Source organism: Polypterus senegalus, chromosome 8 (assembly GCF_016835505.1).
Source record: "Polypterus senegalus isolate Bchr_013 chromosome 8, ASM1683550v1, whole genome shotgun sequence".
NCBI lineage: Eukaryota > Metazoa > Chordata > Cladistia > Polypteriformes > Polypteridae > Polypterus > Polypterus senegalus.
Window position 1 is genome coordinate 80,924,762 of NC_053161.1, and position 142,156 is coordinate 81,066,917.

The following is a 142,156-nucleotide window of genomic DNA, read 5'->3' on the forward strand; positions in this document are numbered from 1 at the left end:
CCTCTAGACCAGTGATTCCCAAACTCGGTCCTGGGGACCCCCTGTGGCTGCAGGTTTTTGTTCCAACCAGCTTCTGTTTTTAATTGAACTTCTGGACTAATTAAGTGAACAGATATTTCCCAAGTTCTGTGTTTAGGGAACAATATAGAATTTAGAAAACTAAGATTGCTAAAAAAAAATTAAAATGTACCAAGCAGTTATATAGGAATAATTTTTTTTTTTTCTTTTTAACCGTATTTTCATCTTGATTTTCATTCTACTTTTCAAGGTGTTCTAATTGTTTAATTAAACCATTATTTAGTAATTAGTGGTTCTGACTCTAAAGTATTTGCAGCCTTTGATTATTTAGTGGTGTTTGCCTGGGTGTCTGATCCACTCATTTTTAATTGTCATTATTAAGATACAACGAAGGGGGAAAACTGCACTGAGAAAGGGCAAAGTATAATGAAATCAACAAAAGAGTTAAGCATTTAAATCTATAGCAAAAGCAGAAATATTTCTAAATGTCTTATAAATGTAAAAATCATGTTGCTGTGCTTTTCTGAATGTTAAATAAAAGAAAAAAAAAACAACAGCTAATTGAGATCAGTGTTATCAGGTGTTGTCACTGATTAGGAATCTGGTTAGAACAAAAACCTGAGGGGGTACCCAGGACCGAGTTTGGGAAACACTGCTCTAGACAAAGTTTACATTTCCTGTAATATTTTTCTTTGAAAATGCATCTTTAGTTTCATACTGTTACATATAAATGAGGGCCTCTTGGACAATACATATTCATTAAAAAAATCATGAAAATCAAATTATGCTGCAACGATAAAGAACATATCTGCTGTTGAATAGGTATTTGACCCATAATAGCTTGGTGACTGTATGATTGTTAACAATGCAATAAGGGTAATGAAAACAGGTGTAAACAATTAATCATCTAGCTTGTTGACTGGTCTATAAGTGATTATTTAGGTCAGTTCGTAGGAACATACAGCTGAGAAATCAGTACAAGTGGCTTATTTGGTGAAACCTCAAAAACTGACAAAAAATGAAGACAAGGGAACTACTGTGATTAAGAAGTTTAAAGATGCCAATGGTGCCAAGAAGATTGCCAAGCTCCTTAGCCTCAGGGTGTCCATTGTGAAGGCCATCATAGCGAAGTGGATGACAACTGGAAGCATAGTGAACTGGCCTAGTTCAGACTGCCCTGTTAAAATAACAAAGAAAATGTCAAGAAAGCTAGTCAGAGAAGTAAGAGCAAATCCCAAGGTGACTCTCGGTGACCTGCAAAGCTCAGTATCTGCAGCTGGAGTGGATGAGCACAAGACTATAAATATTGAAGGTTTTGCACAGATAGGGGCTATATGGCAGAGTTGCTAGAAAAAAGCCACTACTAAAAAAAATGTCATCTGAAAGCTCAATTAGAATTTGCTAACGGACATCTTGACAAGAGTCCTGCATTCTGGAGACATGTACTTTGGTCTGATGAGAACAAAATTGAACTTTTTGGCCGCAACACAAAGGTGTTTGTCTGGCAGAAGGAACGGACTGCCAATGATCCGGCGAACACCATACCTACCATCAAGCATGGTGGGGGGAGCATCATGCTCTGGGGCTGCTTCTTTAGGGCAGGTACTGGGTCCCTTGTCCGTATTGGAGAAGGAATGGATAGTAAGAAGTATATGCAGATTTTGGAAGAAAACCTTCAAACATCAGCCATGAAATTAGGACTCAGATGACGCTACCATTTTCAGCAGGACAATGACCCGAAACACTGTCTAAAAGTAACCAAAGCATGGTCTGACAAAGAAGATCCAAGTTTTATATTGGCCTAGCTAGAGTCCAGATCTGAATCCAATTGAAAAGTTGTGGCATGATCTCAAAATTGCAGTTCACAAACAAAAGCCTTCAGACTTTTGCAAGGAAGAATGGGAAAAATTGCCTCCATCCAGATGTGCTAAGCTTGTAGATGGCTATCCAAAGCGATTCCAAGCTGTTATTGCTACAAAGGGTGCTGTTGCTAAGTATTGACTGCGTGTCATGTGAAGGGGTCAATTACTTTTTCAACAGCATTTTTCACAACATGATTGTCAATTTGCATTTTAGTTCGCCAAGCTCTATATGTTTCAAAATATGTACACAGAGAAATAAAAGTTCACTGTGATATTCTGTATTTGATTTTTATAGGTTGTAATGAAGTAAGATGGAAATACAGTGGCTTTCCAGAGGGGGTCAAATACTTTTTCAACCCACTGTATATCAAAAGACAGAGTCTCCTCATGAAGTACGATCTGCTCTGACCCTTCTTGCACAGTACCACTGTGTTGTCAGACCAGTCCAGTTTGCAGTTTTGTAGATCTGCACCAATTCCACAGCCTCCCCTTGAATCGTGACTGCTTTCAGAGGTTCTTTGGCACGCCAGAAATCCACCACCAGCTCCTTTGTGCTTCTGATTTTTAAGTAGAAGGTGGTTCTTATTGCACCACAAGACAAAGTCTTTCACAAGCCTCTTGCACTCAAACTTTTTTTTTTTAATCTTTCTCTGATGGCATTATACTATTAGTACGTTGTGCAGAAGGTAAACAGGAACGGAGACAAGACAGTTCCCTGTGGTGCTCCAGTACTACACAACATCACTTGTGAGAAGATAATGTGGTTTCAGTGACGTCGACTTATTCATTGGCGGCTACACCGTTATAGTAAATTTAACCGTACTGCTCGTCTTGATTTTGTTAACAACTCTATATTTGTCTCCGGCCAGAACATCTCTCGCGGTTACAATGTAACCATAAATGGCTATCCTCTTTTAATGCAGTTCTCTGTTCACTTATAACCAAGTGTTGCTCTTCGGGTGGCAAAGATTAAAAGCCAGTGTTTCATCCAACTGTCAATGAAAGCATGCCACGTTAACGGGTCTTACCGTAAATAAATCCTAAAAGCGAAAGCGAAACTGTTGCAGCGTATGCGACACCCCATTTGAAAACCTTTCACTTCTGCAGTCATTGACGGAGCCAGCCTGCTTGAGAAGAGTGCCGAATGCGGCAGCGTCCCTCTCACTATACGAGTGTTTGTGTGGCCGCCGTCTCTGCGTAGCCATGAGGTACGGCACGGTGCTCCTCGCGCTGCTCTTTTCTCTAAACCCCGCTTGGACTGACAGTAAGTAAAGTTCACTCCTTCTACGCTTCTTTTTTTATTCCACTCCTACCAAATGTAAATGAGATGAGAATTTCACACCTTTGCGCTCCCAGTCCGACTTGCTTGGTCTGAAGGTAAAGAAGCGTTGAACTGCAGTCCTGCAGCAAACAAACCCGCGGCGGCTCCGAACTCGTTTGTTTCGTTGGTAATCCGGCATGGAGGGGCTTGAGCAGCGCATGCTATCTCGAAGTGCTAGTTTTGGACAACTTTGTTCAAGTGATAACGCGGAAGCCCGCAGTTTCACACGAAGCTCTAGGAGCCGTTGAAGCAACGTGCAAAAAAAATGACAGCCTTTCCATACCTCTTGCAGATTTCTTTTAAAGATGATAATGCCAAAGGGCAGTTCCAGACGTGCGAGTCTTTTGTCAGTTGGTTTGGACACCCCCATCGTTGTAGCGCAGCCTTCAAATAAGAGGCAAAGGGAAACGCCGCCAGTTTTATACTTCATGAATCAAGAGTGGCGCAGTCATTGACGTTTCTCCCTCACACCTTCGGGCATATGGGTTCGATCCATGATTTGGTTACCAGGTGGTGTCAGGAAGGCCTAGGACGCGCACGCAATCATATTAGATTCATTGGCAACACGAGCCAAGTGCGTGCGTTTATCCGCTCTTGATCACTGACAGTTTTGATCCCTTCACCCCTTTGAGAAGGAACGGCCTGCATGTTGTGGTTCTGGAACTGGATAGATGCTGAATTAATAACAGTTATTAAATTATATAAATTATAAATAAATTATAGAAAATATTGCACTATCTGCGGTGGGCTGGCGCCCCGCCCGGTGTTTGTTTCCTGCCTTGCGCCCTGTGTTGGCTGGGAATCCAACAGGGGTCTGCAGGGATTGGCTCCAGCAGACCCCCGTGACCCTGTACTGTAGTTAGGATATAGCGGGTTGGATAATGGATGGATGGATATTGCTCTAGGGCTGCTGCCTCACAGTTAGGAGACCTGGGTTCGCTTCCCGGGTCCTCCCTGCGTGGAGTTTTCATGTTCTCCCCATGTCTGCGTGCGTTTCCTCTGGGTGCTCCAGTTTTCTCCCACAGTCCAAAAGCATGCAGGTTAGGTGGATTGGCGATTCTAAATTGGCCCCAGTGTATGCTTGGTTTGTGTGTGTCCTGTGGTGGGTTGGCACCCTGCCCAGGATTGGTTCCTGCCTTGTGCCCTGTGTTGGCTGGGATTGGCTCCAGCAGACCTCCGTGACCCTGTGTTCGGATTCAGCGGGTTGGAAAATGGATGGATGGATGGATATTGCTCTAGTGTGCTTGAGGGGAACTGGCCTCAAAGGAGAATTTCAGGAGGTGGTGGAAAAATGTTTTCAGGGCACGTTTTCTGCTCCGTAAGCCATTTTGTTTTAAGCATAAGGTCAAAAAAGTGTAGTGAGTGAATGACGGGTGGAATGGAGCACTTTATTGGTTTCCTACATTTGAGGCCTTATGGCACTGTACTCAATCCTACATTTTAAAAAAGTGAAAAGAGAGGACAGAGAGAAATATTTGAATATCTTTATGTGTTACAGTGCAGGTCAGGTAAAAGAAATACATTTGAGCATTTTATTTATACTGTACTACAAATATATACTACATATTTGCCTAAAAATACACTTTCCTTGACTTTTTCTTGTGAAAAATGTTCAGTGACAATGTTCATCACAATGAAATGTCCTTGCCAGGTTCGACTCGATATCCTGCCTGGTCGAATGCACAAGACATTCCTGATAAGTTGCAGGCTTTAAAAAATTAATTGGCTTGAGTTTTCTAAATAGATTCTGTGCAGAAGCTATAAAGTATCCGTAAGCTGGCTCAAACATTTGTAAATAGGTCCAAGTCGATATTCTGTTAGTATGTTCAATAGAGCTAACAATGTTAACTGCATTTCCAAAATTTGCCTTATGTACCAAGTGTAAATGTTACATTTCTGTTGCAAAATCCTCATCATTATGGTCACCAGAATATTGCTTTGATTAAGATAAAGCTTTTCATTTCTAATCACCTTCAGACATGGTGAGATATTTGCACAAGAAATCAAATGTTTTAGCCATCTGCTTCATGACATTGAATGTTACAGTTAATACTGCTATAAAATTGTGTACCAAAACATAAAAAAAAACATTTTATTTGCATCTTAAAGGACAGAAAACCATCAGAACATACTGTAACAACACACCCTATATAACATATATCCCCAGTCTACCATACTTTATTTTGTTAATAGTTCATGAAAAAATAACTACAAATAATTACCAAATGAGTGTTAAAAATCTCATCATGGAGGCTCAGGTGAGCCAACTATAAATTTAGTATTTCACTGACAACACTTCTTAAAGTTAGGCATTTTTACTGACACACTCAGTTTTTTACTGCAACTCTTAAAGCAACAGTCTGTGTATTCTGCCAACGTATCCAATAGCTCAGTGATTCCCCGTGATTTTTCAAAGACCAAACAAAAGTAAAGGCACAATTTAAAACTCAAAACATGATAAATTATCATTTTGAGGGAACTATCATGCGTGCACATTGCACAAGATATAGTATCCAGTACTCAAATAAAAACTAGTGATGAACATTCAGCCCAGTGATTGGCAGTTATTAAACAATGCAAACTTTTATAATGCCACTGTGCAAGGATAAGCCATCAACAGAATGAGCTCAAATTCTATCCTGCAAATGAGCAGCTTCAGCTATAAAGGAAGACGTTGCATAAGAATTTCCTCTACTGCTACAACAATAGGCAGTTCGTCCTTTAAGCCAGTGAGCTACAGGAAATATCGAGAGTTCATTCCCACTGGCAAGCACTACAGCAGTATGATACTACAGTATGAAATAAGACAAATTGTAATACCTGTGCTTGTGTGATTATTCTGTTAAGTAGTATTTTGTATTATGATTTCTGAACAATATAAAAATACAGGCAAGCTGCATACAATTTAAACTAGTTGTTTAACAACATAAAAACAAAATAAAACCGTAAATCTTTCATATATTTGCAGCCTGATAGAAAATCACTAGAAGCAATTGGAAAAGTGTTTTTCACCTCAGACTGTATGCATTTTTTTTATCTGTTTGTAACCACTGGATAAACCATAGCTCTTTAGTCCAAGCCATAGCATTAACTTTGTTTTTTTTCATTGTCGATTTGTTATCATGTAAGTAGTAAGTAATTAAGACTTACATTTTCTTTGGGTGTGGATTGTTCTGATATTTGTTTACAGGCACATACAAAGGAAATGGCCAACAGTGTCTGTGTATGACACAGAGACAAAGTTATGTAGAGTACATAGCTTTATTATTGTTTAATTCTATTGCTGCTGTCTTCAGCGTAATTTTTTTATGACCCATCAAATGTTTTTACAGAATTATAAACAGGCTTCAATTTTGACTTTTTTACAGACTATCTGTAAATTTACAAATGGTTGGTAACCCAAGTTAGATCCTCTTTGGCTGTCTGGGCCACAATGTGATGAATTGGCCGACTCCCCCCTCATAGGGCCTGTAGGAGAACAACCAATTCTGTCCTTTAATTTTAATATGTTAAAGAACCCTTAAAACTTACTCACCATTTAAGTGTTTTTCAGTCAGTGGGTAGAAGCCTCAGGAGGACTGCTGCCTTAATAAAATGTCAAGTTAAAGTCATAGTCATAATGAAAGAGAAACATTTTTCACACTTTCCATTTCAGTTTGGGGCTCTGGAATGCCATTTTATTTCCAAAAAGTGGAGGATTAAAGTAAGTGGAAATAATTTGCTCAAAAACTTTGGAAACAGATTTGTTTAAATTAAACCTTTAATCCTTTTAAGGAGAAAGTCAGTGAGCAGTGACATGGAGCATAGTATTCTCTACACTTTATAAATTCTTGTGCCTTAGGCACAATAAGCATGTTATGTGATTAACACAGTGACATATAGTATGATTTGCAAGTTTTAAGAAGTCCTTCATTTTTTTGTATTGTGAACTTTATATTGTAATGTGTACTAAAAAGTGTCTAATAAGTAAATATTACATTCTGAATAATAAGTCAATAAAACATATCATAAAAGAGGCAAAGAGTGGCAGGGTGGAAGAGTGGTTAATACTACTGTCTCATTGGTCCTGTGTGCTGGGCTTGAATCCTATGTAAAGTATGTCTACAACAGTTTGTTTCTTAATACTCTGGTATTCCTCCAATATTCCTAAACAGGTTTGATTTAGGTTAATTCACTATTTCATATTGTGTGTTTGGGTGTCTTGCAAGGGATTGTTGTCCCATCCAGGACTTATTCTTGCTTTGTGCTCAGTGCTGCTGGGGTAGGTTCAGGGAACCCACCACTCTGAATTGTATTAAGCACATTTAATAATATAGTGTTATAAAAGAGGCAAAAGAAACAGAAGCCAGTTGTTTTTTTCATAATTTTGTATTTGGAAAATATCTTTCTTCAAGGAGGGGACATTTTTCTTAGTCTGGGTTAGAATTCATTTTGTGCAAGAAAATAAGCCACAGTATTTTAATTTTACAAAATGAGGTCTTTATTAGAATTAATGTTCATCCAGAACTTTACATTAAAGTTCTGAATCCCAGTTAAAGCATTCTTCAGTCTTTATAGCTTGAAAATGCTCCCCTACTCATACTATAAATGTTCTTTCATACCAATATGAGTTGAGTCATGTCTGGTTACTTATTAGTTAGCAAAAATGTATCAGTTTTATTGCTTACATAGATCATTGTGTTATCAGTAACTCTCTGTGCTTGAAACTCCAAAATACTTCGTACCAATAAAGATACAGATTTGGTTACAACATAAAGAAAATAACAATTTAATATACATGAAACCCGTTCATTACGTATTGTTAAACAACAACATATTTTCCTAACGATAGAATTTAAAGTTATCAGGGCAGAATACAAACCCTAAATTGAGCATATATTCTTCCACACATGTTAACAGGATTATATAAGAGGAAAACAAGTTTTTTCAGGTTATTTCTTAATAAATTGTACTTGTGTATGTGTAGTTTGTGTGTTTGTAAACAGATGTGAATCTTTTTTTTTTTTGCTGACATCATTGCAACTTTAAAAAATATATTGATTTCAAACATCATAAATTCATTAAACATGCTTTACTGTCCAGTACCATTGTGTATGGAAAAATCATATACAGTAATCCCTCTTCAATTGCGGGGGTTGTGTTCCAGAACCCCCCGTGATAGGTGAAAATCCGCGAAGTAGAAATCATGTGTTTGTTATTTTTATATATTTTAAGCCCTTATAAACTCTCCCACACTATTTATAAATATTCCTTGCACAGTTATACAGCATAAACCCTTTATATTCTCTTAGTTATTAGGTAAGATTCTGTGAAATTATGTATATAAACACACTGTTTATATACTACTCACAAACATATGTATCGTATATCATTGAGGAGTTTTATTTAATACGTAATACAGTTTTAAACATATTGTAATTGATTAGGTAATATAAAAATAAGTGAAAAATCTATAACATGTAAATGCTCAACATAAAACCAAAATGTTATTTTAAAGATACTGTGGAACTTTTCCAATATCACATATGTTACAGCCATTAAGATAGACAGGCCATTGGCAATAAATACCTACAATGCAAGAAAAATTGTATAAAATGTTTGTACAGTTACAATAAACGTACATACATGTACTAAGTACGTAGAAAATTAGTTATGGGTACTCACCAACAATGACACGATGACTTGTCCGATAAAGGTGAGTTTAATTTTACTGCACAACAAAGGAGCGCGTTTCAGCTCTTCTAAAGGAGCCTCTTCAGGTGATTGTGTAGCACCGCCATTGTTCTTCTTATAGCAGTCTTCAATCCAAATCCCTAAAGCAGATTCAATCCAGACTACCGCCTTATTACATCCAATTACAACTCGTTTTGCGCCCTGGTTAAAGGACACTGTGGCCGTAGATCTTATATTCTTTTCCTCCTTTTTAAATAAAAACAATCATTGACTCATTGTTGCCGTAATGGCGTCCTGCAGCAGTGTAGCTGTTCCCTTACTTCAACATATCCAAAACTTTTACCTTTTCGGCAATCGTTAGCATCTTCCGTTGGCGCCTGGGCACGGCTCCTAAAGCAGTAGCAGGAGCAGATCGTTTTGGAGCCATAATGAAGGGCTTGACTATGCACAAAGATAAACACAACAGTTAACTCTTTACACAGCGAAACACGTTGATGCTGAATGAGCGAGACGAGACTTCCTGGTTAACACAGCGGAATCGAATTCGGCGCTCCGTCGCTGAGCCAATCAGCACACAGGAACTGAATATAGCGTCCCTTGTATGAAATCAATTGGGAAAACCCACTGAGGAAGCATGTACCAAAAGTAAATTGTCCGCAGAAACCCGTGAAGCAGTGAAAAATCTGTGTTATTGTATTATCGTGGTATTTCCCTCCACTTGCCCATTTACCTGTTTCCTCAAGGGTAAGGGTTCTCGTCAAGTTCGTTATCGGGTTGGTCTACTGTTGCACTTTAAGATGAACACACACACACACACAGATAAACACACACACAGACCCTAACCACAACAGTGCTCCATGAATGACACACACACGCTGATTAACCCTTAACACTTTAAACCACACAAGTGCTATATTAATAACAGCCTGTCATTCAGCACTTCAAGAGACTTACTTATTTTCAGCACGAACAACAATACAATGTTTTAGTGATATCTCAGACCTAAATATTACTTTTGGTCTACAAGAATACATTTAAACATACAAAGACTCAGCACTCTTGACTATAAGCCATTCATCAGCCAAGAATACCTTCTTTATCGTATCTGTCCCTTCTGTTGAGTATAGCGCTCTTCACTCTCAGCCATATAAACCTCGCAGCACAGAAATAATGGCAAAAATCCGGCTGTCACCAGCTGCTCAAAGAAATCTAACTTATTACTTCAATCACTCTAGACATTAAGACAAAGCATTGAAAGTTAAAAGCAGCATGGTATTTATTACAAGAATAATAATAATAGATAGATAGATAGATAGATACTTTATTAATCCCAAGGGGAAATTCACAAATACCACAAGAAAAAAGAATACTAGAAAATAGGTAGTGAAAGGAAAGTCTGAATATATATAGTCTTTAGAAAAAGCTTACGAAAAAGTTACAGATGACAAGGATGAATGTCCCAGGGAGGCGTTTGATTTAGCAATCGATGTTCATTATGCCTTTCTGACGACCAGGGCCATCTTCGTCCGTTCCTCTTCTTCTTTCTTCTTCTCCCTTTGCTTCTCTTTCTTCTCCCTTTGCTTCTCTCCTTCTTTCCAAACCAAGGCATATTTATTATGAAATGTCAAGCCTTGGTTTCACAACACATGCACCTGATTGGCTGGCTGTCCAAATGATTGATGAATTAATTCAATTTCCGTTTTCCCACACAACAAAACCTTTGATGTACTCGGAGGCATCAGTAGTTCTTCCTGTCCTAGGCTATAAAGCAAATTGTTGTTCCAGATGTCCATCCATCAATAGCCTGAGGTATCAGCTCAGCATCCTTTCCCAGGCTATAAAACCAAATTAGCATGAAGCTATGAACAAGTGTTATAAAAGTAAGGTGTAAGGGAAGAAAACCTGCTTTAATTTGTTAATTTCATCTGTTGTCTTGTCTTGAACAAAATATAATGGAAACCAAAATGTACAGATTTTATACACCATAACACTCCACCCCTATTTTGGTCAGACAAACTAAAGATGAACTGTGAGTCCTTCAAACCCTTGGCCGTCCGGGTTGGTAGTGTGTTCCCACGCCCTTCCAGTCGCCTCCTACTGCCCAAGTACTCAGTCCCTCAAGCAGATTTGGCTCACCAAGGACATTTGAAGTACTTCACAGCTCCCACAATTAGCAGAAAAAGAAAAAATTATCAGCAGATGCAGTTCTTATGCTACGATCCCAACAGATATACTGCAAAATTTGCCATTGTCATTTCATAATGATTCCATAAGCATTCTGAATCTTTGGCTAGTTGACTCTAGTAATTCCTGTGTTCTGTTACTTCTGCAGCTCTTGTCTTTATTTCTTCAAATGCCAAAGATGCTGTATGCAAGATGGAAGCTGGATTGCCTAAATCTTAAACACCTATTCCAAGTTCAAGTGGTTTGCCAATTCCAAATTAGTGTCTGCCACATTACTGTGTTTCACCTAAACAATTTTAACTATTTACTCCACCCCTGGACCCCTAAACACAAGTCCATCTATCTAAGCTACAATTCTATACAAACAACAGAAATGTTTTTATAATGTCTTTGCATCTGATAACTAAATACCTGGTCTTAGGAAGGAACACGTTTCCTCAGATGAGGCCTTCATCTCAACTATCAAATAAACCAAAGTAATTTCCCTGCTCAATTTATTCAATCAGTAGAGAGATCCGACTGCCACCAATTCTGGCCAGAATAAATTGGGACATCCTGTATGGGGCATCAAGTGTCTTTCCATCCAACAGATCACCACTGGAAGCTGCACCCAACAGGTGGACACCCTCTCCTGTTCCCTCCTTGAGCACTAAAAATATTTTTGGCTTATACCACTACTTGGTGTTCATATGAAATGCCTCCTTCAACTCTTAGTGTCCTTCTCTAATGTGATCACTTTCCCATTCAAAACTAAAAATTAACTATGACCTCCTGCATTGTACATTATATTACATTTCCATAGTGTCATATGAATTCTCTATGATAAACTTTACAGTTCTGAACTTTAATATCTTATACAATGTAGGATACCAGTTTGTCAAAAGGCCCAAAACTTCTCTAAATTTAGTTGTTCTATTTTGTTCTAAATTTTGTTCAGCTTTCTTTACTTTGTTTTTTTTGTAGCACACATTATTGGACCAATTTACTCACTAAATAATTACATTAACAAAACTGCAAATCTAACATTCTAGTTTAGAATTCAAAGCTGAAATGTATCTAATTAATTTAGCTTTAATGTCCAGTTCCTTATGTTATATTCCTGGTTTTATGGTTCCCTCTGAGACATGCACTTCCCCCAGTTCCTAACTATGGTAGCCATAAAAGGCACACCAGGTGTGAGGTGGTTTGTGGCGTGGTGGTTAGCTCAGCTGTAGTTAGAGTGGGACCAGCCTGGTGGAATCACAGAACTCAATGCCATTGCCACCCCTTCAAATGTAGCAAATGTTAAAGTGCACCCTGAGCACAACTCTTTGGAGGACCACCAGAGGAATGTTAGCTGCCTCTCTTGCTGGAGCATCACTTCCACAGTCACAGATACTGTTGTGCAGCTCCCTGCAGTGCAGCTTCTTGCCTCTAAGTGACTAAGATTATAGTCTTTAGGGCATCCAGCACTCCATTTATCCCCTCTTTGTACTCACTTAGCACATTGCAAGCTTCTTTACTGCTTTTCCACCACTGGTCTTACACTCATGCCCCTTTACACCTTTCCATCACCCACAAAGCACAGAATATCTATGACACCCAACTAATGGGCCTCAAAAGGTGGAGGAAAATAGCCTGTTTCAAAGTGACCATTAAAACACAAGACACTATATTGACATTTAACCCACCCCAGAATGGACATCACTTTAAATCACCTAGTTTAGCCTAGTGGGCTATACACATCAATATACAGGCTACAAAAAATTAAAACAAATGCAAAATAAGGCATAACCTATCTGTCTAGGCCTTTTGGACAAAGTGATTCCCTCATAGTCTTTTGATTGTCTTGATCATTGTTCTCCCTTTGGGTCCTATGAAATCCCTACAAATGTGTCCTAAACTATCCTGTCTTGCCCTTAGAAACCAGCTTCCCTCTGCATGCAGTACATCCCATGTTATGTGCTTATGGAAGAGAACACTTAGCTTTTATCTCTCAGTGTCCAGGTGTCTTTCCTCAGTCCAGTGCTCGACAATGGTGGTGATGATGATGCAGTCCTTTGGCCTCTTTCAGCAGAATTCTGATGCTTGCTTCAGGTCCTAGTATAAAAACTTTGTCGCACACAAATTCAGTCCAAACATAAACAGTTCATTCTGGTTCTAAAAAGTCTGTAGAAATGGATGCAAAACAGTTTTTCTGGCTTTCAGTCAAATCAAGTCTTTTGTCCTTTATTCTAGCAGCCACTGTTTCTCATTTTCTGGATGATGTTCTTCCTAGACTATTAATCCAGACCTTGTTATCAGGTGTAATTATTAATAGTGCTGCAACTTGCCATACTTTGTCCACAACCAGAGTGAATGAAATAATATTAATTTCTAATTGAGAGAAAGAGAGAGTGCTCACATATTTTATTAAAATGTCTGCCTTCTGTCCCTGCTCCACAATAACTCCTAGAGCTCTTTACCTACCAGACAGACTTAACAAATATGTGACACCTGTCTTTCTTCCTGCTTTGGTGATCATGTAACAAAGACCCTAAAAACTACCCAGCTGTTAGTGTGAATCACAACAGGCCTTTCTGTATGTCCTTCTTACTATCAAAGCAACAGCTTTCAACTCAGCTCACTAGCTACATTTTCCCTACATGCTGAGTGCCAGAAACTGGATGGTAAGCCACTGCCTTCCATTTTCTTATTCCCCAATATGAATGTGCTGCTTGTAATACCAATAAGAATTTCAATCAAACTAACTGCTAAAATGGCCATTTCAATCCATTCACTTTTAATTCAAATACATTCAAAAGCTTTCATATACATACATTTGCTTTGCTTTCATCTTCTGTATTTCTTTCTTTAATTCACTTAGTTTTCAGTCACATTATTCAACTCATGCCCTGCAGTCTACAATGGCTACAGAGAATGCAGTTCAGTAGAGAATAATGGAAGAAAACACTTAACTCTTTTCACTTTCTTTCACTTACAGTTTGGCATTGGCTGTTTTTATAATGCCACATGCCATTTTCATACCAATTGTTGCATTTGTCCATCACTAAACAAATGCACACCATATTGTCACTTACACTTTCCTTCATTACCACATACAAATAACCCTCACATTATAGCAGCTTTCCTTGTACTCTGCCTCTCCAATAGACAGTAAATTTTGTTTTCTAAGCAGCACTAATCAACATGGGCTTTGAAAGGTATGCTCCCAATAACCAGCTTCATTTCTACTGCTGTTGCTGGATGTTCCACTGCCCTATAGCCTGTAACAGCTGTTCACCTTTAAAGTTATAAGGATCGATGCTACTTCAGTGTTAAATGTAAATCAAAGTTAAAAACGTGCTTTTTCCTTAAAACAAGGGTCAGTTTGTGCAGATCTACACTCTCACTCCGCTTATCTCATTTGCAGGGGACCACCTTTAAAACACTGGCCTCAGGGGGTTTTCTTTCCACCCCTCGCTGAGACCTGACAACTGCTCCTCCCCCGCTGATCTCTGTTGCTGCAAGCCGCTCACCTCGCTATCATAAAACACCTCTGCCTGTTTAGCCTGCACAACAACCAGCATACTTGAATGACTGCCTCCTGTCCCATCAGCAATCTGCTCTGCTATTAACTGCGCTCCGGTGTGCAGCGTAACAGCTGCGTGTCCTTGCCTTTCAACAAAAGCGGCTCTCTTATCAGCAAGCAAATATGAGAGTGCAGCGATCTGTGACAAACTAAGTTATCCTGCATTTATCTCCTGTTTCTCAGGGTCAAAAGACCCCGAAATCAAAGCACACACTTTAACACTGAGCGATCGTTGCTTAATCTGTGTGGCATTCTCTTTATACATTTCTAAGTGTACTGCTAGCTGCTTGCGACTTTTTGGCCATCTATTTCTCATCTGTCTTGCCTCCACAACTAACTGCTTTATAATAATTAACAATACATAACCTGTCTGACCAGCAGACAAGTGTATGTTTTCTATTTTAGCCGCCTTTGCCTCCACTTTATGCAGAGACGGCTTCTCTGCGTCTTTGACTAGCGCAACGGCCTGCGATTCTTCACTCTCTACACCCGTTGCAGTTAAAGTTGTGGCTGCTGCCTCCGTTTTTAGCGGAGAAAACACAGCTGTAACAGCTGATTCTACCGTATACCTAAAAAACTTTACAAATGCTGTTGATGCACGCTGACATGTGCCGGCTGTATGCCAGCATGCGATTACAGCATATTTGCCGCCTGTGGACGATCCATCCCTGTCTTTGAAAAATGAAACCAAACACACAAAATGCAACACATGATTACTCCGTTAACCCTGCTCGCGCCAAAATGTATTATCGTGGTATTTCCCTCCACTTGCCCTTTTACCTGTTTCCTCAAGGGTAAGGGTTCTCGTCAAGTTCGTTATCGGGTTGGTCTACTGTTGCACTTTAAGATGAACACACACACACACAGATAAACACACACACAGACCCTAACCACAACAGTGCTCCATGAATGACACACACGCTGATTAACCCTTAGCACTTTAAACCACACAAGTGCTATATTAATAACAGCCTGTCATTCAGCACTTCAAGAGACTTACTTATTTTCAGCACAAACAACAATACGATGTTTTAGTGATATCTCAGACCTAAATATTACTTTTGGTCTACAAGAATACATTTAAACATACAAAGACTCAGCACTCTTGACTATAGGCCATTCATCAGCCAAGAATACCTTCTTTATCGTATCTGTCCCTTCTGTTGAGTATAGCGCTCTTCACTCTCAGCCATATAAACCTCGCAGCACAGAAATAATGGCAAAATCCGCTGTCACCAGGTGCTCAAAGAAATCTAACTTATTACTTCAATCACTCTAGACATTAAGACAAAGCATTGAAAGTTAAAAGCAGCATGGTATTTATTACAAGAATAATAATAATACCACAAGAAAAAGAATACTAGAAAATAGGTAGTGATAGGAAAGTCTGAATATATATAGTCTTTAGAAAAAGCTTACGAAAAAGTTACAGATGACAAGGATGAATGTCCCAGGGAGGCGTTTGATTTAGCAATCGATGTTCATGATGCCTTTCTGACGACCAGGGCCGTCTTCGTCCGTTCCTCTTCTTCTTTCTTCTTCTCCCTTTGCTTCTCTTTCTTCTCCCTTTGCTTCTCTCCTTCTTTCCAAACCAAGGCATATTTATTATGAAATGTCAAGCCTTGGTTTCACAACACATGCACCTGATTGGCTGGCTGTCCAAATGATTGATGAATTAATTCAATGTCCGTTTTCCCACACAACAAAACCTTTGATGTACTCGGAGGCATCAGTAGTTCTTCCTGTCCTAGGCTATAAAGCAAATTGTTGTTCCAGATGTCCATCCATCAATAGCCTGAGGTATCAGCTCAGCATCCTTTCCCAGGCTATAAAACCAAATTAGCATGAAGCTATGAACAAGTGTTATAAAAGTAAGGTGTAAGGGAAGAAAACCTGCTTTAATTTGTTAATTTCATCTGTTGTCTTGTCTTGAACAAAATATAATGGAAACCAAAATGTACAGATTTTATACACCATAACAGTTATATATTTAGATATGCTTACATAAAATCCGCGATAGAGTGAAGCCGCGAAAGTCGAAGCGCAATATAGTGAGGGATTACTGTAAAGGGTGTGATAGAAGGTCGGCAGTTCAACCTGGCTGAAACCCCCAGGACGCTATATGGCGACTTCCCTACAGCTTAGCTTACCCAGATTCCCACAGGGCACTATGGGAGATGGAGTTCGGCTTCACAGCCCTGCTGGGTACCATGGGTGCCACCAGGGGATGCTGCAGGGAGACACGGGGACTTCTGTTTCCAAGTACTCCCAAGTCATGGGGACAGAAGGACAGAAGTACTTCCGGGCTGAAGAAAATACTAGTCTTCATCTGACCCGGGTCAAGGACTATATAAAGGACTGATGGGAATCCAGCAAGCGAGCCGGAGTTGGGAGGGAGTGTGACGGAGCTGCTGGGAGGAGAGAATTGTATTAGTGATTATTGATTTATTGTTTATTGTGGTGGTTGTGGTGCTTTAGGGCAAAACATTGAAAAAAGAAGAAATTAAAATGACTACTTAGTGATTTTATCCCGTGTCTTGCGTACTGTCTGTTAGGGTAAAGGTGAGCAACCGCGCCACCAAGTGTCCACTTTGTGACAAGGGTTAAAAATGCTTATGAATTTATAATTTTTTTGGCCCTAGTGTTTATATGCAGGTGCATGAGTGTGTTTGCCATGCATAGGGCTGGCATTGTATCCAAGGATTGTACCTGCCTTGTGCCCGATACTTGCTGGGATAGGTTCCAGTTTCTTATGATATAGTAGGTTTGGAAGATGGATGGATGGATGGATGGAGAGGCAGTGGTAATGCAGCTGCTTTGTTGCTTCATTGTTCTGTTCCTCGACAGTGCCTGTGTAGAATTTGCACATTCTCATGTAATTTGTGCTAGTTTTGCTCTGGGCTTTCAAACTTTCAGCCCATGTTTCAAAGATATGCATGTTTGATTAATTGGTAACCATGGACTGGCCTGGTGTGGGTGATTTTGCCCTATGATAGACAGATACCCCATTTAAGGTCCTTTCCTTCCTTACACCCAGGACAGACCGTTGCTATCCACAAACCTGAACTGGATAAGCAACTTTAAAAATGTTTGTTGTTTAGGGTTGGCCAAAGTGACACAATTATAATTAATTATAATAGGGAACAGGATTGGATTGTCAGGGAGGCCATAACAGCGAGATCTTTTCATATCCTCCCCATGTTCATGTGGATTTTCTTCAGCTACTTCTGGCACGTTTGGCTTCCCAAGGCATTGTGCTTCTTGTTAACTGGTTGCTTTAAACTGGACCAGTTTAAGTGAGTATGCTCTGTACTTAACTGACACCCTGTCCACGGTTGGCTGCTGTGTTACAGTTAATAATGCTAGGATTGACTCTGGCAGCAAGTGATTCTTTAGAAAGCTGGGTCAGTTCATGAGTAGATATTAAATGTGTAGGTTTCCAGCTGTGATTAGAGTTCCCCTTGATGCTAGGAATGCCAATATTTATTTGATTTAGTATATATGTAGGCCTAGATTCTGCTTAGTTTGTTAATTGGTGAGGAAAATCATTTTAATAAAATAATTTTAAGTATTTTAAATTACCTCACACACTGATCCTCTTTAATTGTTAACTTTTCAAAGCTTGCACAGTTAAATAGCAGGTTGTACGCTTGTGAGATTCTTGCAGTGTACTTGAAGGTTGTTTGCTTTGAATTTACTTCTGAAGAGATATTTGCATATCACAAATTACTGATAATAGTTCAGGGGTTCGGTATTGTGGCATCTCAGGTAGCATCACTAATTAAATTTCCTGTTAGATTGCCAGTAGGGATCTCCTTAGTGTGGAATTTGAGCTTTTCCTACACAGTCATGTGGGTTTCCACGAAATATTTCAGTTTCTCTCAAAACCCAAAAAGACTATAAGTAAACAGCAGCATGTGAGAGTACAATGTGATGAACTGCTATGTTATTCACTGCTGCCTCCTGCCATATGCACTTGGATATATATTTTTTTAATAAGATGATGCTCTGAAATATTATGTATGAATAGGATGCATTCTTATCCAGATGCTCATAAATTAACATAGACTACATCCATCCCAAATGTCTAACGCTGTATTATATAGACAATCTATGGAAGGATTTAATCTTCCTGTTTAAATTTGCAGAATAAAATATGGAACAAAGACAGCATTAACAATGTTATAAACCCAGTTAACAGAAATTGAAGTGTCATGCCAGGCTGAAGACATTTTTACTATGTGAAAAAAGCTAAACTAAAAAGCTGCAATATTTAATTTTTATTTATATTTGTAGTTATTTATAATGTTTAAAAAAAGTTATTGAAATAAGTTGTGACATATTAGGTGATTTTTTGTTGTTTATTAACAATCTCCTTGTCCCATTTTAGAAGGCACCTTAACTTATCCTAATAAAACCCCAATTCCAAAAAAGTTGTGACACTGTGTAAAATGTATATAAAAACAGAATGCAATGAATTGCAAATCTAATATAACTGTATTTTATTCACATTAGAACATAGAAACATATCAAATGGTTGAAAGTGAGACATTTCATGAGAAATATTAGCTCATTTTTAATTTGATGGCAGCAACACATCTCCAGAAAATGGGGATGGGGGCAACAAAAGGCTGAAAAAGTAAATAGTACTTAAAAGAAACAGCTGCAGAAACATTTTGCAACAAATTAAGTTAACTGACAACAGGTCAGTAACATGATCTGTATAAAAAGAGCATCTTAGAGAGGCAGATTCTCTCAGAAGTAAAGATGGGCAGAGGTTCACCAGTCTGCAAAATACTATGTCTATAAATTGTGGTATAATTTCAGAATAATGTTCCTCAACATTAAAATTGCGAAGCCTTTGAATACCTCATCAACTACAGTATATAATATCATCAAAAGATTCAAAGAATCTGGAGAATTCTCTGTGCGCAAGCAGCAATGCCAAAAATCTATATTGGATGCCTGTGATCTTTAAGCCATCAGGTGGCACTGCATTAAGAACAGGCACTAGTCTGTCATGGAAGTCACTGCATGGGCTCAGGAACACTTACAGAAATGTCTGTGAACACTGTTCGTCGTGCCATCCACAAATACAGGTTAAAGTTCTATCATGCAAAGAAGAAGCCATATGTGAACATAATCCAGAAATGCCGCTGGGCTAAACTGCTAAAATGGATTGGGGCAAAGTGGAAAACTGTTCTATGGTCAGTCAAATGCTTTTTGGAAAACATGTCTTCTGGATGAAAGAGGAGAAGAACCATCCACTTTTTTTTTATCAGTGCCCAGTTCAGAAGCTTGCATCTCTAATGGTATGAGGGTGAATTAATGAATATGGGCTTGACAGCTTACACATCTGCAAAGGCACCATCAATGTTGAAAGGTATGTACTGTATAGGTTTTAGAGCAACATATGCTCCCATCCACATGACATCTTTTTCAGGGAGGGCCATGCATATTTCAGCAAGACAATGCTAAACTGCATATTGCATCTATTACAATAGCATGGCTTCATAGTAGAAGAGTCCGGGTGCTGAACTGGCCTGCCTGCAGTCCAGACCTTTCACCATTAACATTTTACACAGCATTCCAACTTTGTTGGATTTGGGGTTGTATTTACTTTCCTTTGAGAATGGAGTTATTGGTGAGCACAGAGGATTTGGCATTATTCAAGAGGGTGCTAGTGGCTAAGAAAAAAATATTGTCTCTTGCGTTTGTGGAGAGCAGAAATACCAACCTTTATCTTTAGTGGGGACCAGCAGGGGCCAAAATTGAACAGCAACAAACACTATTAAAAATGTAAATCAAAACTCTCAAATTACTCATGAAGCAAGACATGTCAGTTATCCAGCTGTATGCTTGTGATATCCAAAACATGTATTTTTTTTACTAAAATTTTGTTAAATAAGTACAGCTGAAAATAAAATTAGTGTAAAATAGTGAAATACATTAAAGTGCAATTGTGCTTTTGAATATCTGCTTTTCCCTTCATTCACTGATCATGAGTACGATCCAATAACTTGGATTTGCTTGAATGCACTTTACTTTTAGGAAAGAATATAAAATAAAAAGTGTAACCTCGACATCCAGTAAAGGCAGTTTTATGTTCAAATTGCAATTGGAGCAACATAGCACTTTTAATATGTTTATTTTACTTTATATGTTCATGAAAAAACACAGGTTATTTTTAATTCTATTTTTTCAGACCAAGTAATAAATCAAGAGCGACCTTGCATTTCTCCCAAAAATATGAGCAGAAATTTAAGTGGATGAGTTGCTGTTGGAAGGTAGAACATCACTTGTCTTTAGTTAAACTGATAAAACATATTCTCTTTGCCTGTAAATGACAGATATATTCTGTGATTTTTTTAGATAAGGAAGACAGACATTTCCAGATTATGTAGCTACAGTATATTCATTAATCATGGTGCCAGAGAGTAGCAACATACTACATATTGATTAGGACATGCAAGTAAGAATTCTACTGCACTCTATACAAGTTACAGTAATAACAATATGTAAACTATATGAGTCTTCTACAGTGGTAGTGCTGCTGCCTCGCATTTAGGAGACCCGGGTGCGCTTCCTGGGTCCTCCCTGAGTGGAGTTTGCATGTTTTCCCCATGTCTGCGTGAGTTTCCTCTGGGTACTCTGGTTTCCTTCCACAGTCCAAAGACATGCAGGTTAGGTGCATTGGCGATTCTAAATTGTCCCTAGCATGTGCTTGGTGTGTGTTGTGTGTGTGTGTGTGTGCACTGCGGTAGGCTGGTGCTCTGCCCAGGGTTTGTTTCCTGCCTTGCGCCCTGTGTTGGCTGGGATTGGCTCCAGCAGACCCCCGTGACCCTGTAGTTAGGATATAGCAGGTTGGATAATGGATGGATGGATGAATCTTCTAGTAGTAGCCTACCTGGACTCACTGCAGTCTGCCTATCGGACAAGTGGAGGATGTGATAATCTGTTTGCTCTAAAAAGCTGGCAGCACTGTGAGAATTATGTTTTTTTTAAATTTTTCCAGTGCATTCAATACCATCCAGCCATCTCTGTTAAGGGGTCAGATCAGAGATATGCAGGTTGATGAGCCTGTGGTGCCCTGGATCATGGACTGCCTATTGGGCAAATCATAGTTTGTGAGACTCGAGGACTGTGTCTATGATATGGATGTAAGCAATACTGGAGTACCTCAAGGAACTGTCCTTTCTCATTTTCTCTTTAATGTTTACACCTCAGACTTAAAATGTAACACCATGTTATGTCACTTGCAGGAGTTCTCAGATTACTCTGCAATTTTGGGATGTATTGATAATGGAGAAGAGACAGAGTACAGGATTCAGGTGGAGAACTTTATTTCTTGGTGCACAGAGTATTTTGTCTACAACTATACATCAACAAAACCAAGGAACAGGTTATTGACTCTTGCTGCACCAAAGAGCCTCTAATACAGTATCTGTTTACTATTCAGGAAGTGGATGTTGAGGTGGTACACTCCTACATGTACTTGGGTGTCCACATTAATGGCAGATTGGACTGGTCTTATAACACAGCTATATAAGAAAGAGCAGAGCAGGCTTTATTTTCTTAGGACACTGATTAGTAAAGAAAAGTATGAAAACAAAACTGAGTGCCATTATGAACAATGTTGCACATTTCTGTCTGTCACACTAACACTTTCAGCCAACAAATTATTCAGCAGAAGTGTGTCAAGAAACGCTACTGGGGCTCCTTTATACTAACAGCAATATGCTCACTGTGACTGTAACTGTCAAGTTGAAAGTTTTTCTTTTTAGTCATTCTAGCATGTGCTCAGACTATAGCATTTATGTATATACAGTGGTGGGCAAAAGTAGGTTTACAGTTGTTCGTATGGAATTGCTTTATTAACTAAATAACTTTATTAACTCAATAGAATGATACAATGGCATTGAGCACTTACGAGATTATACCTAAGCGCGCTAATTGCCAGCCTCACGTACTCACAACTGTAAACCTGCTTTCGCCCACCCCTGTATATTTATTTTTATTATTACATGATTTTATTCAACTTTGCCTCTCTGTTTGTATGGATCAAATTTTGCAATCAATTTTTAACCCACTTTTACCAGTCCAATTTACTTCAAACTTTGCATGCGTGCTCATCTCCAACGACAATGCTGTATTTCATCAATTTTAACCCAGGACCTGTATGTCAGATTTAAATTTCTTATTTCCTTATATTATACTTTTAACAATTACACACACAGATATATATATATATATATATATATATATATATATATATATATATATATATATATATATATATATATATATATATACACTGATCCCTCACTATATCGCGCTTCGACTTTCACTCGGCTTCACTCCATCACGGATTTTAAATGTAAGCATATCTAAATATATATCACGGATTTTTCGCTGCTTCGCGGATTTCTGCTGACAATTGGTCTTTTAATTTATGGTACATGCTTCCTCAGTTTGTTTGCCCAGTTGATTTCATACAAGGGATGCTATTGGCGGATGGCTTAGAAGCTACCCAATCAGAGCATGTATTATGTATTAAATAAAACTTCTCAATGATATACGATATGCTTCCCGCACGGTGCTTGATTGTTTGCTTTTCTCTGTCTCTCTCTCTGACATTCTCTGCTCCTGACGGAGGGGGTGTGAGCAGAGGGGCTGTTTGCACAGAGGCTGTTTGCCTAGAGGATATGGATGCTCCTCTAAAAAATGCTGCTTTATTGCAGTGCTTCGGCATACTTAAAAGCCCAAAAGCACGTATTGATATTTTGATTGTTTGCTTTTCTCTCGCTCTCTCTCTCTCTCTGACATTCTCTGCTCCTGACACGCACTCTTTGAAGAGGAAGATATGTTTGCATTCTTTTAATTGTGAGAAAGAACTGTCATCTCTGTCTTGTCATGGAGCACAGTTTAAACTTTTGACTAAAGGGTTTTATTTCATGTCTAGAGGGCTCTAATAATGTTAAAAAACGTATTTAGAAGGTCGTAAACAGGTTTTCAATGATCTAACTGCGAAAATATTAGATTTATAAATAAAGAATCCTACTTCTTGGAAATTCATTTATCTCTCTGGAGCGGATGAACCGCTATAAACGAGGGTTTACTGTATATCTGTGCAGAGAATATTTATAAACAGTGTGGGAGAGTTTCTAAGAGCTTAAAATATATAAAAATAACCATACAAACATATGGTTTCTACTTCGCGGATTTTCATCTATCACGGGGGGTTTGGAACGCAACCCCCGCAATCGAGGAGGGATTACTGTATACCAGAACATATGTAATTGCAACAATTTTCTGGGAGAAATGGTGCATTTTCTGGGAAAATTCCAGGGGTGCCGATAATTTCGGCCATGACTGTAGTAATCAGTTCACATTTATTGTTATGTGTACAAAGTAAAGGTGCATGATTATGATAAAATTAATAATTGACAATTATTGCCTTTGATATTATAATTGGGATTATTAAGTTCAATTAACAGTACTATGATATATGTACCTTGTATTGCCAAAAGCATATGTTGTATTCTGTTTACACACTGAACAGTAGAATTTTGTAGGGAACCACTTAAAGGATAGGTTCTGTATTTTTCAAGTCAAAGTTATTTCTTTACCAAAATGCTATACAGTATATGTGTTTACCATATGCAATTGTGTTCTAAAGTTAATCGTTTTCTGTAAATTAAAAAAACTTACTTGCACTCACACAATTTACATTTGTAGTCTGTGAGGCATGGAAGAAAAGCTTAAAAACGTACCATTTTTCAATCTGAGTTGTCGAGTATTGCTCCATGTCTTGCAATTGCACACAGTGTGATAAGGATGAAGAAGAGTCACAAAAAGGTTTGGGGATGGCCATTCCATACATCTAAAAAAGTTGACAAAGAAAAACATGTTGAAAGCTGCTCTCTAAATATGGCTGAACAGAGGAAGAGGTGGAGTCAGGAACAGGAAGTGACGTGACAGAAAGATGGGTTCTGGGTACCGGATCATTGGATGGTACCAGAAGTGACATCAACAGAGGCAGGTTTTTTGGCTGGTCTGCAGAGTGATATAAGGAGACTGGATCAGGTAACAGTACCAAACCTCGGTTCAACTGAGAAATAACATCATTTGATCCTGTAAACCATCTCCCATGCACACATGTGTGACATGGCCTCCCCCCACAGCCCAGACCCATTATTCCGGTGTCCTGAGCTGAGAGGTTGTGGACCAGAGAAATAGCATCTGTGTTGGCGTGGAGAGAACACCGACGGTAAAGGACTAAAAATGTAGGTGGTTCAAAAACCAATGAGTGACGCGTGGGTTGGACTCGTTGTGCACCACCATCCACTGTAAAATGGCATGATAAGTGATAAGGGTAAACTCATGGCCTAAGTGATAGTACCTCAGTTGTGTTACTGCCCATTTGATCTCCAAGACCTCCTGTTCCACCACTGCATACCAGGTTTCCATGTCCTGCAGTTTCTAGCTCAGGAACATGACGGGGTATTTGATACCATTGACGCTTTGGCTCAGCACGGCACCCAGTCCTGTGTCCGAAGCATCTTTCTGGAAGGTAAAAGGCAGAGAGAAGTTAGGAGCCAATAAAACAGGTGCCAACATAAGGGCCTGTTTCAGGCCACGAAATGCAGCATCAGCTTTATCATCCCATACAATGTTGTTAGGAGATCGCTTCTTTGTTAAATCTGTCAAGATTTTGTTTTTTTTTCTCCAGCCATCTGGAGTTTTTTTTGTTTTTTCTGTCCCCCCTGGCCATTGGACCTCACTCTTATTCAATGTTAATTAATGTTGATTTATTTTGTTTTCTTATTGTGTCTTTTATTTTTCTATTCTTTATTATGTAAAGCACTTTGAGCTACTGTTTGTATGAAAATGTGCTATATAAATAAATATTGTTGTTGTTGTTGTTGAAGAGTGCTGCTCTCTCGGAGAACCATGGTAGAAACTGGCGGAAGTACCTGGATAGACCAAGAAAGGCTGGGATCTGCCACTTTGTTTTTGGACATGGCCATTTCAATATGACATTTACTTTGGAACACTGTGGTTTGACTGATCCTTTACCCACTAGGTAACCCAAATATTTGGCCTTGATCATTCCGTAATAACATGTCTGAATATTAATTTGAAGTCCAGCTTTTCCATGTGCCTGGAGCACAGCCTGAAACTGCTCTAGGTGTTTCTTTCACATGTCGGAAAAAATAACTATGTCATCTAAGCAGGCGGTAAGGCCGCTCAAGGGCAGTTATCTCAGTTATCTCATGTTATAATATCATGCTCAATCAGCAAGGTGCGACTTGGTTTCTTGTTTGCTACCTTACTGCTTCAAGTTCCTGTTTCTGTTGGGGCATCAAATTAGGACCAAAGTTAATGTTTTTACAGGCAAAAAGAGAATGGGACTGGCTGGAATAAGGCTTGGGCTCCCTGTTCCTCCATGGCTTGCAAGTTGACGTGATAAATTCGTTTGCTTAGTTGACGATTTGGTTGTTCTTCCAGATAATCAACAAGCCCTCTTCACTCCTTAACTTTGTATGGGCCCGGCCAATTAGCCATTAATTTAGAGTGTGAGGTAGGAATGAGTACCATGACACAGTCTCCAGGGCAGAACTCTCAAAGTACCATCCCATGATCATAACATCAGGCCTGTGCTGGTTGTGCCTTTGCCATATTTTCTTTTAAGATAGGTCAAAGTTTGGCAAATCTATTGCATAACTACACAATATACTCCAGAATGTTAATAGAAGGGAGGGCCTCTTCCTCCCATCCTTCTTTTACAATATCCAATATCCCTCAGGGTTGAAGCACATATAGTAATTCAAAAGGGGAGAAGCCCAATGAAGCTTGAGACACCTCCCTATAGGCAAAAAGTATAAAGGGGAGGAAAATTCCAGTTCCTCCCATCCTCGCTAACCACCTTACATACCATTTGCTTGACAGTCTGATTAAACCTCTCGACAAGACGTCAGCTTGTGGGTGGTCAACTGTGATCTTTAAATTTTTGAATTTGAGCAACTTGGTAACTTCCCTGAAAGTCTCCAAGGTAAAAGCCATCCCTTGGTCTGTTAAGACTTCTTTAGGGATGCTAACAAAGACCCCTACAAGATCTCATGCATGCAATTGCTATCAAATTGGCTACTCTGAACGGGATAGCCGGTAGCATAATCTATGAAGATGAGAATGTATTTATGTCCTCACGCTGAGGGATCAAGGGGTCCTACAATATGGACCCCTATGCATTCAAATGGGATGTCATTTAGGAGAAGGGGAACCAACGGAGCGCAGTCTTTCTCGGGAATCGGACGTAACTGACACTCTGGACAGGAGGCACAGAAACATTGGACCTCCTCACGGATGCCCTTCCAATGAAAAAGTTTAATCCTCTCTAACGTTTTGTCAATTCTCAGATGTGCGCCTGTAGTGTTATGGGTCCACAGCTCATTGAGCAAAGACCATTTTAAATAAATAATCACTGCACCCGAGGCGGCTTTGTGAGGGGGACGTTGTTGTAGCGAGCCGCGGGACGCTCGGGATGTGGGCGTTTCTCACAGATTGCACAGGTGAGGAACTGCCCACATCCGTGATTGCTCCCTTGGCTAATGCTGCAGCTGCGATGGCCCCTAACGTTATAAAAAAAGAAGCGCAAGTCGGTTTTGGGGAGATCGAGAGAAAAGGACGAAAGGAAAGAGGACGGAGGTTACTGGGAGTGATCGAGGGAGCAGGTCAGTGAGAGAGAGCCGCGAAGGGCGAGCGAGTGAACGAGCGCTCACGGGCAGCTGCGAGGGCCTAGGGTGTTGGGCCTGCACCCAGGCGGTTGAGTTGGATGTCGCTCCCGCTGAGCGATCAGGTAGCGGGAGTGACCAAGGGAAGGCGACTGGCCGCAGAGAGGCCATGGAAAGGCAGCGGAAGTCGGGAGACTTGGTGCTGGAATCCCCAACGTGGGTGACCTGGCCGTTGTGGGAAACCAAGTTCTCCGAGACTGGGATGAGTGCCGACTAAAGCCAGGGATCAGGAGGTCTCCAGTCTCGTGTGAGTGTTACAGGAGGGCAGCTGCAGAGAGCGTCTCGCCTGCTGCAAAGCCCAATTGGGAGAAGCAGGTGAGACGCTAACATAGAAGAGCACCGGACTTGTTGGTTTTTTTTAAAGGCTGCTTCTTAAAGAAGATTTTACCTCTGGCTTTAAAGGATTGTGTTTTTTTTCTAGTGTTTTAACCTCCATGTTTTCATTTTATTTATTTATTTATTTATTTGAACTTAAGAAGCACTGCACTTTATGGACACTTTGTTTTTGATTGTTTTTAATAAAAGCACTGTTTCACTTTTAACCATCCACTTGCTCAGATACTCAATTATTGCCTTCACTGACTAGCTCACTTGGTTTCATAATCGACGGTGTTGGGTTCAAGGGTTCCCAAACAGCAATGGGAGCGTGGAGCCAGAACCTGCATCGTCACAGCGCCTTGGAGATGGCATGTGCCAGCTCACAGACCTGTCACCAGAAGGTCCGTGGCACCAACAACAGTGACCTCATCTCCCCCTCATGCTCACTACGCGATATATATTAAATCATTGTTAATAACAAAGTGGGGTCCTAATAGCATGGGATTTAAAGTGCATTGACCATTTACTGCCACAACTGCATTTTTGGCAAACTTAAGCAATTTGTCTTTCCACTTGCTCCCATTTAAAGGACACTGGGGTTTGCCTAAACTGAAACTGTAATATGGTATGGGAGTCGAGGCTGACCTGACTGGGTGGCATGTCAGACCATGATGTCAACTCCCAGGGCTCCATAGGTTCCGGAATTGTCGTCAAGACTTCTATGTCACACTGAGTAACCACGTGACTTCTTGTTGCCGGCAGTGTATATAGTGTGGAGACGGTTTGGGGTGGATTATCTCTGTCCATTACTAGACCTAAGGATTTAACTGGAGGGTTTTTTGTCATATGCTTTTAATCTTAGACCATTCTCTGCTGAGAATGATGGGAAAGGGTGGATTTTGCAGCACTGCTACTTGTACGGTCCTTATGGAGTCTTAATAGCTGATCACACAAGCAGTGGACTGATACCACCACGTTTCAATGTGAATACAGTTTAAACTGGTCTTTCCCTTAAGCCACTTTTGCAGTAACACATAACGGTGAGCAACAATATAGATGTTGCTGCCAGTATCTATGAGTGTGCCCATTCACCACCACCACTCTTGTCCAGGGTAAAGATAATGGGTTAGCAACATCGCAGTACCTTTCACCTATAGGGCAACTGTTATCCATTGGCTTGCTGAGTTGTGGGCAATTGGGGATGGTATGGCCTGTTCCCCGCATTTGAAACAGTACGGGGTTGCAGTGTAGTTCTCCTTTTGACGAGTCACAAACTCACGGTGAGAAGGCTCTGAGTTAGCGATACATTCCTGTCGGGATTGACGCACAGACCTTTCCACACATTCAGACCTGGATGCTGCTCTATGACTCTTCACTGTATTGATCAAGGCATCCATGTTTTTATAGGTTTGCCTGCTGACTGGCTGGGTGAAGAAGTTTGGTTGGGGTAGGTTGTACCAGTAGGTTACAGACAACTTGCTCTAGGATTTCTTTTGAGTTATTGATGCATGGCCTTAACCAGTGCCCTTCCTTTCCCCAAAGATCATGTGCCTGAGGTCTTGTCAACCGCTCTGGATCTGACCTCCATTCATGGAAGAGCCTTGCCTTCTGGTCCGTGGAAATGCTGTATCTTTTTAAGGTCTTAGCTTTTAGAGTGTCATAGTTGGCAGCATCCTCATCCCCAAGGTCATAGTAGGTCCTTTGCTCTTCACTCTTCAGGAATGGCGCCAATATATTTGCCCACTCGGCATGCTTCCAATGGTGTCTTAATAACCTGTACATGCAAAAATTAAGAGATACAACTCAATGTCATCATTCTCTTGTAGCGGCATCAGCTCTTGGGAAGGAGCCCTTAACCGATCCTGCTGGAGTGCAATAAGTACATGAGCGCGTGCTTCTGCCTCAGCGAGCTGGGTTCAGGTTTTACCCAATTGGACCTTATGTACCTGTATCTCTGTGGCCATGTTGTGTAGTAGAGAAGTCAGGTCTTGCTCTTCACTCATTTTTGAGAAATAGTCCTGCCAACTATACCAATGTAATATGGATGAAAAAAACTACAATAAGTTTTGGACATTGTCCCCCCTTATACTTGAATAAGTTGATGAAGAAAAAAATAAGCTCATCTTTACAGCCAGGAGTCTAAAACAGAAGCGAGTAACATGTTGAAAGCTGCTGTCTAAATATGGCTGAACGGAGGAAGAGGTGGACTTAGGGAGGCCTGGTCTGACTGAGAAATAGCACCATTTGAGCTTGTAAACTGTCTCTGTCTCCCAACACATATTACAAACATGTACAAACTGCGGACAGTTTATACATATCTTTTTTAAACAAAAAAACAAATTTTAGATTTAGCCATTTTAAAAGAAGACCAGTCATGTGCAATAGCTGAGTTTTCCTGTGCAACAACCTTACACCTACCCTGGGAGGTTGTTTCTCCTGGTGGACCAAATCATAGAAAAGTTTTTGTGCCACATGGTTTTGTTATGATTTTCTTCTGTATTTATGTGATAATTCGCTCAAGTGAATAGAAAATGTATCCCTGCCACAAGAAAAATGGTATATAAAATAATTATTTCTTAATCCCTTTTGCTGTTACAAACATGCATCAGAAGCACAGAATGCGCAGTTCAGTAACTCAAGGCTTGAAAAATGTATGTACTTGGTAACTTTTTAAGATTTTTTTCCCGTGCCTCCTCGATTGTAAACTGCAAGAGCAGGCAAGATTTTGTTTAATTTATAGAAAGCAATTAACTTTTTAACACAGTTTTATGTGGAAAATGTATATATGTTTGTGCTGAAATAACGTCAATGTGAAACATACCAAACTTATCCTTTGAAATTGTTAAAAGTTGGATTACTTGAAAAATTTTTTAAAAATTACAGCACACAACAATATGAATATTTACACTGTCAAGCTCAAGAAGTACCTAGATAGTAACAAATTTTTACATGTTGCTGCCAGACTCAGTGACATTCATGTTCTTGAGGAAAGTATTGTAATGAAAGGCACACTCATACTGTATAAATAATGTTCAGTATTTTTCAAGTCAATATTACTTCTTCACAAGCATTGTATATATGCATTTGCCACATGAAATTGTGTTTATAAAGTGTTTTCTATACATTTAAAAATATCTTACCCTCACTAGTGCTTTACAGTGTGGGCTAATGGGGCATGGGGAATCACCAATGAAATAAAAACTTTAAAACTTACCAAATATGTCCAAGTCAGTTATCAGTTGTCAAGTATTGATGCAAGTCTTGTGATTACACACATATTGTAAAATAGTTTATTCACTTATAGCTGAATATGACCAATAAAAGTCCCAGAATACACCAGCTGATTGCGAGACTCCAATGGCTGCAGTGAGTGTACTGGCACACATGCACAAATTGATGTTCTTTTTTAAATTAAAATTACAACTGCATGGTTTTAATGAGAATGTCAGTAACTGTGCACAAAACTCAAAATTACAAACACTATTTTTGTTTTTTTCTTGTTTTCGTGTAGTTGTATTTTGCAGACATTTTTCCCTTTTATTTTAAGTTTAGTTAAGAGAATGATTCATTTTTTTGTTAATGGCATGTTTCGTTTTGGTTTTCTTTAATGGGAAAAATCCATCCAAATGGATGCCACCTATCTAACTCAGCAAAGGACATTTCTGCAGAAAAATTAGGACTCTGTGGGATGCTTTTTCCTATGATACTACAGTTCATTTTTACATTCTGTTATTGTCCTTAAGAAATGTCCTTTGGTTTTGGCAGCAGTTCACGGTAATCTCAAAGAGATGTGTTAACATTTCTGCAGAAAAATTAGGACTCTGTGGGTCGCTTTTTACTATGATGTATGTCTACTAGGACTAGATGTTTTAATCCCTTTGTAATTAGGACATCATTGATTTCTTAGGTAGGACTGGAGGTGTCTTCATGGGTTTTCAACTGGCAGTGTTACTGCCTCAAGTACGACACATCATCAGTTGTGTACCCCGGGGTCATTTGGTGTTTCGGCCTTTTTCACAGTACACCCTCGCCCGAGGATGGCCCACCACAGGCTGATCAGACCTGGGTGTGTGTTGCACTGGAGGCTTCATGAGCAGCCCATACGGTCTCATTCCGCTTCAGCCACAACCAATGGCTGCTTCTTATGGCGGTATCTGCCAGCTCCTTGACGGTCTTGCGCTGAGCCTGCCCACTGACTCCTACCTCCTTCAGCAGCCTTGTGTTGGAACTAGCTATGAAACCCCTGCCACCCACCTCCACTGATTGCACAGACAATTTCTAGCCCTGGTCCTCTGCCTCATCTGTTTGTATATCGCAGCTTTTTCCTTTTGAATGCCTCATCAATGGCTTCCTCCCATGGGACTGTCAGCTCCACAATAAACACACGTCAACAGGATTTACACCAAAGGACCAGGTCTGGCCTCAGGTTTGTTATTGCGATTTTAGTTGGGAAAGTTAGTCTTTGATTTAGATCCACTTGCATTTCCCAGTCTTGGGCTGCATTCAGTGGACATGAGACTGGAGACGCTGTTTTGGTCGGCTGCTTCTCCCCCTCACAGACAAAAGATGTTCATTGCCGAGAGGCAGTCTCAGCTTCCAAGGGTATGGTGTTGGTAGTTACCCTCTTGCTCTCCAGTGTAGCTGCCAAGCTCCTTAACACTTGGTTGTGGCGCCAGGTGTATCTGCCTTGGGTAAGGCTCGTCTTGCAACCCACCAGGATGTGTTTAAGAGTTGCTGGGGCAGCACACTGGAGACAGGCCAGATCCTCTCCAAATGAAAGATGCAAGTTTGTTGGAGAGGGCAGGACATCATATGTGGCTCTGATGGTAAAGCTCAGCATATTGGACTCCATGTTCCACAGCTCACTCTAAGTGATCTTTCTCCTCTCCACACCATCCCACTTCATCCAGCAGCCTTGCTTAGCTTGGGACACAGCCCTAGCACATCTGCCTGCATCCTCCTGGTGGCGCACCTCCTCTATCACCAGGTGTTGCCATTCTAACGGGTCAGCCTTCTGCCATGTGGGTGTTGTACGCAGGCCTAGGCCCCCTCTGCTGGTTTGGACTTGTTCCACTATGTCCTGATGCCTCAGGGTAGCCTTTGCCTGTACCACTGCTGCTCCTGGCCTCCACCTCCTCCCTGCTACCAAGGTTGGAGCAGCACCTCTGATCAAGGGATCCCTAGATTCTGTGAGGGTCATTTCAAGCCTTGCTTTGTAGCATTTGTACTCTTCTACCAGGCTTGATATTGGAAGAGAGAGCACTCCGTTGCCATATAGGCCTATGCTACTGAGGCATCTGGGTAATCCAAGCCACCTCCGCACCTGCACATTCAACAGCCTTTCCAGCCGCTTGGCATGGGATAGGGTGACCTTATAGATGGAAATTGACCACATGAGGCGGGGCAATAATCCAAACTGAAAGCACCAGAGCTTCAGCTTCCCTGGAAGAGCAGTATGGTTAATTTGCTGTAGGCCGCTGATTGTGTCCTGCCTGATTTGTTCCACCTGTTCGGAGTCTTTTAGCTCTGCATTGTACCAACGTCCAAGGCTTTTGATGGGCTTTTCCAGGATTGTTGGTATCGGCACATCATTAACATGGAACCTCTCGTTGACGAGCTGGCCCTTAACGATGGAGATGCTGTGGGATTTTTCTGGTTTAATCTCCATTCGTGCCCATTTGATGTTACACTGGATTTTGTCCAGCAGACGTCTGGTGCATGCCTTAGTTGATGTTATAGTTGTCATGTCATCCATAAACGCCCTGATCAGAGGAAGACGCAGCCCGCTCTTCAGATGTTCCCCTCCAACCACCCACCGTGAAGCTCGAATAATTATCTTCATTGCCATGGTGATGGCCAGTGGGTGGTGGTACAACCCACCATTATGCCAATCCACAGGGACTGCCAAGCAGTTGTTTTATCTTGGAGTGTAATGCAGAACTGGAGGTTCTGGAAATAGGCTTTTACCAGCCTTGTGATGATCTCTGGGACATGGAAAAAATTGATTACAATTCACTTTTACATTCTGTTATTGTCTTTTAGAAATGTCGTTTGGTTTTGGCAACAGTTCATGGTAATCTTAAAATAAATGTGTTAACTGGCTTACCAACAATAGTCATAGTCATTTTTGAACTTTCTTATTCCAATTCAGAGGAGTGGACAGCGAGAGCCTCTCTTGGCAAAACTGGGCACAATGCAGGAAAAGGTCCTGGAGAGGGCACCAGTCCATCACAGGATTCAAACTTACACTCACAGTGCTACCAACTTTGCCCAAGTGAAAACAGACCTTGTGGAGTAGATAGATAATTGCATCCTATACCTCAGTCTTTGTCCGATAGGCATACTGCAGTGGGTTCAGGTGGTCTACCATAGGAGGACTCATATAGTCCAGGACACAGGTTTCAATGGTTTACATGATGTGAGACGCAAGTGCCACTGGTCTGTAGTCATTAAGTGAAGAGGTGCCTGCCTTCTTTGGAACTGGAACAATGCAGAATGTTTTCCACAGCAGCAACACTTTCTGGAGCCTTAGAGACAGATTGAACAGGTGACACAGGACACGACAAAGGTAGTCAGCACAGGCCTTAAGAACTATGGGATTACACTGTGTGTAGCTTCCTCAGTTGTCTCAGTTGTCTATAGATTTTAAAATAGAATGAAAAGTTTTCAGCAGCTGAACATGACCCAATACTTGATGCATCACAATATAGAGTATATAGCAGACTGATTAACTACCTAAATATGTTACAATTTTGAATTTGTGTATTGCATATTTAAGGCTTAATGGCATTATTCAAATTTGAAAAAGTTTCCTTTGAATTTCCCAGTTTCATTGTACTGTAAATGTATTACACTTAAAACAATTATATATTCAGTAGTAGTATTAGTGGTGTGACACATTCTTGGCAGCAAGTGAAAATGATATACAAGAACACAAAGAAAACTGTAGCTTCTGTTACTGGTGAAGGCCCAGCTTTGAACATCACTCCTTCTGAGAATGACCAATTGTGTAGCACAACTGGCCATACTTCAATGTCAATATCAGATTAAGGACATATCTGTGCACTGATACTATTGAATGATTTGTGTTTTACATAGTCAGCCTCCAGTGAGCTTGACAGTGTGGTTATTGTCACATTAGTGCAATATATTTTAACTAAATAAACTAATATGTTTGAAAAACCTAAAGAATATTATGTCGTGTCACAGATAAAACCTTGAATAAATGCATTTTACATAGCTTACCAGCAATAAAAAAGCTTTTTTACTACACTATAACAAGAAAACAGCTTTAGCACAAGGGATACTTTACAAACCTTCTAACACACCAAGTCCATTTTAAGATTCCTTGCAGCATCATTGTTGTACAGAAATGCACCCATGATGGATGGAAAAGCAAATGGCTGCAAACCATTTGCAGAGTAGTCAGGCATTTGGTTGCAGGGAGTTGACATGCCATTTATGGTTTCAACTAGCAAAATACCTGCGCTTCGCAGCGGAGAAGTAGTGTGTTAAAGAATTTATGAAAAAGAAAAGGAAACATTTTAAAAATAACTTAACATGATTATCAATGTAATTGTTTTGTCACTGTTATGAGTGTTGCTGTCATATATATATATACACACACACACACACAGACACACACACATATAAACATATATACATATACATATATACATATAAATATATCTACATATACACATATCTACACATACACATATCTATATATATATATATATATACACACACAGACACATATATACATATATATACAGATCTAATATATATATATATCCACATATATACACACATATATATATACATATCCACATATATATATATACACATATATATACATATCTACATATATATATACATACATACATACATACTGTACATATATATATACTGTATACTGTATAGCAAAATCGCAGCGACGAAGAACTGCTTTAAAATTTTTATTAAGAAGAAAAGAAAACCTTTTTAAACTGAGGGAAAATATGAGGGAAAATATACCAATAACTATCTGTTAAGGATCTCTTTGTATACCACGTTGTCAGTTCAGCAGTCCGGTTGTAATATGACCAAGCTGTGCACTGAGATTACTTGAGAATTTACTGAGAATGCAACGTATAGTTTTGTCCAGGAGGAAAGCAATAATGCCTCAAATCAATGGCAACCTTTTGTAGGGTGTGTCCCTGAGACTTATTAATTGTCATCGCGAAGCAGAGCCTTACTGGAAATTTGAGGCATTTGAATTGGAATGGGAGATCAGAGGGTATAACGGTGATGCGAGGAATACATTCAGAGTGTGGCGCTCTGCTGTTTTTTTGTGTAGCTGCCTTCACACAGCTTCTCCGCTGCTTTATAAACGAGCGCCATATAAGGCCGTCGTTTCTCCTTGCTTCGCGGTTCTGTACTGTTTTATTGTTCGTTTATTACGATTCTTATAGTTATTGTGTAGCTATTCAAGACTTACTTTACTGTTCAGGTACCCATTTCTTTTATTTAATCCGCGGCTTGTACGCTATTTTTTGTTTGTTTATTATGATTATAGATATTTATTGATTCCCTTCTTTAGCTGACTGCCTGCTCATATAAGGCGCTCCGCTGGTTTTTTGTGAAGCAACCTTTACACAGCTTCTCCGCTGTTTTATAAACAAACGACATATAAAGCCGTCCTTTTTCCTTGCTTTGCCAAGGAAGCTGCATTTTTATTTAATCCACGGGTTCTCCGCTGTTTTATTGTTCGTTTATTACGATTATTATAGTTCTCTTTATATATCACGTTGTCAGTTCAGCACTCTGGTTGTAATATGACGAAGCTGCGTGAGCTCACTCTTGAGAATGCAATGTATTGTTATCCAGGAGAAAAGCAGTCTTGCCTGAAATCAATGGCATCCTTTTGTAGGGTCTGTCCCTGAGACTTATTACTTGTCATCGTGCAGCAGAGCCTTACTGGAAATTGGAGGCAACTGAATTGAAATGGGAGATCAGAGGGTATAAAGGGGATGCGAGGAATACATTGAATGTGGAGAAACTCTAGAGACAGCGTGTGTATTAACTTGTGGATTTTTCTGTGAGTATTTGGTGGCAGCGTGACGAAGTTGCTTCCGCAAGACCGCGTTAGCTGTGGAGCTCAACTCGGAGCATATTCTTTTCCTAATTTTGTAATGCGTTTTTTAAACAGGTTTGATGCATGGAAGTGATCACTCGTACTGCATTCAGTCAGTTCACGTGAGCTGCTCTCTTGTGTGATGTTGCGATGTCCACGGCTTTATTTAATGTTAGCTAAGACCTGGGACTTAAAAGTTTCTCGCTACAGCAATTTTTACTCCGTTACAAAGTTATCCAAAGTCTCGTTTATACCTTGTGTCTTCTCATTAAACTTGTATCTCGCGAATAAAGTATTCGGCGTTTTTCTTCAGCGCTCTTTGGGAGCTCTTCCTTCTTTTCTACGTACTGTGGTCACAGTCAGTTCACGTGATTACATGGGAGGCGTGATGATGTCACATGCAGCTCCGCCCCCACGGCCATCGTGCTAACGTCCATTACAGTATATGGAGAAAAATAGGTTCCAGTTATGAACATTACGCATAGAATTTCGAAATGAAACCTGGCCAACTTTTGTAAGTAAGCTGTAAGGAATGAGCCTGCCAAATTTCAGCCTTCTACCTACACGGGAAGTTGGAGAATTAGTGATGAGTGAGTGAGTCAGTCAGTGAGTGAGTGAGTCAGTGAGGGCTTTGCCTTTTATTAGTATAGATTAATTGCATAGAAAGATGATTCTTCTTTAGAAAATGCAAAGGGAATTGTGATTTTCTTTTTACAGCATTTTTTACATTGGTAAAAATCCCTAGCTTGAAATCTAGTTACCTCATCCATTGAATTATCAAGGAATGGGCACAGCACACCACACCACAGGGTTGTTGAAAGTTAATGTGACTTTTTTATGTGTTAAAAATAAACCACAACATCTGTATACAAATCATCAGTACAACTACCTGACCATACATGCCAATTTTTATAATATACTAGCAAAATACCCGCACTTCGCAGCGGCAAAGTACTGCCTTAAAATATTTATTAAGAAGAAAATTAAACCTTTTTAAACCGAGGGAAAATATACCAGTAATTATTTGTTAAGGATCTCTTTGTATACCGCATTGTGAGTTCGGCCCTCCGATTGTAATATGACCAAGCTGTGCGCTGAGCTTACTCTTAAGCATGCAACGTACAGTTGGCCATGTGAAAAGTAATCTTGTTTCAAATCTCACAGCTTGGATTGCTGCTGTCATAATCGGCTTGAGTTTCATGGTTTGTTTCAATTACGACAATATTTGTAGGACTTGTGTTGAAGTGACATTCGGCATCTGTCAAGCGTTGTAAGTATACAACCGGTTTCATCGATAACTTTACATCCAGCTTTTGAGAGTTTAAACATTCATAAACATCAAAGTGTCCACTACTGAAATCGTCACCTGTGAATCTAAGATGTTTAAGAGGCATTGGCGGTTGTCCAAAGGTGTAAAATATTTGGCTATTTCGGTACACTTGAAAGCGACAACCGAACAATTCAGCGGCAGCCATCAACTCACATGCAGAACTATAGGTGAAGGGCTTAAGCATTCCACTCTTATAGTGCTCCTGTGTAGTATAATTATCTCCTGTACCATCATCAGTCCACACCTTGAATATGTCCCAGTCATTCAATACATAAGACACAATGTTCCTCCGGATATCAAGAGTGAGCCTGATATGGCCGTGCAATATGTAACAAAGAGAATGGAAAAGGCAGGTGCCATCTCCGGGCATGGAAACCATTCGGTAAGTGACAGTTCTTTGATCGATGGTGATCACCTCGATAGACATGTTAATAGGGGTATGGTTGGAACGATAAAGGAAATGGGTACTTGAACAATGTAAAGGAAGTCTAAAATACGTACACAATAACTATAATCGTAATAAATGAACAATAAAACAGCGGAGAAGCCGTGAATTAAATAAAAAGGCTGTAGTTATCAGCAGGGAGACGTGAATCCCGTGGCAAAGCAAGGAAGGGAATGTAGAGACCAGAGCGACGGACGGCCTTATATAGGCAGGCAGCCAACAACGTGGGAGGCGTTGGGATGGGGGACCCAACGGCGCCTCACACGGTGACCGAGCTGTGGACGTATGTATGTACATAAGTAGGATTCAGTTAGCATTGGGAACCCGCATACCAAATTTCTTGAAGATGGGCCCATAAATAACAAAGACCGTTGGAAAGTTCAATATGGCGGCCGACAGTGGCGTCATACCACTGAAATAAGTACGTACATTGGTTTCGGTTAGCTCAGGGAAGCCACCTAACAAATTTCGTGAAGATGGAGCCATAAATAAGAAAGTTCAACATGGCGGACGTTGTCGCGTAGAATTTCGAAATAAAACCTGCTTAACTTTTGTAAGTAAGCTGTAAGGAAAGAGCCTGCCAAATTTCAGCCTTCTACCTACACGGAAAGTTGGAGAATTAGTGACGTTGGAAAGTTCAATATGGCGGCCGACAGTGGCGTCCTACCACCGAAATAAGTATGTACATCGGTTTCGGTTAGCGCAGGGAAGCCACCTACCAAATTTCCTGAAGATAGGGTCAGACTTCTACCTACAGGTGAAGTTGGGGAATTAGTGACGTTGGAAAGTTCAATATGGCGGCCGACAGTGGCATCATACAACTGAAATAAGATAAAATAAAACTGTAATTATATCAGTTTCGGTTAGCGCAGGGAAGCCACCTACCAAATTTCGTGAAGATGGGGCCATGAATAAGAAAGTTCAACATGGCGGACGTTGTTGACTGTTATGACCGTTACGCGTAGAATTTCGAAATGAAACCTGCTTAACTTTTGTAAGTAAGCTGTAAGGAATAAGCCTGCCAAATTAGTCTTCTACCTACACAGGAAGTTGGAGAATTAGTGATGAGTGAGTGAGTGAGTGAGTGAGTCAGTCAGTCAGTCAGTCAGTCAGTCAGTGAGGGCTTTGCCTTTTATTAGTATAAATCTACTGTATTTAATTTGCTGAACCTCAGTTACAAAAACATTTTATCTTTTTAATATCTCAGTAATGAAAAGAGGACAGTATGGACATTTATAAGAATAATAAAGGGGTTGAATGCAATTATTTCTTAAGGTGTGCAATTGAATCTATTTAATATATGTTAGTCTTTATTACTATACAGTATAGACAGTACATACAAATATGTTCATGTCATATAATCAAAACATGGCTATGGAATTTCTTTGTAATCATTATTTGTGCTGGTGGTTTAAGTGCTCTACATGAGCTATCACCTCAGTAAGATTTTCAATGAAAGGAGCACACCATAGTTGAAGGCTTTGGTTTGTGTCATTTTTGTGTACAGTACATTAATATGATCATCTCTGTGCTACATCGATTTAGAGGTTTACTGATTTAGAATTGGTGATTTCGTAATTAGCAACTTTAACTTCATAGAACGCACCTTTATAACCTATTTTTATTATAATATATTTTCATTTTGCCTTTTGTTTGTGCCAAGGAACAGTGGCAAATTATTTACCATTATCTACATATGATATTGTGTATAATTTTGACATTTTCAGTGAACAGTATACCTTGTAATGTTTGTCATTTGTAGCAAACATATCAATTTTATTGAATTCATAGTGTAACTAAGAATGCTACCTCATTAGATATGCCAAAAATATTCTGATTCATCAAAGTTTCCTGAGTTCTCAACACTCTGCTAAGCTTCATTTTTAACCTGGAACAGAGCAGGCTAAGAGATGATGTTTAGTTGCCTAAGTTAGCAACTGACTTGCCATTATCCTCTTTTGATGGAACCAAACAGGCTGAAATAATCCTAGCTTGTCAAATCAAGTCAGGCTTACTCACTAAGTGCATTTTATGGAATACTTCCGGCTTTACATCATTGTCCGAACAAGCCAACAATAACCCAATAGTAACCTTATTTAGGCTATTTTTTCTACCTATATAATACTGTAAGGTACTTTTCAAGCATTTAATGTAGTCTGCTAACAAGTGTAATTGCATTCTGTCATTGTTATTTTTGAATATGACTCATTGATTTTTAAAATGTTTAATGAATAAAAATGTGATACGTCACTCTTTAAAATAAAAAAATGTAAAATGCTTCAACTTTCAAATCAATAAATGAAGTCCCCAAACTCACCTGAATATTATGCCTTGCATATATTTTCTTACTTATTTTTGTTTTGCAGATACCTGTAAACAACCTGCTAGTCTACATAACACAAAGGAACCAGAAAAGCGGAGTTTTAGTGCTGGAGAAAAGTTTCGTTACAGCTGCAGTATTGGTCACGTACGAAAAGCTGGCACATCTAATCTCATCAAATGTGGGAAAAATGGATCCTGGACACAGTCCAACTTAATATGTATTGGTAAGTGGATGTGTTTTATATTGTATGTTAAACAGACTCCCTGACTGTCTTCCTCTCTGCCCACTCCAACAGATTATGTAAACTAGTTTTGAAGTATTTTTTTCTGTTATTTTGTACAAACATTTTTTACATATAGTGCAAAACATTTTAAGTTTATTTTTTTTATTAAATATAGAATCATGAGGTAATGTAGTGCCATCAAAGTATTCAGACTTACAAAATGATACATTTTCAACCGAGTATCACCTGGTACTGGATTGTTTCTCTCACTGCCTCCTTGTCTGTGGAGAATCAGCAGTATAGGTGTGACTGTCCTTTAAAGTAAATGAAACCTTGTACACGATCGTCTCATTTTGCAACAAAGCTACATTACAGAAGCTGAAGTATATCAATAAAAATCTATTTTTTCAGCTTTGGGCGAATGTGCATCTACATGCTAGAGAACGATGTCTTCACAACCCTTTTATAATAGGTATTGCTTTGAAAACTTATTCTGTGTAAACCTAGTTAAAAGGAAGGACAGTTATTCACTTTCCTTGGGCTTTAAATCAAGAGGGAATAATTCCCTGCTACCAAAGTACCTAATAAAACTGGTAATAAAGATCTCCTTCAAGCTCAAACACTGTCTAAATAAACTGTATATGTTTATGTACCTATTTGTTTGTTCCCAGTACACCTAATGCACAATCAGGTCTTGCTAAAATATAATGCACAAGTGCAGCAACAGAAAATCATAGTGGTAAAATCTTGCAGTGAAAAATACATATAGTTAGTGAGCCACTCTTCATGTCTTGTACAATAGCAATGGAAACTTCTGTGTGCAAGAATTTAACGTATTGGACACTTAAGTCACAATGAAAAGGTTATCTTGCACATTAAAGTGCTGATTTTGAAGATCTTGTGGATACTTCACCTCCAGACATAGTGGCATCTAAATCTGCAACACATAATACTAATAGATGGATATTTACACTTTATTTGGGAGACTGCACATAGTGTGACTTTATACAGTTACCTTTCTATTTACATAGTGTTGTTTTTTTGTCTCCATTTTTGTACAGTGTCACTCTTCACATTGAAAGCCTTTTTCCCAGTTTTGTTTTGACCCATCTCCTTTATTTGGTGTAAAGTTAGACCTCACTTATCCATCAGGGGTCAAGACCGAGGCGGTGACGAATAAGAGCAAAGATTGATAACAGAACAGCAATTTTAAAAATAATATACAGTAGATTAGTTTAGTGAATAGTCATATTTATTTACAAAACAAAACTATATGAATAAATTATAGTACTAACAAAATTAATTCATATACTGCACTTAACAGGTATGGCACTTAGGTTAATGTTTTTAAATGACCTAGGTTTTTCTGATTTTTCCATGAAAAGCAATGGAAATTTATGGTTAATACTTGCTTAGCACACACCATTACTGTGATGCGATCATTTTGCAGCTTAAATCCAGGTGATGATTTTTCAGACATTGAGGACAAAGTCTCCAGTCTCATTACAGTTATACACTTGCTCTCTAACCAGACCTTGATTAGCAATTTCCTTGTGAAGTTTCTCGCAGTAATCAGCATCCATTTTACTATCCACACTCACCTTTTCTCCTGCAATGTTCAATTGTCAAATACCATGACAAAATTTAAAGATTTTCCAACTATCCAGGTGCTTGCTTTGCATGAGTGATCTCCATTATGTTTGTTATTCATCTCCATAGCATTTTCAGGTTATTATAGGTCCCAATAGTATAATTCCTTGGCATTGTTTTTGAACAAACCATTGATACATGTCAATATCCAGTTGTTCATTTTTACCAGTTTTCATTATTTGGCGATTTTTAATATTATCATCACTGATTTGCATTTTCAACATGTTTTTCAGTTTTGTCAGTATCGGGCATTATTTGGTTCACTGTTGTTCTTCCTACTTCAAAAACTGAAGCAATACTTGAAGCACTTTCGCTGTTTCGTAAAAGTTTAATAATTTCAATTTTTTGTGACAATTCCAACACCACCTGCTTACATTTATCAGTTAACAGAGACTGATGGTGAATCGAGCAACAGATAATCAAGGTTTTACTTTATATTACTTTTACAAAAAAAATAAAAACCCTTAGAATTATTATCAGATGGTAATTAGGGGTACAAAAAAGAAAATGGTTAAAATAGTGTATACAATAAAGATCTGTGTGACATTTTTCACACTCTTGTGCAGTACATTTGTCATGTTCTGTTGCCAAAAATGCAATTAATAGTGGAAGTTTTTACATCTTTTAAGCCAATTCTCCTTGGAAACTACTCACACTAATAAACCTGCAGTTTGTATAATATAATTTCCTTCCAGCTTAGCATGGCAAGGTTGAGTGGTCTTTGACATTTGTTTTTAAACTACTGACACGCTTTCACTTTGACTAGAAATAACCCATTGACTGCAGTTTTCAAGCCTACTCAATTTTTTTTTGTTCATTTTTAAGGTTTCTGCTTTGACTGGGCCCATGCAAGTATACTCCATTTCCCTTTGCTGGGCAACTTCTTTTTTACTTTTGGTTTTCCTCCAGAAATTGCCTATGATTGTTACCATCTATTATAATCCTTTGATCTTCTCAAACATGAATCTTGTCTCATCAATCAATATGCTTTACTATAAACTGCTGCGGGATGAGATGCTATTTTTAGTTTATGCTATACAGCCCTATTTGCTTTATGAGCAATACAGTAAATTCTTCCATAATGTCATCAGATCATAGGTCCTTGTCTCCAATATATGCAGTATTCAATGCTGGTAATCTCATATGGGTAAAAGAATCAACTAATCTAAAAGTATGTTTATTTTTTCTTAATTTTGAAAAGTAGGGATGTCATAATACCAGAATCTTAGTATTCGATACCAGTACCAGTGAAATTTCACGATACTTGATACCTTTCAATAACATGGCAAAAACACAAATCCCATTCACCTGCTTTTTATTAATAGTACCTCCATTATTAAGGAGAACAATATTAATATAATATATAATATACTGTATATCATATAATATATACAATACTGATAATAGAATATATAAATACATTTACTTATTTGGCTGACACCTTCATTCAAGGTGACTTCCAACATTTGAGATACAACTGGTTCCATTTCTTTTGTTTTTGAAATAAGAGCACAGACAGGTGAAGTGATCTGTTTGCAGTTACAAAGTGTCAGTAGTATGATTTGAACCCACAACCTCAAGATTTGAAGTCCAAAGTCTTAACCATTACACCACACTGCCTGCTAAAAACTATGCCACACGTCCACAGTAGTAACAGCAGCTTTAAAATACTGGTATACCCATCAAGAGCGTACCCAACCATAAATTAAGTAAACTACTATTGGCTATCATAAACATCAAAATACAAATAAATACAAATAAATGTGTTGGACATGGGGATCCCCACAGTGTAGCAACAAAGAGGTGAAAATCCATAATCTTGAGGGAATTTCAGGATATAAGGGATGACTATCAACATGGCCTACCTACTTTATCTTATCATGTATACATTACAAATTTATTCTCTTTGACATTTTCTCTCTAGTAACTGGAAAATACTGCTTACTTTACATAAAAATTCAAACATTATATCTCTACTGATGAATGAATGAATTCCAAGATAATTCAGAATATTTCAATTTATTCAAATTCTTTAAATCTGTTTTTGTAACAATGCACTTTTAAAATCTGGATTGTCATAGAATTGCTCTGTTAGGTTAGCTAATTTGCCTCATTAGCTGGTTAAAAACAAACTAAAGAGTAATGGTTGAGTCATATTGATTCAATTTTCAAAAGTCACACAATCCTGGAACTTAATTTTCCAAACCTGTCTCTCCTTTTATTATTTTTTTTACATTTGTCTAAACTTTAATTTCCTGGATGAAATCAAACTTGTCAGCTTTACAATAATCAATTGTTACAGAACTCCTGTAAAACACTCTTTGTTTTGCTGTTTTCAAAGTATATGACTTTGTATTCAGTTAGCCTGTGTATTAGTCGAGAAGTAACTGGACCTGTAGTTTATAGGACAAAGTGGACTTTGACCATTCTACTAGACTTTAGTGGCCTGCACCTTCCCCCACTTGTATTCCAAAATAAGCGACTAGACTTCAGCTTGCACTTTTTGCCTGCACTTCATCCAATAACAAAGGTGTAACTCAGAGTTGCACTGACATCTCTCCAGAGGCCCTACTGCAGACTTCTTGAGCCAGAAGGAATTAAATGGACTTAAGCAAGGACGAAGACCTAATTCAACAGATGAAAGCTAGGATGGACAGAATAACTCCTCTGTTAGAAGAGACTGATTTTGTAACTGTAAGTGACTTTAATCCAGTCAGGAGAAAGTTGAACATACCTTTATAAACTAGCTGCACCCTACAGGATTACCAGAGAATGGCAAGTTAAGAGAAATTCACGGATTCTCTGAAGATTGGGGACGTCTCCAAAATGACTGAAAATCTCTGAAACCTGTTCTCTGAACCAAAAAGCTATGAGCCACTCTTCCTAGGACAGCCTAAGCTGACAAACTCTTCTCTTTGTGAGCCTGAGAGCTGAGATCCAGTCTGCCAAGGTAAGCACTTAGCCCTGTCTGCTGAGGAGCTGCCATTAATTAAAGAAGCTAACTTCAGCATCTAAAGTCTTGTGTAAGAAAATCTGATACTTTTCTCGATGAAGTTGCAGATGACACAGCAAAGGGCTTAAGTAAGGAAACCATGAAGCAAAGTTTGAGAGTGCACTCCAACGCAAGCAATTCCACACAACAATGGACATCATGCATAAAGACTTGGTATCATAAAACTAATTATCTGTGCCTAAATAACCATTTAACAGCCAGCATATATGTTAACTGTCTGTCTAGTCGGTCTGTGTCCAGTCTTATAAGTCAATACAGTATATACATTCATGTATCATTCCTTTATAATCAGTGTGTTTATGTAATAAATTGTATTATTCTGTTTTTTAAAATGAACAAAGAAAGGTAAGTTAAATAAAGTAGGTGCCTTACTGGAGTATATGGTTCATTACCAGTATTGCTGAAGGTAAGACTGATAATTAATTGACCAACTTAAATTTCACTCAGTTCCTAGAGGTTTAACTGGTAGACTGCATTACACTCATCATACCTTTTAAATACATGACATATGTGCTTTTACTACCTTTGTCACATTTTGGGGATTATATGAATGGGCATTAGCTTGGCTTCATAAAACAAATGAATGGTACAAATTTTGTGTTTGCATTTATGTATTTAGAAATGAAGTATGTTGTTTTGCTAAGTGCTAAGTTTTGCTAAGTGGCATAATCACAGTGCTTTGAAGCACGAAGTAAATTTTATTTTGGTATTAACAACTGGAGTAACTTATTTTGTTGCCAGTGTAGGCGCATCAAATATCCACTTCACTTAGACACTCACCTCGACTTTTATTTGCTACAGTTGTTTGCCCTGCCAGCTTGCACAGTCCTATATGCCTGGTCCAGGCAACGTTTCTGTCATGACCATGAACTGTATAAACCAGGTAGAAAACGGACGGATGCTTAAATGAACATTGTGAGAAGAAGAGACAAAAGACATGGCAAGGTTTGGGGCAGCCACCCGTTTAATTCGGTATCCTGGCTGCAAAAGTAAATGATTTATAGTTGAGTCACGTTTACAAGACAGAGTCCAAAACAGAACTGCCTTCCAGGGAAAAGGTGTGAGGCTTTATAGGAAGTTGGGGGGAAGTGATGTCGTCCTCTGGGCCGGGGCCGGAAGTGATGTGGTCCTCTAGGCCAGGACCGGAAGTGATGTGTCCCGAGTTGAGGCGGTGGCTCCTGGTGGGATTTCCCAGGAAGGCCTGCAGGGAACTTAGAAAGAGCGTCAGTGCACCCCGCCCCCCCGGGCAGATGTATTATCATTCATCTCTAAGCCCTTCAGCTGCCTCCTATGCACACGTGTGTGACAACATCCATGGACAAGTTTGACATAATCAGAGAATCAATATGAAGCCTCCATTCCTTTTTAGGATTTGTATAGGACATGGCATTAAAAAGTAATTCATTGTGCTGTCATTTTTTCTCCTCTTAAAAGATAGATAGATAGATAGATAGATAGATAGATACTTTATTAATACCAAGGGGAAATTCACATAATCCAGCAGCTGTATACTGATACAAAGAAACAATATTAAATTAAATAGTAATAAAAATGAAAAAAATTAAAATAAAATTAATGTTAGCATTTACTCCCCCGGGTGGAATTGAAGAGTCACATAGTGTGGGGGAGGAACGATCTCCTCAGTCTGTCAGTGGAGCAGGACAGTGTCAAAAGTCTGTCACTGAAACTACTCCTCTGTCTGGAGATGACACTGTTAAGTGGATGCAGTGGATTATTAATGATTGACAGGAGTTTGCTTAGTGCCCGTCGCTCTGCCACAGATGTTAAACCGTCCAACTCTAATCCTACAATAGAGCCTGCCTTCTTAACAAGTTTGTCCAGGCGTGAGGCATCTTTCATCTTTATGCTGCCACCCCAGCACACCACCGCGTAGAAGAGGGCACTCGCCACAACCGTCTGGTAGAACATCTGCAGCATCTTACTGCAGATGTTGAAGGATGCCAATCTTCTCAGAAAGTATAGTCTGCTCTGAGCTTTCTTACATAGAGCATCAGTATTGGCAGTCCTGTCCAATTTGTCATCCAGCTGCACTCCTAGATATTTAAAGGTCTGCACCCTCTGCACACAGTCACCTCTGATGATCACAGGGTCCATGAGGGGCCTAGGCCTCCTAAAATCCACCACCAGCTCCTTGGTCTTGCTGGTGTTAAGGTGTAAGTGGTTTGAGTCGCACCATTTAACAAAGTCTTTGATTAACTTTCTGTACTCCTCCTCCTGCCCACTCCTGATGCAGCCCACAATAGCAGTGTCATCAGCGAACTTTTGCACGTGGCAGGACTCAGAGTCATATTGGAAGTCTGATGTATATACAGTAATCCCTCCTCGATCGCGGGGATTGCGTTCCAGACCCCCCCGCGATAGGTGAAAATCCGTGAAGTAGAAACCATATGTTTGTATGATTATTTTTATATATTTTAAGCCCTTATAAACTCTCCCACCATTTTAACATTATTAGAGCCCTCTAGACATGAAATAACACCCTTTAGTCAAACGTTTAAACTGTGCTCCATTACAAGACAGAGATGACAGTTCTTTCTCACAATTAAAAGAAAGCAAACATATCTTATCTTCAAAGGAGCGCCGTCAGGAGCAGAGAATGTCAGAGAGAGCGCTCGCAAAGAAAAGCAAACAATCAAAAAATCAATACGTGCTTTTAAGTATACAGAAGCACCGGGATAAAGCGGCATTTTGTAGAGGAGCGTCCGTGTCCTCTGTGCAAACAGCCCTCTGCTCACACTCCCTCCGTCAGGCAGAGAGAGTGAGAAAGATAGAGAGAAGCAAACACGCACCGCGCGGGAAGCATATCTTATAGCATTGAGGAGTTTTAGTTAATATGTAATACATGCTCTGATTGGGTAGCTTCTAAGCCAACCGCCAATAGCATCCCTTGTATGAAATCAACTGGGCAATCAAACTGAGGAAGCATGTAACCTAAATTAAAAGGCCCATTGTCCGCAGAAAGCGGCAAACCAGCAAAAAATCTGTGATATATATTTAGATGTGCTTACATTTAAAATCCGCGATAGAGTGAAGCCGCGAAAGTCGAAGCGCGATATAGCGAGGGATTACTGTAGATTGAACAGGACCGTAGAAAGTACAGTCCCCTGCGGCGCCCCTGTATTGCTGAACACAATGTCAGACCTGCAGTTCCCAAGAAGCACATATTGAGGTCTGTCTGTAAGATAGTCCACAATCCATGCCACCAAGTGTAAGTCTTCTCCCATCTCAGTCAGCTTGTCTCTAAGGAGCAGAGGTTGGATGGTGTTGTAGGCGCTAGAGAAGTCCAAAAACATAATTCTTACAGCACCACTGCCTCTGTCCAGGTGGGAGAGGGATCGGTGTAGCATATAGATGATGGCATCCTCCGCTCCCACCTTCTCCTGGTATGCGAACTGCAGAGGGTCGAGGGCGTGATGGACCTGTGGCCTCAGGTGGTGAAGCAGCAGCCGCTCCATGGTCTTCATCAGATGTGACGTCAGAGCAACAGGCCAGAAGTCATTCAGCTCACTAGGACGTGATACCTTTGGGACAGGGGTGATACAAGATGTTTTCCAAAGCCTTGGGACTCTCCCCTGTTCCAGGTTCAGGTTGAAGATGTGCTGTAGAGGACTCCCCAGTTCCAACGCACATGCATTCAGCAGTCATGGCGATACACCATCTGGACATGGCATTAAAAAGTAATTCATTGTGCTGTCATTTTTTCTCCTCTTAAAAGATAGATAGATAGATAGATAGATACTTTATTAATACCAAGGGGAAATTCACATAATCCAGCAGCTGTATACTGATACAAAGAAACAATATTAAATTAAATAGTAATAAAAATGAAAAAAATTAAAATAAAATTAATGTTAGCATTTACTCCCCTGGGTGGAATTGAAGAGTCACATAGTGTGGGGGAGGAACGATCTCCTCAGTCTGTCAGTGGAGCAGGACAGTGTCAAAAGTCTGTCACTGAAGCTACTCCTCTGTCTGGAGATGTAAAATAGTAAAAAGTGTCCAGGGAGCAATTCCACATAAAAGAAAGTGGTAGAAGTGATCAGTGAAATAGAGAAAAATAGAGATAAAAAGGTAAAAAGATAAAGTCATATACGGAGCTGCTGGAAAGGCTGCCACTCGGATGCGGCGCCGGAAATACAATGAAAAAACATTGTTACACTACAAGACAAATGATTAAACCTCACATTTTAAGTAATTTTAAGCACGATTTCCGCACTGGCTGAAATTCTCTCATCTTGGAAAAAAAGTACTTCTAGCCATGATCTCTATTGAATCGTTTAGTGATCATCACCATGAGTCACTTTTATTTGTAGTTCCTAATTGTTTTTTTTTCTCACATATTACTTTAACTTCTAGATTTATTTGTCAACTTGCAGTCACACATGAGTCCAGTACCAACTGTTATACGGTACTACTTATACTGAAAAAAGACAATAAAATGGAAAAATCAAAATGAATCACCAGAATAGAAAATTGTGGACAGCTTTTGTGGTCCTTATTTGGTAACATTTGGGACATTATTGTGGAATGCACAGAAATCAGCAAAGTGTGTCAATTTATCTTGGCTCCAGCCAAAACTTTGATTTAAGGCCTTTTTAAAGGTAGTCTTTACAGATTCAGAAGTGTATATATATACAGTATGTCTGGAGGCGGCCAGGAGTGAATTTTGCTAAAAATTGGTGGGGAGAATTAGATAGCTCACTGAGTGTCGCATTTCTAAACCTATCCAAAGCCTCATGAAGACGGCAATCAACTGCGAAGAACAGTGGTGCTCTTGTTAACTAGGTCCAACAGAGAGCAAACTTCTGATTATGATGAACTGTCTACAGTCAGAAATCTCCTAAAAAGACCTCTGTTAAACACATAAATGGTGGTTGTGTGTGTAGAGAGCATATTGTGTTTTAAAAATAACCCATTGCGAGGGAAAAACCTTTTTATAAAATATGGTTATACAGTGGTATTGGAAGACATCAATGGACTAGTGGTAAAAGTGAATAATATGTTGTTGTAGGTGATGTTTGTGCTCTCTGTCGTTCAGTAAGCAATGTCTCACATCACGTCAAAGGGAGGCAAAAAGGACTGCCGTTAAGAGAGTTGGTAATGGGGAGCCACAGGAGATGCATATTTTGGTACTTAAAATGTGCCTAACAACGCTGACAACACTCCAGCAAAAACACTGGACAAGGCTGCAGAGCACCCACCTTTTGACTGCACGTTTAAGCAAGTAGCTTAGTTAACATTACTGTCTAATTGGAAATGCAAACATGCTATGCCAGAATTTAGCTGCAGCATTTTAACATGTAGTATATATAAAGACCACAATTATCTAAAGTCTATTTGCTGTTGTTATACCATGTAGTGTTGCAATAGCCAAAATGACAGAAAAATACCATAGCAGACAGAAGTACTTCTCAAACTCATTGGACCATTGTGTGTGTGTTTATGTCTCTTCTGTCACTATGCTTCTTTCAATGTGCAAATTAATAATTATGCTTCAGTTACCCAGTGCTACTGAGTTTCTGAATTAAAAACAGCAATTTTAGCTTTTTATTTGCTCACATCATCATATCTTTTGTACAGTTTCTTTTGCTCTCTCCCTCTCTTTTCATAGTTATTTTATGTATTTGTCTAATACATAATATGTATAACTTTTTATCGAGTTGATCCCAGACTTTCTGTTCAAGAATCACAACTGGTTCCCCAAGATTATTTTCAAGGTGACCAGAACAAGGCATTTTTCCACCAGGATGATGTTGGTTTAAAGTGCATCTAACAAGCTTTCATGTGTTTGGCCAGTCCTAATGCCTTGGTTTGGCGTTTAAGACTTTTAAAGCTGCAGCTGCAAATCCAATCTTTCTCCAACACTTAACCTTAGCTAATGTGTAAGTTCTCCTCACAGGCTCTCTTTGGAATGCCGTTCCTGGGTCTTATCTGATATGTCTGATCAATCATAGGCAAATGACATTCAGTGATGTTATCAGTGTTACAGTATTTACCACACTTGGTCAATGAATAAAGGCAATAATTCAACCATTGCCAACTTGCTGAACAAAACCTCACAGCAATTATCAGCAGATAGGATGGACTTAAGTGCACCCAAGAAAACAATGGCAAATTACCTATTCCTTCCATTATAATCCTTTGCAAACACTGGTTCTGAGCTTACTGCCACTTCCTGCATGGTTTTAACTTCTGCTCTATAGTAACTCTTAGGTTGCAGAAGGAATCTAGTACTAGACCAACTGAGCAGAAGACTATTTGTAATGAAGTTGAAGTTGAGTCCAGTCTTTCCAAAGGACAATGAGGTTTAGTAGCAAAATGCAACAAATTTGTTGGTTTTGCTGAAGAAAGGCAGTGACTGATCACTGACTGCCCAGCAGACATCATTTTATGCTTGCAGAAAAGGACCACTGTGTATGAAATTTCTAAGTATGTTAAATCTCATTGTTGGAATCAGCAGCCATACCTCTTTTCACATATTCATACAGAAATCCAAATATGAGCCACAATGCAGAGTCTAGCTCTATGGTGTATACTTTATTTTGCTCAAGTGTTGCACTTCTGAAAAGTGTTACTCCAAAAGGTAATTGCAGTTTGGGGTAAGGGAAACAAATATAGATAAAAAAAGACATATGGACAGTCTTCTGTCTCTGTCTTTGGCTCCTTCTCTCTCTCTCTCTCTGACTCCTTCGCTCCTCCAATAAACTTCGTCAAATTCCTCCCGACTCTGGTTCCTGGAATGAAGGCAGTGGGCTTCTGTGTACTTCTAGTGGCCCATTATTGTGGTCAGGATGAAGTGTGAGCCCGATGAAATATGGCTCTGCAGTGCCTGCAGCACATCCTGGCGGCACCCCCAGAACCCAACAAGGTTGAGCCACTAAACTCCAACTGCCATGAAGCCCTGTGGGAATCTATGGTGCTGTGGCACTACATGGGGGGCTGTCATCTAGCAATTTGGGGGAAATAATGCCCTGAGCACACTTTCTCCCATGCAAGGGAGAACACACACACACATACAGTATATATTGTAACAGTAGTGCCTTCTTGTGCCCATCCCGGCACAGATTCACACGGAGGCACGTACAAAAAATATATATTTTTTATTTATTTTTCTTCACCTGTGGGGCACGTCTTTCCCGTGAACCCCACAGGCAATACACAGTATATTTATACATATCCATACATATATACATATACACATATACACATACATATATATATACATATATACACATACATCCACATATATATATACATATATATATACATATCTACACATATACACATACATATACATACACACACACACACATATATATATACAGTGGAACCTCGGTTCACGACCATAATTCGTTCCAGAACTTTGGTCGTAAACCGAGTTGGTCGTGAACCGAAGCAGTTTCCTCCATAGGATTGTATGTAAATACAATTAATCCGTTCCAGACCGTACAAACTGTATGTAAATATATAAAAATATGTAAAGATTAAGCACAAATATAGTTAATTACACCATAGAATACACAGTGTAATAGTAAACTAATGTAAAAACTTTGAATAACACTGACACAAAACACCCAAGCTCCCTGATCAGCTACACGAGCTGGCTCGCTCACGCTCTCTCTCTCTCTCTGTAGCACACACACCACCAAAGCCCCTCCCTCCCTACCTCCCTACCTCAGCTACAGGAGCAGGCTGGCTCACGCGCTCTCTCTCTCTGTGTAGCGCGAGCGCGTGCACACACACACACACACACCTATCCTCCCCCCATCCCTTCCCTGTCAGCTGCCTGTGCTCTCTCTGCGCTTGCTCACTGGCGCTCTCTAATCTCTCTGTAGCACGTGCTCGCGCAGCATTTTTTTTAAAATGAGTTTTAAGCACAGCAGAAAAAAAAGGAACAACAAATCCGAAGCGCTTGAAAAAACCAACTCACAAGCAAACAAAAAAGTAAGATTGCAACAAATCACACGATGAAGTCCTCCATGTAAACAATTTTTTTAATGAGTTTTAAGCACAAGGAAAAAAGCGAACATTTGAAAAAAGAGAAATGTAACATCGCACCTAATCGCGCTATGAAAAACTCCATCTGTAAACACTTTCATGAGTTTTAAGCACAAGGAAAAAAGGGAACATTTGAAAAAAGAGAAAAATAACATTGCAACAAATCACATTATGAACTAAAAAATTAAACTTTTGAAAAATCGGTAATACAAAAACCACCAAGAAAACTAACCTTGCATGAAACGAGTTCTGGCATGAAGTGTTTTCCTTCAGGTGTTTTCTCTCTTGTGATTTCTTGGGTTTCTGGTGCTTTTAGCTGTTTAGCTGGTGGGAGTGAAAGCCTCATGCAGCCATTCCAAAAACAAACTCCTTGTGACCCAATCCTTTGTGTTTGCACCCCACATTACTGGCAGTCTGGCTTTGTTTACATTGTGCTGCTTGAAAGCACGAGGGTTCTCAGATTGGTAAATGAGTAAACTGGTAAACAGTTTTTCCACCTCTTGTAATTTCTTTCTTTACTTCGAGTTCAATTTTCTTCTCACCACTATTCACTTGCTTAGAAGCCAATGGAAGGAGAACAATGAACAGAGAGCTCTTGCAGCCATGCAGCTTGCTTTCTCTCTCTCTTTCTTTCTCTCTCAGGCTGCCTGTGCTGGGGGGATGGTGCGCTAGCACGTACAGCCTGCAAATAGGCAGGCAAACACGTGCAGCAATCTCCTCCTCCTCCTCCTCCTCCTCCTCCCCCTCCCCAGCAGGCACATGGAACTGGGGGGATGGTTTGCCTGCCTATCTGCAGCCAGTAAGTGCAAGCCAACACGTGCAGCAATCTCCTCCACCCCCTCCCCAGCAGGCACGTGCTCGCTCACTCTTGCTCTCTCTCTCTCTCTCTCTCAGCTCAGCTCAGGCAGGCAGGGAAACTGGCTTGTTCGTATACCGAGTGTGTGGTTGTGAACCGAGGCAAAAGTTTGGCGAGCTTTTTGATCGTGAACCGAGTTGTACGTGAACCGGGACGCTCGTGAACCGAGGTTCCACTGTATATATATATATATATATATAATATATATATATATATACACTCTTTGGGGTGCGAGCAACTGTTGCTGGGGGTGGCAGAATCCATCAAGGAAGAAAAATGAAAAACATTATCTGTACAAAATCTTAATTTATTTATCCATTCCTAAATAATTAAATGGGCAGGCTATTTCATATCAGTACAATACGCTGTTTGTTAAAACGGATGACTCCCACTCTTACGTGCAAGTCTGCGTGGATATTATGAACTATTGTATCTGTTCAAGTTCTATTTAAATTTTAAATAGAAGGAATTTTTATTTAGTCGACAGAAATATCTTTGGTAGGAATGTAAGTTAAATGTAGGCATCATTGCTTAAATTTTTCTTTACCATACAAATGTAAAGAGTAAATTCGCCTTACATTCCAACCAAAGATATTTGTGTTGACTAAATCAGGGGTTTCAAACTCAATTGCACAGGGGGCCAAAATTCAAAACACACTTTAGGTCGCGGGCCGAACAGGATAAACACTTATTGAACACACTAAAACTAAACTTTTAAAACTGTAAAACTTTTAAAACTTAACTTTTTTGAACATAAATAAGAATAAAATAACACAGGAATATTATTCCGGAATAAATCGACTCAAACCTTAAATAACTTATAATATTTTGCTTTCCATAAAAATATATCCTGTCTAAATTATACAAGTTAGAAATAAAGTAAACGTTAAAAGAACAAAGATTCAAATTTCTTTACTCTTATGTAATTTTATATACTTTGTAAAAAATAAACTTAAATTTTAAATATCCCAATAGATTTTGCTCTCCATAAAAATATATCCTGTCAAAATTATACTTTGCCTTCAGTGTGCCATTACACTGCAGCTCAATCACCTCCATCTGAATCCGCACAGGTGCAGTTTCCACATCGACGGCAAATGAGTTGCGAAACAACTCAAAATTCTTTTTTTGTTCTTCAAAGTCACCAAAGCCCCGTGCGAATTCAGTGCACAGTGCGCTCAGTTTATCAGCAAAGTGCGTATTTGGGAACACCGTTGTGCCGACTTGGTTCAACATTACTTGGCAACAGGGAAAGTGGGGCAAGTTGCACTGGTGCATTTGTGTCTCCCATAAAAGTAGCTTCTACTTGAAATCACTTTGTGATTTTGCACGGGTAAAAACGTCTGCTGAAGTGTCAGATTCTTCTTTAACTCTTCTGCTTTCTGTATCTTCTGCATTGCATTCAGGTCTTTAAGGTTATCCTGATGTTTTGTCTCATAGTGCCGTCTTAGATTAAATTCTGTAATTACAGCCACATTAGCTCCACAAATGAAACACACGGGTTTACTGGCAAGGTCAGTAAACATATACTCAGCCTCCCATCGGTTTTTAAAGGCTCTATTTTCAGAATCAACTTTTCTCTTCGGCATCGTGTGGGCTAGCTTCGCAATAACTTGCAGCATCATAAGCTAGACTTGATTAACGCGGTAAGTGTTCGGCAAGGCAGCTGAAGCGCTGTATTATGGGATCTGTAGTTTATTGTGTTACCAGTGCTTCATATCCCCAGGCCATTAATAACAATAATACAGTATATAAAATGATCTCGCGGGCCTGATATAATTATACGCCGGGCCGGATGTGGCCCGGGCCTTGAGTTTGACACATATGGACTAAATAGAACTTGAAAAGATATATTTTTTCGAATGTTATCGCGCAATGCAGATCGAGTTGACGCGTACTACAGTACATCGAGCCCGCGTGCTATTGTGGTTTTGCCTGCGTGCCTTAATAAGTCATCCTCCCCTCGCTCTTACTTTTTTACCGTTCATCTAATGAATACACTGAGTGTGTACCAAAACAATCATTGATGGCAGGGCTGTGCGATATGACCAAAATCTTATATCCCGATATTTCATTTCATATCCCGATATCACGATATAGTACATTTTCTTTGTATTCAGTGAATAGTTTATATAATCACCACTCCTTTTTTTTCATTTAAATTAAAAAATCAAAAATGAGAAGTACTCAACTTGTAATTATTTCTGTTCTTTTATTTAGAACATTTGAGCAAATGTTTGACTTAGAATGTAAACATAAAATGTTAATGTATCAAATATAAAACTCTTTTCAAAAACAAATTACTAAAGGCCCAATATAAAATACTGCTATATAAAATGCCTGACATAAACAAAATGTGAACTGTAGCAGCAATAACTCTCACAACATATATTAAATATAAAAGGATCAAAGCACTAACAACTAAACTATATAAGGCCAATAAACCCTTTAAACAAAATAAATACAAGTCTAACATTAACTGTCAAAACCAAATGTAAACATTGTACTTCAAACTGTAGCAGCAATAAGGCTTACGACAAAAATATATTAAATATATAATATTAAATATATTTTTTAGGCTACATTCTAGTAAAATGTTAATTTGCACATCGTAGTGTGGCAAATCTCCGTTAATGAGTTACAGCTGATCGCCCGCGTGGGACTGGACGGCGCTAACGTGTTGATGCCGCCCAGCCCCAAGCACGGGCGATCCGCGTAACTCGTTAACGGAGATTTGCCGTTAATGCAGTTGTGGCGGAAACGTAATTTTAACAAGATTAACGCTGACAGCAAACGCTGCAGGGAAAATTATGCCTTAAACAAATTGTTTTGGTAGCAATTAATCTTCCAAGCTTTTAACATGCTCGTTTAAATAGTACCTTTACAACTGTAATATCCTACGTGGCCTGCCTCTCAGTTGTAAACTCTCTGCATGCTCGCTCACGTGCTTTTTGCGGAGGTGGTAGAAGAGGTTTGTCGTGTTGGAGTCTGTGGTAGCGATCGGTTTGCAGCATAATTTGCACAGTACCGTTTTCTGGTCCGTGTCAGACTCTTCAAATCCAAACCATCTCCATACTACAGAGGTAGCCCCTCGTTTAGGAACAAGGTCCTTCTGTGTGGAGCTACCTGGTGTTGCCTCGTCTTCATCAGCCATGCTAGTGTGTCTGCATCCACGTGGTGGCCATCAAAACAATGAAAAAAATATTGCCGTAAACAGTTTATTTTGCGACACCACGAAACAAACGATAGCATAATGTGCAGCGATAGACGTTTTCATATTGTCATCCGATATATATCGTTATATCGAACAGCCCTAATTGATGGCGAATAAAGTATCCATTATTCATAAAGCTTCAATTGGTGATCTGTCTTTCTGCGTTAACCGCATATTTTATCATACGTTTCAAACCAAGGGGATGCGAAGGTAAAATTAATCGAGAAGCGCGCGTAGATACTCAGTGCACCCCTCTCGGGAATCGAACCTCTGACATCGGCGCTAGAGACGAAGTCTCTACCATTGCCCCACGATGTTTGGTTTATCTATTTGAGCGTATGTAGATCGGGTATATATATATGCATATATATATATATACCCGCGCTTCGCAGCTGAGAAGTAGTGTGTTAAAGAAGTTATGAAAAAGAAAAGGAAACATTTTAAAAATAACGTAACATAAGTGTCAATATACAGTAATTGTTTTGTGAGTGTTAGGAGTGTTGCTGTCGTCAAGGATTTGATTATTATTATTTCTTTCAATCAGGTTCGTATTTGTAGGATGTGTTGTGTTCAAGTTACATTCCGTGTATGTCAATTGTTGTAAAGATAACAGGTTTCATTCATCGATTCGTTTCTTACTGCATCAATAAACAGCTCGTCTTCCCTTTTATCTGAGACGTGACACACTGCATGCACGGGTTTTTTTTTACACTGTCTTCCTTTAGCGGGACATTGACTTTTTCCACCGTGTGCTTTGTTTCCGCAGTAGCTGCACTTATGAATATGTTTGTATGTATCACACGTTTCATATTTTTTTGCTGCCTTCTTAATTGTGTAATTCGGTTTTTGTTCAGCACTCTTTGGAACTTTGCTTTTTGTCTGTGCACTGCGTCATTTCATGTGAGCCGCTCGGTGTACATGCATCGGTTTCCAGCTGTGCTGGTGCCATCTCGTGCGATGTCCACGGCTGTATTTAATGTTAGCTGAGACCCGGCACTTAAAAGTTTCTCTCGCAGTTTCGCGGAGTTTGTGCTGAACACCACCCTGACCATCTCATCTTCCTCTGCATAAGCACAGTCCTTCACCCATGAATATTTAGCGGCAGTGTTTCTATTGGATTGCCGTTGATGGACGGCCTTATATGGGCAGGCACTAAATTATCGAGCAGAAGTCTATTATAGTATATGGACGAAAAAATAGGTTCCAGTTATGACCATTACGTGTAGAATTCTTGCCAAATTTCAGCCTTCTACCTGCACAGGAAGTTGGAGAATTAGTGATGAGTCAGTGAGTGAGTGAGTGAATGAGTGAGTGAGTCAGTGAGGGCTTTGCCTTTTATTAGTATAGATATATGTATGTGTATATATATATTGTAAAAGAGACAACAAGAAGCAGCATAAAGGTTTGGGGTTATCTGGCCCCTTATATTGTAGACAATCCACAATGAAAAAAATGAAAACTCAGGTCAAACGTAAACACAAATATGTTCATACGTGCAACGCCATTCTAGGCATCGGCGGCCATTTTATAGGGTAGGAGCCGGAAGTGGAGGAATGCTGGGAAGGAACCGTGAGGGAGGATGGGACTGATGATGTCAGGAAAGATGGTGGAGGAAGGGCGGAAGTAGACATACTGCGGTAAGGCTTATGATGGCGGAGCGTCTTTTTTCCTGGAAGAAATAATAGGAGAAAGGTTAGTACCCTGCCGGCGAATGTTTTCCGAAGTGGTTTAAGGTCCGTCCGCGGTCTCCTATTCGCGCGTGTGTGACAATATATATATATATATATATATATATATATATATATATATATATATATATATGTGTGTGTATATATATATATATATATATGTGTGTATATGTATATATGTAGATATTTATGTATATGTATTGTGATGGATGGCAGGCCATTGATCCCGGCCAATACCCCCAAGCCGCCAGGTGGAGCCCTCCTTGCAGCGTGGAGGTCCCCAGAAGACCAGCAGGGCATCATGGACATTGGAGTTTTTATGCAAAGCCCTGCTGGATGCCGTGGGGGCCACAGGAGGGAGCTGCAGGGAGGACCGAGGGTTTCTTCGTGCCCTGTGACCCGGAGGTTCATCACAGGAAGAGCGACGGACTTCCGGGTTGAAGAAAGGGACTATTTACCCTGACCCGGAAGGAATAAGGACTTGTGGACTATTGGGCAGAAACACTTCCGGGTCAGGAGTATAAAAGGACTATGGGAACTCCCAGACAACGAGCTGAGCTGGGTGGAAGGGTGGCAACGCGTCTGGGAGCTGGAGGATTGGTTTATTGTTTATTATTGTGGTTTATTGTAATTTAATGAGTATTGTGGTGGAGAGTGTGCTTTGTGCACTGTGGCGACAAAATAAAGTCAACTTGAGGACTTTTACCTGGTGTCTGGAGTCGTGGACAGGGGTTCAAGGGAGCGAGGGCGCCCCTTATCGTTCACAGTATATATGTGTATATATATGTTTATATATGTGTGTGTGTGTATGTATATATATGTATTTGTGTGTATATGTATATATATATGTGGATGTATGTGTATATATATATGTATATATGTTTGTGTGTATATATATATGTTTATATGTATATATGTAGATATGTATGTATATGTATATATATAAACAATTACATTGACAATCATGTTAGGTTTTTTCAAAATGTTTCCTTTTCTTTTTCATTACTTCTTTAACACACTACTTCTCCGCTGCGAAGCACGGGTCTTTTGCTAGTATGTGTATATGTGAACCATATGTCAGTTTTCAGGTATCATTAGATTTTTTAGATATTGGAGAGTTACCTGCAGACTGACTCCTGCATTAAAAATTGAGGCTTAGTAGAACAGCATTTCAAAAAGAAAAGGCTGACCACTTCAGTAATGACAAAAAAGTCATCCAGTTGAAATTATGAAAAAGCATGTTCCTGGAACTGATGTGCACAAGGAGCAAGGTAACACTGACTGGAGATACAGTACTATTTGAAATTTTCATTTTAGTTTTCAAATTGTAATACAACTTCAACATTGAATATGAATATAGAAGTAGACATTGACAGAAATATTGAAATACTAAGCAACTGAGGTAATAAAATTTTGACCTTTTTGCAAGGCACTTTTGAATAGGTGTATAGAGGGAATAGGCCACGCAGAAGCCAACATCTGCAGGGTTATAGGGTTATCGTAATATGTACAGAGTACAATGAACTTCTCTCTGGCTCCATGACTAGTGAGTATAAGAACCTACATTTGTGGAGAAAGTACACATTACTTTTATTAAAAAAAATAAAAATAAATTAGAAATAATAGAGTTGACACTTAACATAGGAAGAAATTCAGAAACCAAGGAGAGATATATAAACAAGATTGCTTTTGTCCAGTTGATTACTAAACAGAATATTTTAATATTAAGTATATTCAGCTGTTAAATCAGTGAAATACTGTACAAAAAAACATACAGTACCCCATTCATGTAAAGGTGTGACTGACAGTATTTTTCAAAGTCATAGATTTTATTCATAATAGCAAAATATTGTACTCCCACTTTGCTATTAGTAATTTGAGTACAACAAGAGCATTTCTGTTGATGACAATTAAACTTTTTTTTTTCTCAGTTATAGTCATAGAAAACATTCCAAATGTATACAGCATAGTATAAAAGCTTTTGCGGAAATATACATAGCTAACATCCAACAAAATTTAGTGAGTTTTAAAAAAGCTGTTATTTAACATAACCTAGTTTTAACATATACTACTGAACCTGACAAAAACAAATAAATTCTATCAGAAGTGTTGATTCCTTACGTTACAGTACATTCTAATTTGTGAATGAAACATGCACTGTATTTGTAGGCAGTGAAATTTAAATCAGGCCGGTCTACCAACAGATTGTGTGCATGCAATTCAGAATTTGAATGAGGCAGTGGCTTTGAATGCAGCATAGCACCAGGTTCCAAACAGGCTGGTGTTTTATGAGTGTTAATGTCAAGGTTGCAATAAAAATGGTCTGCCACCCCATTACATTAGTACATTGGTAGCCCAGTAGTTGAAAACAAACCATTGATTAAAGGAGCTAACTGAAACTAACACAACTTATTTAGAAAAACACATGGCTACAATCAATGTGGAATAAGACATATCAAAGCATGACAAATTGCACATTGTCACAGATGAGCTATGGTAGCTAACAACCCAAGAATGTTCACTTTTGTCAATTGAAAAAACAAACAAAAATATGGTTACAGCAGACTAAGAAACATGAATCCCACCTCAATAAAAATAAAAAATGGCTGGCATAATCAAGCTTGCTTTATTTTTGTTGCACACACTGGGTACCTTTTTAAATGCAGAATAGTATTTGAATGTTAGGGGATATCTGAACATCATTCCCAGTTAGATAAATTCGAGCACCAGTTCATGTATTTGCAAAGGGTATTTTCAGCAGGATAATATTCTATGCTGCAAGAGTAGGAGAATCTGGGAATGGTTCCAGGAACAACAGAGTGAATATAGGTCAATAGAATTGCTTATACAATAACCATGTCATGATTCAGTTGAGCAGTTATGGGATGGAAAGGAACAAGATATTCAGAGTAGAAATCCAATACATGTATTTTGCAACAATGATGAAATTAATAGAAGCCAAACCAGAAGCTTTTTATCAAACTGTCAACACCTTGTACAGCCCATGTCCTAAGAAAGTCAGCCCAAATAGTTGACCATCTTGCTACTGGGCCAGCATGCCTTACAGAAGTCAATGAATGTATACAATGTAAAACGTAAAAGATGTTTATTAATGTGGAAATAAAAGCTAATTTAAATGTGAAACTATCTAAAAATGACCATTTTTAAGCAAGGTATACTGTAAAGCAGATTACCAAAATGCATTATTTTCTTTTTCTTTTTAGTCGACTTAAAACTGCAGACAACGACCAGCACACCTCTTACTACCAGGGCTGAAAAAGGTGAGTTAAACAGTTTATTTTAATAAATTGAGATTAAACTCAGATGTACATCATGATTTAATTAAAGGCAAAAGTCTGATCAAAGTACAGTGAAAAAATAAGCCAAGAATTAAAAATCCTTACCAGCTAGAACTTGTCAGCAACTTTTTGATCACATCAGATATGGAAATCAACCTCATTATTTTACATCTATTCATCTATTTCAGTTTAGGATCTGAGGGAGACAAGACCTATTCAGGGAGCAAAGGAGACATAGCTAAGAATGTGCAGCATATGTATGAACAGTTAGCAGGCAGATAATCTTAAACTGCAAGACAGTAGAACATTCTAGATCAGAACAGGCTTTTCAGCACAACAAAGCTCATCAGTCCTATTTACTTAATTCTTCCAAAACAAGCCTACTTTTGAAGGTTACTAAAGTCATTCTGTTTACTAAACTACTTATTATCTGAACTCCATATATCTGCGGTTCTCTGTGTGAAGAAGAACTTCCTAATGTTTAACCTTAACAAGTTTCCAACCATGCCCCCATGTTCTTGATGAATTCATTTTAATGTAACAGTCTCTATCCACTACTAATTCCCTTCATGATTTTAAACACTTTAATCATTAATCCTCTTAATCTTCTATTTCATAAACTGAAAAAGCTCAATTCTTTTACTCTTTACTCATAACTCATCCTCTGCTGCCCTGGAATCAGCCTAGTTGCTCTTCTCTGTACTTTTTCCGGCACTTCTATGTATTTTTGTAGCCTGGAGACAACAACTGATTAAAGTACTCCAGATGGGGTCTAACCAGTGTGTTACAAAGATTGAGCATAACCTTCTTTGACTTGTACTTTATACCTCATGCTATGTAGCCTAACATTCTGTTAGCCTTGTTAATGGCATCTGAACACTGTCTGGCAGTTGATAGTCCTCAGTCCACTACGACTCCGAAAACCTTCTCATTAGGTGTACTTTCAGTTTTCTCACATTGTGTATTCAAACCTAACATTTTTACTTCCTAGTGTAATACTTTACATTTACTTACATTAAATTTCATCTGCCACAAGTCAGTCCAAACCTGTATGCTGTCCCTTCTGTAGTGATTCAACTGATCCTAGATAATCTTCAGTCCACCTTGCTTGGTATCATCTGCAAACTTAACCACCTTGTTATTTATATTCCTAAAAATACAGTGGCATGGAATAGCCGATACAAGTGATGTGAAAAAGTACTCAATCCCCTTAAAAGTTATCATAATTTTCTGCATGACAAAAGATTTCTACACATATTTATCCAGTCAGTATTTTAATGTGAACTCTTAAGCTGTAACAATACATTTCCAAAGTCAAAGTAAATAATTTTTTGTAGATATGTAATTTAAATTTCAAGAACGCTCCAAAAAACAGGCCTCTGCCGGAGGGTAGCAAGGAAGAAGCCATTCCTTAAGAAGGCCCACATAAAAGCAGATATGTCATTTTGCTACAAAGCATGAGAAAGGCCCTGTTAAGATGTGGGAGAAGGTTTATGGTCAGATTAGACCAAAATAGAACTTTTTGGCCAGACTTCAAAGAGCTATATGTGGCATAAGACTAATACTTCCCATGCCTCAAAAACCACCATTCCCACATTGAAATGTGATGGCAGTATCATGCTGTGGGGTTGTTTTTCATGTGCTGGGACTGGGAATCTTTTGAGAGTTGAAGGAACAATGGATAAACACAAAATCTGCATAATATTTCAGGAGAACCTGTTCCAGTCTGCAATGATCCTACGACTAAGGAGAACATTTATCTTTCAACATGACAATAACCCTAAGCACAAGGCCAAAGCCACACTGTAATGGCTCAACAACAGAAAGCTGAATGTTTTGGAATGGCCAAGTCAAAGTCCTGACCTTAATCCTATTTGAAAACTGCTATCTAGAGGTGTCTTCCCACCAAGCTGGAGAATCTCTATAAATTCTGCTAAAAAGAATGGAAAATACAGTAATTACTCCTGAACAATGTGCAAAACTGCTACATACTTACCCCAAAAGTTTAAGGTTGTTATTGCAGCAAAATGATCTTGAAAAAGTATTAATGTACAGGGATTGAATACTTATAGAAACACTAACTTTTGAGGTTTTTCTTCTTCAGTTAAATATCTACAGAAAATGGTTTGTTTTGACTTTTGAAGTGCATTGTTACAGCATAATAGTTCACATTAAAAATACTGAATGGATAAATATGTGTACAAATATTTTGTCATGCAGAACATTATGATAACCTTCAAGGGGATTAAGTACTTTTTCACATCACTGTAACAGCTGCCCTAGCACTGACCCCTCTGGGTTCCTTGCACCATAATCCTCTGCTTCCTGTGTTTGAGCACCCAAATACACACTACACCCTGAACTCCCACTTTTTTTAGTTTGATGCCCAACAGCTTATGTGGGTCCTTATGAAATGCTTTCTGAATGTTAAGATAAATAATATCATATTCACCACTTTTTGTGGCTTCCTCATAGAATTCCAGCATGTTAGTAAAATTTGACCTCCTTCTTCCGATCCCATGTTTATTGTTCAGTAAAACTCCTGTTCTTGCCATGTGTTGCCCCATCTTTTCCTTAATAACTCCTTCCATTAATTTACTTTTGATGCACATTAAGTTTACTAGTATATAGTTGCTTGGATCTGCTCGACCACCCATTTTACATAATGGGATAATATTTGCAAATTTCCATAGTGCACAGTGACTTTCTAAAAATATGTCTCCAGGGTTTATATATGTACTCATTAACCTCCTTAAGAACTTGAGAATAAATATTATTTGGTCCCGGTGATTTGTTTGATTTGAGCCTATTTAATCTAAGCAGTACTTCTCCCTTTTCAATTGCCAAATCACTCAGTACCTCTTTCATAGTTCCTATTATTAATGGTTAAAATGCAAGATACCTTTATTGTCACTCTACAGTACAATGAATTATCATTTGGAGAAAGTTTATAGATGCCTTAGATAAAAGTATGCAAGAATAGATAATAAACTAAGTAAACATTCAGCTATGAGAAGCACAGTTACTATTAACAGTTCCAAATATACACAGAATAAAAGTAAATAATAAATTAAGCCACAGTGCAGATTACAGTCAAAGGGTCATGAGTTCCACATGGGTCATGTATACGTGTGTGACTATGTGTGGTTGATGCAAAACTTCAGTGCAATCAGTGGTGGTTTCTGTTATAGTCATCACTTTGCGTTTAATAGGCTGATTGCTTTGGGATAAAAGCAGTTCTGTAGCCTGGTAGTGTGGGCATGCAGGGCTCCTAAGCACCTGCCAGAGGGCAGAGAAATAAAAATGCTATGGCCAGAGTGGGTTGGATCTTTACAAATGTTCTTTGCTTTTCTGCTGCAGCTGGTAGTGAAGATATCTTTCAGTGATGGTAGGTCAAGTCAAGTCAAGTTGGGGAGCATGCACTGGTACAGTGTGTTGCCACACCCACTACACATCGAAACAGCTCGGGATCCCGGTTGGCAACCCCCCAGTCCAGTCCTACCCTCCGGAAATGACCATCTATCTGACGCAGCCAGGTGTTATGTGGGCAACCCCTTGGCCTGGTCCAGTCACTTGGGTCCCCAACAATGAGGATCTTATGAGCCGGATCACCCTCTGGGAAATGTGCCACATGGCCGTAGTACCATAAGTGATGCTCCCTCACAATACAGGTATTGTGCCTCATTCGTGACTTCATGAGCAACCACTCATTCGACACAAAGCCAAACCAATGGTACCCAAGGATTTTACGGGGAGTCACAGTACCAAAGGAGTCCGGTCTTCGTCTCAGAATAGTGTCCAAGTCTCACAACTATAGCAAGACCAGAAGCACCAGGACTCTAAAGACTTGAACCTTCATTCTTTTTTTATAGATATCGGGAGCGCCTGTGACGATGCGGGTCCGACTCCATGCTCCCATTGCTGTTCAGGAGCCCTTGAACCCAAAACCGTCGATAATGTCACCGAGATGAGCTAGACAGTGGAGGCAACAACATAGCAAGGGGATGGTTCAAAAAGTGCAGAAGTGCTTTTATTTAAAACAGTCAACAAATCAAAAACAAAGTGTCCATAAAGTGCAGTGCATCAAAACTGTTCAATAAATAATCCATAAAAGAAACATGGAGATAAAAACAATAGAAACAAAAACAATCCTTAAAACCAGAGGTTAAAACGTTCCTTAGGAAGCAGACTTTAAAATCAACAACAAGCCCAGTGCTCTTCTACGCTAGTGTCTCAGCTGCTTCTCCCAACTAGGTTTTGCAGCAGGCGAGATGCTCTCTGCAGCTGCCCTTTTCATCTCTCACACACAGGTCTGGAGACCTCCCGATCCTGGCTTCGGTCTGGCACTCATCCCAGACCTGAGAATTGGTTCACATCCAACGGCCAGGATGCTCACGTTGGGTAATCCACCACCAAGCCTCCCGACTCCCTCTGCCTTTCCGGCCTTCCGCGGCCAGTCACCTTTCCCTGGTCAATCCCGCTACCTGATCGCTCAGCGGGAGCGACTTCAACGTCAACACCTGGGTGTCGGCCTAACACCCAGCTTCCTCACAGCTGCCCACGAGCACTCATTCGCTCCATTACACACACGCACCGTGTGTTTCTCTCTCTCTTGCACCGACTTGCTCCCTCGCTCCCTGTAACCTCTGTCCTTTACTTTTCCTTTTTTCATTTCGTCTTATCTTTCTATTCTGTCTTCCAACCGACTTGCGCTTCTTTTTATATTGCGAGGGGCCATAGTAGCTGCAGCACATTAGCCACAGGAACAATCACGGATGTGGGCAGTTCCTCACCTGTGCACTAGGTGAGAAACGCCCACACCGCAGATCACCCCGTGGCTTGCTATGGCCACGACGCCGCGAGTGCGGTGATTATACCCAAGGGGATCCTGCGAACCCTCAGGATGTCCCACAGGGCAGCTCGATGCACTGAGTCGAACGCTTCAAGAAAATTGACAAAGGCTGCAAAGAAACTGCAGGTATTCGCGTTTGCGCTCCATGAGAACCCTCAGTGCCAGGATGCGGTCGATGGTAGACTTCTTAGGCGTAGTTGCTGCAATCCAGGCTATCACCCTTCCCTTTCCAGATAGGGACGAGAAGTCCCGGTTTTCAGTCAGTTGGGATGATGCCAGTTTCCCAAATGGAAGCAAAGATTGCGTGCAATGCCAGGAGGACAGCCTTACCACCAGCCTGGAGAAGTTCACCCCGGATACCACAGATCCCTGCAGCCTTTCCCCCCCTCAGCTGATTCACCACCTGTGCAGTCTCAGTGAGATTGGGTGGTTCACAGTTAATTGGAGGATCAGCCTCAAGAACCATGGACCCAGAGATATCCAACGTCCGAGGATCAGCTTTGATGAGTGCCTCTGAGTCATTTTGATGATACGCTGGAGGGTCTTCCTGTTCTCAGAAGTTCAGCCAGAGTATCACACTGTAATGCAGTATGTGATGACAGATTCTGTGGTACACATGTAGGAGATAACCAACAGCTGTTGTAGGAGTTGTACTTTCTTTAGGCTCATCAGAAAGTGAAGCCTCTGAATACCTTTCTTGGCCATTGCTTTTATTTTTGTTGTCCATGACAGGTCCTTGCTGATGTGAACTCGAAAGAATCTGAAACTCTACAGTAGACTGTCTCCACCTCTTATCGCTGATCGTTAATGCTTATGGGATGGTGACCACTGTAGTTCAGTCTCCTAAAGTCCGGAATCAGTTCATTTGTTTTCTTGGAATTGAGTGCAAGGTTGTTGTTCTGGCTGTAGCTCTTAAGATTCTTGACTTCTTCTCTGTAGGCTACTTTGTCATTATTGGAGATCAGGCCTATCACTGTGGTGTTGTCTGCAAACCTTATTATGATGTTAGTATCATGGGTAGGTTTGCAGTCATTTGTGAAGAGGGAGTAAAGGAGAGGGCTCAGTACACAGTCCTGTGGTACCCCAGTGTTCAGTGTTACAGATGAAGAGAAATGCATACCCATGCGCACAGTTTATGAACTGTTAGTAAGAAAATATAAAATCCAGTTACAGAGGTGTGAGTTGAGACCCAAATTGTTTAATTTGATACCCAGTTTGTTGTGGGGATGGTGTTTTAGGCAGGGTTGTATTCAATGAACAGCATCCGCACATAGCTGTCCCTCTGCTTCAATTGTGATAGGGCAATGTGAAGGGCAAGTGAGACAGCATCCTCAGTTAACGTGTTTGCCCATTATGTGAACTGGTATTGGTCCAAGGAGGTGGAGATGTTGCTCTTAATATGTCTGAGGACAAGTCATTCAAAGCACTTCATCATAATAGGGGTCAAGACCACCAGACGATAATGGCTCAGGGACCTCACCACTGCCTGTTTTGGAATAGGCACAATTGTAGGGGACTTGAGGCAAGTGGGGACAGTGGCCTGTTCTAAAGAGATGTTAAACAGGCTGGTGAGCACTTTTGTCAGCTATTCTACACAGTGCTTCAGGACCGATCCAGGAGCCCAGTCAGGACCAGCTGCCTTATTAGGGTTAATGTGGTTTAGAACCCATCTCACCTCATGTGGATTCACAGGCAGAGTGCCTCTAGGCTGTGTTAGTTTGGTGGTACGTTTGTTGCTGTCCTTGTCAAACAGTACAAAGAAGTGATTGAGATCATTAGGAAGAAATTAGTTTGCAATGTTGGTTGAGCAGATGTTACCCTTGTAGTCTTTAATGGACCTAATGCCCTGCCACATGTGTTGGGAGTCAGAGCTGTTTAAATGCTCCTCTATTTTTACTTTGTAGCAGCACTTTGCCTCATTAATGCATTTCCTCAGATCAGCAAGGTGGGGGGAGGGTGATGCTGTATAAGCATTTGCTGTATTGCAGTATATTTGATCCAGCATATTATTTCCTCTTGTTGGGAAATCAACAAATTGATAAAATTTGGGGAGCACTGTTTTAAGGTTGGCGTGATTAAAATCTCCCACTAAGATAAACATGCCATCTGAATGAATATTTTGCAGACCGTATGTAACATTATGATGTTTAGCCAATGCCAGCTTGATATTAGCTTTTGGAGGGATATAAACTGTGGTGAGGAGCACGACTATAAATTACCTTGACAAATCTGCACCAAGCATTATTGAAATATATGCACACCCCGCCGCCTTTGTCCTTATCAGATTTAGTGGTCCAGTCCGAGAGGTAAACAGTCTAGTCTCTAAGCTCAGTAGCTGTACTGGGGATGTTAGTGTTCAGCCTGGTTTCAAAGAATAAACAGGCACAACTGCTCATCCTATGGGATGAAATCTACAGTCTCCGCTTGTTGACTAAAGACTGGGTGTTTGCAACAAACAGGCTGGGTAGAGCTGGCTTGTTCGGGGAGTTCTTTAGACTAGCATAAATGCCGGCTCCCTTACCCCTCTTCTGTTTTCTCTCCTGTCTCTACCTGCACCACCTCCTCCTTGTAGTGGTAATCCAGGTGGGCACTGATGTGCTGAGAAGCTTGTCTGGGATATTAGGAGGTGGTGATGAAATAAAGCCCTTCATTCTAATATCCAGAATATCTAGGAAGCTGTATGTTGTTTGAACTGTACTAGACTGAGTACAGTTGCTCACTGTGCTTAAAAGTAAAATAGCTTAAAATTTTCCCTGTTAAAGTAAAACTTAACAGTTTTCATCTTGCATCCAAGCTCACCAAAAACATTGACAATTGTATTATTTTATGATCACTTGATCTTAGGGGTTCAATCACCTTTAAATCCTCAATTCTGTCCCTATTTATTGCAAAGTACTATATATAGAGAGGCTTCACCCCATCTAAAAAACAAGTCACTGGTTACGTCTAAAATATCCTGCTCTTCTTCTCCGCTATTTGCAAGGTTAGCCCAGTTAATATTCAGGTAGTTGATGTCCCCAATGACTCTAATATGCCCCTGTAAACTTGCCTTTTTAATATTATTAAAAAGATGTACTTTGAAATTACTGTGTGTATTGAGGGGTCTATTGCAGACTCCTAAAATAATTCCTTTTTCCCAAATGCTTTCCAGACGAATTCAGTTGTCCGAACTAAATTGGGGCTCATCGTCCAATCAGAGAAGACTTATGTTTAAATTCTGTTTGACGTAAACAGCAATCCCCCCCCTCCTTTTTGCCTCTGTCTGTTTTTTGTAAAAATGTGTTTTCCTCTATGTTATACTCATTCCCACCTTTCTTATTTAGCCAGGTTTCTGTTATTGCTATAATATTATAATTATGCTCAACTGTATACAACTCCCTCTCATTTGTTTTATTCTTAATTCTGCTAGCATTTTTAATGTGTTACTCATTTTACTTTTGCATTTAATTCAAGAAATTACATCACTATGCTTTTTATTTTTACACTGTTGTTTGCTCCTGCATGTATATTTTAAAACTTGCCTTGTCCTAAACTCCCTACCTCCCATTCCAGAGTTTAACAATCCTTGACTAACCTACTCATATGCCTCCCCAACACATTGTTGCCCCTCTGGCTCAGATGTAACCTGAATACGTCATTTTTGTTCCATCCCATGCCAAGATTTGAGAACTTTGGAGAAGACTGTCTTGCTAGGCCTGCCCCTCAGGCCAGCACCTAATTCTTTAAATTTTGATTGCATACCCTCATGTATGTCATTTGTTTCAGCATGAACAATTAGAACTGTTTCCACCCATCCTCTAGCAAGAGCCTATCACCCCTTCCGGTTAGGTCTTGCACCTGTGCACCCAGAAGGCAACACACTGTACTGGACTGTTATCTCTGGAGCAAATCTGTGCTTCTGTTACGCTAACAACTGAGTCCTCAGTTATCACAACCTCTCTGTTTCTGGGGACTGCTTTTGAGGTGACGTGTTGGGGCGCCAAAGGGTTCACAATTAGTGGTACAGGAGCTGGGCAGTAGTTTACAGTTAGTAGTACAAATGTAAAAGATAACTGAAGGTTCTAGTATATTGTTAAAAATGTAAATTATAAGAATTTAATAGCAAAGAAGTATGTATAAACGATAGAATGAAACCAACAGAAAAACATAAATGAAATAAATTATAGAAAATATTAACAAATACTGTAGTATATAACAAAGTAAATCTAAGGCCCTAATAAAAATGTACCCTTGCCTTAAAATTAAAAGCTTAAACATTTTTTTCTGTAAAGGTGGCGCAGGCAGGTAACATCTTCGTCAAAGACTAAGTTGCTTTGTTATTTAGATTCTGGATTTGGGCTAATGCATGAATAACATCTTCAGTATCTAGCAGAATGGAATCTCTTTGATGGAATAAAGACTCTCTCTGATGTCTCTGTTTGCCCTCTCTTTCACCCCAGCATATTCCATTTTTTATGCTATATGGTCAAGTTGGGTGCTAATGTGATAATGTCAAGAAAATGACAATTAACACATGAAATGAGACATTATTGCCCTTAGAAGTGTAGGCCTTTCATTTAGAGAAATTGCAAAAAAAAAACTCTGATAGGAAGAGATCTGGCAGACCCAAAGTCACAGCCCAATCAGAAGACAAGTTTCAGAGGGTCACCAGCTTGTGTGATAGGCATCTCACAGCACAACCACTTCAAGCAAGTCTCATTTTCTACTGTGAAGAGGAGACTTTGTGCTGCAGGTTTGACAAAACGAGTGGCAGCAAGAAGGGACAAAATAGAGCCTTGAAATACCAGCTGTGGATTACTGCAGACTGAAAGAAAGTCTACTGGCATTCTGAATCCAAAGTGTTATTGCAGTTTAGCTATTTTATCAGCACAAGGTGGCTACTATGATGAATTAAAAATATGAATAAACTTTTTTGTACACTTAATGATTCCTTGACTTATTTTTTATGTCCCATTGTTTATTTGTTCTATGCCAGTGTAATATTGTCCGAGTATTACTTCAGAGGGTGCAGTAACACAGTCTGTTCCAACTCTGCTTTAAGACAGACAGGGGATTTCAAAATAATCAGCAGAAGTTGGGACACCTGTGCAAATTGTTTTGTGAGGCTTAATTTACTTTAATTCCTGCAGAACATCTGTAGGTTATAACCTTAAAACTGTTTGTAATATTCTGAAATTTCTGTTTTTTTCAGTTTTTGCTTAACTTTAAATTTAAACCTCTGGCAGTTTACTGCTTACCTTTTCACAATTTCCAGTAATTCATTGCATTTGAACTGATTAAATTTGAGGAATAATTGGAAAAATTCAAGTGTTCTAAAACTTTTGATCAGTAGCATATATAAATAAAAAATGGGAAAGGAAAAGGAAAATAAGGAAAAAACGATGACTGGTGGTGTATATAAATAAGAAAAAAATGGCAATGGAAAGGCAAAATAAGGAAAAAAAAGGGTTTGCCTGAAAAGGCAACCCAAAGCTTAACAAGTTTGATATTGTAATCCACTTAAAACAGAAGCAAAAATTCATAAATCAGAAAAAATCCAAACAATATTCATAATCAACTGCATTCTACAACTTCAGTAAACCTCTACTAGGGTCATCTCTTCCACTGGAATATAAAGGCAAAGGACAGCTGCAGCAGCAGTGATGTCTGGGTGATCCCATTACTTGGGGTTCCACGCACAGAACCCAAAGAACAAAAGAAAACAATTTGGATACTCAGTACATAAAAAATAAATATAATTTGAATTTTACAATATTAATAAAAAATATAAAAAATATGAAAACAACAATTCAAAACAACAAAAATAACAAAAAATGAAAAATTTAGTTAAGCTAGGGAACAAACCCTGGACGAAATATAACATACAGGACCAATATGTGCTTTCATGATTGAATGCTTGGATCAGCTGTAGGATTTTGGTTTCATAGTCCTGTAAAAGCAAGTAAATAATAGCTTGTGAACTTCACTTATTTAAGGGTACAAATATGACTTTATATTACAGCTAATTTTCATTAATTAATTTTCTATCTGTCGGTAATATGTGTTGTATTTAGGTTGCACACTTATTTATTTTCATAGATGTAAAGAATAAAAGGGAGCACATTGTTTGAAAATGTAGTTAATTTCAAAATGGTGCAATTTTATTTCATTTCAATTATTGCACTAGTTAAGCATTCATTGCTCCTAGCAAAATGAAGCACTCGATATTTGCAGATTGGATGTGTTCATTGAAACCTTTTTATTTTTTTACATTATTTATGTAATATGTAAGTCTTTGCACAAATTCATGCTGTTTTAAAATTCTTCTTGCTTTGAACTCCTATAGCTGAGATGTGTTGATTCCACTTCAGGTTGTGAGTAGTGGTCACTGCAGTAAAGATGCTTACCCTCTGCACAGCATCCACTTCAGTGTAGATGGAAGTGCTGAATGTGTCAGTAGTCAGTCTGTAAGCCATCTTTGTTAGTGATCAAACCTCCAAAGGCATTATTATCAGCAAATGCATTGATGGAGTTGGAGTTGTTTTTGGCCACACAGTCATAGGTGTACAAGGAGTATAGCAGGAGTCAATCTGCACATTTAAGGATCTGCCAGTAATAAAAGTCCAAAATCCAGTTGTAGAAGCTGGCACTGAGTCCCAAGTCCGGCAATATTTTTGATTGGTTTTCACAGTTTAACACTGTTAAATGCTTAGTTGTAATCTATACACCACATGCTCTGTACATCCGTGTGTGTAATGTGGCATAACAATTTTTATTATCCTGGTGTGCCGGGGTGGCATGAAGTGCGAAGAATATGCCATCTTCTGTGAACCTATTGGACAGTAAGCAAACATGATGGCAGTTCAAAGTATCAGGAATATTTTGCTTAATATGTCATAGCATCTATATATCATAATAATTAATGCAGCCCAATTCTGTTTTCTTTTTAATGTGAATAACTGTTGACTTTTGAAGAAAATAGGGAACACAGATTCTGAGATATTAAACGTACAACACCCAGGTAACAGATTGGTACAGGTTTATAAAATGTTACCTGCGGATATAAATATTTTTAAACACCCTCATTATTTCACACACCTAAAAGATGGATCTGTCATGATTTGGGGTTTTTATACATGTATTTTATTTTTGGCCATAGTTTTTTTTTTTAATCAGATCTTGTTCTTTTTGTTTATTGATTATTGCTATGATGGTGACATTATTATGCCACCATTTTGTATTGGTATTTTATCCTGTGGTGACCACCATTTTGTGTTTTTCTGATGTAATTGTGGTACTTTGCCTACCAGGCATTACCACTTTGTAAGGGAAAAGTACTAAGAATAGCGTAAAGTTGACTTTTTCAAAATAGAAGTTAAAGCACTTACCTGTTTAAGTCGTTAAAGTGCAGGGTAGGCTTTCGCGACAGGTTGGCCATGCCTCCAGGTCAGGCCTGCAGGAGGACTTTGCATGTATGCCATCATAAAGGCGAGTGTCTCTTTAGCCTCTGCCGTTAGCAAAGGAAAAGATGCAAAGCATTTAGTTAAGTTTGTGCATGCATTAGTGTGAGAAGGAGATCCCCAAGGAAGAAGTAACTAACTTTTGTAGTGTGTATCAGCTCTTTCAAGAGGAGTGCATTGGGATGCACTTAAGGTCGCGCTTGCTCACACATGAGGCCACTAGGCCTATTTAATACATCCCTTGCAATGAATGAGAGGAGCACCTGTACAGAATGCACCTGCGTCAGCCGCTATAGGTGGAAGAGAACAGCGTATCGCAGGATTGGCTGAAGATTTGTTCCCCGACTGTAAGAGTCATTTCCTGCCTCAAGGGACTGTCTTTAGACTCGGTGGAGTGTATAGCGTGATTGGTATAGCGAATTCATTTAGTGTACCAAACAGTGGCTTGTGCTTATTTTTGTAAATATTTTTATATTGATATCTTCTAGATGTAGTACTGTTGTGGTGAGGGTATGTTATAGTTTGTGTTTGAGATGCACTTTTTGTTTTTCCTGTATATACAGTATTTTTATTTTCCTTGTAAATAGTTTTTGTGGATTTTGTGACTTACATTGTGTGTAGTTTCTTCCTGTTTTGTTTTACTTTAGGAAGACTACAATTTTATGTATATACATTTTGTCTATTTTATATGTGAATATATATAAGTACATATATATGTGAATTTCCCCTTGGGATTAATAAAGTATCTATCTATCTATCTATCTATCTATCTATATTTTGAGACTGGAAAATTCACTGTATATATTGCTCACTATTTTTAATTGGGGCATTATTTTTGTGTTTTGTTGAACCTGTAAATAAAACCCATTTTTGTTTTGGAAATACCATTTTTTTGTGTCTGTGTCTCCATGTCTGACTTCTCTCAAGTCTGATCCTGGTCTGTCCCAAACTACAAGACGCTCATTGTGTAGTCTGTTGCCAACCTTTCCATTACACTGGGTGTCACAGTGACAGTAACTGTTTTCTTTTAGGCAACAATGTTGGTTCCACTCGATTCACAGCATTGTTGCATGTAATGTCATATCATCACCTTATTTAAGATGGCAGCATGGTGAACCTGTCATCTTTCCTTTGGGATAAATCCCTGGGAACTTTGTGTTTGTTTTTCTAAAAAGATTTTGTTAGTGCTCGTTTGTCTAGTTGTTTTTAACGTTATTGTCGACTGCAATTATTTCTTTTCAGTTCATATGTATCAGCTGTTATTAGATCTTCTATGTAGCATACTGACTTCTGTCTGATAAACTCTGATTCTGTGCCTACCTTTACCATCTTTGTTTCCTAGTGACATGCTAAAAATAATTTCCGTGAATTTCTCTTCCATCTGGAAGACATTCACAACAGAATCATGCAGTATGGCAATAAGTGATATTTTCAGATGAGTCATCTGAAATAATACACGTATGGCACACACCAATGAATGTCTACAGAAAGTAATGCTTGCTTAACAATGTTAATGGCTCTGTTATTGCCTGTGTCACATATTTCTGGTATTTCTCCAGTCACTCAGAGGAAAAGTGAATAACAATAAGTTAATAGCAATTCAGAATGGCACATTTCTTTTATGGTGGTAGTGTTATACTTTAGGAAGACAATGTCCCCATGAGTGGAGCATGATTGGCTCAAGTTCCCATTTATTGGCATGTCCACATAGTAGGGCTGGGTATTGGCAGTAACTTCACATATCACAGTACAGTAAGAAACAATACATTACCGTATGACACAGAAGAGCACATCAGATGTACAATATAACTGATATTTATTTTAAACATTTGAAGTTATATGTTTAGCTATCTAAGTTTAGCTTGATTTTGAATTTTTTTGAATGAACAACTTGATCCACATGTTTTGTTGTTAGAGCACTTATCTGGGCAGTAAGTAATAATGTTGCCAACTTACTGAGCACTCCTTTGCAGGTACACGTGTCCCTGGGATACACAGACTTTGTTTGCCAAATTAGAAGTAACTGGATAATCAGATTCATGAAGTCTCTTTATCATCAAGAGGCGCACAATTCTCATCAAATACATTACAACAGTCAATGCTATTTGTTTTTAAAACATTAAAATCATTAAAAATACCATTTCAATCAAAAAATGATGCTACAAACAACGTACAAGGGGCTGAATTTTTCATTATAGCAGTCGCTGTTGTGCAGGGGCATACTGTTGGTACTAGTGGGCACTGGGCACAGTAAAGATTTTGATTGTCAGTATTATGAAGGATGTTCTACTGTATGTTGTTCAATTGTGCTTTACACCTGCTGACAAATGGTGCTTTTGGAACAGCGTAATGAGGAGCAGTGAGTTATCCAGTTTAGAGAATGTGTGTGAAGAACAGCTAATCATGAGCCATGACAGACCAGTACAGGTGTCAAAGCACAGAGTAAATGTCTTTTTATCAAATACTGGACCTATTAGCCTCAAGAGTATTTCAGATTTTTATTATGTTTACAAGTATTATGATTTATTCATCCATTACCAGAATCATACCATCTAAAATATCTGTTTAAAGCAGGAGTGCCCAACTCTGATCCTAGAGGGTCACAGTGCCTACAGATTTTCATTTTGACCATTTTCTTAATTAGTGACCAGTTTTTGCTTTTTATTAACTTCATCTAATTGATTTACGATTTAAGAGATGAGGAACATTATACCTGGAGGGCCACAATGGCTGAAGGTTTTTGTTCCAGTCCAGTTGTTTCATGAGAAGTCATTTATTGCTGATGAAGCACTTATTGCTTAAGTGACATTTTTCTGCTTCATTTTAGTTGTCTGGCTTGTTGAGATTTTGAACCTTTAATTATTTTACTCTTAAACAGTTGCATTCACTGTTTTAGTTGCTGATTATTAGCAATAAGATGAAAGTGATAAATTAACCAGCAGTTCTCCATCTAGCTTGTTTCCATTTATACCTGTGTGTATTCAGTGTGCTCTAACTGTTTTAATAAAGTTTTTAGAAGGAAACCTAAGGGAAAGTGAAGACCTGAAAATTATTGATCTCTTTTAGATTTCAAGTCATCTGTAGTACTTTAGGGTCAAAAGTGAGAACTGACCTTAAAATCGATGTGCTAACATATCAGGCATTTCAGCTGTTTGAAATTAATTGCATTTTTGCTGAATCTGAACGGAGCAAATTGACAGCTACCTCGCTTCTCTTTCTCCTGTATGGGAGTAGTCTCGCAGGGCCAGACATGACTCTTGGAACAAGAATACACAGCTGAGGACAATTGTCTATAATCTTAGTAAGTGAAGAGAGCCAAAAGCCACCACTACAAAGGCCACTAAGCTCACAGGAATTCTTTCCAAAAACTTGATCACAATTTCCCCTAGTCTGAGCACTGTAATCTTTTGGAGCACAACCAAAAACTGAAGTGAAACAACAATTTCTTGGCAAACAAAATGCATTGTATGGTCATTTTTTTTTATAACATTTGATTCATGATTGTGTTCTGTATATATTTTGGTATTGCATGTTTACGTTGGTATGGCATTTTACGATCAGACAGTAGCTTTACTTGCTTTAGTTATTTGTTTACATTGGAATGCCCATGGTTCAACTGGTATCAGAATTATTAGGCACATTTACTGTTTTGGATGTATTAAATACAGAACTACCTTGTTTAAAAGGATACTTTTCAAATTCTCCTTTAACTGCTTGTGATGACACACCATTTATGCTGATTGCACATTCTACAGTTCATTTTTTCTTTGACATAGCTGGAAATTCTTTCAGCCTCACATTTACTCGGACTGCATCATCATAACTGTGTGTGACAGAGATCACTTACAGCTTGTGGCAATGCATCATTCACTTTTACCACTAATTCAGTGATGTCTTTGAATGCTAAAGTATTCAGCTTTTACAGAATGGGTTTACCCTTTCAGTGTTTATTATTAACATATGTAGTGCATTCTGTGTGTTTTGGGAAGGCTTTCCCAAAGTTTATCCATTGCAACCACATCCATTGGTTGATATTGAGAAGAGCACCATTGTGCTTTGCTGTTTAAATCACTGCCCATATTTTGACCTCTGCCTTTGTGAGGTGTTGGATTGGTTTAGAAAGGTTACATTCACCAAATCATTTATTTGTTCCCAGCCACATTTAATCCACATTCATTTGTGGTTTGCTATAGATATAATACAGTACATACATTATTCCTTACAAGGGTACTGTGGGATCATGTGATAGCGAGACAAGACAGTTTAAAAATCTGGTGGAAGTAGACTTAAAAGATCAGTCAAAAATCAAATCAAATCAAAATTTATTTATAAAGCACAATTTTAAAACACCATTAAGTGTAAACCAATGTGCTGTGCAATAAAATCAAAAAATATCAATAATAAATCAGTAAACAAAGTGTAAAAATTACATAAATACTAAAAGGACCGATTAGAAGATAAACAATTTACAGAAAAACAATGGATATGAAAATATTAATACATTTTTAATAAAATTGATTGCAGAGTTTCTCATATACAGTTAAAAGCAATCGAAAACAAGTGTGTTTTAAGTCTAGATTTAAACATTTGAGTTGAAGAAGCTAACGTAATTTCAATTGGCAGAGCATTCTATAACTTTGGTGCTAGTACTACAAAAGCACATTCACCCCTTGTCTTCATCTTAGACTTTGGCACAACCAACAATTGCTGTTGAGAGGAACGTAAAGAGCGGACTGGTGTATATGGAACCAGCAACTTGGCCAGATAGGATGGGGCAACACCATTTAGCGACTTATAAACCAAAAGTAAAATTTTAAAATGAATCCTAAATTCAACTGGGAGCCAATGAAGAGAGGACAGAATTGGAGTAATGGATACAACTTTCTGAGATCCAGTAAGAAAATGAGCAGCAGCATTCTGATCCATCTGTAGCCGAGAAAGATGAAATTTACTGATTCCAGAATAAAGTGAATTACAATAACCGAGGTGCGATATAAGAAAAGCATGGCATACCTTGTTCAAATCAGAGAGCCTCAGAAACGGTTTGACTCTAGTAAGCAGTCTAAGCTGAAAAAAACAGCACTTAACAATGGACGAAATCTTTTTATTAAAATAAAGATCGGAATCAAGGATAACCCCATACAGTCCCCATAAGTCCCATGCAGATCTCTAGTTAGAGGCTGTAAAATGTGTATGAATAATGGAAAACAATAATATTTGTTGACAATTTTGTTTATAATTATGTTTATTATTTTTTAAGGAAGTATGAGACAACATATTAGGCCTGCTTTTAAAAAGCTATAATTAATACCAGTGGCAGTTGACTGGATGTTACTAGTCATGTAGCAATTCAGAGTATATTTTATACAGTAAAGAGAAATAAGTACATGTATTTTTTACTGTTAATATTTATATAATACCTACTTGTTATTTTTTGTTTAATGCTTCACACAGTAATAACACAACTGTAATTTCAGCAAAGATCAGCAATCTTTATTTTGTAAGAAATGGGACTGAATATGAATTGATCTTTGTAGTGATGATCCACTCACATGAGTTTATGCAAGTTAAAACTAATGCTCCAAATGAGCTATGAATGTAAAGGTACCACAATTGACGTTATGGAAGCTTTTCTTTCAGACATTCCATCTATTGCAATTTTAAGTGGTATCATTGCCTTCACAATATGTTTGGCACATTCAGCGTCAACATTTCAGAAGAAAGCAATACTGTATTGTGTATATGATGTAGCAGGTGGTTGTTCGAGGAATGTTGTCAGAATATTGATCACAATTTTGTGTTCTGGAGTGGTTTCTACTTTTTATTTACAATATTGCTTTTTGCTGAGAAAATGTACGATATCACGAACTCTTGCATTAAGTTCACATTTTCAACACAATACAATTTTGCTGTCAGCTTGGAAAAAATCAAACAAGATGTGAACAGATAGTATATATTCCATCTCACATTACCAGGGAAAATGAATATTGTCAAGATTTTTTTCTATTTCAGAGCATCCCTATATATATTAACAAAACATTCTTTAACAAATTAGACAAATTTCTAACTTCATTTATTTAGAATTCAAGACGTCTCCACATTCAAAAGGGCGACTCTAAAAAGACTGAAACAGAAGTTGGCATGGCACTACGAAACTTTCAATTTTATTACTGGGCTGCAAATATTCAAACTATAAAAATTCCTGGAAATTGACACCAATTGAATATACACAAGCCTTTTCTGCAAAAGAATAAAAATTTTGAGTGAGAAAAGCACTATATAAATGTAATGAATTTTTATTTTTTATTATTAAGCCCTGCTGCTGTGGTGGGCTTGCGCCCTGCCCAGGTTTTGTTTCCCGCCTTGCGCCCTGTGTTGGCTGGGATTGGCTCCAGCAGACCCCATTGACTCTGTAGTTAGGATACAGCGGGTTGGATAATGGATGGATGGATGCCCTGCTGTGTGCCCCTGTAAATACTAATTATCATCAATATATCAATTATCCATCAATCACTCAGAATATGGAATCAACGTAGGATGCACCTCAAGGCAGAGAAGCTTTTATCTGTTGCACCGCTACATGATAATAACTTAATGTTACATATACCCTGCTGTTTAAATAAGTGCCTTGAGCATGAGAAACGTGCTTTATAAATAAAATGTGTTATTATTATTATTATTGTTATTATTAATGCCTAGATTGCGGGCTGATTCAGTAAAACTAATAGTGATTCCAACTGAGTTAAATACTGACAAAATATTGTTGCTATCAGCATCATTCCCTCTAATGATTAACATCTCCGTTTTGTTTGTGTTCAAAGATAAGTAGTTCTCATCCATCCACTCCTTTAACTCACTAACACACCTAATGAAGGACTCTATTGAAGAAACGTCATTTGGCCAAAAAGGGAGGTAAAACTGGGTGTTGTCTGCGTATGAGTGAAAATTATCTTTATGTTTTCTAATGATAGGTCCCAGTAGAAGCATGTCAAGTGAAAACAGTAAAGGCCCCAGTACTGAGCATTGTAGGACACCATATCTCACTTCTGTTTATAATGATGGAGTACTGTCAGCATGTTTCTGTACATATTGGAATACAATACAATACAGTACAATACAGTTTATTTTTGTATAGCCCAAAATCACACAGGAAGTGCCGCAATGGGCTTTAACAGGCCCTGCCTTTTGACAGCCCCCCAGCCTTGACTCTCTGAGAAGACAAGGAAAAACTCCCAATAAAAACCTTGTAGGGAAAAATGGAAGAAACCTCAGGAAAGGCAGTTCAAAGAGAGACCCCTTTCCAGGTAGGTTGGGCGTGCAGTGAGTGTCAAAAGTAGGGGGTCAATACAATACAATACACAGAACAGAACAATTCCTTAATACAGCATAATAATACAAATTTTAGAAGTACGGTTTAACAGTAGATGATATGACATAATTAGGTTTGGATATTTTTAGAGTCCTGGAGACCTCATCATTCTAGCTGCCTCCCCATTTGGCCATGCCACGGCTGAAACGTTGCTCCGATGAAAGGACCCCTCTTTCCCATGATTCCTGTGATCCTCCATCAGGGATGACTTTACCATAGGCAGGTAAACAACTTGGCAGGTGGGCCGTGGCACCAATTGCCACATTTGGGTACCGAGAAAAGAAACAGAATAGGTGAGGGTTAGTATTCAAATATAATTATCATGTTACTTATGTTATAGTGCTAATGACTAACAACAGAGATGCAGTATGTACAGTTAATCAGCAGCTCTAGTCACGATATGCTAAACTGAAGTAGTGAGTCTTCAGCCGGGATTTAAAGGCTGAGACTGAAGGGGCATCTCTTATGGAAGCAGGAAGACCATTCCACAGTTTAGGGGCCCTGTAACTAAAAGCTCGACCTCCCACTGTTATTTTATTAATACTTGGAATCATAAGCAGACCAGCATCTTGAGATCTTAATGTGTGCTACGGTTTGTAAGTCATGATTATTTCAGACAAGTAAGCTGGACCTTGGCCATTTAATGCTTTATACGTTAAAAGGAGGATTTTGAAATCTGCCCTAAACTTAACTGGGAGCCAGTGTAAAGATTTAAGAACTGGAGTTATGTGTTCATATTTTCTTGTTCTTGTAATAATTCTTGCAGCCGCATTTTGGATTAACTGGAGGCTGTATATAGAACAATTTGATAAATAAGAACTAAAACAAGCCCAATATCAGTTTCCAGCCTGAGTAGTAAAATAAATTGGTCAACAGTATCAAACGCTGCACTTAAATCTAACAATATAATCATAGTGGAATTTCCTTCATCAGAAGATTTCAGAATGTCGTTTACAAAATGTGTTAGTGCCGTTTCTGTACTATAACCATTGAGGAAGCCAGACTGGAATTTCTCAAATAAATTGTGTTATATAAGGTGTGACTGAAGCTGATTGGCCACCGCTTTTTCAAGTATTTTAGAGAGGAAGGGTACATTTGAAATGGGTCTATAATTGTTAAGTATATGTGGGTTTACGTCTGACTTTTTAAGTAATGGTTTAATGACTGACACTTCTAGTGAGTCAGGTACTGTGCCATGCAATAATGAGCTATTGATATTGCTAAGAATAGGTGCTGCAAGAAAATCCATTGTGCGTTTTACTGGTTTTGTTGTTACTGGGTGTGGGGAATGATTAGTGGGATTCACTTTAGAAATTAAAGCTAAAACTTTCTGTTCTGTTACAGGATTAAAGTTTCTAAATTGCTGAATGCAAGGAGAGACAGGGTTTGCCAAGCTAGTATTAGGTTTGCACTGTGATGCTGAGATCTGGGATCTAATATTTTCAATTTTCTCATTAAAGAAGAAGTTCTTAAAGTCAGTACTGCTAATGTCTGTTAGTATTTTGTACTGTAGTTGTGAATTCCCATTTGTTAAATTAGCTACTGTTCTAAATAGTACACAAGGATTGTTATTTATGTTATCTATTATTTTAGAATAGCAGGTTGAGTGAGCTGTAAAAAGAGCTTAATTATATTTTTTATCATTCTCTATCCTTGCAATTCGAAAGACCTGCAGCTTTGTTGTTCTCCATCTAAGCTCCAGTTTGGACACTCTAGTTTAAGGGCTCAAGTGATCTCATTAAACCAACGTGAATTTTTATTTGCTCTAATTACTTTTGTTTTAACAGGGACCACTGTGTCCAAAGCTTCTCTCAAAGTCATATTATAATTTGATGTTAGCTGATCTAAATTGTTTTGCACAGTTACACTTGACTTACTTAAAATATCTATAATTTTTGAAGCAAGATTACAATTTACAAATCTTTGTTTTAATCTGTGAATGTATTGGTAAGGGCAGAACCAAATCAAACGTGATTAAGTAGTGGCCAAAATTACTTAGTTTAATGAAGTAATATTTAATTTTTAATTTCAACTCTTTGAGTTATAATTAAATCTATTGTGTGGTTATGAGTATGAGTTGGACCACTGACAATTTGACAAAATCCTACTGAATTTAACAAATAAGTAAAATATTTGCTGAAAGTATTAGTTTTCACAACAATGTGTATTAAAATCCCCCATCAACACTGCACAATTATAATTTATAGCCAAATCAGATAAAAAGTTTTCAAATTCAGTCATGAACAACAAATATTGCTCTGGGGGTCTGTAGACTAGCACTACAATTGAATCTGTTTTAATATTTAAAATGAGTGCCACGTAGGCGGTCGTCTACATTTTTAGTATTAAACTACATTTTGTCTCAATTAATTATTCCAAGCCCACCTCCTCAACGAGGATCTCTAGATTTATAAAGTAATATTTATGCATCTGGTGATGGCTCAGCTAGAAGTGTCAGATTTATTAAGCCAGGTTTCAGTGAGAAGACACAGATCAGATTTTGTACTTAATATCATTTACCAAAGCAGCTTTACTTCCAATAGAGGGAATGTTTTAACAAGCAGCATTTAAAACTCCGTAGTTGTTTCTGAACTGGTGATGCATTTTTTGTTTTAATTTGAATTAAGTTGATATTATAGGTTATCCTGGTGGAGGATCTGATTTTATCTCTTGATCAAATTATTTTTTGGCTATCAAGTAATTTAAGGTTTCCATCAAGACTAAATTTATAAGATGCCCCACAACAGAGATTATGGGTAACAGCTACAGGATAGTAACAGGTAGGATAAACAACAGCCTGTGATTTAAGATCACAAGACTGTGGCCTGGATGGTACTATGATCAGTTAGCCATAGTTTGGAATAAAACAAAAGATCCCCACTAGTTAGGATGAATATCATTTCTCTTGAAAAAATCCAGGCTTTTCCAAAAAGGTATCCTAGTTGTTCACAAAGGTTATACTTTTATTTGCAAACCAGGTTTCTAGCCAGAAGTGAAGTGAGCACAATCTGCTATAAATCAGATCCCTTATATATATATAATCTTGGTAAGGGGCCAGACACAGGAGCCAGTAAGAAAAGTGTTTTGTTTTGGGAAAAAAACAAAAGAATTGTTTTGATTCTGTAAATAGGGACATCAGATCTAAATGTGTATGCAACAGTCATAAACAGATTCATAAATAGAAATGTGTGAATACTGCATGCCTACAAAATGAATCTACATATTCCCCGATAAGAAAACATTGGTCACCAATAACATTTGTAATTTACATAAGGCAGGAGCATATTTATATTGAAACCATATAAGAAATACATGTCTGAGCTCAGCAAAGGAAATACAGTTCTTGAAAATTAACATGAAGATAAGCTGGACAACAATTACAGTACTAGTTGTGATGTATGTAAACTGAGGCAAGGATTATGTGTATTTGTATGCACTACAGCACAACAATTATCTCCTTTTCTGTAGAGTTCTCAGTGGGTTATTTTTAATGAAATTGCCAGCTTCCAAATTAAATTGAAATTTTGACGGATATCTTAGACAAGGTGTTAATGTTTTGATTGCTCCTAGATGATCATATAATTTTCCCTAACTGTAATGCTAGCACCACCTAAGAGACTGAATAGGAAAAATCTGCAAACCTTAAGGCTTCATCACTGAAGCTCCTGAAATGAGCTCTAACAATCAGCTCTCAAGAATGCTCCATTCAACTCATGGTAGCCAGCATTCTGAGTAGCCTGTTCTGCCCAGCATTTTTATTTTGCTTGATGAATTTTAATTGCTTAACTGTCTCAATGATAACACCTGCATAGAAGCACCTGCTTTCATTAGAATTTGTAACCCTCTTTTATTTGTTTTTGTTATTTTCTTTATGTATTCTGTATATCTTATAAAGTGAGATAAGAAACAGAAACGTTTTAAAATATTGTATGTAATGAAGAAATAATACACTTGTAGTTTTTTTGTGAGCTGTAAAGAAAGTAACATTGGTCATTGTAAACACTTTGTACAATTTTGCTTTTATATTCAGCATTTATGCTTTTTTTATAAACTTTGTTTTGTTTTTATTTGTGACTGGATAAATAGGGTCTGTGGCTAACACAACATCAAAGGCGAAAGAAAGAGAAACAAGCACTGAAATGACTGTGTTCACTGAACATAGTACATGGAGGGCAAGTACCTCCCCAACTACACCATCATTGGAGGCAACTAAGCACAAAACACCTAATCCTACTACTGACACAGTTACAACAACAGATTGGACAAAGAATGAAAGGACAGCAACAGCAAATACTCCCAAATTTACTTCACCTATGGAGCCACAGGCTGAAACACCATTGAGTATGTCTTGGTATTCTGTTAACTATTGTAGTGAAATGTTACTAAACTAATACTTAAAGAGACATATTCCAGGCTGATTGCTCTAGAATATAGTGACAACTTTGTAATGACACTTTTTTCCCAGGTTATGTCTTTCAAGTTAAAGTCAATAGAACAGGGACTATTTTTAGGTACTGTATAGATACATTAGCTTCATTAAAAATAAAGAAACTTTTCCTATTTATTTAAACTTAAAAAAAATTAATTGTAAAAGGACATATTCTAATTTTGTAATTCTGATAATAAGATGAATGTTTGGCAAAAGTGTCAAGCCCCTTGTTTGTAAGATGGTTGTAGCAGTTAAACAAAAGTTATCTGAAAATGTATCTCCATTTGATTGTGCATCCACTCTTGGGATAATACGTTATACTTAAAATGAATGTAAAACTTTGCTTCCGCTGCCATCTTAAATATTCCAGTAAATAGTTCAGCATAAACAAAGGAAAAAGTAAAGTCCTCTCAAAATATAAATAAAAAAACAGACCATAATAAGGTCCAAGCAGAATAAAATCAGGCTGCCAAAAATAATAGGTAATCACTGAATAATATACATTAATGAGAAAACACTAGGCTGCCTTAAGAAATATACATGCAACACTCAAAGTATATTGTAGGCTATCAAAGCAGGCAGTAAGTGTTTATATTGTCTCTATTTTACAGATATCTAAGAGTGCTTACAGTGAAAGCATACCAATAATGGAAAAGGAATATATAATTTTAGCTAGCATTGTGAAAAACATGTTTGAATTTACTGTGCCATTAGGTGACTGTAAGATAAATCAATAAGCCATTGTTGTTCTGCCATGGTGTAATTGTCAGGCCACAAGGACAAAAGAGAATAAAGGGCTAGGAGATGTAATCTTTAACAGGGGGCTAGTATAAGTCTAAACCAGGAATCTACTGATTGTGCGCAAAAGTCAAGTACACAAACCAGCATCAAGACCTTTGAAAACCTAGCCACAGAGAAGTGCTCGTGAAAGCTTGAGTCCATAATCTTGGACAGAGTGGGATATGTGGAGCTTGAAATGCTTCCTTTAACAGCAACTTGTAGCATTATGGCAGTGAACACCTGAAGTAGTGTCACCCACTAAACAAGATGGCATCTCAGTATTTTCAAAACACAAAGTTAAAATAAAATAACACGTCCCCAATCAAAATACAATTGGACAAGAAAAGTGACATTGAATTGTACATGTTTCAAAACTGCAGCATAAAATTGTCATCTCCCATAGAAAAATGTATTAATTCGTAAAATTACAAGCATAACAATAATGTCACTTTGGTGCACAGCACAATATTAAAACTAAAGGCACCTTCACGTTTACTGCAGATATGTGTGTTGCTGCAGCCATGTTGTTTCTTTAATAAACACTGTCATGACATGTATAGCTTTAAGCTTCATAAACAAGTTAAATATGTTTTCTCAATAACTTTATTATTGACAAATAATATTTCCTACTCTTTGTACTTTTAAAATTTTCAGCAATTCTGAACATTATGAAGGTGCCAGTTTTCAGAGACCAAAGGCTTATGGTTGCTGTCAGATTAATAAGTGTATCACTGCTAGAAAGTTGAAGATGGCAAATTAGGATCCATCATGTAATTAAATTAAGCACATTCATAAAAACGGAAAAGGTTTGATTTACATCTTAATTAGAGCAATTCATTTTTATAGGGTGATTGTATTTGCTGCTGGAATAATTTCAATTTTTCTTTTAAAATAAATACTGAATTTAAAACCTTACCATAAAAGTGGGTAAAACTAGTAAAGGTTCATTATAAACAATAATTGGCATAAAAAAATAAACTATTTGAGAGAGCTGGTTGTTGATGACAATTTATTTGTTCTTCATTATTATTGATAGAGAAAGTAAACAAGCCATGCTTGCAAGTCTTATTTGAGCACTGAGCTGTGGCATAATGAATACAATGATTAAAGTCATTCATTTAAATATAAACTGTCCCAGAAACAACTATTAATTGTGGTAATACAGCTACTGCACTAAGAGCAAATCTCATTGGTCAATTTCCAGATATAAACTATAATTCTTTTTTTTGTTCTGAAGATAAGGAGTACTCACAAACATTTAGAGCTACGGTAACAGATCCTGTCCAAGAAGCAACCACATTTGACGCTTCAACAGCAAAGGCTATAACTGAAGAGAAAGAAAAGTCAAATTCAACTCAAGCTCACATCGAGACATCAACTTTCAGAAATACAGATCAGTCCATAACAGAGAAAGAAACACACTTATCAAAAATTACATCTTCCTATATGTCATCATCAGAATCAACAAATACAAGTCAAGGTCAGTTTTTTAATTATCTTCATGCTAAACAATTATAAGGTAATTTTGTATGGATTATTCAAACTAATGATTATGCTGTAAATAAGGACTGAAATGACAAGACATAGACATTACAGACTTTTGATAAGTTATAAATCTTCTTTTTTTTTTTTTTTGAAAAGACACACTTCATGTTTTACAAAACAGCACTGTGCTCCTATAATAAAACATCTGTTTGAATTAATAGAATACTAAAATTGAGTTTCCATATTATCACAAATAAAAAAGAAAATCATGTTCTTAATACAAATTTGTAAAATGCATGTATGTGTTAAATGCACTAATTAATAGTTTTACAAGTTCAATTCCACCACCTGCTTTGCGTTTGGCCCTCAGCATGATATGTAACTCACCTACTGTATATTGTAAACATAGAAATATTTAAATTAGAATGTAACCCTCAATTCATCAAACATGCTTAACCCAAGCATACATCTAGAGAAGGCTGGGGACTCTCCCTGCAGTATTGGGTGCTATGTAGGAACTAACTTTGTTCAGTGTGCTAATCCATCAAAGGGCATTTTAAAACATAAAACATCCACTATCATTCATACTAAGCTACCAACTAACCTAACTTACATGTTTTTAGGAAGTGGGAGGAAAATCAGAGTACTAAGAGATCTGTCAATGTAACCTGTGGCGGACGGCCGGGACGCCCCTTCAACATATGTTCCGGGGGAGCAACCACGGGCAGCTCAATACCTCCCCCGGGACGTTTGGTGGCAACCTCCCTGGCCGACGGTGGTGCCTCAACATCCCACAGGGCTCCATGGGAGATGGAGTCCTCCACAGCCCGGTTGGGAGCTGGGGTGGCCGCCAGGGGTTGCTATATGAATTCTGGAGCCCAGCTGGACAAATCTTCAGCCCCACCCAGAGGTGCAATTGGAACCAGGTGTACCAGGAACCTGGAACACTTCCGGGTGGGCTATAAAAGGGGCCAGCCACCACCACTCAGGGGCCAGAGTCGGGAGGAGAGGATGAAGCTTCAAGGGAGGAGTGGTGGTGCCAGAAGGGCGTGTTTGTGTTACTTTTGTGCTTTATTTGGGACTGTGTTGTGCCTGTGGGGTTCATGGCGAAGACGTGCCCCACAGGTGAAGAAAAATAAACTTTTGTGTTATTTTTTTATTCATGCCTCCGTGTGAGTCTGTGTCGGGTCGGGCGCAAAAAGGCGCTATTGTTATAATCCATATTAGGAAGTAAATGCAAACTTCACACAGACATTGACTGGGCCAAGTTTCAAACACTGTCCTGAGGTAGCTCTGTTAATCCAAGCTCCCCTGTGCCAAGTTAAATTAAAATTATGATCACTAAAATACTGGGGTGGTGTTTAATTGGAAAGGTGTTTAATGAAGTGAAATATGTTAATTGTATTCTTTATGTCAAGGGTTCTTCAGCAGTTGTGAGGGTATTGCTGGAAAGCACGTTGAGAAGAGATGCAGCCAAACTTTAAAATGAGGTAATAATTAAAATTGAGATCTCAAAAAAAGAGAGTTAAAAATCACAGAAAGAGTCCATTCAGAAGTGATTTAATTTCAGTGTGTTCATTTTTAAAAAAGGGCCCTTCAGGCATGTACGGTGTCTTAAGTGTTCAAAGGGCTGACTCGTTTATGGATGATCCATAACTGCCTCAGAATGCTAATGGTGCAGAGGAGGAAGAAGGTGAGAGTGGTGAATACCAGTTTTGCTAAGGGTGCAGGTCCTTAAAAAGGAATACAGAGTATATAGGCCAGCCCAGTATTATTTTCTGGCCAGGTTTGTAATTTTGGAGGCATTCCCCTGTGGCTTTCATCAACGGGAAGAGACCTGCAGGGGTACTTGACTCTGCCCTGTTTGATTGCTGAAATAAATTCAGCCAGTTTTAGGGTATAATCTCATTGTCTGTGTGGGACTCACTTCAGTTGTCTTGGTGGTCATTAAAGTTTTTGCAGTATTAAGTATATGTGTTTTTTAACAAATGAGAAATGTATTAATGATTGATTCTGCAAATAATACATGAAGTGCATATTTACAAAACCCTTGTTCCAGCATTAATCTCTTGCACATACAGTACATGATGATACACACACCCCTTAACAATGCAATAGTTGGATTCCAGGATGAATGTTAGCACAGGTGGAGAATATTAGGTTGACAACCCGGCATGATCATGTGCACACAAACTCAAGTTACTGTGTATTTTCCAGAATTTTGTGTGTGTGTGAGTGCACACAGCAGTCTCAGCTTAACATAGCATTATTTAGAAAGGAGAAAACTGACAACCAGAAAGTAAAAAAAAAAAATCAGGCTACTGGGCTGTTACTGGATAGATCTGTATGGATGTCCCATAGAGTTCTGTACGTTTTCATATAAAAAAAGAATCACAGAGAGAATATTTTATGTCATAGGTATCATAACATTTAAAAAGAGAGATAGTATTACAGTATCATCTCTCAATAACATGGTTGGCAACAGAGTTCTTTGTTACATTATAAACAGAGCAAAGGTACTCATATAACTAACAGGCATACATCATAATAAAGTAGTATGACGGAACACATTATTAGTCACATACAGTGCACTTTAGAATAAAACCTGGTTTGTGCAGTGCGCTACAAGAGAAATCATATAGTTTCCACATAAATTACATAGTCAAAAAAAACCAAGGGCAAATACAGGATTTTCAGAATCACTTTATTGCTAGCATGTGAAATATACCATAATTAATTTTGGTTAGGTGCAAACATGAAATACAGGGTGAGCCAAAATGAAGTACCACATTTCTCAAGGTCATTGTGCGAGGTAAAGGCAGCCGAGTGGGTTGTGGTGGGGGTTCTTTGATGGGCAATCCGTTGTAGTTTTGTGTCGGCAACATGCCTTGGTCTGGTGCGCACCATGCTTTCGCTGTCGAAGTGTTCTTCAAAAACAATGAATCCATCATAACTACGCAATGCGCTTTCTGAAAACACTTCGACATTCCTCCTAACGGTGACATCCCAAATTGGAAAACAATTCTTCAGTGGGTGGCTAATTTAAAAATAAAACATTGAACAGAAAATCTCTAGGCTGTCCTCGGACTTTACGAATGCCTGAAAACATCCAAGCTGTAACGGCATAAATTTTTCAGTCTCCTAGATGTTCAGCACACAAACATGCTTCTGCCTAGGCATTTCCAACATGTCTTTGGAGAGGATTTTGCATGCGGACCTTAATCTCCATCCATACAAAATGATGGTAGCGCAGGAACTCACTGAGAGAGACTGGGAGAACTGTGGAGAGTTGTGCACGAACATTCTGCAAACCGTTCATCAAGATGCCATCAACATGTGCAGCAATGAGGCACATTTCCATTTAAACGGTTGTGTAAATAAGCAAAACTTACACTATTGGGATGAAACCAACCCTTGTAAACATCAGAGACCCTAGCACAGTGAGCATGTTACAGTTTGGTGCGCCGTTTTAGAATTTGGCATTGTAGGTCCTTACTTTCTTGGGGGGGGGGCAACAGTCACTGTCAATTCATAACGATACATTGAAATGCTAGAGAACTTTTTGCAGCCACAACTGGAAGAAATGGATGTCATGGATGCCTGGTTTCAACAGAGTGGCACAACAGCTCATACAGCGCAGAGATCCATGCAAGTTTTGTGGGAGATGTTTCCTGGGAAGCTGACTTCCCTGCATGGCGATGTTGGGTGGCCTTCACGTTCACCTGATCTCGCTACAAACGATTTCTTTTTGTGGGGTTATCTCAAGTTGAAGGTATATACAGTATACACCAACCTCAAAACCTTGAAGATCTAAAGGACAATATTTGCCACAAAATTGCTGCTATTACCCTTTAAATGGCCGAATGAGTCCTGCAAGTGTTCAGAAATCATTTCGAAGAGTGTCTCACTAATGATGGCCACCACCTTGAAGACATCATTTTTTAAACACAGTGAAGAACATCAATTTTGTATACCTTTTCTTGTATAATAATGGAATTTATATTATCTTGTAGCGTTTTTGTAGAATAAATGTTTGAAATGTGGTACTTCTTTTTGGCTCGCCCTGTATAAGATATGAACAACTCAAGACAACACAATTTCAACCCACCATTAACCTGACATTGTGCAAACCACTATACAAATACAATTTCTTGAACAAAACATTTACAAACTTCAATAGTTAAATAGATATAAAACTATGCAAAATAATATAGATATAAAATAGTACAAGTTTAGCAAATGTGAAGTATTTACGAATAAACAAATAGAACAGTTACCAGTTTTATGCTGCAAAACAGTTAGGAGTAGCCCTATGTTACATCTTCTTCATTTTCGTTATAAGTTTTCTTTAAACCACAATACACACTAACAGTTGAGTTATGTTTTAAACATACATTTTGTTTATAACTTTGCTGTATTCATACTAAACAAAGAAAAAAACAAAATAGAATCAACAGTTTCCTCTTCCTCAGCATCCAGCTCCTCCCAGTTATCTAAGCAATAACATGTTGTCCACATTTAATCATCATATATTTAGATTTTCAGATTAAAAATGTTAAACTTTGCAGTTTTACTTTTTTATACCCGCAGTTTGTTCTTCCCCAATAATCTCTTCCTTTCCCTCCCTCCCTCACTATCTTTGGAGTACTAATAAAAGGAGTGCATATTTGCACACTATCTAGACTTGTTTTTGTGGCAGTGCCATTGGTGCTGTGGGCTACACCATCATATTTATAATAAGTGTGGTCAGTAGGGGCCGTTGCAGCACCCTAAACACAACCAAAATGACACAAGTCCTGGTACAATAAAAAAAAAAGTTTATTTTCAAAATACCCTACAAAAAGCTTGTTATATGTTGTGTAAACACAAATGTTCTCTTCTCCTTTCTCTCTTACTGTCTCTGTCTTATTCCTCCACTTCTCCCAGGTAATTGTTGTCCAGCTCCTCTCCTGACTCCGACTCACCTGGATGAGGTTAAGCAGCTTCCTTTATCTTAGACACTGGAGTACTTCCGGTGCTAGGTCATAGTCAGATAGAAGTACTTATGGGTTGAGTGGAAGTCCCCAAAATTAGGGATCACAAATCCCCACAGCATCCTCTGGCGGCAACTCCGGAACCCAACAAAGCGGCCCCATGGGGTTACAGTTTCCGGCATGTCTTCTAGGTGTCCATACTGGTAGCAGGATGCTGCCACCTAATATGTCCGGAGAGCAAGTAGCCCTGACCGGTTGTCTCCCCGGTCCTTCTATCACACTTGATCCAACATAGGTTTGGTATTTATGTTCTTATTTTAATAGATCAATAGTTTTTGTATCCACTCCATTTTACTTGATTATTAAAATACTATTTGTTCTCAGAAATGTACTACTGATTCCTAAAATTACAGCTGTTTGTTTTTAAACATTCTCCTAAGCTGTGTTTTTCACTGAATAACATTTTGCAGTTGTTCAAAACATAGTTGAACTTTGAATGTTAATATAATAGATTTTGTATATGTAACAGGTATAAGTATGTTTAACATGTCTCAGTTGAGAAGTTTAGCATTTGAAAGATATTTCATTGCTTTAATAATAGTGGTTTATAATTTTATCAAAGACTGCAAAAGAGCAAAGAACAGAATATGACATAAATGAACATAGCAGGATTTTTCCCCATGGGAAAGCAACCCTCTTATGAAAACAGTTAATAAAAATTGTTAAGAGTTTGTGGAATTCTGTTTTTAGAATTCTTTTCTGGACCCTAATGGTCTCTGTTCAATAATGTTATATACATTATAGTAGCATTTTGAGTACAATAATGACACTTTACATCCATCCACTGGTACATTTTTAAAGTCATCTTGTACATTTCAGGGTAACAGAGTCAGTTCTGCAAACATCAGGAACCAACCCTGTACAGCAGTGGTTCTCCTGAGGGCCCCCTGTGGCTGCAGGTTTTTGTTCCAAACATTTCTGCTTTTAATTGAACTTCAGCCTTAAATAAGCAAGCTGATATCTCCCAGTTACTTTGCTATAATGTGTAACTACAAGGGGGAGCCACTGAGCCCCAAACCACAGAAATGTCATCCAAAAATCAGCACAAGAATATGACCACCAATCAGTTTCTTCTCTCATTCGTTCCTCCAATTGAATGTCACCTGCTGCCTCCCGACTCTGACTCCTCAAGGTGAGTCTGTGGGCTTCTTCTTTTAAAATGAACCCAGTAGTCATAGGTTGTCTGAAGCACTTCCAGATCAACCAGGGCAGTCCTCCCCTGGCAGCGCCCTGTGATGGCACCCAGGGACTCCAACAGGGCCTCATTTCTTGAGTTCCACTCCCATGCCACCCTGTAGGTGTCTTAACTGCATTCAGTCCAGAGGAATGCTGCCACGCGCCATGTGGGGGAATGAGCTACTCCAGGCATCCACATTAACCTAGTCCATCCATTATTCTTATGTTCCAGGTGGGATAAAGATTGTCAGGCTTTGTGGCCAGGTGAAGTGTCCACTCCCACCTCCTACCATTATGGCCTCCTGGCCAGGATGGAGGATGATTTCTTGCCTGTCCTTCCTCCATGGCACTTACAAATGTCAGTCCAAAAATGATAAAACTGTATTTACCAACTTTTAATTTATATTTAACATGCATTAAACTGGGATAATGTAGTATTTTTATTTTGGCTTTAAATCATCATTATGATTGTATTCAGCTTTTCCTGGTGCTCAGGTTGTTTAAGCCATTATGTACTAATGGCCTCACTAGTGGGTCTAACACTGAAGTAACTGCAGCCATTCAGCACTAGCACCTAACATCACTTAGGTGATGTTCAAGTTTATATATTCTTTTCTTTGTTAATTTTCATTATATTAGGATACAATTAAGGCAGCAAGGTCAAGAGCAAGAGGTGGTAAACTAATAGGAAAACAACAAAAGAAAATTAAGCATTTAAATTGATGTCAAAAATACAAACCTTTCTAAATTTGTCATAAAGTTAAATATGACAGTTCTGTGTTTTTTAATGAAAATAAGAGAAGGAAACAAACAGCTAATTAAACAATAAGGTCAAGTATACAGTGGTGTGAAAAACTATTTGGCCCCTTCCTGATTTCTTATTCTTTTGCATGTTTGTCACACAAAATGTTTCTGATCATCAAACACATTTAACCATTAGTCAAATATAACACAAGTAAACACAAAATGCAGTTTTTAAATGATGGTTTTTATTATTTAGGAGAAAAAATCCAAACCTACTTGGCCCTGTGTGAAAAGTAATTGCCCCTTGTTAAAAATAACCTAACTGTGGTGTATCACACCTGAGTTCAATTTCCGTAGCCACCCCCAGGCCTGATTACTGCCACACCTGTTTCAATCAAGAAATCACTTAAATAGGAGCTGCCTGACACAGAGAAGTAGACCAAAAGCACCTCAAAAGCTAGACATCATGCCAAGATCCAAAGAAATTCAGGAACAAATGAGAACAGAAGTAATTGAGATCTATCAGTCTGGTAAAGGTTATAAAGCCATTTCTAAAGCTTTGGGACTCCAGCGAACCACAGTGAAAGCCATTATCCACAAATGGCAAAAACATGGAACAGTGGTGAACCTTCCCAGGAGTGGCCGGTCGACCAAAATTACCCCAAGAGCACAGAGACGACTCATCCGAGAGGTCACAAAAGACCCCAGGACATGTCTAAAGAACTGCAGGTCTCACTTGCCTCAATTAAGGTCAGTGTTCACGACTCCACCATAAGAAAGAGACTGGGCAAAAACGGCCTGCATGGCAGATTTCCAAGACGCAAACCACTGTTAAGCAAAAAGAACATTAGGGCTTGTCTCAATTTTGCTAAGAAACATCTCAATGATTGCCAAGACTTTTGGGAAAATACCTTGTGGACTGATAAGACAAAAGTTGAACTTTTTGGAAGGCAAATGTCCCGTTACATCTGGCGTAAAAGGAACACAGCATTTCAGAAAAAGAACATCATACCAACAGTAAAATATGGTGGTGGTAGTGTGATGGTCTGGGGTTGTTTTGCTGCTTCAGGACCTGGAGGGCTTGCTGTGATAGATGGAACCATGAATTCTACGGTCTACCAAAAAATCCTGAAGGAGAATGTCCGGCCATCTGTTCGTCAACTCAAGCTGAAGCGATCTTGGGTGCTGCAACAGGACAATGACCCAAAACACACCAGCAAATCCACCTCTGAATGGCTGAAGAAAAACAAAATGAAGACTTTGGAGTGGCCTAGTCAAAGTCCTGACCTGAATCCAATTGAGATGCTATGGCATGACCTTAAAAAGGCGGTTCATGCTAGAAAACCCTCAAATAAAGCTGAATTACAACAATTCTGCAAAGATGAGTGGGCCAAAATTCCTCCAGAGCGCTGTAAAAGACTCATTGCAAGTTATCGCAAACGCTTGATTGCAGTTATTGCTGCTAAGGGTGGCCCAACCCGTTATTAGGTTCAGGGGGCAATTACTTTTTCACACAGGGCCATGTAGGTTTGGATTTTTTTTCTCCCTAAACAATAAAAACCATCATTTAAAAACTGCATTTTGTGTTTACTTGTGTTATATTTGATTAATGGTTAAATGTGTTTGATGATCAGAAACATTTTGTGTGACAAACATGCAAAAGAATAAGAAATCAGGAAGGGGGCAAATAGTTTTTCACACCTCTGTAGATAACATTAGGTGTTTTCCTACTGGCAGAACTTTGTTTTCAGGAACCAGTGAGTTCCTATAAAATGTAGGTCCTGGGCCACTTTCATGTGTTGAGTTCAATTCCCACTGCCCAACAAGAACTGTAACCTTTATGCAAAATATGTGATATGTAAAGAAGAGTAATGTGGTTCAGAGTTAGGTGCACTTAGGAGTTCACGGGGACAGAATAACACACACACACTTATTTAACGCAGTGCACTAGGAAGGCAGTTATAAAGAGTGGTGAGGTGCACCGATAACTCTATTTAAAGTCCAAACTACTAACAGATTTGTAAGATGGCGCCAGTGCCTGTGGTCAACCAATCAGCGCAATTCATCCCCAAGCTCCATCCATGATGGTCCTTGGTTGAAGGAAAGTACATACCCTGGAGAAGAAGCTAAAAAAGTGTCAAGAACTTCCTACCAGGAACTACAAATGGCCTGAGTTTTGTGCCATGTGAATGCTGCAAAGTTCCTGATTTTCAAAAAAGTACCTGGTTCTTGAAAAAAGTTCTGTGGTGGAAAAGTGCCTAATGACTCACGGATTGTGAAACTGACAGGAGCAAAAACATGCAGGCACACAGGTGTATTTTTGTCACAATGCAAACATGTGATGTGGCTCCTGTAGGAAAAATGGTTTATGAAAGGCGTTTGCGTTCATTTTCTTCTAGGTTTACTAAATCACAGCACTGCTGAATGTTTACTCCAGGGAGTAGCTCAAGTCAACAAAAGATTAGCAATAATATAGTTCATGAAAGCACATGCATTTATGTGAGCAGTACAAACATAACTTAAAGAGACTTAATTACTTGGGCTTCTGATCCAAGAACTTGAATCATTTTGTCTTTCTTTCTCCCTATTTGGTTCCTAGAAAATGAGTTAACAATATTATCACTCTTAAAGAAAGTGCTGGAAAGTACTGTGATAGAATAATTTGGAGGTAACAATAGTTAAGTATTTTTGAGTTGAGGTGCATATTGAATTGTATAAACATTTCTTTTAGAAATGTCACGAAGAGAACTAATTAAATGGTTAAGTAACTAAAAATCAACAGTGTACTGGGAGAATGGTTAATGTAACACACAAAATGGGCTAAAAAATTATTAGGAGATCAGCAGATGTCCTGTAAACAGTAAGACTGGACATTTGTCACATACACAGAGATTTCAAGGGTAATAGCTGACCCTACAGTAAGAGATATGAGAAGAACTAGAGTGCAATAGAATAGACTTTTATTTAGATAAGTTATCTGGGTGTATGCCAATGGACCAATCAGAGTAAATGTATGCATTAATCAGCACTGTTGTGTAAATTGAGTTGTTTATAAAATAGACCTCTGCCCTTATTTCTTTGATCATTCTGTAACAGACTGCTGTGATGAATGTTCCTTTTTTTAGCATTTCCTGATGAGTAAATTAAAGACACAACAGACAAGCTCCCTCCTGCCTGATTACTGAATCAAAGAGGTTTTTATCAAATTTGTCCTTGTAGAGGAAAAGTTTATTTTGTTAATTAATATGTTGATTTCTTCCACAGTTTGTAAGATGTATCTAAGAAGACTTGCTTTGTCTACATGTTTCTGTTTTCTTGATAGCAGGTTAGGTCTGTCTTTGCAACTCAGCTAACTGAACAACTCTTAACAATATCAAAGTTTCTAAAAGATTTTTTTTACTCAGATATGCTAAAATATATCTGCTGCTAACGTTAATACTTAAGAATAGGCACTGCCTTAATGTGATTGCGACATCAGAATCTTTCATTCTCTATTTATATCTAACATTTTTACTTTCAGTGTTCAAGACTGGCCTTATCTGAATGCAACTCCATTTCCACTTATGTTGATTTTACGGAGTCTATGACATCTACTAATCTAAAATTTGAATGTTTAACTGTGTTAATTGCAGAGTTGATAGGATACTTTCAGGACACCATCATCACATCAGGACACACAATGCTCTGAAAAAATTATATCTGTTAATTGACCTGAAAGTTCTCCAGAGAGAAAAGGAAAATGTTGCTGGGAGTGGAAAGCTTAGGTCAACTATGTTGACAAATTCACAAGAAAAAGATGTTAAAAAATTAGATAAAATACTAGCATGCAGAATTTCTTACCTTATTAACGTATTTAAAAATATGTTTTCCATTTTTCAAGGTGGAGCATTTTGAGATATTTTAATGTCTTATGTAGGTTTTAGCTTACTCCTGTTAAAATATGAACATGATCCATCCATCCATCCATTTTCTAACCCGCTGAATCCGAATACAGGGTCACGGGGGTCTGCTGGTGCCAATCCCAGCCAACACAGGGCACAAGGCAGGGAACCAATCCTGGGCAGGGTGCCAACCCACCGCAGTGAACATGATTTATTTATTAATTTTCTTACTAACATTTACATTCCCATGTTCAGTAAGTAATACAGGGTCACTTTTAAAGATGCCAGTCAGGATAACATTCACATCTTTGGAAGGAAAATGGACTTCTGTTGGATAGGCTTCATAGTCAATGGGGTACTGTGAACAAAGCATTGCACAGCCCATAAAAGGGATAAAACATTAAAATATTAAACAAAACTTCATTGTTAATCCCAATATAGTGTATAATGATTTTTTTATTGACTACCTAATAATCCCCCCAAACTACCCCTGAACCCCATAACCCCCCAATCCCCCTGCCTCCCATTTGTTCACCATATAATGGAGCTTGGGCTTATTTCTTATAAGGATTTTCATCCTAATGAATGATTATGTACACTAAGATGGTCTTGAAAAAATGTGTTAATAAAGTGATTTAAAATAATGTGCAAAATTGTTAGATCTTAAAAAAATCATTTTTAATTTCCCTTTGTAGATACATTTTCAGCCAATCCTAACAGAGGAGTAAACATAGCAGTTGGAAGTAAGCATTTTATCCTTAATTTATTATTGTATGTCTCAACTATTGGTTATATTAATATATATTTTTCTCCTTTGCAGTCGGTTTCTTCATAACTGTCCTAGCTGTTGTAGTCTTCTATTATTTCTGGAGAAGACGGTAAGTGAAGGGTTCAGATATGACCCTGAAGATAATGTATAAATCATTAACCATACACTTCCTTTTGTGCGTGAGGATCAAGATGGGTCAAGATGGCAGTATGCTAATATGGACAAACTATTTTGCAAACAATAGTCACCATGTCCTCAGGGAAATTTTCAGGTCAGTTGGGAGCTGTGGCCCTGTAGCCAGCAGGGGGTGTTTGCTACCTTGTTGGAATAAGTTATTTTGTAATTGCGGCATATTACATAATCCAAAACTATATAGATATAATATAAAAAGGCGATACCCCTCCTTTAGTGATACGACGGTAAGAAATCACATAGGAGAAATAACTTAGCTTTCGTTAATGATAAGAACCCAGTTCGGGAGTTGGGGCCCGATGTATAGAGTCTGCATTGGAAGGATTTTCTGGATTGGATGACATTATCTCCCATCCGTCCGTCGGCGTCAAAGGTGTGCTGCCCAATGTTCCAAGGCTTTATACTCTTCATGCGCAGACCCCCACTTCGGTGAATCATGCCATTCCAAACAAGGCAAAAAGGGTACAGTTTCATGCTGACTTTGACACACAAAAATAGTGTACAATGGTCATTTCACAGTTGTCCCTGTCTTGTCTTCTAATGCTTGCCTAGCAGTTCTAAATGATGAACCCCTGTGCTAAATCTGTTTTTGTGCATGTGAGTAGAAAGAAAAGTTGATTTATAAAATATTTGTAGAGCACAGTGACATATTAGACTTATTACAGGCCCTCCTTGGGTACTTATCCTTGCATAATACTTCATACTGTACCTCTTGTGGGAAGCACCAAGTGACTTTCTAACTACATTTTTGCCTTTACCAACTAAGTGATCTCCTTTTAAATCTATAGAAGCATTGGTTCCTTTTCAAGGTCTTCCTATATTTTTGAACCCTGCATCCTGTCAAAGGCAGTGAGCTAAACAATAATGTGTCATATTGGCCACTTATACTTACGATGTCATTGTTTCAATCAGTGTACCATGGCATCAGAATAGATCTCAGATTGTAGAAACTAATTCAGGAGAGCAAGCGCAGAATCTGAGCCTATTGTGTAAGTTGATACGCCATTGGAGTTGGTAAATCATGCCTGTATGTGTTCTGAAACAGACCTTATACTGTAATGTTTATGTGGTGGAAGCTATTACAGGGGTATGGGGTTCTTGAGGTTCTAGAACCATTGTGGCATGCCATTCCATCCTTGTATTTGCTGAGTGACAGTTGTGATTGGATACTTGATGCTTTTTTTTTGTCTTTTTATTATGTTCATGGGACTGTGCTGAGGAAGTGTCAAACATCCTCCTGTTCTTGATGAATATAAAGGAACAGATTAGGACTGGGGAGTATCCAGGTTTGGATCTGTGATGTCAAAGGCTGATGATTTTCACTTTGCTGTGATTTCAAGTGCACACTGGAGTGGTCCTCAGCTAGTTGTCATGTGGTCCAGATGAAAAATACTGCAGCATTTCTTAATCAGAGATTGTTGTTCTATAATGGGAACTAGTTACTAACTAATAAGAAAGGGAGTGTCTGTCCTATGAAGATGATTGCAGATATTGTACTGTTTTATTCATAAGTGCATGTGGAGGCGATTTTGAGTTTGACCATTGAATTGGTGCAGTAAACATTGTACTGGAAATCCCTGATGGTCACTAGCTTTGCAAATATTCATGTATAGGTATTGATCAGAAGCTTGTATTATAGCACATCGGAGAGTTTTTTTTTCCCCAGAGCAAAATAATTATTAATCCAAGGGTTTATAGAGGGATAATGTTACATTGAAATATTTTGCTTTATGATATAGAAACCATAAAAGTCAGTAAGTATTCAGGGATATACATATAAAGTTTATATATTCAAAGAGGCCAAGCAATTTTTTGATAAATAAAATAGATCCAACGACTAATAATGGTTGAAACATTTAATAAAGTTGGAGTTGCACAAAATTTTAAAGTATCTGGTATTACCAGGATGAATTAATGCTGTAAGTCTGTAATAAAAGAACTGTGAAATCATAGTAATTGAAAGTAGGAGAATAGAGTCTTTCTGATTGAGACAGGAGATAGATACCTACAGACACTGCCACCAGTGAGGAAGACAATGAAGAACTGCATGTAGCATAGAGACACCTAACAACGGACACAGGTGACTTTCAAGACTGGAGACCAATATTGAGCCCAGGCAAAACCAAATTGCATGTAACAATTCGTGGTCATTAAAAAAGGCAAGCAAATGGCATAGGATTCGAGAAAGTGCCAACCGTTAAATAGGAAACTTGTGTTACACAATACAACTTTTTATTTGTGTATAATGCTCTTCACTGAGTGCAGGTGCAGAGCGTTGTAAATAATTCTCAGTTAAAATATAAATATAGATTATCCTAATTACTAAACACACAACTGTAATGCATATAAATACAGATTTGTTAAAACACACAGTGAACAAGGTACAAACTGATTTAACATAAATGGAAACCAACAGAATCTGTCAATGAATTAGTTGATAAACTATGGTCATTTGAGAACAAAGGAGATTAAAATTATAAAAAAGACAGTTAAAAATAATGTCCCAGTCCTGGACACCTCAGCCAACTGGCTGCCTACCCCGGCTTTTCTATAGTGGAGTTTGTACACTACAGATAAAAATTCAAATTAGGTAGTGAACAACAAAGAAGCACAGTTTCACCAATAACTACAGTATGTAATATATAACTTTACAGAATGTAACAAATGGAGGGCAATCCTAAAAAGTAAGTTAAGGTAAAAACCAAACGAAAAATTAGATCACCCATGGAGTCCAGAAAAAACAAAAACTCCACTTGGTCATTTCTGAGAGCCACAATGGAGCATTTTAGGACATCCTCAGGAATCTGAAGTTAGTCCTTTAGTAACACAGGGCCTTTCATAGTCTCAGGTCACACAACAGACCTCATCGCACTTGGGTGACATTTCAATTATCCAAATAAAATCAATAATTTAGCAGTTCATTCTTAAAAATATAACATCTGTATGATCTGCTGCAGGTTGTGTGGTGAAGAATAATGCTTCACATATACAAAAGGAAAAAGATGAGCAAAAAGCAGGGTGGAGTGAAAATAAGAGACAAGCTCAATTTGATGTACAAATAAATACCACAACACAATAGATCATTCTCTAATTCAACGCAATTACTATGTAATATTACAATTCAAAATGCTACCTTAAGTGATTGGCTTTGATGGTTGAGCAACAAGACAACATACAAAAATACAACGGGCATTCTTGATGTATTTCTTACCATTTCTACAATAGACTGCTGCTTTTTTAAACGAAATGTTCCGTATCAGAAGTAATTTAGGCTAATAATAGCAGAACATGGCAGTGATCATTAGCTAGATATAAAGGGGACACAAAGGGGGCTATAAGCTAGGATAATGAGAATTTAATCTTAAAGGTGGCTAAGTCACATAGGAAAAATTAACACTGCAAACTATGGATTTATTATAGGTATACATATGAAAATAATCACATTTTATTAAAATTTGTGTTTACATAACACATACAGAGTAAAGCACATTTCAATAGAGTTTCTAGTCAGTGGCTTTCAGTATTGAATGCTGTACATACAGTGCATCTGGAAAGTATTCACAGCGCACCACTTTTTCCACATTTTGTTAAGTTACAGCCTTATTCCAAAATGGATTAAATTCATTTTTTTCCTCAGAATTCTAAACACAATACCCCATAATGACAACGTGAAAAAAGTTTACTTGAGGTTTTTGCAAATTTATTAAAAATAATAAAACTGAGAAATCACATGTACATAAGTATTCACAGCCTTTGCTCAATACTTTGTCGATGCACCTTTGGCAGCAATTACAGCCTCAAGTCTTTTTGAATATGATGCCACAAGCTTGGCACACCTATCCTTGGCCAGTTTCGCCCATTCCTCTTTATAGCACCTCTCAAGCTCCATCAGGTTGGATGGGAAGCGTCGGTGCACAGCCATTTTAAGATCTCTCCAGAGATGTTCAATCGGATTCAAGTCTGGGCTCTGGCTGGGCCACTCAAGGACATTCACAGAGTTGTCCTGAAGCCACTCCTTTGATATTTTGGCTGTGTTCTTAGGGTCGTTGTCCTGCTGAAAGATGAACTGTCGCTCCAGTCTGAGGTCAAGAGCGCTCCGGAGCAGGTTTTCATCCAGGATGTCTCTATACATTGCTGCAGTCATCTTTCCCTTTATCCTGATTAGTCTCCCAGTTTCTGCCGCTGAAAAACATTCCCACAGCATGATGCTGCCACCACCATGCTTCACTGTAGGGATGGTATTGGCCTGGTGATGAGCGGTGCCTGGTTTCCTCCAATCGTGACGCCTGGCATTCACACCAAAGAGTTCAATGTTTGTCTCATCAGACCAGAGAATTTTGTTTATCATGGTCTGAGAGTCCTTCAGGTGCCTTTTGACAAACTCCAGGTGGGCTGCCATGTGCCTTTTACTAAGGAGTGGCTTCCGTCTGGCCACTCTACCATACAGGCCTGATTGGTGGATTGCTGCAGAGATGGTTGTCCTTCTAGAAGGTTCTCCTCTCTCCACAGAGGACCTCTGAAGCTCTGACAGAGTTCTTGGTCACCTCCCTGACTAAGGCCCTTTCTTCCCCGATCGCTCAATTTAGATGGCCGGCCAGCTCTAGGAAGAGTCCTGGTGGTTTTCAACTTCTTCCACTTACAGATGATGGAGGCCTCTATGCTCATTGGGACCTTCAAAGCAGCAGAACTTTTTCTGTAACCTTCCCCAGATTTGTGCCTCGAGACAATCCTGTCTCGGAGGTCTACAGACAATTCCTTTGACTTTATGCTTGGTTTGTGCTCTGACATGAACTATCAACTGTGGGACCTTATATAAACAAGTGTGTGCCTTTCCAAATCATGTCCAATCAACTGAATTTACCACAGGTGGACTCCAATTAAGCTGCAGAAACATCTCAAGGATGATCAGGGGAAACAGGATGCACCTGAGCTCAATTTTGAGCTTCATGGCAAAGGCTGTGAAGACTTATGTACATGTGCTTTCTCAATTTTTTTATTTTTAATAAATTTGCAAAAACCTCAAGTAAACTTTTTTCACGTTGTCATTATGGGAGGTTGTGTGTAGAATTCTGAGGAAAAAAATGAATTTAATCCATTTTGGAATAAGGTTGTAACATGACAAAATGTGGAAAAAGTGATACGCTGTGAATACTTTCCGGATGCACTGTATATATATATATATATATATATATATATATATGATTGGATAAACCTTATATAGATGTAATTCAAATGAATATGCATACTGCAGGATAGTAACAAATTGATTTAAATTCCGTGGTGTTTCTTCATCTGAGAAGCACTCTTGTGGACTGAAGCTGTGCTGACCAGATTAAGGCCTGCAGAGTAGGCTGCCCAACAAAACAGAGCCTGTTGAAAGTCCTGGCTAATTCTTCAGTAATTCATTATACAGTAGTTGGACACTGGAGTTTAATATTGTACACTAAAACTGGCAGACCTGATTCTTGCCTCTCTGCTTGCTCAACATTTTGCATGATATGGTAATAGACTTCAGCTGTTGTGAATTGCATTTTTGACATGTATAAAAATGTTTATGATCAATTAAAGATACTTTTGATCAAGATAGTTCTTTCCTTTTTAGCAGTACATACTGTAAGTATATTTAAGAATCCATTAACCAGAATTGTTCAGAATTTACAATTGCAGTCCGTTTACATGTATTGATTCTATTTATTCATTTATTGTCTAAACCAGGAAAAATGGGCGCAATCCTGTCAGCTATCCAAATGAACTAGAACTTCTGAATAAAGACGAATGCCCACCTACTGCACCTTTATCATTGATTGATGCAAATGAGGGTAACTGATGAGCCAAACAGAAAAAAAAAAGTTGCTGATTTTCAAAATCTGTGTAAACCCAATAACAATCAAGAAATTATAGCCAACACCAATCGACTTGGTCTCGTCCATTGCGAGAGATGGACGTCTGAAGCGGAGCTCCGCTAGCAGCAGCATTATTTCTCATATTATTTGCTTATTATCCTGAGATATCCTGTATTTATCCAACCTGAAGGGCACTAGTACAGTATATGCAAGCATATATGAACATGGCCAACAAGAAAGGGGTTCCGAAAAAGAAACGAAAACTAAAGCTACATCCAAGCTCAGATCGGCAAGCCCAAGTTCAAGGTACAGCCTTTCAGAGACTGACCTGGATTAGATGGGCGAAAGCCCAGACTCCTCTTGACCACGGTCCACTACATCGTCTCCGGCTGAGAGCAAAATGGGGAGCAAATGTACGAACGTGAGTGACGCAGGTCACGATAGCTCGCCGATTGGAGAAGATCACCTGAAACTGGAAAAGGCCTCGCAGTCTGCGGTTTCAACTACACCACGCGAGCCAGGAACACTGGCTACAATAGAGCCTGCCGCCCCACCTACGGTGCACGAAAGTAGAATTGATCTGTCTGAACTGAAGGTGATGATCGCTGAGCTCATGCAAGAGATAAAGAAAGATATAAAGAAAAGCAAGAAGGCAAGGGAAAAGGCAAATGAGAAGCTGCAACTGGAGTTGCAACAGGAGCTACGACAGGTGCTGGGTAAATTTGAAGAGCACATTCAGGAAACCTTGTTTAAACTGAGCACACTTGCTGATCAACTGGAGGATGTCAAGGAGACATTCACAACTCGGATTGAAACAGCCGAAAATCTAGCTGCCTGTGCTGAAGAAAAAGCAGCAACTGTCAGCTCTGAATGCAAAAATCTCGGAGACAGACTTGCTAGTTTGAAAGATGGAAGCAGAAGGAATAATATCAGAATTGAAGGTCTGCCTGAGAATCGAGAAAGTACAAACCCAGTGAAATTCGCAGCCAAAGTATTTTCTAAAATAATTGGAGAGGACTTTAAAGCAGATTCTGAGATAGCAGCGGCTTATCGCATACGCAAATCAAATACTGTTAGACCTAGATCTATTATTATTCGCTTTGAGAGATTATTATTCAAGCTAGAGGTGATGGCACTCCTCAGACATAAGCAAGAGATTATATATGAAAATAACCACATTCGTATCATCCCTGATTTCTCTCCAGCAACAGCTACTAAACGCGCAGCCTTCTACAACATTAAACAGCGGTTATGCCAAGCCAATATCAAATACAGCCTGTTGTATCCTGCCAAACTGAAAGTGGAATTGCATGGTCAATTCTATGTCTTCGCTAGTAAGGAAGAAGCAGAAAAGGAATTAAGAAAGCTGATCCCGGCACTATTCTGAAACATAATTGTGAGTCATAGCTGTTCATGATATGGCAAGGATAAATAATTTTACTGTCTGATCTATTTGTTAAGATACTGGTTTTTGTATATCCTCATTATTATCTGTTTATGTTTTAATTACAGTTATAGACGTTTGTGCTTAATTCTTCTTTTTTTAATCGTATCTATTTATTTTTTCTCAACCTAAACAAGACTGTTCAACATCATACAGTACCCTTGGTTTATTGTTATTGCTATTATTGCATTAAGACTTACTATGCTTATTCTAGACCACTTTCTAACACCATTCCCCGGGTTTATTATCCGGGTGTATTATCTTAATACATTAAGATTGCTGAAGATTATATATATTTTAAGTTCATAGTTTGTTAATGATTACATTTTAGGCATATAGTATTTAGACTATATTGGTAATAGATATCTCTATTTTTAATCCTAAAAGCGCTGCTGGGGCTTGTTTTGCTTTGGACGTGCTCTGTCTCTAGGTATGTCAGAGGACCGGGACTGTGTGAAGTGGGATCTAGCCTCACGTGGGGAGGCAAAATGGGAGGGTGGGGAGTTAAGGGGGGGAGAGAAAGAGAGCAGGCTATATCTATACCTAATCTATCCTTTTAATTTTTATAATTATAACTACCAGTGTAATAATAGGTTGCATGGCAATAACTCTTGGGGAAATAGGAAATTAAGGTTAAAGCTGTCTCACTTCCAGTTAAGACTATAAAATTACATCAAAAATTCAGAATCAATGTCTCCATGATGGGACAGTTAACTTTGTGAGCTGGAATGTTAAAGGCCTGAATCACGAATTAAAGAGAAAGAAAGTACTCTCTCACCTAACAGGTTTAAATGCTAAAATAGTATTTTTACAGGAGACCCACTTACTAAGCAAGGATCAGTTCCGCTGCAAAAGACTGGACTGGCCAAATGTTCCATTCTAGCTTTACAAAGAAAACTAGAGGTGTGGGAATTCTCATACATAGAACAGTCTCATTTGTAGCATCAGATGTAGTATTGGATCCTGAAGGGAGATATGTGATGGTCATGGGAGACTTATCTAACTGTAAAATGATTTTGATAAATGTTTATGCACCTAATGTTGATGATAAGGAATTTATACAAAATTTATTTGCATCCATTCCCAATCTGAACACTCATAAAATTATAATGGCTGGGGACTTTAATTGTGTTTTAAATCCACTCTTAGATAGGACTTCTATCACAGGGGACGACATCTAACACTGCAAAGATAATTACAAAGTTTATAACTGATCACAACTTATCAGACCCTGGAGGTTTTTAAACCCAAACTCAAGAACATATTCTTTCTACTCACCAGTACATCATTGCTACTCAAGATTGATTATTTCTTTATAGATAATAATTTCTTGCCTAGATTAAATCTTGCAAATACGATGCTATTGTTATTTCTGACCATGCACCTGATCTTGGAGCTAAAGTTACTATGCCCCACACACTCACCTGCAGATGGTGTCTCAACCCCTTCTATTAGCAGACGAGAATTGTACAGAATTTATATCCAAACAAATCAATTTCTCCTAGAGACAAATACATCCTCAGAGATTCTGCAGGAATACTCTGGGAAACTCTTAAGGCCTTCTTAAGAGGACAGATTATCTCATATCTTTCCCACAGAAATAAATTAGAAACCAAGAAAGTAGCAGAGCTAAAAAGCGAAATTACTAGAATAGATGAAGAACATGCCAGGCTTCCAAGCAGGCTCTACATAGGAAAAGGCAGGCTCTGCATTCAGAACTAAACCTCTTGACAACTAAAGAAACTGAACAACTAATTTATAAATCCAGACATCATTACTATGAACATGGAGAGAAAGCTAATAAGCTTTTAGCTCAACAAATTCACAAGCAAGAAGTCCGCAACGCAATCCCAGTAATCACCAACACGAACGGAGATAAAATCATCGACACAAAAATATAATGCACACTTTAGAGACTACTATAAATCCTATATACTACTGAGTTTAAAGAAGACAATACACAATCTAATGCATTTCTGGATACATTACAGATACCACAAATAGACACTTTTAGTGTGGAGGAACTGATAAACCTCTGGCATTATCAGAATTACTAGATGCTATAAAGTCACTCAAGGGGAAAGCAGCAGGCCCTGATGGCTACCCTGCAGAATTTTATAAGAAATTCTCCGCTCAGCTAGCTCCCTCCTATTAGCAACATTTACAGAAGCCAGAGACAATCAAACTCTTCCTCAAACTTTCGCCAAGCATTAATCACTTTTTCCAAAACAAAATAAGGACTTATTACAATGTGCATCATACAGACCAATTTCACTTTGAATAATGACGTTAAAATACTCTCAAAATCATAGCTAGAAGGATGGAGAAAGTGCTCCCTCGTAATATCACAAGATCAAACTGGATTTATCAGGGTCGACACTTATCTTCAAATCTTCGACGCCTGTTTAATGTAATATACTCACCAACTAAATCAAACACCCCAGAAATATTATTATCATTGGATGCAGAAAAAGCATTTGACATGATTGAATGGAAATACCTTTTTACTACATTGGAGAAATTTGGGTTTGGCCCGAACATTTGTGCATGGATCAAATTACTGTATACCAATCCAGAAGCTTCAGTTTGTATCAACAACATTTGTTCAGACTACTTTAAACTAGAACGTGGTACCAGACAAGGATGCCCTTGTCCGCTACTGTTTGCAATTACCATTGAACCACTGGCAATACACTGTCGAAATACTGATCAGATAAAGGGGATTATCAGAGAAGGACTGGAACAGAAAATATCTCTATATGCAGATGATATGGTACTGTATATATCAGACCCACAAAATTCTGTGCCTGCAGTCTTAACAGCACTCACAGAATTTCAAAAGATCTCTGGTCTCAGAATTAATCTGAATAAAAGTGTACTCTTTCCAGTGAATTCTCAAGCATATAATATTAGATTAGACACCCTACCTTTTATCATTGCAGAACAGTTTAAATACCTAGGGGTAAACATCACAAGTAAACATAAAGCTCTTTATCAACAAAAGTTCGCCGTCTGCATGCAAAAATTAAGCAAGACTTGCATAGATGGTCAACCCTTCATCTCACTAGCTGGAAGAATTAACACTGTTAAGATGAATATTCTTCCTAAGCTCCTTTTTATTTCAAAACATCCAATATACATCAATAAATCATTTTTAAGCAATTAGATTCAACAATAACCTCATTTATTTGGAACTCAAAACATCCACGCATCAAAGAGCGACCCTACAAAGACAAAAGGCAGAAGGAGGCATGGCTCTACCTAACTTCCAGTTTTATTACTGGGCAGCAAACATACAAGCTATAAAACCTGGACACAAATAGAAGAACATACACAGGCTTGGTCCGCAATAGAAGTAAAATCCTGCAGTACTTCTTTATATTCCTTGCTCTGTGCTCCAATAAATGCAAGTTATTGGCAATATACTAATAACCCAATTGTGCTTCACTCACTTAGAATATGGAACCAATGTAGAAAGCATTTTAAGATGGAGAAGCTTTTATCTGTGGCACCTCTGCAAGAGAACCACCTCTTTCAACCTTCACAAACATATGCAGTTTTAATATCTGGAAAAATTTGGGATTAACTTGCTTAGAGATCTTTATATAGACAACGTCTTTGCATCCTATGAACAATTACATTCCAAATTTAACATTCCAGCTACACATTTCTTTCACTATCTTCAAATCAGGAACTTTGTTAAACAGAACCTTCCAGATTTTCCTCATCTTGCACCCTCGTCCATGCTGGAAAAAATATTGCTCAATTTCAAGGACTCAGACACCATCTCTACAATATATAAAATTATTTTACAGTCCCTCCCTTTCAAAGATCCAAGAGGACACTGGGAAAAAGATCTCTCAATTAATATATCAGAAAAGGAGTGGAAAGTAGCAATGCAGAGAATTCACTCGAGCTCCATATGCAAAGCATACAATTATTCAACTCAAAATTATATATCGAGCACATCTGTCTCGCCTAAAACTCTCCAAAATGTTTCCAGGGCATGATCCAACCTGTGAACACTGCAATCAAGTCCCAGCCTCACTGGGTCACATGTTCTGGGCCTGCACCAAATTAACATCATTCTGGACCAAAATTTTAATTACCTTTCAGACAGCCTTGGTGTCACAATCCCTCCTAACCCATTAACAGCTGTGTTTGGGGTTCTTCCAGATGGGTTTAAAGTGGAGAAGGACAAACAAACTGTGATTGCATTCACTACACTTTTGGCACACAGACTGATTTTGCTAAACTGGAAGAATCCAAACTCTCCTCTTTTAAGTCAGTGGAAAACCGATGTTCTATACTATTTGAAATTGGAAAAAATCAAATACTCAGTTAGAGGATCTGTACAGATTTTTTTCAAAACATGGCAGGATCTAATCAGTAATATTTTAGAATAAGCTCTTAAAGCACAGAGGAAGCAATTATTTCTGTATTTCTTTTTCTTCCATCTCTATTGGCTTATCAAACTTATCAATTTAGGTATGTTTACAAGCCTTAAGTTTTACTCCGTTGGCCATGCTCTCTCTCTCAGGGGTGGGGGTTGACTTGTTCTCAATCCTACTTATGTAAAAATTGATTGATTTGCATGGAATGATTGCAATAACATTAATAAAATTTCAAAAAAAAAAAAAGAAATTATAGCTAATAGAATAAGAAATCTTGAAGGTGGGACAAATGGAAGGGATCTTCCAAATTCTCCACTGAGACAGAAGTTTAATGTGTGTTAATTACTGTACACCAATGTATTTTAGTGCACAGTCTAGTTGGGGGGGGGAAAAGTTTTGGCCAGACTAAATTTGATGTTATTTACTGCCATTTTTGGGATAAATTTATGTCACACAATCAAAATATTCTCTATATTAGAATAGTATTGGGTGACATGGTGATGCAGTGCTTGGCAGTTCTGCCACATGTATTCAGTGGTTTGAATTGAAGTGCTTTGCCCAATCCCTTTCTATGTTAGGTTTGCATGTTCTTCAAGTAGGTTTTTCCTTCTACTTGCCAACTGTCCAGGGTTAGCTAATTCCTTGCATTTGGTGCTATTGAGAAAGACTTTGACACCCACAACCTTGAGTGGTATAAGTGGCTTTGAGAATCTTAATGCAAGGTTACTTTATTATTTAGTTATGTTTAAGCTATTGTTAGTAGCTTAAATAAACTGAAGAATGAAACTATACAAAAATAGTGTTTCAATACATAGATATGTATATACTGTATGTAAAATATACTTTTGTTTGTATATTGACCATTGGCTTCTGCTGCACCAAGAGCCTATATGCCATGTGAGAGTTACTTTGGAGACCCCACATTAATGACAGGCTGGATTGCTCTTGTAACACGGAGGAGACTGTGTGCCTTTAATGTGGGAAATGACATCCTTCACATCTTCTGTAACTCCGTGATGGCCAGTGAAATCTTCTACGCTGTGGTGTGCTGGGCTGGTAACATCACTTCAATAGAGGCCCACCGAATTAACAAGCTAATTAAAAGGGCAGGCTCTACTATAGGACGCACTCTGGACCCCCTAGAGGTAGTAGCAAAGAAGAGAATGAAAACAAAACTGAGTGTCATTATGAACAATGTTGCATATCCTCTCTCTGACACACTAACACTGAGGACTTTCAGACAACAAATCATTCATCAGAAAAGTGTTCCAAGAAACACTACTGGAGCTCCTTTATACCAACAGCAATACGTCTGCATAATGTCTCACTGGGACTGCTCTCTTATCATTAGCCAAATCAGAGTTTTCTTTCTGCTTTTTTGTAGTTTTTGTGTGTGTGTTTGAGGGGGTATGTTGCTGTTTGTTACAATATTTATTTTATTTATTGAACTTTTGTAAAAAGCTAATTTTGCCCCTTATGACAAAATAAAGTACTAATTATCTAACATGTTGCTTTGTATTTTATTTTGAATGTACAGTATCATATTCGTAAATGTGTGCAAAGCTCGGGGCCTGTGTAATGACAAGTGTCTGCTTTATACAGTACATGCAGTAATATACTGAGTAATCTTATGCAGTAATGTGGCAGTAATGTTATTTCTTTCATAAGCAGATGAGCACATTTGAACTGAATTCATTTCTGAGTTACAGCATTAAAAACGAGAAGACTTTGCTGAAAATCATTTGACATCGTTTTGCCTTCTGGCCAGACAGCAGAGAGGGGTATTTGGCCTTTAGTCTGTTTTGAGCATCTAAACAAGTTGAAGTTTTAGTACCTGATTATGGATGGACACACAAAAGAGAAAAGGTAAACACACTGAAAAGTTATCTAACTGAAAAAGGCATTCAATTTAACTTACTTTGGGTTTTGGTCATTTACCTAACAAAAGGGCAACAAGCAGCTGGGCTAAATGTCTTAAAAACAGACAGCTTTCTGTATCCTATCAGAAAAGACAAACCTTTACCAATAAATATTTATAAAAAAATGTACAAATATTTCTGCATATGCAACCTACTGTAGAGTACTCAGGAGGATGTGGATGGCCATTTGGCATTGGCCACTAGAACTGTGATTTTTGTCTGTTTTAACTCACCATGTTTTCCTCTCATCTGTTGACAGCTGACCTGACCTCAGTTATAAGGAACACGCTGTGTTTGACTGTGTGTTTAACGTTTAACATGCACAAACACACAAACTGCATCAATGTGTGGTTTAACAATTTCTCCCTAATGCATTGTATGAGCTCAGTTCTACACCAAAATAAATTCAAGATTGAATTGAAACATCGCCATACAATAAGTTAAATTGTCTCCATTCTGGCTGCCGAACATAAAGAAGGTAAAGAATGGTCTCTTTTATTCTGACTCTTTCTCGCCCGCTGTGGTGCCAGACTGTGTGAGGTACAGGCCTCCCACATTGCTACTCAGTCACTATTAGGGAATACATTCCCAGATGGGTTTATCCATTCCCAGGAATTCCAGAATCCCGGGCGCCCAGGGATGACCCAGTGCACAGGCATCTCACATGTGTGAACGGTTTTAGAACGACACTTATTTTTAATAAAACTACTGCAATATGTTGACACCAATAAAAGACTAACATTGCCTACAAGCAGTTCATGCTGTCATATAAAGTACATGTATCTAGTTAGTTGCGGTAATAAGAGAGTAGAAAGCACAAGTCTGGCGTGCAGTCGTCCAGGTGAGAGTGCACCTTCGTGCAGAGTACGTCAGCCGCTGAGAAAGCACGCTCTGCTTTCATTGAAGTAGGGGGCACAGTCATCAGATACTGATATACTTGTTCTAAACAACGCCCGTGCTTGCCGTTGCTCTGAAACGCCGCCATTTCAGCTTTTACTGATGCATCCAGTTTCTTGTTATCATTCTGTGATGGCAAGTTTCTTGGTACAGACAATGTGGATGCAACAGACTGACACATTGCAATTTCAAGTTGCTGTTCAAAGCTGTTGTCTGACAGACGTTAATGAAGTCTGCCCCATCCCGACATTCGTGAGCTGCAGAGTGCAGACTCCTCCCAGTCCACTGTGCTCAGTCTTAGTGGGAGCCGGGTAACTGACTGCTGCTGGTCTGTTGTTGACTGAATTAATCGGCAACACACTACACCATGGGCCAAAAAACTGTGCCACTTAATTATTTTCAACTATAACTCTGTTATTTCTTGATCGATTTTTACACTTTTACACGCTATATTTGCGAGCTTGGCCGTTCCCAGTTTCCCGGGAATTAAAAATGTCTGCGGATCCGGAGCCAGGAATGGATTCCCTAGTCACTATCTACATCTTTCTGTTTGTTCATCTTGTTTGGTTAGTTGTGATTTTTTTAAACAATGCCCTGGTCCATCTACTGGATTTATTCAAGATGCTATGTCTTCCTCTTATGTAGCCTTGTGTGTAGCACCACAAATGGATTGTGTTTAAAGCTGTACTGTACTGTATGTGTATAAAGCATGTTTGTTGTCTCTCTATTATAAAAAAAAATCTTGGAAGGAGATGAGACGTGATTTTCTCGAAGAGACACTTGTATGTCCCGCGAGACAAGTCCACGCCCGGGGCCGGAAATAAAAGACAAAGAGTAGATGACAAAGTAAAACGTCGTAAAGAATTCAAAAATGTTGGCGCCATACACACGCAGCACAGGTTAGAGATAATGGAAGTACGAAAATTCGAAAGTCTCAAAAAAAGGATAGGAAATATTGCATTAGCGCAAACGGAAATTATTACTCAGTGAAATAACGGAACAGTGAAAATTGATTGAATATATTGTTTGGATTTAAACTTTAAGTCGGAGACTTGTAGATCTTCTAATTTGTGTTGCCAGCAAGAATTAAAAGATTACAAAAATGTTGGCACGGTATGAAGTCCCGTTAGACGGAGACTTTAAACATGAGATTCTTTCAAGTCACACCCTACTTACAACTATTTTCAAACAAGACCACGGTCATCTAACCTCATTTGTGTGAATGCTTTTCTCAGACACAGTTCCTGCACTATCTATCAGGACAATAATTTTATATGTACTAGATGACACGTCAATGACTAAGTGAAGAAGAGAGAACATGGACAAACATTTGAAAAAGTTGTTTTATTTATTAAAAAGAAATGATATTCACTCACAGGCAGGTATACATTGCGTTGTCACGATGTAAGTCAAAACACGGAATCAAAATTCAATGCGATCTTGGAGAAAAGTTTACTAAAGCTTTAAAGTAAAAGTGGAAATAATGCATATGTAACAATTCCCATGAAAATAACAATCTCTTAAAACTGGATATCTGGTTAACCAAACCCAGGGATGAGCGAGCGAAGCGAGCAGGGGGCAGAGCTCCATAGTACTTTTAAGAGGAAATGTAAGGGACAGCCTAGGCATATTTCACTATAAATGGGTTTCAAATATCCGGTATGTAGCCCATGCATAAGATGAGGTTCTGCTGCACACTGCATGTCTGTGTGTATAAAGTGTGCAGAGTAGTCAGAAGTGGTAAAACCTCAGAATGTCATCCGAACAAGACATACATTCAAGGAATAAGACAATGAACCGTCTCTTATCACATAAATATTCAAACAAGTCACACACTGTATGCTGGCCCTACACACCAACACAAACTTGAGGATAAGAAAAGATACCTTGAGTGCATTATGGCAATTGTGGCAAAAATTGAAGGGTAACAACAGGAACTTCCTTCTAGAAGCAGTAGCTGATCCTGAAAAACTGTCCATTAAGTTTGAATGTTGTGTCAGAGAGGCAGACCATACCATCCAAAGTGTTTTGAGACATAGAGTCTCCTCATCACAACAACAGAAGAAATGGCACAATGGAAGAAGTTCAAAACATCTTGAAGCAAAGAAACTGACCAGGTGTGGAAAGGTCATTTAAGGGCCCCCCAGTATGAATGCCGTCCTACAAATAGCTGTGTCATGTGCTGTGCGGTTTGTAGAGTGATGAGGAGTAGTGATGTGCCATGTGAAAAATTGGTTGCCTAACAGACGTCAATGATAGACAAAAAGGGACTATGCCAAAGGGTGTAGAGTACATGAAGCTGCCGGCTTTGCAGGTGCATCAAAGCATAAAGTCCAACAGGTCTTCCAGCAGTGGTGTACATCACAGTAAGCTGCAAATCGTCATCAGAACTGCGATTGAAAGACGGTTATCACAGAAAGGGACCATCACCATGTGACACACATGGTGACAGAAAACAATTGCTGTAAGTGTCCCAACTTTTCTTGATTACTTACACACCCTCTGCTTGTATAAAAGTAGTTTTAGAACAAAGTGTTACCTGTTCTGTTTCTTCTCAGAGTGAACACAAAATGGCCAATCCAGTCTTTGAAGACCAACATCATCGCATGCACAGGGCTGCGATATCTGTCCACGATGTGATTGGCACGAAGAATATTTTGAAGCATTCTTGCATAGCAACTCACTTGCAATAGCTCCAGATTTAAATCCCATACAAAATCTTAACGTAAAGTGAAATCTGGCCGAACTGTGGGATTTGGTGCTGGAAGAATGGATGAAAATTGGTGCCACCTACATCCACAAAATGGTGGCGTCTATGCCAGACAGAATTGCAGCTGTCCATCAGTCTCATGGAAGAGTTATGTGCTTTCGAGAAGATTTAGCCAGGGGTGACTAATTTTTTGTTTGGCAAGCTTAAAACCTTTTTAAAAAAAATGTCAATAATGCAAGCGAAACACCCATCCATCGATCCATCCATTATCCAACCTGCTATATCCTAACTACAGGGTCACGGGGGTCTGCTGGAGCCATTTTTTTTTAAATACTGCAGACTTCCTACAAAGTGGTTTCAGTCGTTGGATGGGCCAACTTACTCTACAAGACAACTTTGTGGTTTATTCTGTAATTTTGAAATCTTGCCAGCACTGCCTTTTGTCCTACTGCAGTAAGTTGTAAGTAACTGTTAATATGTTCATTTTTGAACAAATGTGTTCTGCTCAAAACATTATGGTGGTGAGTACAAAAATGAGTAGTATCTGCGTTGGAGCATATACTGTACAGTAGGTTGATAAATATTTTGGATGTCTTTATGTGTAAAATGTGCTTTATACTTGTTTAAAAGGAAGAAAGTTGTGTAACCAGTTGTGCTTTAGCACATTTATGACCCTACTGGATCAGATAACATTTTTTTTCATCCATCCGTGGTGGAGATGGGTGTGTTAACCAAAGTGGACCAGGGACACTTTACATTCTTTAAGTTTGTATGAGTTTACACAAGCTTGTCCCCGGAGGGAGAATGCCTAGACTGGAGGGCAGGTTTGAATCGAGAGAGTTGCACCCACTGATCCAGAGGTATGTTAAGAATGTTTGAGCAGTATAAAGACAAGCCCCCCTGCCCCTCAGTCTTTTATCTCTTTTTTGTATTCCCACAAAGCATCACCAATGTAGGAGAGCTATAGTCGGCCACTCCATGCAGAGGCTGTGCTTAATCTGGAGAAAAGCATCCTGCCTGGTAGCACATCATCCAGGTCATATTGATATTATTTTATCAACACTCAATTCTATTCCTGATTTTTTTTTAATATAATTAAAATAAAGAAAATATGTCATTTTCTCTCTCCTGCCTGTTTTAGTACTCTATCCTGGTCATTGGTAGAGTAGGTAGTGTAACATAGAAGTGCTAAAGGCTGCGATTTGTGGATTCTGGTAAAACGTCTACATAATAAAGTGTACAAAGGGGCAAAATAGGGTCACGTAGGACTCTTATGACGACAAAACGTATCATTATTAAATTTCTTATTTAACATACAACCTAGCCAACCCAGCTTTGTTTTTTCACGTGTTAACTTTTAAAATGTAGTCACTTTTTCAGTGTGGGTTCAGATGAGCATTTGCAGGATCAACACGCTTATACTGAGTTGGAAAGACAACCAAAATTTGTAACAACATGAGTCATGCATTAAATACTGGGTGTAGTTTGGTAAACAGGTAGAAAAAATATGTTGTCATTTATACACTATCTTAAAAAATGTTTCCTTAGTTGAGCTGCCCAATTTGCTGTTGTATGAGACCTGTATACAAGTCATAGGACTTGATGAATTTCCTTAACTAACTTTTTCTATCCCATGTCACCTCAGCTAATTCCGCTGATTTGGGGACAGAAGTAAGGAGTGCGTCAGGTGAGCTAACTCATCTGTTCAGTTAAAATATACGTAGGAAAACATTCTTGTTTGTCTTGTCACCAGAGTGTGGAGAAGAGTTGCATGTTGGTGGGACATAAAGGTAAAGATTTACTTTTGTATGCTCTGTACACGTGACAGTACTACCACTACTACAACACAAACTTGGAATAAGTAAAAATAAAGATGAACAAATGAGTGGATTCATTTGCCTCGACTCTTTTAAATAAAGCAAGGTAGCACTTCAGTGGGGAGAGACAACAAAGTCATGTTAAGTTTACATTAAAAGAATGCAGGCTGCGATATTGCATGTAAACTTTAGACCTTCTTTCTCATTACCCAGTGAACTCAATTCCTAAGTGATATTTATACAATGTACACAGAAAGACGACCCAGGAGTCAAGTCCAGGGCTTTATTACCACCGTGAATCAAGGACAGTGCAATTTTATAGCTGTGACATTTCTTTGGCAGGATTTCCCCAACCGGAGTGGCCCAATCACATTTTTCTTGCAGTTTTAACAGACACATTTCAATTCTTGACACATTTAGGGTCATTTTGTCCTGATTAACTAACAAAAACATTAACTTGAACTCCTGTACACATGTGGACTGAATTCCCAGTTTATCGCTGTGCACTGTAGTGCTGTCAAAGTGGTTTCCTACAGTTAAGTTACTTTAAAAAGAAATGTTTGAAGTCATCTGAAATATTTCAAAACAAAAATGTATCTGAATGAAAGAAGCAATCTGCGCAGAGGCCTCAGTTTCCAATATAGCCTGAGGAGTTTAAAATTAAAAAAGAGGACTCAAAGTGTAAAGATCTACTTCCTAAAGCCTGTGGCTTATTTATTAGCAGAAGTTCAGGAGGAAAAATCGTCCAGTGAACCTTGAGCAGTAATGTCTGTCAATTGATATTATAAACAGCTACCTGGATGATACGGAGGGTGGCACTGCATTGTGGGTTTATAAACACAACTAATGTTTGACTTTACAGAGAAAATCATCACAGCAAACCTGGCTCTGGCCTCCTGATGGATAGCCGCTGACTTTAGTCTCAGGAGGTCACCGCTTTACAGCCATGAAAATCAACTCGTCTGCGGCGTTCATTCAAGAAATGGCAATGTAGCAGCCCAACAAAACAAGCGACAGAGAGAATGTGTGATTGTCCATTTTGGTCTTTCCAGATACAGCCACTCTGTTTAGCTTGGTCTCTCCGATAGATAATGGAATGCGTCTGATCTCCATGAGTCCTTAAGTGTTGTCAGGGAGGGATGCTTTCCTTTTCTTTCTGTACTGTTTAAAACAAATTATGTCTAATTGCAATCATTGAGCATCATTTAATATTTTAATTTGTTATGGTTTTGTAGTGCTTTATTGAATAGAGATGGTAAGCAGCACAAGTGAGCATATATGGCAAGGCCTCAGTAAGCTAAACTGGGGTAAGGTTTAGAGTGTAGAGAGAGCTGAGAAGATGTGGCGCAGGCTTAAAAGTGGTTTATACATACAGTGCTGGGTAAGTTCACCCTAAATTTTAGAGGCAGTAAGAAATTAAAGAAAACTCCAAGATGGATAAATAAGGAGTTAAAAAGGAAGTTCTAACGGAAAAGGCGCATAAGACAGCAATGGTTGAAAGGGGTATTAGGAAGGCTAAAAGACAGCGCAAAAGAAATATTGCAGGAAAAGGGCATGATGACCCAAAGAGATTCTTTCAATACTATATAAAGTAATAATAAAAGTAAAAGATAATAAGAAAAAGACAATAATAAAGTAAACGAACAGTCAAGAAGGAGGTAAAGAGTATTGGGAACATTAATGGGGAACTAGACAGTGAAACAGCCAAGGCTCCGAACTTGCATACATGTAACGAAGTCAGCAATGTCCCACAATTACAGGAACAACTACTCGGTGTATATTTGGAACTGTTAATAGTAACTATGCTACTCATAGTTGAATGTTTACTTAGTTTATTATCTTCTCTTATATACTTTTCTCTAAGGCATCTATAAACGTGCTCCAAATGATAATTAATTATACTGTGGAGTGACGATAAAGGTATCTTGCATCTTAAATATCAGTAATAGGAACTATGAAAGAGGTACTGAGTGGTTTGGCAATTTTAGAGGGAGAAGTACTGCTTAGATTAAATAGGCTGAAATCAGACAAATTACCGGGACCAAATAATATTTACCCTTGAGTTCTTAAGGAAGTTAATGAGTACAAATATAAACCCTTGGTGAATATTTTTCAAATGTCTCTGCCCACTGACAAAATTAATAAAGACTGGAGGCTAGCAAATCTGATCCCATTGTATAAAAAAACGCAGACAAGTCAATTTAAGTAAGTATAGGCCAGTAGAATTAACGTTTGTCACAGGTAAATTAATGGAAGTAACTATTAAGGAAAAGATTGAGGAGCACATGTCTAAGGGAGGAGTGTTAGCAAATAATCAGTAGGGGGTTTAGATATGGAAAAGTCATATATTACTAATAATCCATGAAGAAGAAGCAAGATAAGATAGATGCTGAATCTGTTGCTCTTTTCAGTATGCATTGAAAATCTGGACAAGAATATACTCAAGAAGCTGGTCAGGTTTGTGGATGATACCAAACTATAGTAGATGGAAGGACATTCTTGCAGAAGGACTTGTGAAGGAGGAAATTTAATGTTAGCAAATGTGAAGTATTACATGTAGGAAGTAAAAATGTTAGATTTGAATACACAATGGGAGATCTGAAACTTGAAAGTATTGTTTATGAGAAGGACATAGGAGTCATAGTGAACATGTCACTCTCAATATCTAGACTGTGTTCAAAAGCGATGAAGAAGGCTAATAGGATGTCGGTTTATACATCCCAGTGTGTGCAGTAAAAGTCACAGAAGGTTATGCTTAAGTTATATCACACATTAGTGAGGCCTCACCTGGACTACTGTGTACAGTTTTGGTCTCCATGTTACAAAAGCACATGATGGCGCTAGAGAAGGACCAGAAAAGAGCGACCAGACTGATTCCAGGATTAAGAGGTATGAGCTAGGAGGAGAGATTAAATGAGGCGAACTTAATCTGAAGTTTATCGGAACACAGATTAAGAGGTGACATGATTGAAGTGTTTAGAATTATGACAGGACTTTTTACAGTGGACCCCAGCTGTTACTTTAAAATAAACTCTTCAACAAGAACATTCAGACAAAGTTGGAAACTTCTTAAATGCAGATTCTGGTGGAGAGAAGGACTTTAGGGACCTCAAGCTGATGTTATACTGCTCAAACAAATTAAAGGAACACTTTTTAATCAGAGTACAGCATCAAGTCAATGATACTTCTAGGATATTAATCTGGTCAGTTAAGTAGCAGAGGGGGTTGTTAATCAGTTTCAGCTGCTGTGGTGTTAATGAAATTAACAACAGATGCACCAGAGGGGCAACAATGAGACAACCCCCAAAACAGGAATGGTTTAACAGGTGGAGGCCACTGACATTTTTCCCTCCTCATCTTTTCGGACTGTTTCTTCACTAGTTTTGCATTTGGCTACAGTCAGTGTCACTACTGGTAGCATGAGGCGATATCTGGACCCTACAGAGGTTGCACAGGTAGTCCATCTTCTCCAGGATGGCACATCAATACGTGTCATTGCCAGAAGGTTTGCTGTGTCTCCCAGCACAGTCTCAAGGGCATGGAGGAGATTCCAGGAGACAAGCAGTTACTCTAGGAGAGCTGGACAGAGCCATAGAAGGTCATTAACCCATCAGCAGTACTGGTATTTGGTCCTTTGGGCAAGGAGGAACAGGAGGAGCACTGCCAGAGCCCTACAAAATGACCACCAGCAGGTCACTGGTGTGAATGTCTCTGACCAAACAGTCAGAAACAGACTTCATGAGGGTGGCCTGAGAGACCAACATCCTCGATTGCCATTTGTCAGAGATTACCAGAATTGGCAGGTCCACTACTGGCGCCCTGTGCTTTTCACAGATGTGAGCAGGTTCACCTTGAGCACATGTGACAGATGTGGAAGGTTCTGGAGAAGCTGTGGAGAACGTTATGCTGGCTGTAACATCGTTCCACGTGACTGGTTTGGTGGTAGGTCAGTGATGGTCTGGGGAGGCATATCCATGGAGGGACACAGAGACCTCTACAGGCTAGACAGACCCTATGCTGGTGCAGTGGGTCCTAGGTTCCTCCTGGTGCACGGTAATCCCCAGCCTCATGTGGTGAGAGTATGCAGGCAGTTCCTGGAGGATGAAGGAATTGATACCACTGACTACTGAGTACGATTCTCAGTTGCTGCAATGAAATTCCGACAAAATGGACTCACCTGCCGCATTATTTTTTCACTTTGATTTTCAGAATGTCTTTGAATTCGGCCCTCTGTAGGTTGATAATTTTCATTTCCATCACACAATGTGGCATCCTTTCGTTCCTAACGCATTACCCAGTCCATATCAGTAGAGATATCCAGCATGACTTTTTCCATTTGAGATACGAGGTGTTTTCAAAGTGTTCCTTTCATTTTTTTTTTTTGTTTAATTTCTCTGAAAAGAAAGTAACCAATTAATATCTTAGTAATCTCTAAAAATTCTAATAAATCTAAGAAATAGGAAAGTGTTAGTTTGTAAATAAAAGTGGAACGGGGAGAGAAGGTTTCAAAAACGTGGTAAATAGCACAGTTCACATGCAGCAGCGGTGGACAGCAAGAGAGGTCGAGTCACGGAGGGAGCGTGAAGCACAACGGAAGGACTGAAGTTAGGTATTTTGGGTAAGATGCCTATGTGAGCTGAGAATTCTCCAGAGGAATCCACATTAAGGTTTCATGGAGGAGCACAGAGGTCAGTTAGTTCAAACTGAAGTGATGTTGAACACTTTGTTACTGAGCAGTTTAAAATACCAGTTTTTGACATGTAACATGCAAAGAAGAATAAGGAAGGGGTGCTCGATTTTCATGAACAGGCAGCCTGAAACACAATATCAGGGCGATGGCTACCTTTGCCGAGTCTGCTGCTGCTCCTTATCTAAATACCAGTGTACAAATGTATGATGCTGGGCTCTGGTTTCCCGTTCCTTGTCATGAATGTTTGCAAGTGTGGTTTGAGTCCATGGCTCTTGAACCAGTGGGTCAGTTCTGGTCGCGGTTTCGATTAACTCTTACTTGCGGGCTGTGTTTTAGGTGTAGATTAATAGATGCAGTTTTTGAATGTTGGACCCCGACTCTAGACCAGGTTCAGTGCTGAGAACAGCACTGTGGAATTGTTCCACTTACAGTGTCACCTCAATGCCAAACTGACAAAATAACCACAAATTAAAAGTACAAATCAATCAGGACCCAGTTAAAGAATCTTTCAGCATACAAATACACACATGGGCTCTGACACTCCAGGAGACCCGACAGATGTGACTGCAGCTGTCAGCCGAGGTGCTCTTGGTGCTCCTGTTGTTGTCTTCTCCAGATGCTGTAGGAGTGCACAGAGGTTGAAGGTTATGGGGGGCTGCACTGAGTAGATGAGCAGCGGTGAGGCTTCAGCATGTCCAGGGTCCAGCAGCTGAGGAGTCTCAAACCTTGGTAACATATTAGGATATGGTTTTCATATAATAAATCAATCCGTGACTAGCTAGGAGTTTTGCCCCATCTTTTGTAGAATTCAAAAAACTGTCTCTGCCTTTCTTCCAGCAGAGTCCAAGAGCAGCTCTCTCGTGAATTTATACACAAGAACAAAGGCAAGCAAGACATAACAAACTGGAAAATCAAGTACTATAACATAACACAGTAATGACAACGGCTAATCATGACAATATTCACATTTAAATTATGTGAAATGCACCCTAAGGGCTCATTTATACTTCACGCTCAGAACGCGTACGCATCATGGCTGCCACGCGTTCCCAGCGTTCATTTCACGCGTCCTCTGAGCAGGTCCTCAGAAATTAACGCGACGCGTGCGTGAGTTGCAGTACCAGCAAAAGTCGGGGCGAGTGTGCTAAAAGTCGGAAGCGTGGCGTCAGAGTCTCTGTTTACTATCTACATGTGACAGCAAGCCTCTATGGAGATCCTTTGGGGATCGATGTGCGCGCTTTGCTGTTTGATGAATGGTTCAAAGTGTTGAAGCAAAATGCCGACATACAGATGCATTCGTGGTGCTTTTATATTTAAGCGTCGCATATTCCCGATCGTAATGACATGATACATTTTAAAAGTCTCACATACCATCTTTTGTGCCATCTATTTTTTATTTTTTTACTTTACCTGCTGTCAGGTCCAAGAAGCTAGTAGCGATTAAACACTGGGACGACGCGTTTACGATGATCTGCTTTAATAATAAAGTAAACTACGAGGTTAAAGTGGACATTTGAGATTAAAGCGAAATTTCCACTTTAATCTAAAACACGTTTTCACCGTGTCTTTTATTTTTTTCTCAGTGGCTCAAATACAGCGCTGTACATTATGTTACCGATGTGAAGTTGCAAAAAAAAAAAATAGACGGCACTGAGACTTTTAAAATTTATCGTGTCATTACGATCGGGAATATGCGACACTTGAATATAAAAGCACCACGAATGCATTTGTATGTCGGCATTTTGCTTCACCACATCGAAGCATCCATCCTGTAGGATCGGCATAGAGGCTTTCTGTCACATGTAGATAGTTCCTGAATGTAATGACACGATAAATTTTAAAAGTCTCACATACCATCTTTTGTGTCGTCTTTTTAAATTTTTTTATTTTTGCAACTTAACAACAGCAACATAATGTATAGCGTTATATTTGAACCACTGAGAAAAAAATAAAGGACACGGTGAAAACGTGTATTTTGTGATTAAAGTGGAAATTTCGGCTTTAATCTCGAATTGTCCACTTTAACCTCGTAGTTTACTTTATCATTAAAGCAGACCGTCGTAAACGTCATCCCAGTTTTTAATCCCTATGAGCTTCTTGGACCTGACAGCAGCGGAAAGCCGCAATAGATCGCCACACAGAACAAATTAAATGCATGATATTCCAACTCTCTGCACATTTAGAATCTTTAGATGTATACTTGATATCACTTTCATGATGAAATGCATTAAAATGTGTATGTTACATTTTACATATAATTTCATTTAAATAATGAATACTGTTAATAATTACACACATGGGGGTAACACGGTGGCGGAGCAATAGCACTGCTGTCTCGCAGGGAGTTACGTTGCTGGTATTTCCTGCTTGTATTCCACACTGTGCTCCGGTTTCCTTCCAAAGATAAGCAGATTTGGGGATTTGGTGCCGCTAAAATGACGCTAGTGTATGTGTGCTTGTATTCACCTTGCGATGAGCGGAGACCTCGTCCAGGGACTGTTTCTCAGTCGTGCCCAATGCTTGTTGGAATGGACACATACATCCCTGGATTGATGGATTTAATCAATAAACATCCTTTTCACAGATATTGCGGTAAGGTGTTATCGGAATTTAATAGGTGTTTTAGGCAATTCACAACACAGAGAAGCCGAACATGTTCTCACCGCAATAATATCTCACACTGCCACCTGGTGGATTCCTCCAGATTTACGTAAAGTACGCGCGCAAGTATGAACACTACAACGCTTGCGTAGCAGGAGCGTCCGCTGCAGCATGCGTCGCGTCGCGTGAAGTATAAATGAGCCCTTAGAGGGACAAAATACAGTTACATATTAGAGACCGGAGGCATACAGTCACTCTAATACAGTAAATGGTAAAATTATTTACACTTTGCTGTAGGAGAAGCAATATCCTACCTGTTGGTTTCTCTGAAAATACGGACAATGGATGCCACTGTGTCCCGGCTGAGATTTGGCTGTACTCGTTCACCAGCCTCTCTGTATGATAGCCCATGGTTTATGACATGGTCAATGATAGTAGCTCTTATTTGTTCAGTTACCCTAGCTCTGGTCCTTCTTTGAGCGCCACCACACATTCTAACTCCTCTTCTCTACCTTGCCCCACTCCTCTCAATTGTCCTGGTACTCGTCTTCCTCTCCCTTGTGCAGGCATGCATTCTTTTTTTCTTTCTTTGTGTTGCTCTATATTGTTTGTTTTCCACACAAGATCAGCCCAAAGCGTCCTCTTTTAGAACATATGATCATGTGATTGGAAAAACCTCGACACCTGAGTGTGGTTCCTAGATGGGAATCAGCTGTGCTTTATATATTTGCATAACTGCAATAAGCTGTTTCTCATTGGCAATGGAATAAAATACAGGGAATATATTTGTGTTTCAATTCACAATATGAACAGCTGTTCACTTTCACTTTAGCCTATATAAGTTATGTTTAGAACATGATGTTATCTGTTCTGACATACAGTGTGAAAGCATTTGTAAATTTGACTGTAAAATTACATTGTTTTGGTCTTGGTTGAGCTTGTGTGTAAAAGAAGTTCAAGCATTTTAAATTGGTGTTAACTGTATGCGTTTTGTATCAAAGCAACAAGAAACGTGTTAATTGTATAGCCTACAAAGATGGATGTTGTGCTAACCATGTTCAGAGTTTAGGAAACTTGTTAAATGTTTTGAAAAAACTGTCATAGCGATTGTAAAAAACTGTAATAGGTTTTCCAGAATTTGTTTCTCTCAGACTGCAGCACTGACGTCACACAGCCACCAGTCCATTTTCTGTAGCTCTGTTGTATGCTTCTGCGTGTTAAGTGGGACTACGCGGCTGCCAAGACAAGTACAGCAAGTGTGCTGCAGCCTATCCAGTTGGGATATATACAGTTTTTACCGAGTGTTTGTTCAAAAGTGTCTTAGTTGCAGAGCAATGCTTTTCTAACCACATCTGTCATCCTGTAGCTCATTTAAATCATATCTAGACTCCAGTGCAGAACCTTCATGACAGACTGCACATTTAGGGCTGATCAGGCCTGTAACTCTTTAGCTTGACTTCCTTCCGGTGGGCTTTTCACACTGTAACTTCATTTGAAATGCTGAGTGCTTTTATAGCACCCAGCTAAGTAAGGTGACAATCCGTCCCTGTTTTTCAGGGACAGTCCTCTTTATCGGACAACTGTCCCCACTCAGAAACATGTCCCCGGTTTCAGCTGGTTCACTTTTTTGAATGTATCTCATCACCAGGATAATTTGAACTTGGCGCGCATGCACGGTGTTTTGATGGAGGTTATGCTTTACCACATCCTGCAACTTTGGCGAGAAATCACCTGATAAGCTTTCGCTTTGTACTCTGTAGTGTTTAGAGTCCCTACTTGTGATCTGTAGATTCTAAGAGAGGCATGCCGTGCTCTGCCTCTGCCTGTGTCTAAGCGTGGCTTGCTTGTGGATGTTCTTCCATCGGTTGTTTCTGCACTTTGGCGCGGTTATCCCTGTGATTCAACGTGAGTGCTAAAGGGTGTCAGTTCAATGATGGGCTTCAGCGTGAATGTTCGTATTTGCGTCCGACCCCGGATGCTCCTGTTGTGATCTGCAGCGTGTGCAACTCAAAGTTTTCCATCAGTAGTGGTGGGAGAACTTCAATCACGGAACAAGAGGGGAGAGAAGAGCACAAATTAGCTTTGCGAAGTCGAGCATCTTCAAAAGCAGTGACTCAATTTTTTCGAAAAGTAGAACCGTCAGATGCTGAGTACCAGCTGTCAATTCATGAAGGTACGTTCGCGTTCCACACGGTGAACCATAATCACAGTTTCTGATCCACAGACTGTACAAGTAGTTTGCAAAAAAAAAAAAAAAATTAGCGACAAAAGATTTGCCTGTGCCAGAACAAAATGTGAGGCTATAATTACAAATGTGTTTTCTCCATGGGCACGAGAAGAACTTTTGGCCGTTAAGTTAAGGATGTGAGCTACATAAGCGTTTGTGTTGATGTTTCGAACCATAAAAACACTACACTTTTGCCGATCATGATCAGATGCTTTAAATACGACTCACCTGAAATTGTGAAAAACAAGTTATTAGACTTGTGTGGGTGTGTTTGTGTGTGTCCTGTGGTGGGTTGGCACCCTGCCCAGGATTGGTTCCTGCCTTGTGCCCTGTGTTGGCTGGGATTGGCTCCAGCAGACCCCAGTGACCCTGTGTTCGGATTCAGCGGGTTGGATAATGGATGGATGGAAGTTACTAGACTTTGTCGAGTTGCTGGGGGAAACTGCAGAAAGTACTTCTGAAAGTGTGATGGGAGTGCGTATACAAACACAAATTTCGACCGTCTTTTGAGAAGAGGCAAAGAAAATGTATTCACAAAAATGAAGTCTCACTTGCAGAGAGAAATTATTGGACTGGGCTGCAATGCCCATATCATTCAAAATTGTGCGCAATCTGCCTTAGAGACATTGCCCATAGACGTTGAAGGTCTGGTCCAGAAAACTTTTAGGTATTTCCACATTTACACCGTACGTGTGGAGAGACTGAAGGAGTTTTGTGATTTTGTTAACGAAGAGTATCACAAAATTTTTGGATACTCAAACGTGCGTTGGTTGTCTTTAATGCCTGTATTGCAGAGGATACTGCAGATTTTCCAATTATTAAAATCATTCTTTCTGTCAGATTACCATGATTCTTCGAGGATTTGTTCGAGAACCCATTAGCAGAAATGCGGCTCTTGTTTGTGCACTGTCAAATGAGCCTGTTTCATGACACCATACTTCATGTAGAAGGCAACCACAAAAGCGCAATTGAGGCATGCGCTATTTTGAAAGATATGACTCAAAAGCTGACAGCCAGGAAAGAAGACAAATTTATTCCTATGCTGGTTTGAGGTTCCCTTCGTAAACCTGATGATGATGGCCACATTGCAAGGGAAGCATATTTTAGAACATCAGATACGTTCTTTGGCATAGCAAGTGACTACATTAATGCATGGGGCAAACACTTGGATAACCTTCACGAGTTAAACTGCCTACTGCTGAGAACGATTCCTGGAAGAAATGACTTTGACAGGGCAGTAGAAACACTGCAAACCAAATGCCCTATTCTCAACGCAAATACTCACTTAATGTTTGATGAATTTACGTACGTAGAAGACTACCTGGCCACTGGCCACAAAGTTCAGTGACTGGACAAACCAAGACATAACAACGTTGCAGAAGTGGAAAGAAATATTCCAACACTTGAAAGAACAAGTTTTTCCACATAGCAACATAGAAAACGTAGTTCAACTTGCATTTTGTTTGCCAGCAAGCAATGCGACAGTGGAAAGAACTTTCAGTCACATGATCTTTTTCTGGACGCCAGAGAAATCGCAAATGAAAGTGCATACAATGTGGTCCTTGCTGACAGTTAAAGTAAACTTCTCGATGTCTTGCGAAGAATTCTTCCAGAAGCCCTGTCAGCAGGAAAACAAGGGGATACTGAAAAAGACTCATTCCTCTGAAAGACTTTGCGGAAGGACAGTCCAATAAGAACACACAATAAAAGGATGAGACTGCACTGCGTGGGAAGGTAAGACATGGATTTCTATCCACTTTAATAAACAATGCTATGGTTTAATTAACATTAAAATTAAAGGATGCTTACGTGTTACAAATTATTATTTTACAGTTTTGGACGCATTACGGTGTCATTTTCGACATTTTTGAAGATGCCTGGAAAAAAAACATGTAAATTATCAGTAAACGGAATTGTAAGTTTAATGTCAATACATGTCCATTCCAGTCCTTGCACGATCTTGCGTTAAGTTTTGCTTGTTTGTGTACGCTAGCACGTCGTAATGAAACTGCATTTTCACAACCAGGCATGAATTCTTCTCGAGACGTATGTAGTCTACGCTTCTCTAGCAATCCCCCATGTTCCCGGATTGGCACAAATAATTCTCATCACCTTAAGCTAAGGTGTAGCATTATCATCGAACGACCTTTGTGTTGCACTGGGCACAGATTACACAACACTTCAAACTGCACAAGCCCAACACTAGAATTCCCTTTCTGACAATGTGGGCAGTGTGGTTGGTAAAGAGCAACATCTGGAAATGGCACATACAACATTCATCTCTGTAAGCTGCTTGAAACGTTTTAAAGGAAAAAATGTCACCTTCTAATTCCATAACAACCCACTAGCATCCTCTCTGAATCTCACTGGTGTCCAAGTGTGTCCATCACAGTAGACAGAAGATGTCGGTGGACAATCATGTTTAACATTCCCAACAAAGAATTCTGGCAGGGCAGCTTTCTCTCTGTGTCCCAGAAAATATGATATAACCATTGTGTCGACCCGACTGACAGATGAACTTGAAAGCCAACTTAGCGTTTGAATCCAGATGGTAGCCAATGTATGCGACATATGAGGAGTGAACAGGACACTTAAGTTCACAGATTAAAAGTAAGCATGTTCAGCAGTGCATTTCTCATGCCATACTTACCATGAAAGTCAGTGCCCTGCTCACAACGTAATTTTAGATTCAAATGGACAAACTCAAAATAATGGAGATCAAAAGCAGAAGAAACAAAAACAATGACGACAAACTGCTATCACACCAGTTCTGTCTTTTCAAAATATATTTTCCAGTAGGCCATGGACAATGCCTGTTAATGTGCTCATGGCATACAAGAAGTTTGACATTGATGACAGCTGTAACAGAAACCGTACATGAGATTAATATTTCACAATGATATGGTTAAAATTGTATACATCATTGCTTACATTTGCAAAAAAACACCCCAATAAAATCTTAAGTAGTAATTTAAGCAAAGACCTGTGCCTCATGACTAATTGAAAAGCTGACAAGTCACAAAGCAGTTACACACCTGAACGCTTTTCCACCAGCCACACCAGGCCGTGCTTTAATGCTGCTGTACTGACATGATATCCTGTACATCAGAGAAGAGTACTGTAGCGGATGCCACATGTACTATTGGTTCCTTTGTTAGTTTGCGTCTCCTTAAAGTGTACCTCAGGAAATGGGTTGCTGAGGGTTTGCCCGAAAATGGGGAACAGCACCTTTAAGGAGAAGACACAGCAGCGACAGGATGGTTGGGCTGAAGACGATTCAACCCAGAAAGGAAGGGAGAGATCGACAGACGTCAAGCAGTGAAGTGAGGAGAAACAGCAAGGTGTTAGCAGCAAGAATCCACTTGCAAGCACCCTGCTGGAAGAAGGTTTATATTACCCAGGGTTAAAAGTGAGACGCGTCTCTGAAGTTGAACGTTTTTGTAGTTTCTCTGGAGCGACCAACCCATGGACTGGTGGAACAGAACATTTATTCTGTTGGCATCAGCTGCCTGTGTACTCTGTTGTGCTTCCGGCATTTCATTGTCCTCTTGAACTTTGAGGACAGTAAACTAAACTGTGATAATTTGGGGGAAACAGGTTATCTCTGGCGATATCGTCTCGTACCCTAATTTGTGAATCTTTGTCTTTATTTTTATGCACTCGTTTTTATGTTTAAACTGTCTTGCCTGTTAATATGTAAAAATCCTTTTTTTCGTTTCATTTCTTTAATGCCTTTCATCGTATGCTGATCTGGGGTGTGTGGTGAGAGGGTCAAAAAGGACAAGTGTTGATCACATAACCCCGAAAGATTTCTGTAACGTACTGCTGTTACTCTAGTGGTATTCTGATCATGCGGCTGCCCTGGGCTTAGTTGTTCTCTGGGGTAGTGGTACATTATAAAGAGTTATCCTCCCTCAGACTGGTCTGTGGAAAAGTTTATCCTGGTGGCGGGCTGTATCACGCAGTGCCTGAAACACCTAAATAAACAGAGAAGAGTTCAGGGTCTGGTTAGATATTGAATAATAGCTGAGCTCCACAACATCACTCATGAACCACTCATGTGAGGCCACCATACTCATAACACACAGCAAAGAGCCGAGACCCGCAAGGCCCTCCGCCAACAGTCTCTTAACAGTAAAATAAAAGCAAATTGTATTTTTTACAGAAATGACTCCACACGCTGTTCAGCTCTGTAATGGATGGGCTGGCATAGGAAGTGCTTGGTAAAATTTGGCTTTGAATTCAGCTTTACAATGGAGAGAGAGAGAGAGAGATTAGGAGCACATGCTGATATGCTGCACCCACCACATGACAAACCACCTCAGGACCCCAGATTAGGACCCGAGTGCAGCCATTCAATGGGTGACACCTCAGCACCACACTAGTTCAGATGGAATAGTGTGAGGTTTTTTTTTATGGTGGCTGGAGTGCCAATTCTGCCACCAACCCCCAGGTTTTTCCCTGCAGGATGGAGGGCCTACACGCAGGGCTGGATGCAGATTAACGTCATACCCAGGACGGAGCAATTCCTTACAATGAAATTCCACAAAATATATTAATTTAAGATGATATATAAAACATTTTTTTTCCTTCAGTTACTAAAATTCAACAAAAATGACCAAAGATGATATGACATAATCTAGTTGGGTGTTAAGGGCACTGAAAATGAAGGTTTAGCAACAGGGCTGGTAACATCACTTAAAAATGTCATTAACATTTTATATATCCATAAACATCCAAAAAAAAACAAACAAAAAAAACGGTTAGCTGATAAGGGCTTTGATTGCAATCATCCCTCCTACAGCCGCTATATAAACACGAGAGCCTAGCCTGGTAGTGAGGTCCACATCCACTAAAATAATTCAAAATATTGCACTTTACTTGAGGAAGGGCAGCTATAAGGTTCCCCCAGGATGAAATCCATCACTGAAAAGTCATTGCTAGTCAATCAATAACTCAAAAAATGGTCTCTTGTGTCCAATTTCAATATTCAGCACTGTAAAGCATTTGATGGTGAATTTCAGGAAATGTCTCCCTTAAAAATGCCGTAAGATCTGCTCGATTCTTGGTGAAAGCTCAATATGTTCCAATGTATAGTTCATTGATTTCACAACTTGTGGAGAGCAAGTCAGAAATGTTAGGGGTCCCAGGCGTTGCTCCACACAAGTCGAACAGAAAGGTCCGCCGTCATCTGTCCGGTCACTCTAGAATAAAAACAAAAGCAGATTATTAGGAGAGAATTCACAACAAATCATGAGTGAAAAAGCCTAAGAACGTGTTGACGTTTACACGTCTCGATCTGGGCTCTGTGATAGGCTGGTGTCCTGTGCTGTGCTGGTTCAGAATTAGCCCTCACAGCTGCCGGAGTGGTGATTGATGACTGTGTGAAAATCCCAGTAGTTCTGAAATTCTCAGAGCAGCCCGAATGACGCCAACAACAATGCCACGTTCAAAGTCACTTAAATCATCTTTCTTAACCATTCTGATGTTTGGTTTAAACTTTAGCAGGTCTTCGTGACAAAGTCTACATGTTGAAATGCAGAGTTGCTGCTATGTGATTGGCGGATTAGATATTTGCATTAACAAGCAGCTGAACAGGTGTACCTAATAAAGTACAAATTTATTAAAAATTAAAAAATTGAGAAAGCACATGTATATAAATATTCACAGCCTTTGTCATGAAGCTCAAAACTGAGCTCAGGTGCATCCTGTTTCCCCTGATCATCCTTGAGATGTTTCTGTAGCTTAATTGGAGTCCACCTGTGGTAAATTCAGTTGATTGGACATGATTTGGAAAGCCACACAACTGTCTATATAAGGTCCCACAGTTGATAGTTCATGTCAGAGCACAAACCAAGCATGAAGTCAAAGGAATTGTCTGTAGACCTCCGAGACAGGACTGTCTCGAGGCACAAATCTGAGGAAGGTTACAGAAAAATTTCTGCTGCTTTGAAGGTCCCAATGAGCACAGTGGCCTCCTTTATCCGTAAGCGGAAGAAGTTCGAAACCACCAGGACTCTTCCTAGAGCTGGTCGGCCATCTAAACTGAGCGATTGGGGGAGAAGGGCCTTAGTCAGGGAGGTGACCAAGAACCCGATAGTCACTCTGTCAGAGCTCCAGAGGTCCTCTGTGGAGAGAGGAGAACCTTCCAGAAGGACAACCATCTCTGTAGTAATCCACCAATCAGGCCTGTATGGTAGAGTGGCCAGACGGAAGCCACTCCTTAGTAAAAGGCGCATGGCAGCCCACCTGGAGTTTGCCAAAAGGCACCTGAAGACTCTCAGACCATGAGAAAAAAAATTCTCTGGTCTGATGAGACAAAGATTGAACTCTTTGGTGTGAATGCCAGGCGTCACGTTTGGAGGAAACCAGGCACCGCTCATCACTAGGCCAATACCATCCCTACAGTGAAGCATGGTGGTGGCAGCATCATGCTGTGGGGATGTTTTTCAGCTGCAGGAACTGGGAGACTAGTCAGGATAAAGGGAAAAATGTCTGCAGCAATGTATAGAGACATCCTGGATGAAAACCTGCTCCAGAGTGCTCTTGACCTCAGACTGGGGTGACGGTTCATCTTTCTGCAGGACAACGACCCTAAGCACACAGCCAAGATATCAAAGGAGTGGCTTCAGGACAACTCTGTGAATGTCTTTGAGTGGCCCAGCCAGAGGCCAGACTTGAATCCGACTGAACATCTCTAGAGAGATCTTAAAATGGCTGTGCACCAACGCTTCCCATCCAACCTGATGGAGCTTGAGAGGTGCTGCAAAGAGGAATGGGCGAAACTGGCCAAGGATAGGTGTGCCAAGCTTGTGGCATCATATTCAAAAAGACTTGAGGCTGTAATTGCTGCCAAAGGTGCATCGACAAAGTATTGAGCAAAGGCTGTGAATACTTATGTACATGTGATTTCTCAGTTTTTTTATTTTTAATAAATTTGCAAAAATCTCAAGTAAACTTTTTTCACGTTGTCATTATGGGGTGTTGTGTGTCGAATTCTGAGGGAAAAAAATGAATTTAATCCATTTTGGAATAAGGCTTTAACATAACAAAATGTGGAAAAAGTGATGCACTGTGAATTAATCAAATGTCTACTGCAAAAATGGTGCAAAGAAACACAGCTGATGCTTCTCTCATATTCAGAATTATCTCTCACCTATGAAGGAGTCATTCTCCCCTCATTCAAAACTGGATTCAGTTGAAACAAAAAGTATCATTATCTACCTTATTTCATGTTATATTTGCTGGAGTGCATTTTAGTTTTTGTATTTAACTTCAGCATTTAAAAGTGCATTAAAAAGTATTCTGCTTTAATATAATTTACTCATCTTAAAATAGTTTTTTTTTTTTTAACTAAGCTTTTGACTCCTATCAGGAGTCATCATCATAAGAAAATTACAGGAAATTATTTGTTAGAATGACTTGTGTGCTTAGGGTCGTTGTCTTGCTGCATGACCCACCTTCTCTTGAGATTCAGTTCATGGACAGATGTCCTGATATTTTCCTTTAGAATTCTCTGATATAATTCAAAATTCATTGTTCCATCAATGAAGGTAAGCCGTCCTGGCCAAGATGCAGCAAAACAGGCCCAAACCATGATACTACCACCACCATGTTTCACAGATGGGATAAGGTTCTTATGCTGGAATGCAGTGTTTTTCTTTCTCCAAACATAGAACTTTTTGGTTTAAATGAAAAGTGTTATTTTGGTCTCATCCGTCCACAAAACATTCTTCCAATAGCCTTCTGGTTTGTCCACATGATCTTTAGCAAACTGCAGATGAACAGCAATGTTTTTTTGGAGAGCAGTGGCTTTCTCCTTGCAACCCTGCCATGCACACCATTGTTGTTCAGTGTTCTCCTTATGGTGGACTCATGAACATGAGCCAATGTGAAAGAGGCTTTCAGTTGCTTAGACGTTACCCTGGGGTCCTTTGTGACCTTGTTGACTATCACACACCTTGCTCTTGGAGTGATCTTTGTTGGTTGACCACTCCTGGGGAGGGTAACAATGGTCTTGAATTTCCTCCATTTGTACACAATCTGTCTGACTGTAGATTGGTGGAGTCCAAACTCTTTAGAGATAGTTTTGTAACCTTTTCTAGCCTGATGAGCATCAACAACTCTTTTTTTGAGGTCCTCAGAAATCTCCTTTGTTCGTGCCATGATACACTTCCACAAACGTGTTGTGAAGAGCAGACTTTGATAGATCCCTGTTCTTTAAATAACACAGGGTGCCCACTCACACCTGATTGTCATCCCATTGATTGAAAACACCCGACTCTAATTTCACCTTCAAACTAACTGCTAATCCTAGAGGTTCACATACTTTGCCACTCACAAATATGTATTATTCGATCATTTTCCTCTATGAATAAATGACCCAAGTATAAAATTTTTGTCTCATTTGTTTAACTGGTTTCTCTTTATCTACTTTTAGGACTTGAGTGAAAATCTGATGATGTTTTAGGTCATATTTATGCAGAAATATAGACAATTCTAAAGGGTTCACAAACTTTCAAGCACAACTGTATGCTGTAAACTGCGTTCTGTATCTTTGCTGCTGGTTTCCTGCGTTTAGCATTAAAAAGAACTGGGCACAGAATGTTTGCATGCTTTTGTGCTATTTTGATACCTGATCTGGCAGGGTAAGTGCTGTACCATCTAATATTCTGTGATGTTAAGGAAGTATTTGCCAAGTGGGATAGGGGGTCAGGTTAGAGTTGATTGCTGGGGTCTCTGGCATCTCCTATGTAAGCATTGTTTGAGGAATGTCCTAATGTTTATTGTTGTATTACTTCCACAGATTTTCCTAATGGTCTGTTTTACTCCGCAAGGTGCCCCTCTAATTATTACTTTAAAAAAAATGTATTAGTTTCTGTCTATCCATCACATTCCTGAACCTGGTTAACCCTTTTCAGGGTTGTGGGGAGTCTCAGCCTATCCCAGCAAGATTCACCACAAGGCAGGCATCAGTCCTGAACATGAAGCCAGTGTACCTCAGGTCACATTTACCATATATACTTCCATATAAGTCGGGTCTTGAAACCCAAAAAACTGACCATAAAATCAGACCCCAACTTATATGCCCATTCAAATATACGATAATCATTATTATTATTTCTTTTTTGCATCTTTCCTGCTTCTTTCAAATCTTGCACCAATTTCTCAGATGCATCGAATTTTGTTGCGGCAGCATAGCTACCAATTTCTTTCACCACTTCTACGAATTTAATTTAAAACCAGCTTCATATTTTCTTCTGATTGAACGCTCCATCATAGATAAGGGATGCTCTTACAATAAAGGTGTATGAGGGTGTGAGATATAATTTACAATAAACAGTGCAAACATTGCTTTGAAATAGTTCGGGTATTACCATGTGGTCACGTAGGCACAATGCACAGTAAAAAAAAAAAAGCAGTGTGCTCTGTGTTTACTCTCTCAGGTGGGCGTTAGCATATCATAATCTCTTGGACCAATAGCGTGAGTTTTCCACATTTGACTTATACGATCAATATTCTAAAATACCAGAAATTATACGGTAAAATCAAGTCCCGACTTGTACGTGGGAGAGCTTAAATGCGAGTATATACGGTAGTTATATAATGAATTCAAAAACACACTCACTTCTAACAGAGGTTGTTCAGACATGGAAAGAAAACCAAAGATCACATGAGTATTTGACATTCAAACTCTGCCTAGTGGAGCTGCAAGGCAGAACCACTAAATACCGTGCCATTTTGTGGCATAAACAAAATATAACTGCTGACTAACAGAGAGAAAACAAAGATCAAGGAAATGTCTCACGTATTTCATGGGGACTTTCTTCATTGTAAGAGTTGCCTTTTCACTCAAAATGTTTGAACATTCTGTAACAGCACAAGTAGGAAGATTTCCATCTTCAAGGAAGGAGCTTGTCAGATCTGACCTCAGAAAGTATTCCTGAAGAACAAAAAAAGGCCAATAACATTTAAGCAAACACTTCATATACATTTTAGAGATCTTCATAGTGTAAAGCCCTATTTTGGTCTTACACTTAATTTTTAAATATTTGCACTACTGGTTAGTAAACCTTTTAGAACACCTCAGTTTTTATGGAAATGTGTGCAATTTAATGTCTTAATGTTTCATGAAATCAAGGCATAGAACAAATAAACAATGGCATATAAAAAGTAAGTCACAGAATCATTAAGTGTATAAAACGTTATTCAAATTTTTTGATTCATCATTGTGGCCACTTTTTGCTGATACAGCAGCTAAACCGCAGTAAACCTTTGGATTCAGAATGCCAGTCACTCTGTTCAAGTCACCAACTCCTTCTCCAGCAAAAGAACACCAGACCATCACACTTCCTTCTCCATATTTGACATGCTGGTGTCACACAATGAGGAACTATCCTTTCACCAACTTTCAACGCCCTCTGTAATAAACTAAAGATTTCAAATTTTGATTCTTTGGTCCATAAAGACTTTCTTCCAGTCTACAGTAGTCCACAGGTGGTATTTCAAGGTCCTGTTTTGTCCTTTAATGAATGGCTTTCTTACTGTCACTCGTTTTGTCAAACCTGCAGCACAAAGTCTTCTCTTCACAGTACAAACTGAGACTTGCTTTTTCTGACTACTGTTAAGCTGAGCTTGAAGCTGTTGTGCTGTCAGGTGTGTATTACGCAAGCTGGTGACTTTCAGAAACCTGTCTTCTGATTGGGTTGTGACTTTGGGTCTGTCAGATCTCTTCCTATTAAAGTTTGTTCCAGTTTCAGTTATCTTTGGATTGTGTTGGACACCACAATCAGTCACACTTTGATTTTGTTTGTATTTTCTCTAAATTAAAGGCCTACACTTCTAAGGGTAATAATGCTGTGTCTCATTTCATTTGTTAATTGCCATTTTCTTGCCATTATCACTCAAATATACAACTTTCTAGGGTGTAGAGTGTGTTGTAACACAGTTTGTTCCAACTCTGCATTAAGACAGACAGAGGGGTTTTAAGTAATCAACAGAAGTTGGGACACCTGTGTAAATTGTTTGCGTCAACTTGCCAGGCTTAATTTATTTTAACTGCTGCAGAACATCTGTAGGTTGCACCGTATTAGTTGTTCCCCGAGGAAGGCCCATTTGTAATATTCTCTAATTTCCTTTTTTTAGTTTTTGCTAGTCTAAACTTTAAATTTAAACCTCAATTTAGTACTTACCTTTTTACCGTTTTTAGCCATTCACTGCATTTCAACTGAATAATTTGAAGAAAAACTTTGCAACTTCCCACCCAAATTTTTCCTCCAATGTCCACTGTTCTCTCTCACGCTGCCTTCATTCTACATCACCAAACCACCTACATAAAACCCTATCACCTCCATATCAACTCTTTATTTTTAACTCCGCATTTGTCCTCCTCTCACTCCATGACACTATACAAGTCTATCTGATTATTCTCAGTTCTTTCCAGTTTTGCTTTTCTTAGCCAAGTCTCACTAATACAGAACATACTGTTCTTCACACAGCTTCATATATTTACACATATGCACACACACCCGCAGGGCAAATTATTAGGAATTATATTAGGGCCTCCTTCTGCTTGCAAAACGGACTAAGATCTTTGAGGCATGGAGTCCATAAGGTGTTGAAAACAGTTCTGCGATTCTGGTCCATGTTGGCATGATTTTATCATGCAATTTGTGCAGATTTGTCAGCTATAATTCATGCTGTGAATCATCGGTTCTGCCACATACCACATATGTTCTATTGGACTGAACTCATTGTCATGTTCATGAAACCAGTTTGAGACGTCTTTTGCTTTGTGACAATGCATTACCATGCTGGAAGTAAAAGTGTTAGGGGTGGACATGAAGGGGTGCACATGATCAGCAACAAAACACATAAGCCATAGCATCCAAACAATCATTCACTTGTATCAATGGGCTAAAAGTGTGCCAATAAAACATTGCCCACACCTTTACACCACCACCACAAGCCTAGGCTGTTGATACAGGCAGGCCGGGGGCCCAAGGATTTATGGAATTCTGACTGCACCATCTGTATGCCTCAGCAGAACATTTTTCCAGTCTTCAGCTGTCCAGTTTTGGTGAACCCGTGTCCACTGTAGCCACAACTTTCTGTTCTTGTCTGACAGGAATGAAGCCTGACATGGCAACATTCAATGTGTTGAGCTTTCGGAGATGCTGTTCTGCTCACTACAGTTGTACAGATGGGTTATCTGAGTTACCCTAGCTTTTCTGTCACCTCAGATCAGGCTGGCCATTCTCTACTGACCTCTCTCATCAATAAGGTGCTTATATAAACCCTAGTTATAAAAGGAAAATATTTTAAGGATTTTTTTCCACAACTCTTGCTACACTGAATCATGTACCTAAATGGAAGTAAATTGAAAAGAAACATCTTTGGTATTACATGCTCATTTGAACCTACAGAATTGCCATTAAGTCGAGTCAGTTGTAATTGGAGTGCCACTTGTATGTTCTCCTTGATAATATGAACTCCCGGTTTACCCACCTGAGCCAAAAAGGTGTGGTAATATTTTGTTATAAATGTTTTTATACAAATTTTTTTGTTATA

General features: G+C 38.9%; 2 protein-coding genes across 7 annotated transcripts in view; one reads left to right on the top strand and one right to left on the bottom strand.

The window, feature by feature from the left end:
* Positions 1-2,935: 2,935 nt before the first annotated feature.
* On the top strand, positions 2,936-107,045 carry il15ra (interleukin 15 receptor subunit alpha). 4 transcript variants are annotated; one of them, XM_039761335.1, is made up of 8 exons: positions 2,936-3,144; positions 40,977-41,156; positions 62,821-62,877; positions 86,642-86,896; positions 89,002-89,244; positions 100,779-100,826; positions 100,904-100,961; positions 106,760-107,045. In XM_039761335.1, the coding sequence occupies exons 1-8, from the start codon at positions 3,084-3,086 to the stop codon at positions 106,869-106,871; spliced, it is 1,014 nt and encodes a 337-aa protein (XP_039617269.1). In that variant the 5' UTR covers positions 2,936-3,083; the 3' UTR covers positions 106,872-107,045. The 4 variants fall into 4 exon arrangements, with proteins under 4 accessions (XP_039617269.1, XP_039617270.1, XP_039617272.1 ...); XM_039761336.1 differs by lacking the exon at positions 100,904-100,961; XM_039761338.1 differs by lacking the exon at positions 86,642-86,896.
* Positions 107,046-134,150: 27,105 nt separating this feature from the next.
* The window catches only part of fbxo18 (F-box DNA helicase 1), a 90,433-nt gene continuing 82,427 nt past the window's right edge, over positions 134,151-142,156 (bottom strand). For all 3 annotated transcript variants that reach the window (XM_039761340.1, XM_039761339.1, XM_039761341.1), the window contains exons 21-22: positions 139,395-139,529; positions 134,151-134,790 (exon numbers count right to left, since the gene is read on the bottom strand). In XM_039761340.1, coding sequence (XP_039617274.1) covers positions 134,623-134,790; positions 139,395-139,529 — 303 coding nt within the window. In that variant the 3' untranslated portion in view covers positions 134,151-134,622. The remainder of the gene's footprint in view (positions 134,791-139,394; positions 139,530-142,156) is intronic.

Excerpts from the sequence above, each read along its gene's own strand:
- il15ra (XM_039761335.1), top strand. The coding sequence starts at position 3,084 with ATGAGGTACGGCACGGTGCTCCTCGCGCTGCTCTTTTCTCTAAACCCC. Across the intron at positions 62,878-86,641 it reads TACTACCAGGGCTGAAAAAG|GGTCTGTGGCTAACACAACA; the intron begins GTGAGTTAAACA and ends CTGGATAAATAG. Across the intron at positions 100,962-106,759 it reads TATTATTTCTGGAGAAGACG|GAAAAATGGGCGCAATCCTG; the intron begins GTAAGTGAAGGG and ends TGTCTAAACCAG.